The following is a 129,477-nucleotide window of genomic DNA, read 5'->3' on the forward strand; positions in this document are numbered from 1 at the left end:
TCCTTTCTCCAATCGACCAACTCTCCGCTCAGGTTGACCAGCTCACAATGCAAGTTCAAGCATTAACCTGCTCCATGCTGGAAAACCAGAGATGGACTCGTAGTCGACAGCGCAAGTCGGTTTTGCGCAGCCCGCATCACTGTAAACGGCATGCAGGTGCCCAGTGCTGGTATCACTGGAAGCATGGGAGCAGTGCTCAAAAGTGCATCAGTCCTTGCTCTTTCTCAAGTCAAGCCCAGGGAAACGGTCCCGCCAAGGAATAGCGGCGACTAACCCCCTTGGCAGCACCCAACCCAGTCGCCTTTTCTTTGTCAACGATAAGTACACTGGTACACGCTATCTCGTCGACACAGGTGCTGAGGTGAGCATTTTCCCTCATTCAAAATTGGGAAAACCGGCTAGGGTTGACGCGACAAATATCCAACTACAGGCTGTAAATCGATCACCAATCAAGACTTTCGGACAAAAGTCTTTCACACTTGATCTCGGTTTACGGCGTGTTTTCCGCTGGATATTTGTTGTGACAGACATACCTACGCCGATTTTGGGTGCCGATTTTCTTGACCATGCAGTTTGGACTGTTGGTGGATATCAAACACCGCCGATTGATAGACACCACTACCACTCTTACAGTCCAAGGATGTGGATCATATACTGGTACTATTAGCCCGATGTATGTTCAACATGACTCATCGGAGCAGTTTCACTCTATTCTCCGTCAATATCCGGATATCACACGACCGGTTTACAAGCACTCAGAAGTGAAACATAATACCACGCATCACATCCCAACTCGAGGCCCGCCCGCGGCAGCGCGCCCTCGTCGACTTGCCCCAGATCGTCAGAGAATTGCCCAGGCAGAGTTCGAGCACATGCTTGAACTTGGCATTATCCGACAATCTGAGAGCAACTGGTCAAGTCCATTGCACATGGTGCCCAAGAAAACGCCAGGGGACTGGCGGCCTTGTGGTGATTATCGCTTGCTCAACGCTCGCACGGTCCCGGATCGATACCCTATCCCGCACTTGCAAGATTTCTCTTCAACTCTTGCAGGTAAGACAATTTTTTCGAAAATTGATCTCGTTAGGGCATATCATCAGATCCCAGTCGAGCCTAGCGACATTCACAAGACTGCCGTGACCACTCCATTCGGCTTATTCGAATTCGTTCGAATGCCATTCGGCCTTAGGAATGCAGCGCAAACATTCCAGCGATTGATGGACACCGTCATTCGCGGCCTCCCATTTGTCTATGTTTATCTGGATGATATATACTGGTAGCCAGTTCCTCTAAGGATGAACATGAGACACACGTCCGTCTGCTATTCGATCGCCTGCAGGAGTATGGCATCATTGTCAATCCCTCGAAATGTCAGTTTGGTGCTTCATCGCTATCTTTTCTCGGACATACGGTGGACAACACCGGAATCCGCCCTCTTAGCGACAAAGTGAAAATCATCCGTGATTTTCCCGCACCTACGTCACTCACCAAACTTCGAGAATTCCTGGGATTGATAAACTTCTACAGGCGATTCATTCCTCGTTGTGCAGAGGTGCTGCAACCACTGACTGATCTGTTGAAAAACAGAACAAAAAAGAACATGCCAATTGATCTTGGAGAGAAAGAGCTTCTTGCTTTCAATCATGCTAAAGATCAATTGGCTAACTCTACTGTTCTTGTGCACCCTCGCACTGATGTTCCCTTGTGCCTATATACTAGTCGACGCTTCTGACGTAGGAGTTGGGGGAGCTATCCAACAACGAGTAGATGGAGTTTGGCAACCTCTGGCTTTCTTCTCTAAGAGGTTACAACCCGCTGAAACCAAATACAGCACTTTTGGTAGGGAGTTGCTTGCAGCATATCTGGATATCAAGCACTTTCGCCATCTTCTTGAAGGTAGGTCATTTACTATCTACACTGACCACAAACCTCTTACCCATGCACTCAAATCGAAACCGGATAGGCATTCGCCACGTGAAATCCGACAACTCGATTTCATTTCTCAGTTCACTTCTGATATACAGCACATTTCAGGTAAGGAGAACACAGCAGCAGACGCCCTCTCTCGTCTGTATATCGACAGAGTTGATTCTTCCTCAATCATAGACTTTGCGGCCATCGCAAAGGATCAGGAAGATGAAACTGAGTTGAAAGATTCCTCACTTCAACTCAAGTCGATTATTCTCCCAGGTTCTAGCACTACAATTCTGTGCGATATATCAACTGGTACTGCCAGGCCTTTGGTACCAGTCAAACATAGAAGAGCTATCTTTGATTCCCTTCATGGACTTTCTCATCCAGGAATCAGAGCTACTCAAAAGCTCATTACAGAGCGCTTTAATTGTTTGGCCTCGCATCAACGCTGATGTCAGAAAATGGGCCAAAACATGCCTCGAATGTCAGAAGTGTAAAGTACATCGGCACACCAAAGCACCACTTGGTACTTTCACTTCACCTGATGCACGCTTCTCTCATGTGCACATTGATCTTGTTGGCCCGCTTCCTTCATCAGAGGGTAACAATTATCTTCTTACTTGTGTTGATCGCTACACCAGATGGCCAGAAGCTATCCCTATCCCAGACATCACTGCGGAGACGGTAGCGCGAGCATTTGTGGCCAGATGGGTAGCAGTGTTTGGCGCACCTACTACTCTCACAACTGACAGAGGTAGGCAATAGAGTACCGAAGTGTGACGTCACTGTCATGACAACGAACCGGCTGGTTCTAAACAAAGTCGCAGCTGACGATCGTCTATACACATTTACATTTGCATAAATTACCATCATTCTGAGGTTGCAAGCGATAAAATTCCGTTAGCAGCCAGTTTTTCCTATGAGAAACACGCCCCGGGCTAATTTGCTTAGAACCAGGCCGCCATGACACCATGGCAACTGACGTCATCGCTTCGGTACTCTATTTGAGTCAGCACTTTTCCTTGCACTCACCAACCTCCTCGGCACTAAACGCATCCGCACAACAGCATACCATCCTGCCGCAAATGGTTTAGTGGAGCGTTTTCACCGCCAACTTAAAGCTTCTCTCAAGGCTCATAACAAGGTCCGTTGGACTGAGTCACTCCCTTTAGTCTTGCTGGGTATACGCACAGCAATCAAGGCGGACATTGGATGCTCTGCAGCAGAACTTGTGTTTGGGACTACAGTCACTCTACCTGCACAATTTGTAGCTCCTTCACAAATTGATTCTGCTGATGACCCATCTAACTATGCCCACAGACTAAAGAGAATGATGCGGGAATTACATCCCACTCCTACTAGAAAACAGCAAACTCGAACGCAGGTACATCCTGAACTGCATTCTTCATCTCACATCTTTCTAAGAGATGATGCTGTTAAAAAGCCACTGCAGCCTCCATACAGAGGACCCTTCCGAGTCATCCGTCGCACTGACAAGTATTTTACCATAGATTATAATGGTAAACATGAAAATGTCAGTGTCGACAGACTGAAACCGGCTTTCATCGAGCAGGATGCTACCACTCCATTTCATCATCAAGATCTACCTGACCAAGTTCATCAACAATCCAACTCCACGGACTTGGCAGGGGATCCTGATGACAAGCATATGCCTCCCGAAATTCGTAAGACCCGTTCTGGTCGCCATGTCAGGTTTCCTGCCAAGTACGTTCAATTTTTCGGAGACGGTTGAAACATTTCTCAAAATTCACTGATGTTTCCACTCCTTTTATTTTCTTGTTTTATATAGCCAAGTTCCCTTTTACTTTCCCTTGTCGATTTGTTACTACATTTCTATTCGGTACAAATCTAGGGGGGAGCTACTGTAGTGACTTGACTATATCTTTCTACATATCTACATCTATATATTCTTTCCTTGTATATATTTTCATTTATATTTCAACATTCTGTATATGTATATAAATTCTTTCTTTTATTTCCAAGTTCATATATTCTCACTTGTTCACGCCATGTGTATGTACTACAATACTGTACATTCACAGAGCAAGACAATTTCCTGTCCAAATCTACTTGGCAAACACATTCTTATATTGAGAAACAACCTTTCTTTTGTTCCTAGACTTGGAGCAAACATCCTTTCATTGTTCCTTGTTTATTGCAATGAACTTGCAGGTATTACAACATCACTACAGAGATGCTTGCATGTTTGCTTTTCTCACAGTCTACCCCTCTCTTCTTTGTTCTTTTCAACTGCGTTTTGCCACCTCTTTTTGGCGCTTATTTCTTTGTCTCATCTTTTCTGATGTTGGTAAAAACAACTTGTTTTCTCTACCACATCATCACTCGATCTACTCTCTGCCTTCGTCCTGTCCACTCATGCTGACCATCTCATCCAGCTGCTAGTGAGGATTGAATCAAATCTTGTGGAGGATCAACTTATACTTAATTATTTCTCTGCATTTTCCAATCTTATTCCTTACCGTCACTTCCACTCATTCGAAGTCTATATTCTCTGCATATTTAATGAGCTCATTACTTCGCGAGACATTTTGTGACATCTGTCCCTTTTTCTAATCTATTTGAAATTGTGAAGTGTATATATTTCTATTCACGGATTTGTGCAATTTATCTGAGATTCTGAGCGGCTGGATCCCATTCTATCTTCTGGCGAGCAAGAATTAAGGTAGGACCTAACTTTTATATAAATATTAGGAGATCGGCTTTGCCAATTTCCTAAAAGAGTATGAATTTGACAAGTTGATAAATATTTTATAGGATTTGAAAACCTGTTAGTTCCACCTGTGTGCAGCAATATGTGCTATCCTAATTATTTACCTACAGTAACCCACATTAGAACCAAGTAATAATAGGCCAAACTTCAATGTGAAGTCTACCCAACCGGAAGTCATGAAAATCAATCAAGTAATAAAGTTATGGAGCTTTAAAGTTTGTTGTGACGTCACATGTGAGCAACTCAATCTCCCATAAATCACAATTTTTTAATGGTTCATGATTGGACAATTTTGTCTTTTGTTGACATGTCTATGAAATAACATTTCAGAATGTATCCTGAATTTTCCAGATAAAATCACAGAGAAAATTGCAATTAATTGTAATAATATTCAATGACACATTGGAGTCTGCCCACATGTGATGTATACAAAAATAAAAACTTTTTTTTATTATGGCCTTAACTCTGATATTCTTTGATTGATCATGTTGTGCCAATATCAGGCCAATACTTCTGTCATTTTCCTTGATAGCCTTCACCCCGATCACAATAACCAACCTGACCTAGGGTGAAATAGTTCAGATTTTACAATCCAAAAACGAGAGTATCTCGTACAGGCCTACCCTGTTGTCCCCCCCCCCCCCCCTGGAAGTATTTACTCCCATCATCATGCAGAGACGGGAGAGTAAGATATTGTAGGCCTAACGAATGAGCCAATTCAGCAACAGTGGCGAAATATTAAAAGAATGTTTAAAAGAATGTACATATATTATTGGCTTATCAGGCAAAATTTATATTTCAAATGTGAGCGAGCGAGCAAAAATTTGGACCTTTTTTATCAATAAATCTTTTTTTGTAGATTTTTACATGAAATAATATCATAATTCAATCTTTTTTTTTTTTGGGGGGGGTTGTCTTGGTCATTAAAATAATTTGTGGGGACAAGCACCCCCATCTGTATGCCACTGCGATTTAAAATGCTGTGAAAATGATAGAAATAAGATTTTCTTTTTTGTACTTTTGGTAAAAAACATTTGGTTGAGTATGAAATCTTAAGAAAAAGTTCATGACGAAAAAAATTAACCTCCTTGGCGGGGAATCGAACCCCGGTCTTCCGCGTGACAGGCGGAGATACTCACCACTATACTACCAAGGAATTGGTTGGATGAGAGAGAAATTCAATACAACTTATAATTCATAGCCGCTGTAAATAGTCTGTAAGCGCAGACCCGGCCATTGTAAAACATGATTCTGATTCACGAGTTTCGGTCAGGGTCTTCAGATCACTTAGGAACCCGGCCAGGGGTTTTACTTGAATTTTTCAAGTTCAATGATAAAGTATGCATGCACGTTCGTTGATCCCGGCTTCGGCCACACCTCTCGACACACCCCCACATGAACTTGAACACGTGCTTGCAAGCGCTACATCAAGCCTGCCCCTGGGCTGCTGTGCGACTTACGGTACCGTACCTTGCGAGATTTTTTTTCCCCGTACCGCGACACAAGGTTCAAAGGGCACTTTTGCTGCTGTATATGTGTACCGCCAGGCTCCGGCCGGCCTCGATCCCGATCCTGCGCTAGTGTACAACAGGGCGAGCTAGGAACAGCAGCGGCATAAGGAATTTAAAGATAAGCTGCCAAAGGCAAGGGCAAAGCGATAAGTTACGCAAAACCTGAACAAGTGGGGTTACATTGCGTGTAATCTAAAGTTATACCGGGTATTGTTGTTATTGTGCCTGACCTGCTGTATTGACTATTTTCAGATGAAATAATTGCATGTATTGACGTCGTCATGTCTTCGTATTCTTCGGGGATACGCTTATCAAAACTCACTACAGAGTTGATATCGGCAGGCCTTAACCTTCGGACTGCTGGGACGTCTTCCATCTCCAGATGCTGCAACACCGCGGCGGGTTGTGTCATTTATTCTCAACGTCGACTACTTCATAATGCACCTCACACAAAATATGCAGCTCTTTCAACATGTCACCCGAGTGGATCCCATAGACTTGCAAAATTTAAATCTAATCAAGGATGGAATAATCCTAACCCTTCATGTAATATGATTAACCTTGTGAGGAACATGTCTTCTGATAGTGATATTCTTCCTGATCCTTCCAATCTTATTTTTCGGCAGGTGAGTATTTCAATTTACGATTCAATGGCATGATTAGGCCTAACTTAATCATTAATGGAAAAAGAAAAGATCAGAGTATGATGTACATGTAGACCAAAAGCTTCGGTCTCTGTTATGTTGGCTGTTCCGCTGAACTCAGTTGGCTCACTCACCACGAGGAGAAAAAAAAATTAAAAATGACGTTTAAAAACTCCAAACAGATGGCTGCCAGCTGTCTAATGTACATGTATGTAGTCTGATTAATGTTATTTCTTTGCAATATTCTAACAACATTGGCCTGTTAATGTTATCTCACCATTTTGTAAAAAAAAACTTAAATTATTGCAACCCTGTTTCAGAATCAGATCCCAATATGATTAGAGTTAATATTTATTTATTATAATTATTATAGTAATATCTATGACGAAGTGCAAGTTTATTTGCCTGTAGTTTCTAGATTTGATATTTGCAATTGATTTCAAATAACATTTATTTGCAACATACACATAACTGTTGGATAGAAATTCTTGAACAACTGGAAAGATAAAACTATTGTAAATTATTTTTGAAAAATACATGTATTGGTAAAACAACTGGCGGATCCAGGGCGAGGGGGGGGGGCACAGCTGGCCCATGCCCCCCCCTTTGAAAGTGAAAACTTTTTTTTTGCTTTTCAAATTTTTTGGGGGACGAAATATCCTTAATTTGGGTTAAAACCCTTTTTTTTTTGCTTGTCATTTTTTTTCTCAGAAAAATGTGCCCCCCCCCCCATTTTGGAAAATCCATAAATAAATGGGTCAAGATTTGTGTGCTGTCCTGTTTCCTTGTAAGACTCCTGTGTTGTTTCAGTGATTTCAAAAGCTAACATTATAACCCTATTAAAGCTATTGGTGTATTAAGATTTTTAAGATCAACATTTTCTGCTGAGTTTTTTGGTTTTGGCATGATTTAATCTCATAACCAAAACTCAACTTTATCTTTTACTTTTTTTCTTCAACTCTGTTCAGCTTTTTGACTACCAGTCCTACACATACACATATCTACTTGGAGACAAGGATACTAAGGATGCAATTCTTATTGACCCTGTCATTGAACTTGTCAAGAGAGACTTGCACCTTGTAGAAGATCTTGGGCTTAATCTTATTTATGCGAGTAAGTCCCTTATCAGCTTTCAGTTTGTTAAAAGTTTGTATTTGAATTTTGAAGTATGAATATTTGCCACTAAAACTGTTCAAACAAGTTTACAAAGTGCAAACAGACAGATGAAGTCGGTGGAAGGGAAATCTCAGGGAACTCCTGATACTAATTACTGGTATGTGTAAAAAATACTTTCTTACTCTTTTCATTAAAGGGGGAGTGAACTGTGTGTGGTCTCTCATTGACTGTGTGATATAAATAGATACATAGTAGTAAAATATAGTTTTCAGATACCTACTAATACTACAGAGAATAAATTACCTATAATTATATTTGTATAGAGAAACTAAAATGTTTTGAGAGGAAAAGTAATTGTTTTGCTACTAGGTAACATAATTATTACGGTATAAATGTATTGAGTAGTTAATTAGCATGTTATCATTCAAGTGGGTCTAAATTACTAGACTACACTAGCATTATGGGTCAGGAAACTGGCCAGGTATGAGTAGTTGAGGACTTGAGATGGTACTATTGGTTCGTATCTGCTTTAATGTGTTATAAAATCATTAAATAATTTTTGAATTGAGAAATATGACGAATTTTTTTGTTTGTATTCAAATGCACAGTACCAGACTGCAATTGGTGTATCAAGCCCATATAGTTTCTCAATATTTCTTCAACAAAATTATATATTAATATTATAAAACTATGTTTTTCTTCAAACGTTGACTGATCCCTTACATGTATCTCACTTGCTGTATCATCTTTAGATCGGTCCCAATCTCTTTCTGTATTTCACATATACATATGGATTTAGGCCTATATATACTAGCGACTAAGATATACATTGACATGGTGACACGACATGTGCTCCTGCGACATTTGCTCAGGTCTTGATATCTCAGAGGGCATAGGATTAGAGTTAGGATTGAAATTTTTATCCAGAATAATGTAAAGATTATGATGGTTTATTTAGTTTTGGAGGTTTGGTTTTATGTTTCAGTTTCGGTTAACGTGCAGATTCTCCATCAAAGCAATTGTCACTGGAGCAAATGTCATTGGACTGACATTATGTTACATGTATTCAATTGGGAATAACACAATAAATCTTCCACCCACCTCCCATCCCCCTTTCCTGTTCAATTTGTTTGCTTCTTGAATCTACATCAGTGGTATCTCACCTCTCTTATTTAATGCTACATTACTTCACCTGAATCTTAACCTTCCATCATTCTACAGCTTTCTCTATTCTCCTTTAAAAAGATGTTATTTGTCTAGATCTCTCATGGAAATTATGTGATAGCACATTTCAATTATTCCACATTTTTATACATTCCTCAGTTAATACCCACTGCCATGCTGATCACATAACTGGAACAGGTTTGATCAAAGAGAAGATACCAGGCTGTAAAAGCATTATCAGTCAGAAGAGTGGGGCCAAGGCAGACCTCTACATTGATGAGGGTGATCAGATCAAGTTTGGAAATTTGGTGAGTAACCATTTAAACTGCATCTATACTTTGAGCAATAAAACCCAAAAGAATGTATTACTCTCAAAGTACCAGTGAAGGGCATGTACCAGCATTGTTAATGAAACTCCAATGTATGGTGCATTGTATAATGGTAGTAAAATAAGTAATGGCAAACAATCAGAAGATCATTAAGTTGGCAGAGAAAAAAGATCAACCATTGAGGAAGGAAAGGCCGACATATTTCTCCCCAAAAATTCTAACAAGCCAGAAACAATTGGATATTATGGTTCCAGGGGCAGAAGCCAGGGGCCTTCTGTTGTATTTGATGGGTCTTCAAGGAGCAGGGGGCGAGGACCCATGATCCGCCACTCTGGCAAATCATATATATAATTGATGCTAAGTTTTTGTAAAACTATAGCCCACTTTGAAGAAATTTGGAAAGTAGATAATGATATTGTGGTTGTTTTATTTTTGGAATTGACTGCATGATCATACCTGTAGGCTATATACATGCAGGGCAACTATTGTATGGGCATATTGCATAAGTTTCTAAAAGCAGTCAACCAACCCCCTACCCCACCTGAAAAATGTTAATGAAAACAAATTGGGAATTGTTAAGGATATGTAAACAATCGTTGAATATTCTGTACTTGCATGCAGAAGTCTTTTTGTGAACATGTACTGCATAAATTGTGTCTGATATGATTAGTCCTGAAATGTGATTGACAGGGACTAGAATAAATCTTAGGGACCTTTTAGGAATTATTTACTTTTCATTCGTTTCTGCTGAGCTCAGCATTACATGTAGATTGATCAAAAGACATTTGAACATGTACACAAATACAGTGTCCCAGAAAAAAACAAAACCCTGAATAGACCAGTTCGTAGTTACTCATGGACAATTTTTGGTCAAATGACCTTTCATTTCTTTCATTATGATAGGCAGATTTCAAAGCAAAATATTACGTAAGCTTGCCTCACATAGCAGGATAAAGAAATTGAATAGACCAGGTGACTAGAAGAGCACACCAATGAACACTTTATGAAGGTATTTGTTGCATTCCTACTTTGAATGCATATCATAGCATGTTGCACAATGTACTTGGCAAACTGTGAAAACCAGTCATTCGTGGACGCGTTGTTGTTTTTTGTGGATGTAAATGAAAACCACAATTCAAAAGAATATATGAATAATCAAGACATCGAAGTTGGTGCTTATCTTATTAGATTTTAAACCACCATGTCACTTTAGTACAAATGACCTTCCTCTGATCATGCGTAGAATCTTTTGATCATGCGCAGAAAGGAACTACGAACTGGCTTATTTATCAGTGTTATATCATAAGTTAATCAACAAATTTTATTCTTGATATATGACACTTTTTGGTGAAGCTTTCATTTAACACATTTTTCTTGTGCATATTTTACCCCTTGGTGAGAAAAGAAAAGATTGAAGAAAGGGTACCAAGTATTTTCTTTTGGTGCGCACAAAATAAATTTTAAAGAGAAAATCATATTTTGATGTTCATTTTCTGCCCTTTATTGACACCTAGATTTAAGAAAAATAAAGGAATGCTTAGATTTTCATAATTTTACAAAGGAAGAAATTTTCACACATGGTTACCTGCCATAGGAGCAAACAGAATATTCACTAACCACTCAATTTTTACTAGACCACTCCAGGCTCAAGCCATGTGTCAGATCTTCTACAGGATGTCAGGTAATTTATGGAAATGCAAGCCTGATTAAAAAAAAAACATTTCAAACAGGTGCCTTAATAATGGTCAGGAAATGGATTTAAAAAAATGTCATTTGTTTTTTTCATTTGAAATCCAGATGCATTTTTTTCCAAACAACTTTTTGATACACTTTCTTCATATTTCTTGTTTATATCTATCATAAGTTATGAAATTTAAGAGGAGTCTCTCAAAGCTTTTATAAACATGCTTCATTTGTTAAAAGTATAGTTTGGAATAAGATCTGACAAGGTATCAGTAATTCTTGGTCTTGTTTTTTACTCTGACACACTGTACGGAAAGAAGTCAAAAGTCAACATTTGAATAATTATTTCCCAATGTTATTTGCAACATGTGAATACATGCTACATGACATATACAGTAGGCCTACATGGTCTTTGGAGTTGAACTTTGATTCATTACATTGTTCAGTTCTAGTTTTTTTTCTAAATGAACAAAAAAGCTTATCACTTGGTATTGATTCATTAACAAACAAATCTGTGCATAAAATTGTACCATGCTAGCATATTCAAATAAAATGTGCCTCTTAAATACATAAAATGATTGGCAAATTTTTTAATGTTTAGAAGTCCTATTGGTTTTGTAGAACCTCTGATCCTGTTAAATATTTCATGGCCCTTTTATAATAGCAGTGTGAAATGGTCATACCAAGTCTTCCAAGTTGTAAAGGAGAAGGCATACTTACTGTCTTTTACTGTATTGAAAAAGAGACCTATCATACTTAAATGCTTCACAGAGGCCTACCATACATTTAGGCTACCTGAAGAAAAAGTAACTAAAAGAGTTAAGGTCAAATTAAAAACTATCAAAGTTCAGTTCCACTGATAATGTTTACTTTCACAAGTAGTATTCATCTTGTCCTCAAATGTTCAGTTTGTTCGCTGGGATTGTTTTCACTCCCCCAAATTTCATATTTTCCCCAATACTCAAAGTGCAGCTTGTCTCCTTAGCTCAAGATATATGTACATATCTTTAAAAATGTATTTAACACAAAACAATGTTGAACTCACAAAACTTAGGAAGCAGTATCTTTACAGATAATGGAGCAAAAAAAAAATAATTTTGTGTACAAAAACATTGAAAGTTTTATACATTAAACCTGCCATTTTGAATCATCATTGGCAAGTTGAAGATCACCATGCCCATGGAAACTAAATAAAGATTCAGTAAACTTTCATTACCAACTCTGGTGGATTTGTTTTCCAAAATGCTCTATAACTATATAATTCTCTCTTTTCATTTAAGTCAGGGTGACCAGATTTCACAAAATGAAATAAGTGACAATCGACAAAAAAAGATCAACAAAGAAGGCTACACAGTGTTAGACTTATGAAAAATATAAAGAATTGGAAGGGAGGGTGAACGAAAGAATGAAGGAGAGAAAGGAAAGAGATGAATTGAGAAGAAAGAAAGAAAAAATGAAGGGGAAAATGAAGGAAAAAAAAGAATAAAAGAAGAATGAAAGAGAGAAAAAAGGTTTCCATCATTCTTTGAATTAAATATAGAAAGAAAGGAAAAGAAAGGAAGGGAAGATGAATAAATATTGAAAGACATAATAAAGGAGAGAAAGAAAACCAAAAAAAAAGGAGGAAAGAAAGAAAGAATGAATTAAGGAAAGAAAAATGTTTCCTTCATTCTTTGAAAGAAAGAAACAAACAAAGAAAGAAGAAAAACAGGAAGGAAGGAAAGGAGGGAGGGAAAGAAAGAAAGAATAAGGGGAAAGAATTAGAAGAAAAAAATGAAATAAAGAATTAAAGAAAGGAGGAAAGAGAGGGAGGAAAGAATGAAAAAAAAGAGAAAATAATGAAAAGGAGAGGGAGGGAGAAGGAAGCAAAAAAGTTTAAGGAAAGAAAGAATGAAGGAAATAAAAAAGGAAATTTAATAAAGAAGGAAAGAAAGAAAAAAAATGAACACGTGGAGAGGGATCAAAGGATAGGAAATAAAGATAGATGGAACAAAAAAAGGGCCAGCAGGAAGGATAGAAGGCTGAAGAAAGAAGGATAGAAAAAAAAGAGGGAAAAAGTTTAAACTTCAAGCAACCAAAACCAATCCAATCATCTAACAAAAGTCAATGATATTTGGTGTTTTTTAAATACATTTTCAAAATAAAAAAACAAACAAATGTTTTAGAAATGAATAAAATTTCAAAGTGAAACATTGTCAACTTAAAAGTTAGATGAAACATCGCGGCATCATACACAACAAGACTCAAAACGAAAGCTAAAACAACTAGATCTAGTTATGAAAACTCAATAACTTGTTCCTCCGGTTACATCTCCAAATCAGTAATCTGAGAATCTATTATAATCATACAAATTTCCCGCCGATTTTGTGATGATTTTGGTGGAAACTGTTTATCATGTCATTGTTTGCATTGAGAATCTGCTCCGATCCTACATGCCTAGCTAGTAGCCTGCCACACACTAGCCTCTTGTCGAGGCCCTGGCGGCTGAATTGCGAAGCGAATTAGGCCTGGCGAGCGCAGCGAGCCAGGGCCTCTTGACATCTGAGCTGAATTATATATTCATGAGGAACATCTTCCTAATGAATATACATGAGTCATGAATATTAACGGTCACCTAGTCAACCAATGAAAATGTCAAACCTGTTTCGTCCGGGATTCGCAGGGATTCATTTAATTGCGGGACACTAAATGGGATATAACCAGCAAAATGCTACAAGTATAGTGGTACTACTTCTACTACTAGTACTAGCCGTAACAGACCCATCACCACCACAAAACTTTCCGGGGATCGGCCTGGTCAGACTCGAGTCAAGGGGAAGCACCAACTGAACTACTCGACTCCAGCATTCCCTCTCTGCACCGCGGAGATAGATAATCGACGCATAGTGGAATCGCATGAAAGATTACATTTTTTCCATATCCTGTGGGTAGATTTACAAAAACATCTCGTCCTTTCAGTGCAGATTTCATTTCATCGACTTGCAAATCCTTAAATCGGTCAATATTCAGCGTTTTAGATGCATATTCAATGCTCTTTGATATTTCGTCGTCACTCTTCGCCAGAATCCACATGTCGCCATTCAAGATGAGCTCATGAATATTAAATATGACGTCATAGCAGCCTGCGCTCTCATTGGATGATTTTCACCGACCAGTTTTTGGTCGGAATATTGGTAAAAACAATTTTTGGGTTAGCAAGAAAATAAACGCAGAACTTGCAAAAGTTTAGCTATCGATTTTATTGTTGTCTCTGCTTCATCATCAGTTGGTTATTTGATGAGAATTTGTCACTTTTAAATGTATTAAGTACATTTTGTTCAATATTCTGAGATACGGGACAAATAGGCGTCCGGGGAAGGGTTTATCGGGACGCTGGGACAAAGGAGCAAAATACGGGACGATCCAGGGAAATATGGGACGTCTGGTCACCCTGATTTAAGTGGATAGGGTTCCCTAGGGCTTCCTTTTCCTAAGAGCAATGACATGAAAAGAAAAAAAGGAAATAAAAACAACATGCGAAGAGTAATTGATTTATACCATTCTGTTTTGCAGGCTTTAGATGTGCGTTCTACCCCTGGCCATACATCTGGGTGTGTCACCTATGTATTGCGCAATGAGACAGGGACACCTGTAATGGCTTTTACTGGAGATGCCATCCTCATCAGAGGATGTGGCAGGACAGATTTCCAGGAAGGTAAACTGAACTTTAAAATATAATATATCACTTGAAAGATGTAGAGCCATTTTTCAGTAATTATTTAAGTAAAAGACTTCTTTCAACTAATTACAGGTCTGAGGTGCTGACCTATATGCTAGCTGTTTTTCAAATAATGGTTTTAAGAATTTTAAAACCTCCAACCACTGGTTGCCAGAGCCAATTTATTTTGAGGTTGTTCATCCAGTTTTTTTATTGTATTGTGCTGTGCCCCAGAATGCCCTTGTTTTCCAAAATCATGTAAATGCTGACAAGTTTGTACTTCCCCAAGCGATGTACATGTTCCCAGATATCATGTGAATGGAGTCCTGGAATTGCATTTGTTGTTATGTATGAAATATTTGTAATATTGTCTGTTCTTGATCCCATATAGGTGATTCTGGGACACTCTATGACTCTGTTCATGGAAAGATTCTCTCATTACCCCCTTCAACAAGATTGCTGCCAGCCCATGACTACACAGGTATGCATATTGCATGACACAATTTTAAGTACGGTACCATTCACTTACGATTTATGATTAATGTATTATTAATGATCTGCTGATTGACAGATTGGTATCTTTCAAGCCCCCCCCCCCCCCCCCCAACACCGTTCAATGTATCCTTATGTTTATTTTTAAAATTTGTAGTTCCGGGGGATTATAAGTACATACATTTTCCCTCAGGACCCACAACCATCATCAGATCTAATATCCTGTTCCTGATACACACTCATCTTATGAATTCAAGTTATTTTTATTGTTTACTTAAATTGTTACTGTTGTTAGAATTGTTATTTGAGTAACAACTATTATTGTTAATTGAAATTACTATCGTAAATCTGAATTGTTATCGTGAATCAAAGTTATTGTAAAATTGAATTAGTATTGTCATGGTAATTGAAATTATCCTCGTGGCAATTCAGCCTTCATGGCTGCAAAAGATTTTTGTATACTGTTACAACTATATTATGACTTGCTTTGAAGATATTGTCAATTTCATATTATTTGCAGGGCAGACAATGACAACGGTGAAAGAAGAATTGCAGTTTAATCCGAGATTAACCAAGACGAAAGAAGAGTTCATTAAAATCATGCATGAGCTTAACCTCCCCTACCCAAAAGCAATAGGTGAGTATTCCAACCTGCACTTTCTATTCAGTGGATTTGATGATTTCACTTTGCTTTGAACAATAATGGTTTATGAGAAAAGAAATATATAGTATATATACTGAATGAGTTAGAATAAGCTTTACAACTTAATAATCGCTAGTTGAATGAAAAAAACACAAAAAACACTCTATTCCTGAAAAGTATCCTCTCCCAAATAAATTGATACCATTTTATGCGGTATTAGTTTGGGTGTTAATAATGAGGTATTGTTTGTTTTGGAGTAAAATTTGATTTGTTTCATAGTAAAGCATGGCTACAATGGATGAATCCAGATATTGGTAAAGACTCATGATTCTGAGTCATATTGAGCCTTTGTTCTTGTATATTGTTCTATCTTTTCATTTTCGATCTGACTCTTCATATTTAGTGTAATCAGAGAGAACATGGAGCATCACTTCAAAGAACTGCTAATTAGATGCCATTTAATGAAAATAAGTTTCCATATTCATTAGGTTAATGTACATATCTAATTCATTCACCTCTCTCTCTCTCTCTCTCTCTCTGTATTTTCACTTCTCAGACAAAGCACTTCCTGCCAACTTGGTCTGTGGTGTCGTTGGGGAGGGATATGACATGTGAGAAGATGGAGACATGTCAGATCAAACTTTGTACATGTATCCATCGATATTGAAGACAAAGATGACTTCTAAAAAGATAAATGGTTTTTAGATTAAATTTGGATCATGGATGTAAGAATCAATGTGCAAGGCGATATATAAAATATACAAACATGTTTCTGGAAAAGAAGTAGGATCCGACTCTCTTCTGCTGCTTCATACATCATTACACATTTATATGATGTAAAAAGTATATGCGACTGTATTTCTTGCATTTACCATCCAAGTGCTTCCTCATTTACAGTATTCTGTATTTTTTGGAAGTTCAGATGATCATCGTAATTGACACTTTGATCAAAATTGAAATTGGGAGAATTTGTAAAGTAATTGTTGCTCCTCTCTATCCACTTAATTCCTTCTTTGTTAATAATCATAATTTATACTTGGGTTTTATGATTAAAGAAAGCAGCAAGGTTTATCTCTTTATAGGAATCAAGAATACATGAATGTCAACTTTATGCCTTGACTTTAGATGGGGTAATTGGAATAAGCTCAGTATACAATTTTCTGGGTGATGGTACTACATTAATGCATATTCATTTAATTTTGAGTATTCAATTGTTTTGTGGAGAATTTTTCAGCTCAGATGGTTTGATAAATGGCTATCTATCTGAAAAGCACATTTTAAAAAGCTTATTACCATTTTCCCCTTCGTTTGTGAAAAGTAATCCCCCTTATGATGTGATAACCTTTTCTTTTTGCCTGCCGGCTAATAAAAAAAAAATCCCCTTATTTATTCATTTTTTTTTCACTTGTGAAAGAAAATTGTTTATGTCACCCCTCTCTGACAAAAACCTTGAATTGCCCATAATAATTACATTACAGTGAGGAAGAAAAGTAATGGTTGTGAGCTTATGTGCCGTCTTTTTGTCTCAAAATGGTCCTTAATATAAAAGTGACATGTATATGTAGTGTGTCGCTCATTATCACGTAATCCATCAGTCAATATTCAATTACGTGCCATTGTGATGCAACATTAAATAAGTTGAATTCTCAGATCATATATATGATGAAGTTTATCTCTACGTGCAGAGTACAAAGAGATCAAAGGTAGGAATAACAAAAAAAAAAAAAAAAAACCTGACAGGAAAAAAACAGAAATATGAAACCTGTTTTCCTTGCACATTGTGGATAATGAATATGTTCTCACCGTGTTTTTGCATATATAGTTCCTGTATATTTGGCTGAGTCTTTACAATTGAATAGTGCATTCTAAATTGATTCTCAATTTTATGTTCCCATTTCCGCAACTCTTCAATTTTTCATTTATTTTCATTTTCTAAATCTGATTTATTTATCAATTTTAATTATTTTTCATTTATCTACTATATTGGGGAGGAAAGGGAGTGTGTATAATACTCAGTCTGTTTACAGATCTACTGGCAGATATTTAGAAGATATAAACATCAGTTGTATGTTGTATGATAAAGTAATTAATTTTGTGATAAAATGTGAATGTTTTGCATAAATCTTTAAAATATTTTTGTGAAGAACTTTGTACATTTCATAACTGATTGCTGCCCTCTGGAAGGAGGATAATCTAAAGTCACTTCACCTTAGTCCAGTTACTGTATGTGCCATATGAGCCGGCATTCAAGGTTTGTGATATGAAAATTAACCAGTTATTTTGTATGGTTTATTTCCAATTCGTCTAACGCCAATTCGTCCGTTTTCCAACTCGTCTACTTTCATTTGGTCTACCATCAGGGGTGCGTTTCATCAATATTTACATCCGACAAGTTGTCAGATCTGACATCTTTCCATGATTTTGATTGGCTGAGAGGCACTGTTCCTATGGTAACTGTCGGATAAAATGGGACTTGTCGGATAAAACGTCCGACAAGTCCTTTCATGAAACGCCCCCCAGTTTGTCCACTCACCACATGGTCTTCTTTTATTCAGTCTAATGCCATTCTGTCTAATAACCAGTTGGTCCAATAGCAAGTTAGTCCATATACCATTCGGTCTAATTAAACTAACGTGTAAATTGTGCAAAATGAATGAAAAGAAAATGGGTATTAGACCAACTGGTTATTAGACGAACTGGTGACTAGACGAAGTGATGAATGGACCAAATGGTTGTAAGACTAAATGTCGATGGACGGAATGGCATTAGACTAAATGAAGGTAGAACTTTTTTATTTCCTTGTTCCATGTTTACTGTATCATGCTCTAAAATATTTCTGTATTCTGTCATGATAATACTGGCCTGTTACATAGTATATATTGTATTACAATCAACTGTTCACATCAGTGATACCAAGTGCCATTATGGGTATATGCCTTTGGTCTATGTAAACATACATGCACAACAGTATAATTACTTAAGATCTGCATGATCAAGTCTATGAAAAGATTCTGTAGAATAAGGAACCACATGCAACAGTAAATTTGTACCGTTAATTGTGATAATACTGCACTTTTTCCTGGCCAAAACAAGATTTAGTTTTAGGACAATTCTGGTTATAAGATGTTAATTAGAGTTTGCCAATCATTTGTGGATGTTGCACAATTTCTGAAACATTTCCAATACAATACATGGACTAATGCTTCACCCTGGCATTGGAATAACCTGGAAGAGATCAGTCTTAGATATATTGTAAACGGTTATTGTAGATGACAAAATTTGCTCAGTTTAAAAGCTAAAGTTTTGTGATATACATGTACAAATGTGGTATTTCACATGATAAAATCATGATCCCCTTTATATATATATATATACATGTATGTATAGTCTTCCTGATTTTTATTTTTTACTTCATAGGCTAATGATTTTTGTATCATGAATAGTGTGGTATGATAGAATTTGCAATATCAATAAAGGCCAAAAGGGTATATTTGTACTTAGTACTCTTTCATGATAAAATGTATATGTTGACTGTTAATGATAAGATCATTTATAAAGGTCATTTATATTTCTTGTAATATGAAAGAGGTTTTACTTGCTGTACCATCGAGTAAATCTGAATACTGTTTAATGAATACTTATAATCGGAAGGTTTGATGCATTTTGGTGTTCATGAATAAAATAATTTTTTAATAAATGGAATTTTATTCACTGTTTCACCTAAATTGATCTTGATATTTTAGATTACAATGGAACATAAAATTTTATCTTTCTACATGGATATAAATACAGTGCGTCCCAAAAAAAACGTACCGAGATTTATCATAACTTAATCACAAATACAATAGACAAATGACCTACCATTGTAAAGCTTAGAATCTCCTATTTCGTCAGAAATTACTTAGATTAGTTCTCATTCACGCATAAGTGAGCAAAGACAATTTGAAGAGGGGATACCAAAAAGTCATTTGGCGGGCTGTATCTGGGTTTCAAAATGAAAACCAAATTCTTAAAAAGTTCAATATCTGCTCTATAATTTGATACCTCAATTACAGAAAATGGTCAAGAAATAAGAAAGTTCTGGTTATTTGAAATAAGGCTTGAATTTCGATAATTTCATAAAATTAAGAGGTTCTACAGGCTAGCATTCAAACTCACTTGACACTCCATTTTGTTGACGATCAGCCATGCATTAAGTCTTTTGTTAACCATGTGATAGCTTCTGTGGGAAACCGGTGAAAACACTTTTATTTAATGAAATGAAAGTATGGAAATACAAGCATTGTTTCAAGGGAACATAACTTTTTTACTTCTTGACCATTTTTTGTGATTAAGGTGTCAAATAAAAGAGCAGATATTGAACTTTTTAGGCATGTGATTTTCTTTTTGAAATTCAGATAGCCCCCGCCAAATGATTTTTTGGTATCCTTTCTTCAAATTGTTTTTGCTCACTCATGCGTGAATGTGGAATAATCTAAGTAATATCAGATGAAAGAGGAGATTCTAAGCTTTACTTTGGTAGGTCATTTGTCTATTGTATTTGTGATTAAGTTATGATAAATCATCGCTTAATCTCGGTTTCGTTTTTTCTGGGACGCACTGTATAATATAAAATACGGAAAAAGCTGAACAAGTTTGAATAATAATGGAAATAAATTATGACAAAAAAATAAAAATAAACAGTACACAAAGTAAAATAAAAGATTGTTTATTTATTGTTCGTACAGACACAAGGCAACAAAACACAGCTGAAGAGAAAATTTTTATCTTGCATGAATATTGACATGAAAATAATTGACATTGTATTGTGAATCTTACAAAAGCCTATGTCTATCTTTAAGCAAGAATACCACAAACTGCATTTAAGGACGTTCCAGTGAAATCCATGTCATTTTCATGAAACTGTACATAGATACTTTGAATACTGCACCTGAATATTCCAAATATGCAAAAATTAACATGGGTCCATGTGCTTTATTTTTTGCTATAGACCTTAAATTTTCACCCAAATTGATGATTAATGTTCTTAAGAATTGCGCATTTAAAAGTATTTGGCATTGTTAGACCTCACGAGATCACTACAACAATGCGTTTAAACCTCTATTACTCGGTCAAAATCCATGAAAATTTCATCAAATTTTGCAATATAGTTAATAATTGTATCTTTAAGATGGACAATTTATTTATAATGCTATTTGTTTGTTCTTTTTAGTCTAACGGCACTGTCAGTTCTTAAAAATGGTGTGAGAGATAACAAAAGCACAAACTAAAAAATGTTACATTTCAATAATAAACATGAGAAGTACAATAATAAATGCTGCACTCTATTCAAAACCCATGTCATTTTCACCAAACTTTGCAAAGTTGTAGAGGAAGGTATACCTAAGAGGTGCAAATATTAAAAAATAGGGGTACATGCACTTGTTTTCAAAGTATCAACACTTTTATAAGGGCAAATGTGCTTTTTAAAACACCAAAAACGCACCAAATGCTTTGTATCTATGTGAGGAAAAATTCTACACCACTCTATCATTTATTCAAACTCCGGGTAATATTTGTCATACTTTGCAGCACTGCAGAGTAAAGTATTTTGAAATTGTAGAGGCATTTTAAACAAGGCATATATAGCAAATTTGTGATTTGTGAGGGCACAACAGAATTATATCAAAACTTCATTGTGAAATAATTGGGATGGAATAACATTTGTCATAAGAGTCTTGCGCATAAACATTAATGTTGACCTCAAAATGAACTTTGACCTTACCATTGTGACCTCCGAACATAATAATAATATGCAGGTCTCCTAAGTACACCTACAACCCAAGTTTGGTATAAAAGTCACTTACAGTTGCAGAGTTATGTGTCATAACATTGACCTTACCATGTGACCTCTGATTGCGCCATGACATGCAAGTCTCCTCAGTGCATCTACAACCCAAGTTTGGGTAAAAAATGACTTACAGTTGCTGAGTTTGTGTCATATGAGTCTTGCACATAAACTTTATAAAGTTGACCTGAAATTGACCTTTGACCTTACCATGTGACCTCCGACTGCATCATAACATGCAGGTCCCCAAAGCACATCTACCATCCAAGTTTGGTTTAAAATTGACCCAAGGTTGTGGAGTTATGTGTCATAAGAGTCTTGCAGGTAAACTATAACGTTGACCTGAAAATTACCTTTGACCTTACCATGTGACCTCTTACTGCAGCATAATATGCAGGTCCCCTAAGTACATCTACCATCCCCATTTATTAGCTTCCTAAAATAACACATCGGATCTGCAGTTAGAGTGCAGATAATGAGAACAAGTGGAACGCCTCTGGCAGTCTCGCCTGCATTACGCAATTTAATATATAGCAGCAGTGCTAACTTTGAAAACTACTCTAAAATAATCATTCACAAAAACATCATTCATATAATGACATAATACCACGTTCATTGACCATAAATGACATTTGAACCGAGACTTAAGACTGTCAACTACACCCATGTCCACATTTCATTCACTCTATCCATAAACTTTCAAAGTTATGATGGCACTTAAACAATTAACCCAACATGGCCTAAGTTTATTGACCTTAACTGACCTTTGACTTGGTTCTGTGACCTGAAACTCACAGGGGATGTTCAGTGATGCTTGATTACTCTTATATCCCAAGTTTTATGAACTAGATCCATAAACTTTCAGAGTTAGGATGGTAATTCAACAAATACCCCCAACACGGCTTAAGTTCATTGACCTTTAATGACCTTTGACCATGGTCATGTGACCTGAAACTCGTACCGGATATTCAGTCATACTTGATTACTCTTATGTCCAAGTTTTATGAACTAGATCCATAAACTTTCAGAGTTAGGATGGTAATTTAACAATACCCCCAACATGGCCAAAGTTCATTGACCTTAAATGACCATTGACCATGGTCATGTGACCTGAAACTCGTACAGGATGTTCAGTGATACTTGATTACTCTTATGTCCAAGTTTCATGAACTAGATCCATAAACTTTCAGAGTTAGGATGGTAATTCAACAAATACCCCCAACACGGCCAAAGTTCATTGACCCTAAATGACCTTTGACCTTGGTCATGTGACCTGAAACTCAGACAGGATGTTCACTAATACTTGATTAACCTTATGCCCATGTTTCATGAACTAGGTCCATATACTTTCTAAGTTATGATGTCATTTCAAAAACTTAACCTTCGGTTAAGATTTTGAAAATAATTTTCCCAACATGGTCTAAGTTCATTGACCCTAAATGACCTTTGACCTTGGTCATGTGACCTGAAACTAAGGCAGGATGTTCAGTAATACTTGATTAACCTTATGTCCAAGTTTCATGAACTAGGTCCATATACTTTCTAAGTTATGATGTCATTTCAAAAACTTAACCTAAGGTTAAGATTTGATGTTGACGCCGTCGCCGCCGCCGTCGAAAAAGCGGCGCCTATAGTCTCGCTCTGCTATGCAGGCGAGACAAAAATCAGCTCATACCTTCAGCTGATTAATCACCTGTTCATCCATTGTGACATCAACCCGCAGAGTGTAAAACATGGGCAGATCATGATGCACAAAAACATAACTGTGGAATGTCCTTAAAAGTGGCTTTTCTGCATTCCTGATCTTGTTGGTAAAGTCACAACAGTTTGGGTCTACACCCAATTCTACTTCCATTCAGTATCCATTCCACATGATCCTAGTTCCCTTACAACCAGTTTTTTTTACTGACCATTGAGCGTAAACTCCATCTAAGATCCTATAAGATGAACTAAATCTTCATGTGACAAAGTGCAAAATGAGAAGTAGACATATAGTACACCATCTGGGCATTAAAGTGACCATGAGTATTAGATGATGATTTGACCTAGTGGGTTTTACTTTCACTATGATAGTAAGAGACTTGACAGCAAGTCAAAATTAGGGGGACCCAGCACAGCTAGTCATAAAAGGGTGGGTCCCTGGAACTTCTTAAACTAGTGCAAAAAGAGGGTCTCTTGACCTCAATGTTTATCATGTAAATATGATGCCCTGGACCAAATAAATATGAAAATTTGAGATTTTGAGTAAATGACGAAAACCATATTTTTCTACTTTGGACGCTGCCCACCAAAGTGACAATATCATCCGAACATACACCAAAACTCTACACACTGGCAGCTTTATAACTGACAGAAAATAGTGCTCCGTGGAGCTCTGCTGAATGATGTGCAAAGATTCTCGCACACAGCCCTGAGCAAGGAATGGAAGAGGGTTTGTTGTGCAATCAGCCAATCAGTGGCCAGGGATTCCGTCTACTGCGATGGTATGGGGATTCTTCTATGTCTTCGAATAGGTTTTCTTTGGCACATGGCCAGGGGAAAATGGTATGCGCTGGAACAGAAAATTATTGTTATAATAGGGTCCCCTCCACAGCACATACCACTGTCCAAAATATACGAAGTCCCCCCCCCCCCCTTTTATTTTTTAGTTGCATTAAAATGAAACACTGTACCAGGCACCTGCTCTCACAACTTGCAAAATTTCTTGGGACCATCTTAAAACAATTGGGTACAGAATACCTATTTAGCTGGATGATCTCTACCTGGCCAAATCATCCAAATAAATAGATATTTTTTTTCAATAATTGAAGGGAAAATGAGAGAATGCTTCAAGAAATTCTCCCTACATATACAGACAGCAACCTTGATTGCCCGGTGATCTCGATAATTATGTCAAACACTACAAGCCAAGCACACACTTTGATGTTGACAATGAGGTTGATTTACACAGACTTAACTTTAAAAAAAAAGAATGGTAAAAAACTGTCCCTACAGACCATTGCCACTGGTATCCCTGAAGTAAAAATCTATAAAGGATCATCCACTTATTTTCCACAAGATCCTTAGACATAAGAAACATCTTTCCAATGCCATTCAAAGCTCATCACTGTTCATTCTCAGTTCAAATTCAAAGCTCACAGTGTCTTTATGCAGAATGGTAATTCAGATAATATCAATTATTTCATCAGAACCTGCCTGTTGGAAATAAAAAAAACACTACATCCATCTGCAAATACAGTTCATCTCAACATTGGCCTGAATCAGGAAGACAATAATATTAGAATGAAGAGAGTGAAGTCATCCATTGTCAGCTAAGTCTGTTTGATCAAAGTATCGTGCAATGATGCTGATAAGGAGATTTAGGGCTACAAGGTTCTCTTCTGTGTTGGAGTCCTGTATGATAGCAAAAATAAGAAATAATAAAGAATTTTTTTACTTGATGCAGTTCAAATTTTAGGTTGAGGTCCGGAGAACGAATTTCAGAGTTCGCCTGATATAACTTGAGCAAAAGCTGATTTTTGTTTGTGTGTGTGAGAGTGGTATTGTTTCTTTGTGTATTAAAAGGTTTTTTTTAATCAAAGTATTGATTTTCCAAAATAAGAAGAAAATTAAAATTCAAAGTGTTGATACATGATAAAAAGGTTAGATGGTAAAAAAGTACTTAGTTGTGTAAACACATTTAAACAAAAAAAAAATGTAACAAAAATTTCCACAAATGAAAATATGGCACTTGTCAATTTAACTGATATAATATGATCAAAGAGTAAAGGCATATTTGGTAAAAACCAGTAAAAAGTTATTATGATGACATTATCTTAACCCACTTTTATCGATTTAAAAAAAATCTAACTTATAGCAATAAATAAACAGGGCATGGAAAGAGAGAAAGGGATTAAGAAAGAAGGAGGTAGGAAAGTAATGAAAGATAACAAAGAGATAGAATAAAGAGAGGATAATGAATATGAGTATTATTATCATCGTCAGATTGAGAGATGTAAGTGTACATGTATGGGGGGAGAGCAAAATATCATATTGGTTGTGGCCCTAATATGTAGGTAGAATACAAATGTAAATTCAGGTTGCAATATACTTACCATCACAGCTCTTAGCGTAGCACAGTGCCTGGAGAGAGTTCGTATCGTAGCTGTGGAATCCGCTAATAGAGGTTTTTCCAGGCAAGCGAGTAGAGCAAACAGCCAGCATCCCTGTGCTATTGAAAAACCAAGCATTTCTAACCACTCCACGTGGTATTCCAGTAACTTCTGTACCATTGCCTTCAAATAAATACAAACACACTAAATCATCATTATATACCTTGAAATGAGATTTTGCCTCTGATGGGTCAAGTGAGAAGTCATGGAAATAAGTAGCCTATAGTGAAAAACGATTGAATGGGCATTTAGTTGTACCTGACCCAACAATCCATAGAATGCTAAGACAATGACTGCCAAGAGGTATTTACTAGTCATGTCTTATTTCTATTATAACACATCTACTATTCAGCCTACGTATCTAGCTGTGCATACACCTTTTGCATGTGTTTGCCCATTGTCATTTTGAAAATGTTAAGTTTTCAATATCGAATTTCTGATTAAAAAAAAAATTGTACATTGAATTTCAATGGCACAATTTAGCATAAATTTAAAAAGAGAGTTGCAGCAAATATAACAAATATCAATTGCTTGTTTTTTATTCACATGTTTAATCTATTTGCAATTAGTATTACCAGGAGGAGATTTCTCTTAAGCATTATACCTAAATTTAATAGGTTTATAATGCCTTCATTCAATTTGTTTGTCTCAAGGAATAAAAGAGAAATCCCCTCAGGGTTATAATTTCATCAATGCCCCTTCAATCAGTAAATATTTGTATACATGTAATAATATTTATTACAGGATCATTCAACAGGAAGAAATATAACATGTTCAAGGACATGCAAGTCTTGAATATTTAAGTCAGCTCGTAAAATTGCGTATCATTATCGCTTGCTCTCCATGATATATAATGCCATAAAATATAGTGTATTGCAGAAATTGTGAAGAGTACACATATAAATCATAAACTCCAGTTTTAACCCCTAAACTTTTCATTTCATTTCATGCTGGTTCAGCAAAACAATACTATGGATGGGCCAATCAGATTCTTTAACATAAAGATAATTCACAATCGCCATATAATATTCAGTACACCCCACAAAACAAGGAAACCAGAATTCTTATTTATATTTTCAAACATAAGCAGATAGTTTAAGGTCTTCCATCATAGAATTCATTTTTTCTTCTTCAATTTGAAACCTAATACATTCAAATGAACAGTCCATGCATAGTCGAGCAAGAATTGTTTGAAATTTCAATGCGAAAACCAAGTTCCACAGAGGAATGGATCAAGATTTTTTGATACAATAACCTTGCATAAGAAAGGGATGGCTCATTAGCATATCTTTTAGATTCTTCGTCAAGTTTCCCTTCCTGATCTCTCAAGATTGGATTCAGATTTACATGAGAGTCCTGCACAAATCAATTGTGACATGCAGCAGTATTTATTGTTTGTACTTCACAATACATGAACAATTCACTATGTATATAGTCTCAAATCAAAGATAAGATTTCATTCTTACAATAAATGCAAAATTTACGATAAAAATGTATAATGATTTGATATCTATCTCTGAAGCTAAGTTTCCTTTCTTAATGGAGACACCATACATGATTGATGAACGTACCAGGTCAAGTGAACTGATGATGCTGACCAATGGTGGGACGGGCGTCGTTATTGTTACATCACTGCAAATCTCATCATCTTCATCATCCACCGGAGGTCTCCCATGCTTTTTTCTTAGCCGATCAAGAAATGCTCGTCCTAAACAGAACTGACACCATGAGTCCTCATCTTTGTACCTTGGCTGAAAAAAATGAAAATGTAAGATATAATTGACACAAATAGATAATTCACCAATATTTGATTGCCATGGTGCTTTGTAACAAATAAAATAGGACGAAAAATACTTTGTTTACTGATTAATCAAGGTTTTGAAAACAGAATATAATCACACAACTGTAAGAAAATCAACTTTTTTTTTTCAATTCCTATACTTTGTACTGTTTTATGATTACTTTCCTGAAAATTGTCTGTCGTGAAAATATCTAATTCCAGTTTGAGTGACAGCCTCCACAAGTCCAAGTCTTTTTTAACTATTGCAGTGACCCAATTCTATTTGATTACCCTTTCTTTGTATGTGAAATCAATGCCCTTTCCATGTGTTAAAACATGTATTACTTTGTCAATTTGAATGTAAAAATGTATATTTTTATCAAATATAAAGGATGGACACAAAAAGCTTATTTACAAACAATGCACAAACATTGATTGATTGAACACTTTAATATTTACTTGCTTTCTTACTGATTGCTTTTCTACTGACAACTGGTTGATTGAACAAGTAAAACGGGCAGATTCAGAAAAAAAATGGAATGTTAAATTCTTGATTGTTGCAATCCAATGCATTAGATTGTTGGTCATTTCACTTCTAATTTTCACTTAATTTTGTCAATAAAAATTGAATTGTCATTTAAACTTGAAATGAAAGTCTACAAACCAATTCCATCTTGTCGTTTCTCTCGCCCGCGATCCTTGCTGTGACTCCAGCTAATCTCTGTCGTAATTCTGAGAATGATGCAGATTGTTGACGCTGCCATGTTGAGGTGGGAGCAAACCCTCTAGGAGCAGGGCTGAAACCGGTCGACTAACAAAAGATCAAGTTGATAAGATTAAGCACTATAGTACAGCTGTTATGGTTTTATATCATAACGATTGGCAAATTATGACTAAAGCATGAAATTTTCACAAGTGTTAGTACATGCCATAGTACGCTTCATTTTAAGATGGAAGATAAAATGGGTTTGACCTCTGATGTCCTCTAGATGTTAAAGGGGAATCCAACCCAAATAAAAACTTGTTTTTATAAGGAAAAGAAAAATCAGACAAGTTGATAGGTGAAAGTTTGAACAATATTGGACAAACAACAAGAAAGTTATGAATTTTTAAAACTTGTTAGTATTGATAATCACTATACCCATGGAGACTTCAAATTGGCCGCATATGGGATGTCATAGTGATGTAAGGCAAGGACTACTCTTCCATGTACTCCAATACATATTATGGCTAAAATGTCATTTTCCCCAAAAGTTTTATTTCAAATTATATTTTTCTTTCATGAGGACATAAACAATATACAACATGGGTTATATTTGGATTACTGCCCCAGGGGAATGGGTACTTAGGAGAAAACCACAAATCCCTGATAATAAAGTACATGGCCTATAGGAAAGTTGTCCTTGCCCCTTGTCATAATTTACTTACCCAGTTGCCAATTTAAAATCTACATAGTATTAGTGATCTCAATTTTAAAGCAGCTATAACTTTTGTATTGCTTGTCCGATTTCTTTCAAAGTTTCACCATTCTGATTCTGTTTCATTTATTTTTCTCCTTCCCCACACAGCATTTAATGGCCAAGGCTGGATTCCCCTTTAATGACCTCTGATGACCTAAAAATATCAAAATATTGATGTTTAATGTCATATTTTGAAGATAAATGTGACAATGTTGTACGAAATATGTACTTATAATCCTCTCTTTGTATTCTGCAGAGCATCGGCAAGTATTAAACATTTTGACCTTTGACCTCTGAGGAGTGAGGACAATTAAAGATCATTGACCTCAAAATAACAAAATATTGATTTGTAATGTGTTATGTCAACAAAAAACATGGTAACATTGTGAAAACACAACATCTTGTTTGCACATTTAAGTATTCTTTATATTAGACAGATAGGGGAGATTGGGGTAAATAAGGCCACCTTTTTCATCCTGCCAATCATACATTTTTAATGCATAGCAGTAGAAACACGAATATATGTCTAATACTAGGTATACATTACCACTCAACACAAATTATGAAAACTAATCGATCTCATTTGCATATTAATGAGCATTAAGCATTGTTGTCAGGGGACCTTATAATTTTTCCCATCAAAGTGGGGCAAATGAGGCCCCTTGATTAAAAACTATACTGTATTGCTTTAACCAAAGCAATAATAGTTCAGTTGGTTTGATAAAATTACTGAATATTATTTACTAACTTATCAGAGGACTAATATTTCTTTATTGTCCAAAAGGCTCCATATAAGGATTTATTTATTAATCCTATCCAATATTAACAAAAAAATGATTGTCAGATTGTGTTTTCAAATGTTACATTTATACTATTGTGTTTCTACATGTTCTATTAGAAATAAACACTTTTAGTGTCTATTTAAGCAAGTGTGGAGATGTCTACGCTGCATTTTACTGTTTTAACAGATGTAACCATAAAGCTTTCATGATGTTTTAATCTGGGGGCCTCATTTGCCCCATCGGGCATTTTAAGTTCAAAGGCTTCAAGATAGAAAAAAGGGAAAGTGGTGAATTTCTCCCCCAAATGTTACTATTAACAGACTTTGACTTTGAACTCTGAGGACTATGATAGGTCAGTGACCTTACAATCTAAAAAATAATACTCAATGTTTAAATCTCAAAATACTGATGGTAGACATAATAATTACAATTAAGAAACATTCTGTATAACTATTGTGTAAAGTACATGGGTTATACAACTCACAGAGTGACCCATATCTGGTTTTAAAAAGGGTACAGTATCAGGCAAGTACAGCAAAAATCTTTCAATTGAAGATTTCTATTCTACATTTCCTGTAATGCAATCACATTCTTACACTTAATGACAAGCAGCTCTTCTTACATTTGAGACTATGACGGTTTGCTTGCTTCTCAACGTATCTCGATCAAGGTGTGCAATTACAACATCTGGGGTTTGTCTTGCTTCATTTCTGTAAATCAAGAAAATATTATGGAATTGGAATTAACAACTTTAGGAATAATAATGACCAGTTAACTGCATCAGAATAAGAAGCACCCATTTACTATTCATCTCCACTAGGTGTCATCTCAAATTTTTACAATGTGACACAACTTACTGCATCAGACTTTGATTTTGAAGTGTAAGACTAGTACTCAAATTTGCATCCCGGATACAAATTTGAGACATCCAGTAAACAGTCAATCAGCTTCTTACAAATGGTTTGTGGCTCATGAATTTTGGCAAAGAAGATCAAATAGAGATTTATAGGACAGTGGGAAAATTGGTATGGTTGGACATACCTCTTAACAACTGCCTGATTTTCTAAGTATCGTATCTGCAAGAAAATTAATCAGTTCTACCTTACATCCGTCTCATGTGCGCAGAAAATGCAACACATTAGAATGCTATATATTCAAATTGATGAATAAGTTCCTATGCACTTAAATATCAGTGACCAACTAATGCAACAATTTCCATATCTACTCTCTAGGAGCCTCCTGGCTACACAGACTGAAGCTTTTGGTCCAACAAGAACCATGATAACCTGGCTTATTCAATGAACAAGCCAGGTTATGATATAGGCCTAACCTTGTTCTCTGTTAGAACTCCCTGTGTAGTGACATAAGGTTGGCACTGTTTGGCTTCTTTTCTCTTGTTCTTGACAAGTGCTTGATTTTTTTACACTGTCAGTTTCCATTGCAACTATTCATCACATAAATTTGCTCGAAAGTAAATTAAGTTCTTTTGAATACGTTTTTCTAAATTAAAAAGAGAAATTGTTTGGTCCGAATTCAGTAGTAGTAGTACATGATTATGATGCCACTCTTCAATCTCTCAGACCAACATTACTTTCTACCAATAGCGAGCCCACACAAAAATATGCTCAAAATTAAAGTTTTTGAGCACTCAGATCTAGCTCTGGTGGATAAAAGAATGAACCTGAAGTCATTAATGAAAAAAAATATCAACTGCACTGTTGTATGTTGATTGCATAGATCTACAAGTAGACTTACCACAGACATGGCGGTTGCACTGTGCAATTGCAAGAAATCAACTTTCATTAGCCATGAATATGCCGCATGCTGCTGAAATTCATTTGACTGCCTAAATAGATATCAGAGAATAGAACGACGTCTAGACCGATAAATAGGTCCATTTTTGTTAGGGATATGCTCCCCTGAGACTTCGTCTGGCTCCGTGGCATCCCCTCCGTCAATTGACCGATGACAGCCATTTGGCTGGTAAAGGTGGAGCTCCACCGATGCGTTAAATATAGCGTCTATGGAGAAAAGGGTGCACTGGCGCACCCTCCTCAATTACTCCTAAATTTTGCTTTTTGATGGGGGAAAAGGGAAGCAATATAAAGATAAATTTCTACTAAATACATTCAGCTTATCACCTTTATGAAAAATATGCTGGAAAATAGCAAATTTTGATGACAAACAGATCAGGATCAGCCGGGTTCTTCTTAAATCGCCGTCAGGGCATAGTCTTGAGGACTCCATGATGATGTTTTAAAAAAAGTATTTTGAAATATATTTCTTCATCATGGAGTCTTGAATCTCCGTCCATAAATCTATAAGAGACACATGTACACAAAGATCGATTTCCCTAGGAAATCCATAGTTAGAGGGTGAAATCGGTTTGTATTGTCGAATTTTATTCATCTATGAACCTTCAGGCGCCTAATGCGTATAAAGGGATAAAAATTATTTCACTATAAATGGTAAAAATGAGACGTTTCTTACCAGACTCGATCCCCCATAGATCCCTCGATCTGTTTGTCAACAAAGCAAAGACAATAGACCTGACCCTTGAACCGCTTCGTGATGACGTACTTCCGACTAGCGATGCCGTTTTGAAGAACAATTTATAGATAAAAATTATTATTCACAAATACTAAAATTTAATATGTGATTATAAATAATTAGTAGTATATACAAACTTAGTATATACTAATTATTTATAATCACATATTAAATTTTAGTATTTGTGAAATAATAATTTTTATCTATAAATTGTTCTTCAAAACGGCATCGCTAGTCGGAAGTACGTCATCACGAAGCGATTCAAGGGTCAGGTCTATTGTCTTTGCTTTGTTGACAAACGGATCGAGGGATCTACCACTCATTCAATGAACAAGGTTATGATATAACCTTGTTTTCGGTTATATCTCCATGTATGGCAAAATAAGGTTGACAATGTTTGGATTATATTCTCTTTTTCTTTGGGACAAATGCTTGATTTTTTTACACTGACAGTTTCCATTACACCTATTCATCATACAACTTGGCTCTTAAGTAAATTTGATTATTTAAATTATTTTTTTCTTAACTAAAAATAGAGATAAAAAATGAAAATTTTCTTGCCATATTATTTTCCACCAATAGAGGGCGTACACAAAAATATGCCAAAAATTCAAGTTTTTGAGCGCTCTAGTGAATACAAAAATTATTCCCAAGTTACTTATGAAAAATAAATTGCAATTGTATGGAAATTAGTAATTTTGGTCACAAAAGTGATATTTTAATCATTTTTTTAAGTGTGTGCTCTGTACAGCATTGGCATGCCATTGTCCAACCTGTAGATTCCCCACAGGCAGGATGGTTGCAGTGAACAAGTGGGATCTACGGGAGATCAGGTCTGGTAAGAAACGGCTCATTTTTACCTTTTATAGTGAAATAATTTTTATCCCTTTACACGCATTATGCGCCTGAAGGTTCATAGATAAATAAAATTCGACAATACAAACCGATTTCACCCTCTAACTATGGATATCCTAGGGAAATCCATCTTTGTGTACATGTGTTTCTTATAGATATATGGACGGGGATTCAAGACTCCATGATGAGAAATATATGTCAAAATATTTTTAAAAAACATCATCATGGAGTCCTCAAGACTAGTCAGGGTAGCTACACTGGTTCACCCCGACCATTCGCCATACAGGAAAATGTACGGGGTGGGACTGATCTGAGACCAGTGCCGCTAACACTGTCATTTCTATGTAGGAACGCGCGAAGTAAAAGAGTCTGACATACCAATTCTTGTGTTGACCCAAACGCAGATTTTGGTTCTACTTAAACAGGATTCCAACGCCCAATGAATCAAATATCGTCCTTCAATTGAAGATTTTTTTCTAAATCGGGTAAAATCATAAGGAATTTTTTCCTTATTCTCGTCTGGTCCATAGTCTCCTACGTAAGTATTTCAGCACGCCCTCTTGTGCTGAATAAAAGAAAGCTAGCCACTGAACAGTGGCGACCACAGAGCTGGTTACAACAAGCTCCTACCTGTTTCCGGTGAAGCATAATAGGAAGCTCCGTGATCCGGGGACTGTAGTCTTTTTCTCACCTGACACCACTAACGTACCTAAGGGGCAGACTGCACCCCCTGACGAGTCACAACTCATGCAAGGGACATACCCCTGCCCCCCTGACGAGTCACAACTGATCCCTTACGAGCCACATGTGGCCCCCTCTTTTGAACTTGAAGACCTTTTTTTTTTTCTTTTCAAATTTTTTGGCGGACGAATTTGCCCCCCCCCCCTTTGGAAAATCCTGGGTACGCCACTGCCTGACACTCAATATTTTGTTCATTGTTTTTTTTTTTACACAAGAATTATTGTTGTCACAGGCGGCGGAGGGGGGGGGGGGTACACATTCAATACCCCTTAAATTTCAGGAGGAGGGGAGAGTTCCCCTTAAGAAATAAAGAAACAAAGAACAAAGACTGAGAAAAAAAGTAAGAAATAAAAAATCAAAAGAATTCATTTACGCTCAGAAGAAAAAAGTAAGAAAGGGTAATGGAAGAGGAAAACAGACAAATTATGTTCTGGATACAGTACTAGAAATATTATAGATAAGCCCCCCAAAATAGCCATTTTGGAGTTTTTTTACTTTTTTATTCTTTAAACATGTTTATCTAGACGAAACAAAATTGCCAATCTGTCGAGGCTATCGAGACATGTCCATCCGAGTGGATGAACCTCTATGGCTTCGTGATATTTTTTTCTTTTTCGATTTGTCACGATCAAACACCATTGAACGAACCAAGAGTAGTGATGGTCACCGGAGGTGGAAAAATCGGTGAGTTTTTAGTCATTTTTCATATTATTTTCAGCAATTAGATCTTATTTGTTATATAAATTTATGTCAAGTATCACACTTGATCTAGTTCGATAAGGTCATGATGTTTGGGTGAGGGAAGGGGAGGAAAATAGTTGATGCTTTTTTTGGCCATGCTACTGTATACACCCGAGAACGAGGTTATATATTATAACCTCGTTCGTAGGATGAGTGGGCAGCTACAGCTAACGGTGATCAAAGAAAAACCAGGCTGATCCTGATCTGTTTGCCATCAAAATTCGCTATTTTCCAGCATATTTTTCGGAAAGGTGGTAAGCTAAGTAAGTTAAGGCGTTGGTGGAGCTCCATCACTACGAGCCCAATGGCCATCATCCATCTGTGACTGTGTAGGTGGCGTGGAGCACTCCTAGTACCAATGAGGTCCAAACATTAACATGTATGGACCTCATAGGCGACATTACCCAAATTATGGGTTGGACAATGCTGTTCTGATTTCCAACCCAAGACTTTGGTATTGTACACCTTAATACAAGTTAGAGTTATCCGATATACCTTTCATTCGGACGGCAAACCTTTATTTAGTTGTAAAAATAGTTGAAATTAAAATCGATTATTGTTAAACTTACATTTCAGGCCCTTTTTGTTGATTTTCGGTGAGCGTTCCACACAGCTGCGACGAGTGATCAACTCCGAAGTGATACGCGTACTGGTCAGCTGATCGGTCAGGTGATCGGTTGGTTATCTTTTTGTCAGACGTTCATAATTTATGTTAAGCGTATCAATCTTCAGTATCTTGATTTCAAAGCATCAGTATTGCAGAGAAAAGTCATTATTGATTGGAATCAGTGGCGGGGGGGGGGGGGGGGAGGGGGGGGGTTGGGGTGAGCATTTCTGCCCGTTCCCCCTTTTGAGATTTATAGTAAACATTTTGGAATTAAATATGTTATTAATACTAGTTAAGTGCCCCCCCCCCTCATGAGAATCACGTACAGCATTATTTGTAATGGGGATATTTCGTTCATATTCTTTTCTCTTTTTTGCCTTTTTTTTTAATTGCCAAATTCAAAATTTTACTGGGAACAAATTAACAATATGACTTTCTATACATCACTTTTAGGGACAAACTTTTTTTTATGGGGGTGGGGGTTGGGGGCTTGCCAAATATAATAAATGGTGGAAAAAATGACCTTCTTTTTAGTGACAACGTTATAAAAAAATTGTCAAATTTTACGCGAGACAAAATGACCTTCGATCATTGCTATAGTTAAAACCTTTTTTTTTTTTTTTTTTTTTTTTTTTTTTTTGGGGGGGGGGGTTGCCAAATATCACGTGGACAAAATGACTTTCCCTTTTCTTATTTTTGTGGGGGGGGGGGGCTTGCCGAATATTACGCGGACAAAATGACTTTCATTTTGAGTGACCATTTTTTTTTAACTTGTCAAACTTTACGCGAGACAATATAATGACCGTTTTTTTTTTTTTTAGTAAGAACCTTTTTTGGGAGTTGTCAAATTTTACTTGAGAAAATTCACCCCGCCCCCCCCCCCCTACTTAATTTGGAAAATCTTGGATGCGCCTCTATATAGTTTGAATCATAATGAAGATTAAGATCATGCGTATATATAGCTTACATCCACGGCAGAGGCGTAAACCGCCGGGGGCATGCAGGCTGGCCCTTGATCCCCGGTCCAGTGGATTTCACCCAAAAAAAAACGGGATAAGAGAAAAGGAATGAAGGAAGGAAAAGAAAGAAAGAAAGACAGAAAGAGAAAGGGAAGAGAAATAAAAGGCCATAAAAAAGCAAAAGGAAAGAAAAATGCATGCGAGAATAATTCCGAATGTTATGTCAAAATCTATTGCAAAATTGATATTTGTAATAAAAGTGACAAAGGTTTTGCTCGCTCGCCTCTTCATCTGGTAGGCGCGTAGCTAGGGGCGGTGCCCCCCGAAAAGGTCCCTCCCCCCCAAAAAAAAATAAGGAGGGAATAGAGAAAATAAAAAGCGAAATGAGAAAAGGGGGATGTATATAACTTAGTTTATAATTGTTTTTCCTTTTTTTTTGGGGGGAAGGGGTCAAAACATTAACGTTATGTTTTTCTATAAATAGGTCTAATTGCTAAATATCCAGAGTTATCGAGACCCACCTGCTAATATTGCACTGGGGGTACACGATGGAAGGGTTAGGCCTAGGGGCCCCCGAAAGTTCAACAACCAAGATAAAAAAGAAATGAAGGGAATTAATGAAAAGAAAAGGAAAAGTGTAAGTTAAGATATCTATCTCAAATTTAGATTTGCACGAAAAGTTTTTTTCTCGCTTGCTTCACTCGCTTGGAACATATAAAGCAACTTTATTCCCACGCGCCATGTATGCCTACATTGGCCCTCTTTCTTTCTTTTCTTTTCTTTTTTTTTTACTCATCACGCTACCGTACTGCCACACACGGGTTTGCCCTAATGATCGTGGACAGTCATAAAAAATATCATTTTCATACCATGTGACTGGGAAATTTTTGGCTCCACCCCCCACCTCTCGATCCCTGTATCGATTTTGACTTGATAGGGGCCTATACCTGATGGAATTAGCTTCATTCAATATAAAATCATAACGGATAGAACGCCTTGAATACAGGCCAAACAGCCTAACGACATTGCCGTGTCACGTGACAACCAGTATTAAACGAGAATGTGCACAACCCTATGGCGACAAAATTTGCCGCAAAAGTTGAGCAAGTTCTGGACAAAAAGGCTTCAATACCCCAAGAAAAGACCAGGCGAGTACTATTTATACATTTTTTCAATTTAGTAATATCTAGAGTCTAATTTAAGAACAGATTTTGTCATGGAGCTCCATGGTAAGATCTAGTAATTTAAGTCCAACATTTAATTCGCGTGCACTCACTTTTTTAACACAGGAATTAATAGCCTTGGTGCTTAGAGTTAGAGTGGCGTGGAGGACAAAAAAAAATCAGAAAATGTTGAAAAACTCCTCCGGCTCCGAAACAGCAGATTTATCAATAAATGAATAGTATCAGTCTAAGAATAAAGACTAACAATACATTTTGATCAATTCAACTACATTGACCTCATCCTCGAGTCAGTAACAAGTAAAAGTCGTTGACGTTAGTCGTCTGACGCAAACATCGATGTAAATTCTGACGTTAAGAAGAAAATCTGGGCCAAATTTGAGTTAGGCCTATAATTCATTAATTAAAATGTGCATTTTGGGCTGGATACGAAGTCAATTTAGCACTACTTTTCGACTGGGTTGGCCGAATAAAAAATTAGCTTTTTTTTGCACAGCTCAGATTCACTTACAGTGAACTTACACAATAATAAATACGTGGGACAAGCGGCGCATTTGCCCAGCAGCAGCTCTTTTTTAGTGATATTTTTTCTCAAAATGTCCTTACCTAACCCGTTGTAGATATTCTTCAGCAGTGGCTGGTGCCCTATTATTGTCTTCTTCGAGATCACCTGAAACTTCTGGACCTCCAATTGGTAAAGCTTGAGGAAGTAGTTCATCCATGATCCCGGGCGTTATAGTGCTTCTAGTTCTACCCTCGACATGCTCAATTCAAATCGAAAGTTGCTCGTACGGTACGGTAGTATAGTACGGTACTACACCTACCCGGTGGGTGTTTCATAAAGCTGTTCGTAAGTTAAGAGCGACTTTAAGAACGACTGGAGATCCCTTCTTGTGGTAAATGTTATAATAAATTGGCGATGGTTTACTTTACTTAGCGCTAGCTTAAGAAAGGACCCCCACGAAGGGAAGAAGGGGTCTGAAAATTTGAACCCCATCAAAAAATCAATTTTGGCAAAAAAATCCTACGGGATTACACACCATATCGCACTACCAATCATTCAAGCTGTGCTAACATTATTACATAAAAGGGCGGGGAAAGCTTAATTTTATTAGAAAATTGGAGACCAATATCATTACTCAGTTAACATTGATTATAAAATAGCTACAGGCGTCTTGGTAAAGAGAGTGAAACAAATTATACCTCATATTATTTCGAATGATCCATCGGGATTTAGGAAACATAGGTCGGCTTTAGAGAATGTGCAACTTATTGTACCAGATGTTATTGATTATTCTAAAATGAATTAATCAGGTGTTTTAATGTTCATAGACTTTCAAAAGGCGTTTGATAACGTCAGACATGGTTTTCTGTTTACCACGTTACGTAACTGAGATGCAATTTAAAGAGTATTTTATTCATTGGACACTAACGTTATACGAATAAGAATACAAAATAAATTGAAAGATTGTTAGAATACATTAATTGATTGATTGCATTGATTTTTGTATTTATTTTGTGATTTGTATATTGTATTATAGATATGTAAATAAAGTCCCTCGTAAGAGGTTTAAAGAAAGAAAAAAAATCCCAAAATCCTTACGATTACATCAATGTGAATGAAATTTTGTTCAGGCTTTGGAATGCTACATGCTATGTCTGAATGATTTAGAGATTATTCACATTTTTTTTTTCATTTCTGCCCTCATCTTTTTTTTCATTTGCAACATGTTGCTATTTCCATTTTTGGAGGGGGGGGGGGGGAGAGTGGAGTACATGATTGGACACCGGCCTTTCAAGTACTGAAAATTTGTGCTCTCTCCTTTCCTTATATTGAAAAATGATATTTTGTGAAAATAGAAGAAAACGAATGTTTATTTGAGTTGAAAAATAGCTCTTCATGTGGGAGTATCCCATACTGTTGAATTTCTCACCTCATTAAGAATTTACCAGGAATTTCTATCAGATACTAGTAATATACTTTATCTTTTACATAACAAGCGCTTTATATTTTCTTATTAATTTATATGTTAATGAAATATAAAAAACCTAGATAATGATTATATTTGCATATTTAGAGCTAGATAACGTATCTCGAAAAGTTGTAATGCTCATTATACTTGGTACTGCAGTTGGCTCTCATTAGTTTTACTCGTCGTCGTTAATGGAATATAAAAGCAATGACGCCGCTTTGTATTTTTCTCGGTTTTTTTTCATTTTGGCGAAAAAAAACGGAACATAGTACGCACTCTTCGTGTTGGTTAACAGGATCGATATTTCATCTAAATATATGTGAGCGAGAAGCGGTAGCTGAAAACTCTGGTCATGGAGCACGTTTTTAATAAAGAACAATTAATATATCCCATAAACATGATAAACACTTATTGCAAACGCAAATCGCTAGCTTTTTGAGGTTTAGACCTAAAATGGGACATTCTATTCACTTTTTGTACCCATGAAAAGAATGCCTTGCTATAGAAAGGATGAGAGCGAGAAGCGCATGCTGAAAAATGTTGACATTCTAATCCGAAAACTGGATATAAGCACGCTTTGATATATAAAGAACGAACAGTATCTCAATACACAAATAAATGGGAGTATGAGTTGATTTTTTTCATATACTGACCAGAAATGGAAATGTTGAAGATGACATCGATGTTACTATATCTGATGGGAGCGCGAAGCTCGAGTTGATTTTTTTTTTTTTTTTTGGGGGGGGGGGGTGATTATAAGTCCTAAAATCGAGACATTCTAAGGCACCTTTGTAATAATGAACTGGATGCATTTCTAAATAAACAATTATTATGAATGCAAAGTGTTGAGATTTTTGATATAGGCCTACTGACCTGAAATGGGACCATTTCAAGGATCGATTGGTTGTTGTAATTCAGGAATATGATATGCATCTCGCTATAGTCAAATAGTGCAAGCGCGTAGCGCGAGCTGAAATGTTTGATATTCAGCTCTTTATTGTAACCATGGACAGGATCCGTATTTCGCTGAAACGAGGTAAAGAGACTCGAATGGTGGGCGAGTTGTCCTCTTGATTAGATTATTATCTCATTCAAGGCTACGTTATCGCAAAGCAAGCGATTTTTTTTTCGTTTCATATAATGACCTAAGTTTTTTTTCTTCAAAAAATGTTCCATTCGCTGTTCTTCATTTTCTTATCATTTTCCCTTTCCTTCTTCTCTTGCATCTCCTTCCTTCTTCACTTCCCGGTTTCTTCCAGATTTGTGTGTGTGTGTGTGTGTGTTGGCAAATGGCAGGGTTCCGCGGAATCCCCGGAATCCCCCCCCCCCCCCTCCAAGCTACAGGTCTGAAATATAATTATCATTACAAGAGAGCGTATTCAATTAGCTTTTACAAAGTTTATTTCAGTCATTCTCTTCATGGGCACAAATTGAAAAGAAAAGGTAGGAACACGACAAAGCAACTGGCTGTTCTCAAACCAATGAAATCACTATTGCAATCATAATTAATTTCAAATTTTATTCATTTGAAGAATTAATTATCGCTTGATGAAAAACATCAAAGTCTACATTCCAAATCCATTATATTCTAATTTGTTTGAAATTAACAAAATCGAATATGTTAAAAATAATTGTGTTGATTCTTCCAATAAACTCTCATGCATGCATAACGCTGAACCAGTTGCGACCTTGGGTCATGGCATTGGGGGGGGGGGCACCAGCAAAAAATTTGAGTCACTTAGTGAGCGCGCGAAGCGCTCAGTTACCAGGTTAAGGACAGTGCCATTAAACGGATATGCATCTCACTGATCAAACAATGCGAGCGCGTAGCGCGAGCTGAACATTTTTAGTATTTAGACCTGAAAAGGGACATTATAAGCAAATTTGTGTAATCATGATGCGTACCTGTTTCGCAAAACAAACAATGCGAGCGCGAAGCGCGAGCTGAATTTTTGTATATATTGACCCCAAACAAGGACATTTTAAGGACTATATTTTAGGAACCCATTAAGAGTATACATATCTCAGCATAGCCATCTAATAAATCAATAAATAAATGCGAGTGCCAAGCGCTTGCTGATTTTGTTAGAATTACATCTGAACACATGAAGCACTTGTCGTCACTGTAATCATGTACTAATCAAATATTTTTTTTAAGGACTGATTTTAGGAATTCACAAAGAGCAGACATACCTCACCAATCCACTAATGTGAACGTAAGCACGGACAGGAAATGTTTTATATCAAGACCTTAAAATGAGGCAATCACTTTATGAAGTCATGAAAAAGAAGCATATGTCACTACATAAAACGATAATAACTCGAATTGCGAGGAAATATATTTGGTGAATATTGACTTGAAAACGGGAGGTTTTAGTACAACAGGATTATACATGTATATCTCGTTAAACAGACAATGCGAGCACCAGGAATAATATGGGCCCTGAGCAAATTATGTTTCATAAAGTTATGAAAAAAATGATTCTTATAATATTATGTAATATAACATAACGTAATCATAATATAGTATATAAAATGATAACATTATAATGAACAATTATTTCTTATTTTCCTACTACTATTTCTTATTTTCCTACTACTACTATTACAATATAAATATCATTGTACAATGAAATACAATGAATGAATAAAAAATATAGAACTTTTGTGACAACATGGGGGTGACTCCAAGGCCCCTACTATTATGTAAATGATCAGTTCGTTAGAATGGGAATCACTGGGGAAATGGACAGAGTCTTTTTTCGTTCACGTAATTGGACAAGTCTGCAGTTTTTACCTCAACATATTCGTCCTCGTACAAAAATACAACCCCAAACATGACAATTTAGCCCCTTTTTGCATCTTTAAATGAATGCTCCGGGCTGAGCATAATATGATTTAAACAGATAAAGAAAAATCAGACAGACAAAACACAAAATTGGACTAAGAATAACAAAGTTATGGCATTTTAAAGATTTGCATTATTCCGGTGAAACAGTTCTCGGCATGTCTTTATGAATATTCAATGAGCAGCTTGATGATGTCATATCCCCACTTGTTCTTTTGTACTTTATTATATGTAATAAGGTTTATTTTGATTTTTCTACCAAGAACTGAAATAATTGGATTGACATCTGATTTGGTGCATTAGATATTCATTGCTGCAACTTATTTCATTATAAAGGAGACACATTATTCACACATGTATGAAAAAATGAAACAATTATGATTTCATGTAATAACATAAGAAAAAGGAAAGTGGGGATGTGACATCATCAGCCAATCCAATGAATATTCATGATGACGTGCATATAACTATTTCCACAAAATATTGCTAAAATTTAAATTCAATAACTTTGTTATTTGTAATCCGATTTTGATGAAATGTTTTGCATTTTGCTCTGTGAATTTTATTTTATTTATTTAGATATAAATATTTCAGTCGGGAGCATCCCTTTAACATATTTGATATCGTAAACGATTGCGTATATCACTTGGCATGGCCATGGGAAGCGAGGTGCTAAAGCACCCCCCAAGATTTTTCCGGGGGTGCTGCATATATCATTTTTCATTGGCAGCACCCCCTAGAATTCTGGTAGGTGTGACCAATTTGAGAAATGTATGTAAAAAGACAAACATTTTGTGTTGAAATCCTTTTTTTTCGCTCGTATTTTTTTGTGTACGAAAACGACCTTCATTTTTTAGTGAAACCCTTTTTTTGTTCTTGTCAAATTTCTTGGCACCAAAGAGACATTCAGTTTGGAGTGACAACTTTTTTTCTTTCTTTTTTGGCTCGTCCAACTTCTTTGGACCAAAACGACCTTCAATTTGGAGTGAAAACCTTCTTTTTTTTTGGCTTGTCAAATTAACTTCAGCACCCCACCCAAAAAAATCGTTTCCAGGGCCCTATCACTTGACCTGATGACAAAGGTCTGGATTTTGCCCCTTTGACCTGATGTAATTACGTCTAAATGGGGCAGTTCATTTTTAAAGACCCGATCCCCAGAAGTTTAGGTACAACTTAAATCAGAAGCGACATTTGACAATCATCCACTAATCACTGGATCGGGGGCTCGCGTTAGCTTCGTATCAGTACGTCCATCAGCAACCAAGATATCACTGCCTAACAATATAACACAGCTTTTTAGGAAAGTGTACAGGAGCAAGTCTTTCCCCTAACAGCAGCGAATAAGGTTAACTTTGTCTAAGTGAGCTTTCAAGTAAAATTGGAGCAGGCCTTTTTCCGAAGAAAAAAGAATGCTTCCTTATATGAATCAAAATCTCCAATTAATCTCCAAGAAAATCAGAATTCGCTTCATTCTGATTTTAATCTGACAATCATAAATTGATCAACATATTTAAATGGTTTAACTCCCGCAGATACATCTTCGTCTCCATCCCATAGAATGATAACCTTGATTATTTTCTCTCCTGCAAAAAGGGTTATCTTAACTGTGTTGCATTCCTTTCATTTCATTTATTTCATTTTCAACAAAATATAAATCAAATAAATACAATCATAACAAGTCGACATCATAAAAAATATACCAAGGTCATAAAATCAACTTGAAAAAGACATGTTATAAGAAAGTTACATACAAAATAATCTTGTGTAAAGGATTTGTGATTTACAATTTGTGAAAATGGAGGATCCCACTAAAAAGAAAAAAAGGTTGTATATTGTGGGCTCCTCAAAATATGACAAGCGAGAAATAAATTTTATATATACAATTAATCAAAATATAAACCATGATCGCCAACAGGAGACATCATTAAAATAAAATATTAAATAACCAAAATATACGAAAATTACGCAAAAAACTAAGGAATGAGAAACTAAAGATAGAAAGCGGATGAATGAGAGAGGAAAGGGGGGGGGGGTGAGGAATGAATGTGAGAACTGCATATGAGCTACAGAGAGAGGAGTGTAGACAAACAGAAGCAAAGTAGCGCATGGGTGAAAAGGAACGGTGAAAAAATATATAAATCTGTGATGATGTATTTTTTAGACGTGATTATAGGATTTCAGTAAGAAAGATTTTAACTTTCTTTTAAAAGTATATATACATAGAGGGGGAATTTTTTAAGTCGTTATGAAGGGAATTCCAAAATTTTGGGCCTTCATAAATACAAGTATTTTTGGCTTTGAACGTCCTGAAAAGCGGTAAATGGAATTCATCTGATTGCCTAGTTGGGTATTTATGAATGCTCTCATTTTTATGAAACATGTCATGAAAAACAATAGGTAAATTATTGCTATTATATTGATACATAAACTGACCTAGTTGAAATGAATATAAATCCTTAATTTTTAAAATCTTGTTTTCGACAAATACATAGAGGGGGAATTTTTAAAGTCGTTATGAAGGGAATTCCAAAATTTTGGGCCTTCATAAATACAAGTATTTTTGGCTTTGAACGTCCTGAAAAGCGGTAAATGGAATTCATCTGATTGCCTAGTTGGGTATTTATGAATGCTCTCATTTTTATGAAACATGTCATGAAAAACAATAGGTAAATTATTGCTATTATATTGATACATAAACTGACCTAGTTGAAATGAATATAAATCCTTAATTTTTAAAATCTTGTTTTCGAAAAATAAAGAATTAGTATGAGAGCGTATATTGGAGCATTACAAATGATCCGGATAACCTTCTTTTGCAGTATAAAAATCTTTTCTATCAACCGAACAGATAGGCATAGGGGTTTGGGGGAGCTTGGTACTCTTAAAATGTTGAACGACCAAGAACCACAAATAAAGGAAGGAAGAGAGACCATGCAGATTACAGAATAAAAAGTGTAAAATATGATCTAATTATTCTTAATATTTGTCAAAATCGATCACAGAATTAGATTTTCATTTAAAAAAGGTCAATATTTAGCTTGCTCACCTAGCTCACTTGCAACGCTGATTCGCTTGCAAAAGTGATCAGTTATGCGGCCATCATCAATTTCAAGCCTATCCGCTCACGATTGTGTTAACATATTCTATACCATGCATTGTATTGTTTGTAACGCAGAACTCATATGATTACTACTACTACTACTACTACTACTACTACTACTACTACTACTACTACTACTACTACTACTACTACTACTACTACTACTACTTCTATTACTACTACTACTACTACTATATGTACTACTACTACTACTACTACTACTACTACTACTACTGCTGCTGCTGCTACTACTACTACTACTACTACTACTACTCCTACTACTACTACTATCACTAATGATCACAATGATACTGAATAATAATAATAATAATGATGATAAATGAATGTGAAATGAGCCAGTCAAAGATGTCATTTCCCCACTTAATCTGTTATACTTCATATCATATAAAATTATACTTATTCAAATTTTTTCCTCCTAGAATGTAATAAAGGGATTAACAACCAATTTACTGTAAAATAATACTTCTGAAACCTAATTTGTTACACGACAGACATGTTACACATAAATATGAAATGATTCTGATATGAAAGGGGGGAGTGGAGACATAACATCATCAACCCTCCTGATGCATATTCATGACTGCATCAATCTAACTGTTTCCACAAAACATTGCTAAATCTAAAATTAAGAAAAACTTTGTTATTTCTTATCAGGGTTTGATTAAGTTTTCAGCATTTTCGCTTGCTGAATTTCAAACTATTTATTTAGATATTATTTTTTCAGCCTGGAGTATACCAATTTAATTTGCCAAATGGTAAGCATTTGAGTAAGCAAAGTTTTTGAAAGTGTGAGGTTATGTTTGGCACTCCTTCGAGGTCTCAGAAAAAACGAATTGAAAAGAAGGTAGAACATAAAGATCATCAGTGTCGTATTGAGTCATAAAATTGAGTGGACAGAACATAACATAAAGCAAAATTTGTTAAAAGACGCGAGCGAGCGAAGCGACTAATAAAACATTTCACATCTATAAAATAGAAAAAAAATATATATATAATTCTGTGATCGATTTTGACATGATAATCAAACAGATATAATTCAACCTTTTCCCTATGATTCTCCTTTCTCCTTTTCCTTGTTTTTCTTCATTTTTCTTGCAAGGTCGTACTTTTTGTGGAGAGTGCCCTAAGCCACCCACCCCCCCCCCGGCCGCCCCCTCAGTGGGAACCATGATGTGAATGTTTAAATTGTTTATTTCACTTCTTCACTTAATAGAATGAAGTTTCATCGATGTAAATGTAGAAAGGCCAATAAATGAAGTTAAACAATGTGAAGGCAACTGGATAGATGTATCTTGCCATACAATCTACTCTATCTGCCGTCCATGGCTCAATGACAACCTTAGTCTTTTGGGTTTCTTCATCACAAACATCAGGAGTGGTTTTGAGTGGTGCAGCATACTGTGCTTGGTATCTAATCAGCTGTTCGTCGCTTAATCCAAGTTTGGTATTAGCCCCACAAGATGATTTATGCGATTGTTCCAATGCCTCGATTGCTTCTTTTCGTTTTTTCTGTAAAATGAATTTTGTTAATCAGATAAAGAGTCAGATTATTACACAGGTTAAATGTAAACAAACACATTAAAGATGTAATGAAAAAGAGTCGCACAAAATTCCACATATGAAAACATGGGCGGATCAAGCATTCGCCAATAGGGGGGGGGGGTGGTTCACACATATTTCCCCGATCGGCTGCTCAAAGTTGATTTTCGTTTGTTTATTTGAAGGGGGTAGTCCTATCGTCACCTTTTAGCTTCATTCTTATAAAACAACATCAATATGCAATACTCTTATAAGTCCTATTCAAAAAGTGCGAGCGCGAAGCGCGAGCTAATTTTTTGGGGAAATTTCATGTATTTTGTCCTGAAAATGTAACATTCTGGGCAATATTTTTGATACTTTAAGAGATGCGTATGTAACTAAATAATTACTGCAAGCGCGAAGCGCGAGCCGAAATAGACCAACGTTCTGGGCTGATCTTAAAGCTAGGGATCTATTAAGGACTGTTTGCAGTTAGCCATACAGACAATACATATTTCATCAATTAAATCATGCGAGCACGAAGCGCGAGCGGAAGATTTTTGACATTCCGACCTTAAAAAAAAGACATTCTAAGCACTTTTTGTAATCATGAACGGGTAGGTATATAATTAAGCAATTAATGCGAGTTCGCGCGAGCGGAAAAATGAGATTTCAGACCTAAAAACGGGACACCCTATTCATGTTTTGTGAATCATGAAAAGGATGAGTAATTGGGTATCTTCCTACATTAATAATGTGAGTGCAGAGCGCGAGCCAAAAATTTGTGATATTCTCATCTGAAACTGGATAATTCAAGCTCGTTTTGAATAAAGAACAAGCTGCGTATCTCAATAAACATGCGTGCGCATGTTTCAGAAATAGACCTAGAATCTGGGCATTCTAAATACATTCTTTTAAATCATGAAGATAAATAATGCGAGCGCGAAGCGCGATGTAAAAATATTTGATATTCCGCTATGAAAAAGGGTCAATTTAAGCCTTATTTCAAGTACTGTGTATAGGAAAAATTTTAAGTGGATGTGGATCGCACTTAATAAATGATGTAAGAGCGAAGCGCAAGCTGATATTTGTTATTATTAGTTTGACCCAGGACCGGAACATATTCTTAGGACATTGTATCATCATAGAAAAAAGATGACTATCTTCATATTCCTATTCCTAAGCGCGAGATGAAACTTGTCGATATTCTATTCTGAAAAAAGGGACGATTCACTTTTAGGAATAATTCATGAAAATGTTATTGTCTTATTTATCAATCTAATAAGCCTAACGAGTGCGCGAAATTTGTTGATATTAATGCTTGAAAACTTGATATTTTAAGCACTTTTATAATTAGGAATAGGATGCATGGGTTAATTATATTTCTACCATTAATGCAAGCGCAAATCGCGAGCCAAAAGTTGCGATAAACTGATATCAAAAGGGTACATTAAGTAGTTTGCTACATGAATACAGAAGTACAAATAACTTTCCAAAACTTACCATAACTAATCAAAATGCGAGCGCGCAGCGTTAGCTGATACGTTTTCGACAATAAGACCTGAAAAGGGATATTTTTAAAAAATGTTATGGAATACACGAAGGTACTGGGCATATCGAATAATGCAAGCGCGCAGTGCAAGGGGAAAAATGTTGATGTTCAGACCATAAAACGGCCATTTTCCAGTGCACTTTTTTAAAATGAATTTGTTAATCAAACAAAATAAGGAAAGCTCGATGCCCGTAGCTGAAATAATTATGTTTTGTGCATTGACTTTAAAATTTGATTTTAAGCTCCATATTAGCCTATTGAGCAAGAAATATATCTCATCGAACAGGCAATGTGAGCGCGAAGCGCAAGCCCCCCCAAAATAAATTGTGACATGTAAGATTTTTTATTTTTTATATATTTTCCAAGTCTTCCCCTCACCTATTTTTATTCACTCGTCTTCCTCCTCTCATTTTGCTCTCCCCTTTTCCCTTCTCTTTCTTTTTTTTTGGAGGGGGGGGGGGCGGGCCCCTCGGGCCCCTGGATCCGCCTATGTGAAAACGATCTGTTGATTCTTGAAGTGCATTTATCAAAGTGGTAGGTGAATTCTTAAAATAGATTGGAGAAATCAATATCTATCAATCTACACATATCAATGTATCAGATATGCTGCATTTGTTATATAATTCATGTAACTTTTCGTGAGAAACGTTTAAATAACATACAAATTTTTATGAATCCACCCCTATCATTCCTTCCATGGGATATCTTTTTACATGCACAGAGGCACAGCAAAAAAAAAACACAAGCGCTATGATTCTGTCATATACTGGGTATTTTACAAGATATAATTGGTCAGATATTCAAGGAAATTCGACAAATACGATGTTTCATTTCTTTTTTTTTTATTTGGTTTTAATTCTATAAATCCGTGACGTCATAAAACTTTGATATACATACATACACCCATACACGCATACATACATACATCCTGGATTACATGGGCGGAAATCCCAGGGGGGACAGGGGGGACGTGTCCCCCCTACCAAAAATAGTAGGGGGGACACAATATCAAATGTCCCCCCTACTATTTAGGTCTTTTATGATGGAAAAAATGCATCATTCACATTCAAAATAATACATGTATTTTGGACTAAATGATCTTACATTTTGGGTGAAAACCTTTTTTTTTGCTTGTCAAATTTTCCAGAGTGAATAAAGTAAGATGAGGGGAAGACTTGGAAAATAAAAATAATCTTTCATGTCACTACATAAAATTTTCGGTCGCGCTTCGCGCTCGCATTGCCTGTTAGGTGATTGTTCAATATGGAGCTTGAATATCAAGTTTGAAAGTCAATATACATTACACATTTCACATCGGAAATTTCATTATTTTGTGTGATTTACAAATTAATTTTTAAAAAGTGCTCTGAAAAAATGTCAGTTTTATGGTCTGATTATTAACATTTCTGCTCGCACTGCGCGCTCGCAAATTTTGATTATCAGGTACCTATCATTTTCGTGTACTCCATAAAGTTGTCAAAATACCCTTTTTAGGTCTGATTGTCAAAACGTATCAGCTCGCGCTGCACCCTCGCATTTTGATTGGTGAGTTATCTTGGTCTAAATATGGAGTATACAACAAACGACTTAAAATCCCCTTTTCATGACAGTTTATCAAAAATTTTGGCTTGCGATTTGCGCTCGCATTAATGGTTAAAATATATTAACTGATGTATCCTATTTATAATTACAAAGTGCTTTAAATGTCCAGTTTTCAGGCCATAATATCATCAGATTTAGCGCCATCATTATAGGCACTAATGAATAAGATATTAATTTAATAATTAAATTGTCCCTTTTGTTTCATCTCGCGCTTAGCAAGAGGAACAGGAAGATAGTCATCATTTTCATATGTCGTAAGGATGTCCCGGTCCTATGTCAAAACTCAAAGTAATAATAATATCAGCTCTTTATTAAGTGCGATCCATATCCACCTCACAATTTTCCTACAAAATGCTTAAAATATAGAGCTGAAATTGACTCTTTTTTCAGAACGGAAAATCAAATAGCTCGCGTTTCGCGCTGGCTTTGATTTTGATGATAAAAGATGTATTTAGAATGCCTAGATTCTAGGTCTAAATATGAAACACGCGCGCGCATGTTTATTCAGATACTCAACTTGTTCTCTATTTAAATAATTATCCAGTTTCAGATCACAATATCAAAAATTTTCTGCTCGCGCTTTGTGCTCGCATTATTAATGTAGGAAGATCCCCTATTGCTCATTCTTTTCATGATTTACAAAACACGAATAGAGTGTGCCTTTTTTAGGTCTAAATCTCGATTTTTTTTCCGCTCGCGCTTCGTTCTCGCATCAAATGTTTAGTTATTAAACCTATCTGTTTAAATTACAAAAAGTGCTTAGAGTTTTCATTCTTTAGGAAAAAATGTCAAAAATTTCAGCTCGCGCTTTGCGCTCGCATTATTTGATTTCTAAAATATGTAACGTCTTCATGGCTAATTGCAAGCAGTCTTTAACAGGTATCTTTTCCATCAGTTCATTTCTGCTCGCGCTTCACGTTCGTAGTAATTATTCATTTACATATACACATCTTTTTCAGGATAGCAAACATTGCCCAGAATGTTCAAAATTTTAGGAAAAAATACATAATATTTCTATAAAATTTAGCTCGCGCTTCGCGCTCGCATTATATAAATAAGGATTATGATATTATATATTTAAATTTATTTATAAGAATAAAGCTAAGAAGTGACTATTAGGACTACCCTTTCAAAGAAACCAAAAATCATCTTCGAGCGGCTGATCTGGGAGAATATGGCTGAAAAAAATCCGCCCTCCCCCTATTGGCGAAGGCTGGATCCGCCCCTGCTTAACAAGTAGGGCCTACCTTTTCGATCAGTTCAAATTAAACGTATATAAACATTTTCTGGCTGCACTTTGCACTCGCATTATTAATGTAATGATGACCTCCAATTACTCATCCTTTTCATGATTTACAGAACATGAATAGAATATCTCGTTCTTAGGTCTAAATCTCATCAATTGTTTTAGCTATATGTTTAAGTTACAAAAAGTGCTTAGAATTTCCATTCTTTAGGTAAAAAATTCAAAAAAATTATTTGATTGTTGAAATATGTAACGTCTTCATTGCTAACTGCAAGCAGTCTTTAACAGGTACATTTTCGCGTTCGCAGTAATTGTTTAGTTGCATACACATCTTTTTCAGGATAACAAACATTGCCCAGAATGTTCAAATTTTAGCACTTCGCGCTCGCATTATATAATTAAGGATTATGAGATTATATATTTATGTTGATTTATAAGAATAAAGCTAAGAAGTGACCATGAGGACTACCCCTTCAATGAAACAAACAAAAATCATCTTCGAGCGGCCGATCGGGGATTAACATATGGCTGAAAAAAAAATCGCCCCCCCCCCCTATTGGCGAAGGCTGTATCCGCCCCTGTGGTGCCCCCTACCTTTCGGGACAGATTTCCGCCCATGCTGGATTATAATGCCCAGGCGGGTGTTTCATAAAGCTGTTCGTAAGTTAAGAGCGACTTTAAGAACGACTGGTGATCCTTTCTTGTAGTAAATGGTACACACCATTGCATGATTGGCGATTTTTTAGCGCGCAAGAAAGGATCACCAGTCGTTCTTAAAGTCGCTCTTAACTTACGAACAGCTTTATGAAACGGCCCCCAGGTATGTTATTCTCGTCTAGTCGGCAAATTCGTAGGAATTGATGAGGAACTATTCTACTTATAACATTTAATTATCAGGGGTTAATCAGAGTTGTCAGTAGATTGGAAGGCAGATAACCGTGCAAGGACTTTACCAGAATTACATATGTTCCACAATGCTCCTGTGATATCCATCTAAATGTAATTTCTTTCTGTTATATAAATATCTTAATTAATGAATACTTAGCTTTCACAAAACAGTACGAATTGTTGAAGGGCAGACACCGTGGACATTGATGGCGTCCCTTGTATTGTGTGAAGTTTGTGTTTTATAACCATTTTTGATTAAATTCTACCGGTACTATATATCAAACTTACTCTTACGATGAGTAGATAATTAGCCAGAGCGAATTCAATCAAGGCCGTAAAGACAAAGAAAAGACAGGCTGCTAGCCAGATATCAATAGCCTGAAAGAAAACAAGCCAATATTGTGATTTAATCACCATTCATGCATAAAGGATGCTACCATTGACTCTATAATACAAGACAAGTTTCTGTCGCATTCTCTTTTGTATCTTTTACGGATATAAAAATATGATCAACTATCGTTAAGAATAATTACTAAAAGGACAACACACATAAAAATAAAACAACTACATGAAAAATAAAATGATGACTGACGTTAAACATTTGATGGTGATGCTGCTGCTGGTTATAATAATAACAATAATAATAACAATACATGCATTATAATTATTATTATTATTAATGATGATGATGATGATGATAATAATAATAATAATCATAATCATAATAATGATAATAATAACAATAATAATGATACTTATGATAATAAAAAATAATAACATAACAATTAATAACAATACAAAAAACCTAACCTTTGCGTAAGTGACCACCGGAAGTGATTCCTGCATCCCAGCAGTCATAGTGGTGATGGTGAGTACGGTTGTTATCCCAAGGGAGACCCTTGCAGGAGCTGCTTCAGCATCGATACAGAATGAAAGCCAAGCCACTGTGACCAAAAGCATGCTAGGGATATAGACAGTCAGAAGGAATGACTGCATCTGACGATGAAATGTGAAGGAAATAGTCACCATGCTATAGTTTCCTGCTTCAAGAAAAAGAAACAACATACAAAACATATCAGTGCATCTCAAACGCATTTTTTTTTAAATAATAGACACCATTAAAGGAAGCATTATTTCAAATCTGTTGTACTGAAGGGTGGGGATGCCCTATTTCCCTAAATTGTAAACAAGGCAAAAGCGATTTTGTGACTCACCCACATAACCAGAAATATCGTGATTTGCGAGGGCACGCAACAGAATTGTATCGAAACTTCATTGTGAAATGACTGGGATGGAATAACACTTGTCATAAGAACCTTGCACGTAAACTTTAATGTTGACCTGAAAATGACATTTGACCTTACCATATGACCTCCGACTGTAACATAGCATGCCGGTCGCCTAAGTACATCTACCATCCAAGTTTTGTTGAAAAGTGACTTACGGTTGCAGAGTTAGGTGTCATAAGAGAGTCTTGCATGTAAACTTAAACGTTGACCTGAAAATGACCTATGGTCTTACCATGTGACCTCCGACTGCAGCATAACATGCAGGTCCCCCAAGTCCATCTACCATCCAAGTTTGATTGAAAAGTGACTAATATGGTTGCGGAGTAAGGTGTCGTAAGAGAGTCTTGCGTGCAAACTTTAACGTTGACCCGAAAATGACCTTTGACCTTACCATGTGACCTCTGAATGCAGCATAACATGCAGGTCCCCCAAGACCATCCACCATCCAAGTTTGGTTGAAAAGTGACTTTCGGTTGCGGAGTTAGGTGTCATAAGAGAGTCTTGCATGTAAACTTTAACGTCGACCTAAAAATAACCTTTGACCTTATCATGTGACCTCCGACTGCAGCATAACATGCAAGTCCCCCAAGTCCATCCACCATCCAAGTTTGGTTAAAAATTGACTTACTGTTGCGGAGTTAGGTGTCATAAGAGAGTCTTGCATGTAAACTTTAACGTTGACCTGAAAATGACCTATGACCTTATCATGTTACTTCCGACTGCAGCATAACATGCAAGTCCCCTAAGTCCATCTACCATCCAAGTTTGGTTGAAAAGCAACTTACGGTTGCGGAGTTAGGTGTCATAAGAGAGTCTTGCATGTAAACTTTAACGTTGACCTGAAAATGACCTTTGACCTTACCATGTGACCTCCGACTGCAGCATAACATGCAGGTCCCCCAAGTCCATCTACCATCCAAGTTTGGTTGAAAAGCGACTTACGGTTGCGGAGTTAGGTGTCATAAGAGAGTCTTGCATGTAAACTTTAAAATTGACCTGAAAATGACCTTTGACCTTCCATGTGACCTCCGACTGCAGCATTACATGCAGGTCCCTCAAGTCCATCTACCATCCAAGTTATTTGGTTGAAAAGTGACTTACGGTTGCGGAGTTAGGTGTCATAAGAGAGTCTTGCATTTAAACTTTAACATTGACGTGAAAATGACCTTTGACCTTCCATGTGACCTCCGACTGCAGCATTACATGCAGGTCCCCCAAGTCCATCTACCATCCAAGTTATTTGGTTGAAAAGTGACTTACGGTTGCGGAGTTAGGTGTCATAAGAGACTCTAAGAGTCTTGCATGTAACGTTGACTTGCATGTAAACTTTAACGTTGACCTGAAAATGATCTTTGACCTTACCATGTGACCTCCGACTGCAGCATAAAATGCAGGTCCCCAAAGTCCATCTACCATCCAAGTTTGGTTGAAAAGCGACTTACGGTTGTGGAGTTATCATTAGGTTTGTGACGGACGGACGATGGACGACGGACGGACGACGTACGACATTTGGATCTCTAAGTCTCGCCTTCACCTCTGGTGGGCGAGACAAAAAGTGGTACTTTTTGTATTAATCAACCTCGTAATTCAAATCACATTTCTCTTCATATTTTGAATGGCTCTTTTTCACACAAATATTTATTAAAACATTACTGGTTTACAAAATTGATTTACATTACTTGTTCGATTAAATCACTTGCAAATTTTCAAAAATATTGTGCATTAATCATCGCTAAAAGTACATTTGTATTGCCTCGTTCCCCCACACATTCTTCAAGGCGTATATCAGATTTTAAATTGGGAAATCGTTGTGGGTCTTTACGAAAAAAATTTCGCATAATCTCACAAGAGTTCAATAGCACACATGAAATGATTTTTTTTCTTCCAAAGTAGTATCTTTGATATTTTTTCTGAAGTTTCAGAAATATCAACGCTGATTGCGCGTAATGAAATATTAAAGCAAACGATATTAGATAAGAAGTATGGTCAAAAGGACTCTTAGTCCATTGATATAACTGTAAAACAACAGTGTCGCTGGGGTGAGCACATAATATGCCCGCCTGTAACGCGAAAAATAAAAATGTAGTTATTGGTCAAGCAAGAAAAGTGGATGGTGGCGACTTGACCTTTGACCTTTTGACCTCATTTCATTAGGCTTCCTGGGATCTATGCTAATATCATACACACCAGATTATATGAGCCTAGGTTAAGTTAAACTAAAGTTATCGCGTTTACAAGGACTTCAGAAGGGCCTGTTGAAAACATGTCACTGTGACCTTGACCTTTGACCTTTTGACCTCAAAATTATATAGGCTTCCTGGGATCTATGCTATAGTATCATACACACCAATTGTATGAGCCTGTAGGTTAAGTTAAACTAAAGTTGTCGCATTTTCAAGGACTTTCAGAAGGGTAAGATGAAAATATGTCTCTGTGACCTTGACCTGCATGTACCTGAAAATTTATAGGCTTCCTGTGATCCATGCTAGTAACATACACACCAAATTATATGAGCCTAGGTTAAGTTGAACTGAAGTTATCGCGTTTACAATGAAAGGTTAACGGATGGTCGGACGGATAGACAGACGAACGGACAGAAGGACACTGAGTGTAATACCATAATACGTCCCGTGGGATGGGCGTATACAAATATCAAAACAACAAGAAATGTGTTATACAGCTTTCAGATACACCTACTATACATGTATACATATAGTAAATATCTGGATTGCGTGGAATTAATTTTCAGACATATGCCCCCTTCGCTCCCTCTGCTTTAGGAAAATGACTCAAAAGCACCTTTCTGCTTAAAGAACGATTTCTTGACTCATTTTATTTGAGTATGGGGGGAACTTCCCCTCTAGGCCTCTACCATTATAAGAATCACATGTTTGTATATTATATAAGAGGGAAGATCACTGGAGTATACCAGACTTACCGGTAACCAAATTCAAGACACTCCCACTAGTGTTCCACTTCGACTGCAGGACAAAACTAGGAATAATCAATTCTTTCGGGATTTCGACATCTTCATCCTTAATTGTTAGCATCATATCCTTTGTCGTGTAACTGTCTGCAAAAATATGAATGAGAATGATATGCATTAAGGACAGGTTGAAATTCAAATCCTTGGTAATATTTTGTAGAATTAGTTTTCTGTTTCATACATCAATTGCTATGGTGACGTGAATGAAGTCACAACGTAACAAAACGATCTAATCACACAATTAGTATTTTGTTCTAATTAAATATTAGACTTGACTATTCAGAGAGCAAGTTGCATCACAGTTTCCAAAAGAAATTGCGGTAGAAATTCACATTATATTTCAAGTAGCCCTGTAAAATACTACATTAAAAAACGAAAGTATATATCAATTCATTGATTTATTATCATAGAAAATCAAAACACATATACACCGATAGTAGTTAAAATGAATGTCCATTATTGAACTCTTAAGGGAGACTCCAGGATGAAAATAATACGATTTGAACAGATTAAGTAAAATCAGTAAACAAAAAACAGAAAATTTGATCAAAATTGGGCAAGGAATAAGTTATGGCATATTGATTAAACTTTTGCCTTTCGGTGAAACAGTGCATGTCTTCATGAGTACGCAATGAGCAAGCTGACGATTATGTTTCGTGACATCAAATGATACATATTCAAATTTTGTCCACTAAGAGTGAAAAAATGGATTGACAGCTGATTTAATGTGAATGATAATCACTGGTGCTACTTATTTTGTTACAAGAGTGACATTTCGTACACACAATGTATAGAAGACATGAAATATATATTTTTATGTAATAACGTAAGAAAAAGGAAAGTGGGGACATGACATCATGTCCCCATCTATTTGATGTTAATGACGAAGTGCATATAAATGTATTCACAAAATGTTGCTGACTTTAAAGTTCAATAACTGGTGAAATTTGCATCGTTTTTATTTTTTATGCTTTGCTATAGAAATCTGCCCTGAAACATTATTCCGTTAAGTTAAGGCCAGAGTTTACCTTATCTCATAAATCATAATATACTTAAAAATAATATCTCACTATGGCGTAAGAGGCAAGGCCTTGGAGTGGTTTCAAGATTCGATCGATAGAAAAAAAAATGTTTCTCTTAATGATGAAAATTTCCACAACAAAGCCTTAACTGTGGAGTTCTGGAAGTTTACTCGGACCTTTACTTTTCTTAATAATATCAATGATATTCAGAATCATTCTCGCTTACTTTGGTTCATTTTGTTTGAAGATGACTAAAATATGTTTTTTATCTGACCCACACCCAAATGTTCTCATCAGAACTACAAATACGGAACTAATAAATATTTCACAATGGATTGAATCAAACAAATCAATTTTCTGAAAACCCAATGCTATTTAGCAATTCTATTAGTAATCTACCTGCCGACTTATTCATTGACGACATCATTCTTGAAAAAGTCACCTCACTATTTTTTTAGGAATTACTATAGTGAAAATTTATCTGGGAAATTTCACATTGACAGCATGTAAACTATTTCCCAAAATATCGGAACAATAAACGATTAAAATATAATTTCCCATCTCAAACTCTCTTAATTTTATATTCTACTTTAATCCTATCTAATCTTAATTTCGGTATCCCTGCTTGGGGAAACGCTTCAAAAGTTCATACTCTTCTTGTTTTAAAAAAATAATTCCGTATTATATATAAAAAAAAGTTTTTATTACCACACTACTCCTATTTTCAAAGCCAACAAAATATGTTTTATTTTTCTTTATATTAGGACATTTTTTTGTTTAAATACAATCAATGCAAAAGAATTGCTAAACATTTTTTTTTCAAATTCATTCATATCACTATAAAATACAGCTCCTTAAGTGAGTACCCAAGAAGACATTCAGACTCTTTTTACATTCCCCTGACAATAAACGTTTTTGCAAATAAGATCTTTACGTTTATTGGCACTGAATTCCGGAATTCATTAGATGTCAGCTTAAAGGTACCCCAAAGCTTGCATAGGTATTATAAAAAAAACATAATGCTTTCCAATTACGTTTCATCTCAACATTGATTGACTTGCAGACCCGCTTCTCTCTCTCTTTCTTTTACTCTTTCACATCAGCTTTTTCATTTTTATTCATGCCCACAGTCCACTGTTAAAACAATAATATAACTTTTTAATCTTAGTTCAATCACAGTGTCTGTCTTTTTTTTATTTATTATCCGTTACACATCCTATTTCTTACCTTGTAACTGTATAATTATGTGTAGTCAGTCTAAACAGTGTTGGGATAATTCTGTATTTTATTTTATAAAAAACAGTGAAATTATCATTATACAATTCGTATCTTTAAGGGACCTAAGAAATACAAGTCATGCTTTTTAATTCAGGTTCCATCACTTTTGTGTTTTTCGCAGAAATCTTTTTTCCAATTTATTGTGCTTAGCCATTGAATACTTTACTATTTTTTTTAAACATATTCATTTTTTTTCAAAATCATATTGTAATCAAATTATTTTTTGTATCATGGATGTTTTATTAGGAATTGTAAATGAAAACAAGATTGAGGAGTCGACGCCCCATTTCATTTTATTTCAGATCCCTGCCAAATCTAATCAAATCTAATCAAATATAATCATACTTACAGCTCAGAACGTTTAGTGAACACCTCTGAGAATCAAATGGAAAACGATGTAGACTCATGAAGCAAGCTGAAGTTAATGTGACCCTGAGGAAAAATCATGACAAGAGACGGTGAAAAGTATAAAAATATAAACTTCACCATAAAACATGAATGAGTTGATCATTTTTTTTAAATTTAAAATATGCTTGACAAAAAGTATATCATACAATTAAGTAGTGTAATTATCATCTTAAATGAATTAATTCGCTTTCAATAATACGATATATTGATTAGAATATACTACATGCAACATAAAACTATCTTATTGTCAACAATCAATATAATTATATAACAACATTGACGGTGACGATAGTAATGATGAGGATTGGTGATAATTACAATGATACTACTATACGACATAACTACTACTACTACTGGCTACTACTACTACTACTACCACTACTACTACTACTACTACTACTACTACTACTACTACTACTACTACTACTACTTTTACTTCTACTAATGATACTACTACTACTACCAATACTTCTACTTCTTCTTCTTCTAAATAAATCAACTATTATATTAAATATGATAAATTGCTAATAATGATAGTATTACGGTGTAGTAGAATACTAATATCAACAACAACAGTAATAACAATAACAATAATACTAATAATAAAAACAATAACAACATTTTTATTTATATGCTCTGCTTAATTGTAGGCCATAATGTGCATCAGCTTTAGAGGAAGTTCACAATTCGTATATAAATGATAATCAGAAGGTATCAATGAAATGCTATTAGTTGTACTTCAAGCGATAGGAGTTTTAAGGTCACCAATCTGTTATTTTTCCCATAAGAAATCAATAGCATGAAGAGAGGTAGGTTCTGAGAACGCTTCGTTTAATCCATTCAGATAACAGGAAATGAGGGGAATCAGATAATTATCCTTTAACTGTAGAATTGCCGCATATACCATTACCTATGTAACTGGACAATAGTGCATAAGGTCAACGTTGATTTGTCATAATTAAATTTCACATTAAATAATTAAGGAAACAATTCTCTCCGTACTGTGTTATACCTCTGTGTTACCATAAAGGTTTGGTCTATTTGATGAGGAAAATAATGGTACACACACGAAAAAAAATCTGACCATAACCGAAAGTGATATCCAACATATCCTTGATTCTGTCTTAATTTTCTTTCACTTTTCTTAAAAGCATCCCGTCTTCCCTCTCCCATCTCTTTCCCTCCCGGTCTCCCCCCTCTCTTTCTCTCTCTCTCTTCTCCCCCTCTTTTTCTTTTTCCTCTCCTCCATCATGTGGATCAATCGATACAAGTCTTGCATATAGTATACGCTGCACATAAAAGCCAAAGATGCATGTATACTACGGTGGTCCCATTTCGGGGTATAAGTAATATAATCTGGTCCATTGACAAAAGGAAGCAACTATAATTTGTTTAATCATTCTGCAAACAAATCTCTGAAGTTGCTTCGAATGGTAACATAATGTTTACAGTATACATTAAACAGAGGTTGATTGCCGTTGATTATGGTCATGCAAGGGCGTCGCCACAAGGGGTGCTATACAAGGAGCATTCCTCCCCTCATGATACAAGATAAATGAAAGTGGACAAAATAGGGGAAGTGTTCAAGTGAAGAAGAAATATTTCGAAAAAGGAGCTTATTTTTAGATGGTAGTAACACACAATTTTTCATAAAAAACGACATCGCATAGTTCTTGCCCATTTTTTCCCCTTTATCTTGGGAAGGTATTGGAGAAGATTGCTTGTCGTAGGCTCACGGATCACATGTCGGAAAATAGTTTGTGCTGGGGTCCTCATCAGTCTGCATATAATTATACACAACAAAAAAAGTAAGTCCCCTTAAACAAACATCCATAATTTCCGAACCAATGCGAGTTTTTAATTTTAATATATTTTTACATGAGCGTGTAGGTAATTTTATAAGCTACCCCCTGAGTAAATGTCATGGACGTATTTTATGTCATGCTTCAGTGAGCACCGCCAGAAGGCAAAATTGTCACTTGTCACAGAAATCACAAGCCAAATATCATGATTTCGATTCCAATTTATTGGAACGAATTCCACATTCTCATCATGAAAAATAGTCAGAAGGCCCGTAAAAGGTACTTTCTAATAGGCGATACAAGGTTTGTGCTAAATTTCACGGTTGAATAAACACAAGTCACAATTTTCTATAATTGGATTTTTAACACATTTCTATCGATAAAAATGATCGAATATGATGACAATTATTTTTGGGAAGAGTATCTTCAACAATATTCATCGTTTCACGGATCAATGAACATTTAATGAAAGCAAAAAATACGAATGTCAAATATCATAGGCAAGTATTGTTTTATTTGGTAACTGGAATGATCTTTCCTCAACTTTTTTTGTAAAGTTCATGACCAATTAACATGCTTCAATGATTCAAATGCGTTTAATTAAATATTCACGCCTGAATGAACATGTAGAATGCGATTAGATCTTTTTTAGGTTATTGGAAAAAATGCAATTGCTAACTATGGATATTTGTCACAAACATCCTTGCATCGTTCATTTGATTTGATTTTTATGAAAATCCCGAATTCTAATGCTTCAGTGAGCACACAATATTCGAAAATTATGCAAATGAGAAGAAAGTTTAAGGCCTTGGCCCCACTCTGTGCCATATCAAATGATTATTTTGGTGTGCGCGCCTTTTGGATACTGTTAATCTAAAGCTATGTGCGAAGTTTCATGAAAAAAATTGCTGACAGAAGTAACAAAAACCGTCCATGAAACAAACCCTCATTTCATTTTTGTTAAAATTTTGACTTCCTCTCTCATAGACATTGTGTACACTATGGGTGCATATATGTTTAAGAATAAGTGACCCCATATTCAATATGGTGTAACTTTTTTTCAAGGCTTTAGCGATGTCATTGGGCAGTTATGTTTACCAACCTATGGGCAGAATTCTGTGAAAAAATGAAATCGATATGTTTATTCATGGATGAGTGAGCATGCATCAAAGTGTGAAAAAAGGCATTTTTGAATGTCACATCCTCATTTCGAGGGGGTAATTAAGTGAATAATGGGGGCAAATTCGGTTTCAAATGTGACTTAATTGCTGTTGTTTTTATCATCCATCAGTTTTATCACCACACACTTCCGAACTTTTTGCATTTTCATGGTTGAGCGAGCACATTCTGGTAGTAGGTTCACCGTATAACCTTCGTGGTTTACATAATATTTTTATTGATATTGGTACATCCCAAGTCTTACCATCCACCCCAATCAAGAGTCTTGGTGTATATTTGGATATTAACATGTCTATGACACAGCAAATTGATTTTTATTGTAAATATGTTAGGTTTCAATTAAGAAATATTATGTCGCATACGAAAGTACATAAGAGTAGATGCATGTCATCATGCGGTAAGTAGTCATGTACTATCTCGGATGCAGACGACTACAGAGTCTGCAAAACTGCATGGACAGCACGCATTATTCACAAAGTTGACCGTAGGCATGATGCTATTCCATTAATGAGGGGGATTACACTGGCTACCAGTTAAACAAAGAATATTATTTAAGATTCTCTTGTACGTGTATAAATCATTTCATGATCATGTATCAATGTATATCAAGGGGGCCCTCCGGATTCACAATCCTAAACGAGAAGGTGTGCGTTCAAGTATATAGATCTTCATCGACTAATCTATCAGGCAACCCGGATCAAGGCTGGTGAACGTACTTTTACTGTTGCTGCAGCAAGAGAATGGAACAAGCTTCCCATTACATTGAGATCTGAAACTTCTCTTCATAGATTTAAGAAACAGTTGAAAACTGGCTTGTATCAAGTAGAGGTGAAGCCTTTAAATGTTGCCAATTGATCTACAGTGTAAACGCTGTGATATAAGTATAGCGTTCCTAAATGCCTTATTTATTATCATTATTATTATCATAATACCGTGGCGCCTTCCTTAGGTCCATAAACCTACCAGAATCTTACCTTGTGCTTCTAAAAACTGTTCCATCGGGTTGAATGGTCGTCACAATGTTAGGAACGGTGATGTCATGTGCGTGACCACCTTTTTCATAAAGAAAGTAGAGGTCCGGGGACCAAAATATATCCCCGTCGTTAGACACGAATATTCTTTCGTGTGTTTTATTGAAGGCAAGTCGAGGGTCATTCCAGTGCTTCCGAAAGTACAGCGTCAAACGAAAATCCTGGTGAAAATCCAGAATAAAATTAGATTGAAAAATCAATGTTTATTAAGATCATAATTACAAAGGTCAAGTCTACCCCCCAAAAATGCTGATTTGAATCAGAAGAGAAAAATCAAACAAGCATAACTTGAACTTTCATCAAAATAGGATCTACGATAAGAAACTTATGACATTTAAAAGTTTCGTTTATTTTTCACAAAACAATATATGCGCAACTCAGCCCAAAATATTGGCGAGTAAACGAAAAAAAAAAGCTTCATGGGGCAAGTCCCACTCACCCCCCCCCCCCACCCCATCCGCGCCTATTTTGAACAATTAACGAGGCGGAAAGTTGAAGATTACATCGACGCATTCATTCGTTTTATATACAGACATGGGGATTTATAATGCGAGGAAGTACATTTTAAACTAAAACAATCTACGACACTGTATAAGGAATATAAGATAGCCAATATGATAATGATATTTGTTTCGCAACTAGCGTATATTGTGAAAGCTGGGAGTTGTTAAAAAATACTTATTTGAAAATAAGCATTGATTTCGCTGGATAGATTGACGCGACGCATGACTGTCATGCTCGTAGTGGATGTTGATACACGAGAAAGATGAGTCAGACAAAAATGAATGAGCAATGCTTATGTATTTATGAATGATTTGAATGAATGAATAACTTATATCATTCGAAACAAACTATCACAGTGAAAGATGATCTGAAATCAGACATACGTACCATCGTGCTCTCTTCTATAGCACCCAGACTCTCGACATACAGTCCTACCCGTATCTCGACTGGAGGACCTGAAATGTCCAGACACAAACATTAAAGGGTTGGCTTTCGTGGGGAATATGATACCATAGGATGGTTACCCAGTAACATTTGGATCGGTTGATGAGCTTTGATTTAGATTCACTGCTGAGTTTGATTTGTACTGGTTGATCAGCTTTGTTGAAATTAGCTGGACCAAAATGGGCAAACTCTCTTATCAATATTGTAATATATATATATTTTAAATTTATTTATTTATCAAAACATCTTTATACATGATAACATGTTCAGATAAAATGCATTGTTTTTCAACACGGTCCTGTTATATTAAAATATCAAACATCACTAAAATGCATACAAACTTAAGTTAAGATACTGGGTATACTAAATTTACAATAGAAGTTGCAATGAAGTAGATAGAGCAGGACAGAATCTAAGGATGCAGACTTCATGCAGGAATACGCATGAAAGTGATACTTTTTATCATTGCTATTCTTATGAATAACAACATCAATTGCAGATTTGTCAAACGTACAGAAATAAGAATTGCAGTTACAAATAGTTCGCAAAATAGGCCTATACCATAATCAAGATAAATATAGAAGAATTTGAATGGTAAAATGCATGGAGATGAGCAATAAAGCACACGGAGCTCTATGAGTATACAAAAAATAAATTAAGTGTATTCAGATCGCTTTTTGATGTCACAATAGTATTCATGCAATAACAAACGTTATTTCTTTACCTTAAATATTATGTTATTTTAAAGAGCAAATCATATATTTAGATGATTATATATATATATATATATATATATATATATATATATATATATATATATATATATATATATATATATATATATATATATATATATATATATCAGGATTATATAATTGTTAGGCAATATTATGATATGTCTTTAATAAAAAAATGTATTTAAACTGTATATTGTCCTTGGCAAGAATATACTTAGATGGACAAGGTCGATAAACTGTAGTTTTCGTCAATGACGTAAATATTAGTGCAGGGGTTTCACGGTACACCGTGTGATGTAAATAGTAGGCCTACATGTACCAGCATATTATTACGAAAACCACTGATTACTGTTTATTATACGACTTGCGTGTAGTAAGATCTATAGTACAAAACGAAATAATTATATTCGTGATATACCATTTTGAAAATTGGAATATAATAATTATAATACAATCGTTGTTGTTTCCACCTGCATATCGACCTTGAAATATCAGATATCAGTCGATCTTCAATGGTTAGCGTAATTGGATAATATGGTACCGGGCGGAATGGTGGAATATCAATTAAGATCAATGAAACTACCATATCACTCTAGCTCTTTAGGACGTTAAATCAATAACTGGTCTTTGGACATGAACTTTGCGATAATGAGGAATATCGAGCAATAACTTTTGAAATATTGAATATCAAAGAGTTTTTAATCTACTTATCTTACTATTATATTCCAGTCAAAAATGACGTTTTCTTGTCAAATGTGAATAGAAGGTATGAAAACAAAGTCGAATATAAGTTTTTTTGAAAATAGCTGCGCCCAGCTGATCATAACTAGTTGTTTCAAGAGTTCATGGCCCCGGGTTAATGGCAATAAAGCTAACAGCCTTATTGCTATCTCAAACGCCAAGAACCATAATAATTTCATGTATAACTATAGTTTGCGAAGCTACAATGTATTCTCTATTGGGAAACACCTTGTTAAAACATGTAAAGGCCACCGCACACCTTACGACTGTTTGCGATCCGATTTTGGAACAAATCGCATTTTGCTCATTTTCTGAAGATGTGAATGGAACATATCATTTTATCTGAGGTTTAAATTAATTGAAAGAATAATATTATAACAATTTTGAAAGTTTGCAAGCCTTTATTTTGGAGTAAAGGCCAAATTAGTTCCAAATCGTAGCCAATCGTAGGACTGCTATGACGTCATTACGACTAGATATTAAATTCGCTTTTATTCTAAGAAGGGTGGTACCATAGTCACAGAGTTGATCATAGGTATTCGTACGATGATTTAGAACATTACACAGTAAGATATTCCAAGTCTCAATATTAGCATCAAATTCTACTACATTTTATTCTGAAATCGGGTCGCAGACCAGTCGTAAGGTGTGCGGTCGCCTTAAGATGCATGCAAAACTGCTATAAGTGACCATTCCCAACATCGATCTAAGCACAAAATTCACCCCAGGCAAAGTGGGAAATCTATCATCTTTTTGCTCCAATGAACATCACATCTTCTAGAAAGAATTGGAAAGAGACGTGATGTGAGAGAGATATCAGTCTGTTTTCACACTTTGTAGAGGGGCATTTTACGAATATAATGGGGATCCATTAACAGAATAAAATTGCCTTATTATCCATAGATCACACATCCTTGTGGCGCCTAGGTTGATATCCCTTTCTATATGGACAATTAAAAAATACATTAAGCGAGTATTATGATGACCATGTTGTGGAACCAATATTCTTGGAATTCACAACTATAAAATCAGGAACCTTGCCTCTAGACCATTTACATGCTTAAAAAAAATCTTTTTGAGTTAAAAACTGAATGCTTAATATACTAGTAATCCTTTTTGGGAAGGTGGCCTTTTATTTTTAATTGAGAAAATCCTCCTCGCGAGGGTTGCTAATTAAATAAATAAATAAACAAACAAACAAATAAATAAATAAATAAATAAACAAGGCCTCTCCCTCCTCTCTATGCATCCTTTGATTTTGTAAATTGATGAAAGAGGGAGGGGTGGATAGAAAAGGGGAACTTCGGAAGGGAAGAAGAGAGAAAGGAGAAAGAAAGAAGAAAGAGGATCAACAATGTCTGGTGTGATGTAGCTTTTTGTTATCTTACATCCCTCCTAACAAATTGCCATGGCGCCGCACACGTTAGCGCCATATTGACGAGTATTCATGCATGGAGTATTTTTGTAACTAAATAGTTTTTATATCTCCGAATGCAACGCAATCCACTTCAGTTTCTGTATTCACTGTGACAAATGTTCGGATACTCATATTATTGTATTTGCTAGTTAATGTTTTATGCTTCGACATTAACATGATGAATTTAAAAAGCATTATAGGCCTACGTCGACAATGCAAGACCCACTGCACCTCTATTGTATCATCAATTCATTGAACACAAATACAAAATGCAAGTAGGCGTAATCATGTAAGGTTTTTGGAGCTAAAGGTCAGCCTATAATATCTAATATAGGCATACCATGGAGAGTCTTAATGCTCAATTTCATGAATATTGAGAACTCATGATTGTCGCTGTGATCCCTGGTTGTACGAAGAAAAAAGAGATAAGGATGGCAGTGAGGAATAGAATTTAAATGGCAAAAATATTAGGATACTGGGATCCATCCCTTGGCATGCTCGCTTGAATTATAGTAATTCAATGTAGTAGGACTGAGCAGTGTTTTATATATATATATATATATATATATATGCCACTAAGGGCCATGAACCTGGACGGTTTTATATTTTATACGTGGCCCCAAGTGCCCTCTTATTGGCCTTTGATTGTTTGCGTCCCTTTAAATTTCCCGCATTGTGCTGTAAAGCCCCTTTCACAATTGACGTACGACCACTTGCGACCTTTTGGTCGTGCGACAGGCTGCAACAGGCATCAATCGCCAGTCATCTCATAATATCGCACAGAGGCTTTCACAGTTGCAACAGCTGTCGTACAACAAAAACAACCAGTAAAACCCGTTGCACGAGTAAGTCGCTTATGATCCTATTGTGCTCGTGCGATCACATGCGAGTGTTGCACGAGGGATTGCGAGGGGAACGGTCGCACACAACGGTAGTGCAATGTTGTAAGCCGTTGCGATCGGTCTTGCAACAGTCTTATGGCACATCATATTATCGCACCCAGTCGCAAGACAGGTCTCTGTACATGTAGGTCGCTAGCACATGTGCAAGTGTTGTACGACCTCCAGTCGAGTAAATGCGACTTCTTAGTTGTGCCACCTCTCGCACCAAGTCGTGCAACGTTGAACAACACTCCCACGATGATCGCCCGACCGATGGTACGACCCCGGATACGAGCTGATGCGAGTGAATCGGTCGTATTTGATCGCGTTCGGATTTTGAACATGTTCAAAGTTCAGATGTGACCAGTCACGACCACCTCGAGTTCGTGCGACCGTCTACAACGACTGCGAGTGCTCGCAAGTCACCAAGAGATCGATCGTGCAACAGCAGAAAAAAACTGTTGCAGGCGGTCGTAAACTCGTCGGATGTCAATTGTGAAAGGGGCTGTACGGTCGCATACATGCGAATGCAACGGTAGTGGAATGTTGTAAGCCGTAATTTCGATCGGTCTTGCAACAGTCTTATATTATCGCAACCAGTCGCAAGACTGGTCTCTGTAGGTATCTAGCGCATGTGCAAGTGTTGTACGACCTCCAGTCGACTAAATGCGACTATACGTAGTTGTGTCACCTCTCGCACCAAGTCGTACAACGTTGAACAACACTCACACGATGATCGCCCGACCGATGGTACGACCTGATGCGAGTAAATCAATCGTATTTGATCGCGTTTGGATTTTGAACATGTTCAGATTCAGATGCGACCAGTCACGACCACCTCCGACCACCTCAAATTCGTGCGTTCGTCTACAACCACTGCGAGTGCTCGCAAGACACCAAGAGATCGATCGTGCAACAACAAGAAAAAACTGTTGCAGGCGGTCGTAAACAGGTCGTACGTCAATTGTGAAAGGGGCTTAAGGAAAAAAAGAGATCCTACAGAAAGTTTATTCAACGGTCTGTATATAGCGAAAGCATGTACGTGACTTGACATATATTTTAGTAAATATATCTTAATAAGCTATAATAGGGATAAGTGAGTGAATGGATATATGATCATTTGCTTTTAATTAGGATAAATTATTATCTCAGTTTTTGTGCATCTACCTGAAATTACAATTTTACCTTGATCCATGCAATGACCTGAAATTATTGAATATACATATACCCTATATTCCTCGCTCCATAGAATATGGAAAATAAGATAACTAAATTTTTTTTTTTTAGAATAAAAAAATCCCTAAGTTCAGTGACCTCAATTTTTTGTTTATTTTAATCGACCTCATTCATTTTTTTAATCAAAGTTGATTAGACTGATGGCTTTTGACCTTGAGCACTTGAAATTATACTGATCTGATTACTGGTACTTGATAACAATTATATGTCAAACATTCACGGAATATGGATTGTCACAATGACATGTATCTTGAATCAGGATCTTAAACTATGGTTGAATATTTGAAGCTGAGAAGGCAAAAATGTAAAAGTTCATTGAACCCAAGTGACCTTTGACATAAATTTCCTGACCTGAAATTCACACCGAATGATCTGTGACACTTGATTAAGCTAATGTCCAGAGTTTCATGAAAAAGCGCGACAAAATGATAAATTTGGTAGGGTAAATATTACTAGTAAATCACTTTTAATGCTGCTTATTACATTGATAAAGTTGTGTGCAAATGTCATACGAAAGTAATGGCATTAGAGAGATTGGTTTTGACTCCAACGACAAATCTTGTGGCCAATCAAGCTAAGGTAACCTTCAGCTGTCTGCTTCCTGTCATCGCGACACGATAGCTCTTAACATGAGCGTTTCATAATCCAACAAGACGTCATGTTGGTGTGGCGTAACACCGGGATAAAGGATTCCTTCCATAACTCGGAAAGCAACTACTGTACCAATTCAGTTATTAGATACAATTGAAGGGGAGGAAAAGGGGGTCCTGGGATACCATTACAAGCAAAGTTCATTTGTATGTTGGTCGGGGAGGTTCTAAATTCCGACTCGACATGTCCCAAACTTAGAAAATACCACATACTATAAAAGTTGCGGAGGGCGTAACTCACTTTGGGGTCATTTTTAGACCTTGGTAATCACATTTTGCAAATTATCAAGCCTTGACTTAATTTAAGTTCCTAGTGTTCCCTATATATTATTTTGCCAAATTATCAATTCATCAATATTTGCCCGGTAATTATTGGATATCGTTGTTACAACTGTTTTTTTTTTCAAGGCCTTGTGTTTTTCATGTTTGTGCTCCGTCACTATAAAGTTCAATTCGGTATCACCTTTATACCAGGAGCCCGTTGCATAAAACTTTTTACCTGAGAAAACTCAGGTTGTTTTTACCAGAGTTTTTGCCCTGTGTAAAAGTCAATGGCAGAAATCAGACTAACCTTAGTTTTCAGCTTTTACCAGAGTTTTTCTCAGGTAAAAACTGTTATGCAACAGGCCCCAGGGATGTTAATTCTGGTTTCGAACGGGGGAGGGTGCTGCAAGTGAAAACAAATCCAAACATTTCAACAAAACAAGAGGAACGCCTCTGGCAGTCTCGTCTGCATTACGAAATTCAATATACAGGGATATAGCAGCAGTGCTTCCTTTGAAGCAGCTAAGGAATAATTATTCACAGAAGAAACACTAATATGATAATAAAATATTATGTCCATTGACCCAAAATGACCTTTGACCATGATCATGTGACCTAAGGCATGTGCAAAACAATCATTCATACTTGATTACCCTTATATCGATGTTTCATGAGCTAGTTATGATGCCAATATAGGGATACATTGCAGCTCTTATGTCCAAGTTTCATGAACTAGCTCCATAGACTTTTAAAGTTATGATGGCAATTCCACAAATACCCCCAACATTATCAAAGTTTGTGGACCATAAATGACTTTTGACCTTTGTCATATGACCTGAAACTAGTACAGGATGTTCAAGGATACTTGATTGCTCTTATGTCCAAGATTCATGAACTAGATCCATAACATTTCAGATACCAAAAATGACTTTTTGGTATCCCCTCTTCAAATTGTTTTTGCTCACTCATGCGTGAATGAGAAACAATCTAAGTAATTTCAGATGAAAGAGGAGATTCTAAGCTTTACAATGGTAGGTCATTTGTCTATTGTATTTTTGATTAAGTTATGATAAATCATCGCTAAATCTCGGTTTCGTTTTTTCTGGGACGCACTGTAGAGCGAGTTTGCTATATTTGACAGGCTATGGTTAATAACAATTTTCAATATTTAACCTTGAAAATTTTCTCCTGAAATTAAATGTTTTGATTTTTAATTTAATGGTAATAAATTACATACTTTTCTGAAACTTTTCATGGTGGAATCCTTGCATAAACATAAACATATTAATTGTTGTAGCCGTATTAGCTAAAATTTTGGTCATTTACTGTTGTTATGAATATTCATGAGTGCAGTCCAGATCGATCCAGTGATATTGAGCTCAGATGTGACCCATCTGGGTCCCAGAAGGCTTATCTGGTACATATGGGCTCAGATATAACCCTGATGGGTCCCACATATTTTTGCCCATCTGGGTCCCACTTGGAAATGCCCATCTCCAGCCCAGATGATATTCATCTTGTCCATATGGGCCCAGATATAACCCAGATGGGTCCCATATATTTCTGCCCATCTGGGTCCCACTTGGAAATGCCCATCTCCAGCCTAGATGATATTCATCTGGTACATATGGGCCCAGATATATCCCACATGGGTCCCATATATTTTTGCCCATCTGGGTCCCACTTGGAAATGCCCATCTCCAGCCAAGATGATATTCATCTGGTACATATGGGCCCAGATATATCCCACATGGGTCCCATATATTTTTGCCCATCTGGGTCCCACTTGGAAATGCCCATCTCCAGCCAAGATGATATTCATCTGGTTCATATGGGCCCAGATATATCCCACATGGGTCCCATATATTTTTGCCTATCTGGGTCCCACTTGGAAACGCCCATCTCTAGCCCATATGATATTCATCTGGTACATATGGGCCCAGATTTAACCCAGATGGGTCCCACATATTTTAGCCCATCTGGGTCCCACTGGGAAATTTCCATCTCCAGCCCAGATGATATTCATCTGGTACATAAGGGCCCAGATATAATCCAGATGGGTCCCACATACTTTTGCCCATCTGGGTCCCACTTGGAAATGCCCATCTCTAGCCCAGATGATATTCATCTGGTACATATGGGCCCAGATATAATCCAGATGGGTCCCACATATTTTTGCCCATCTGGGTCCCACTTGGAAATGCCCATCTCCAGCCCAGATGATATTCATCTGGTACATATGGGCCCAGATATAACCCAGATGGGCCCCATATATCTGGGCCCCATGTGGACCTACTCACTTCTAGCCCATATGGTTTTCCATATGGGCCATATGGGTCCCAGATAACCCACATTAGACCCATATGGGTCCCAGATATTTTGCTATCTGGGTATCGCTATAGACCTCATCAGATCTCAGCGCTTCTCGCTGGCATAGCGGGAAGAATCTTGACTACAGATAACACGAGGCCAGTTCGAATCCCAACTAAGGTAACTAAAAAATCGATACAGAAAGTGAATGGACCGGAAGTCTAAACAATCTTTTTGTTATTTTAGGTGGGGGTACATTATGCACCCTATGGGGTAGACGTGTACACCCTCTAAGGTTCAGATGGTCACCCCAAATAGGGGTGCACACTGTACACCCCTATTCGGGGTGTACGTGTTCACCGCTAGGAGTACTCGTATAGGGACAAGCCTGTGCACCCCTATGGGTGTAAAATTGAACAGAATTTCTTAATGTGTAGGGCCATTTCATATTTAAATTCCATGTTTTTGTAAGACGATATCACACATGAACCCCCTCCCAATTTTTTTTTCAATAACTAAAGAAAAAAAAGAAAATAAAAATTGATGAAGTATATACTATTTTCTGGATTTTATATCAAAATCTAGCATATATGTATAATGTATAATTATTTTATAAATAAAAACTGAATTCTAAAAAAGAAAAAGAATACTATTTAAAATCAATCACAAAGTTAGATTTTTGTATTCAATGTCGAAATTTTGCTCGCTCGTGTCGCTGGCTCGCAGTTTTTTTTTTCAAATAAGTTTTGCACCACACTTCATGTCTGGCCTCCATATTTTTTTTGACGGTGTGTGTTTTTTTTACTCATTAGGTCACTGTCCGATATCAAGAAAGGGGTTGAAATCATACCGTCACTTGCCCGCATAATCACATGTCTCTGTGCACTTTTCAACGTAACCCAACAAAATTATGTTCGATGATCCAACATAATCCCAATCAGTTTGGCTTCCGTTTCTTAATACAATTCGGAGGACAAAGTACACTCGACCTTCATATCTCCTTATTACAAAAATGTCCTACGCAGTCATAATGATAAAATAATAATTATTCAGGTTCTCTTTGTATCACATGAACAACTATATTATACGACCATGAAACATACAAACCATCCTCCGAATAAAGATAATTGTATATCAAGGTTTATCAAATGCTTATTATAATAAATAATTGTCACTTTTTCTTACTAATGCTGATAATAACGGAGTGATTCGGAACATAAAAAAAACATTCGAAATAGAATCTTTGAAATGAATAAAATAACTATACTTTCTCGAAATTTTCGTCAGTTCTTTCTATTTATAATTATAACGAAAACTATTGTGTTTTTAAATGGCTTCACAAAAAGGAAATATAACAATTTCCATATTAGAAAGGGATGTTGAACTATCCAAAGCACTAAAAAGACAAATCATATTTTTGCAGTGATTTAATGAATAATAGTAAGAAAGAACAAAATATACCTCCGACATTTGGCCGTAATCTCTTGTTGTATGACTCAGGAAGCTCGTAACAACTGCACCTGTATGATTAAAGAATTGCAATTATCAATACGTCGGTTGTTATGAATGTTCATTTTATTAATAGAAAAAGTTCATTCACAAATCCACTGGTATTCGTCCAACAAATCATAATTAAAAAGTTAGTTTACCCTTTGCTGTCACAGGGCACTGGGAACGATTTTTTAAGTGGGGGTGCTGATGTAAATTTGAAAATAAAATAAAAAGGTTATTACTACAATTCGAAAATAAAATAAAAAGGTTATTACTACAAAATGGAAGTTTTCACTACAAAATGGAGGTCATTTTGGTTTCGAGAAATTTTAATAGCAAAAAAAAGGGAGGTCACTACGAAATGAAGGTCATTTTATTATATTTCTCAATTTTTCACAACTTTTAGAATCCCAGGGGGTGCTGCCTACGGAAAAAATACACGCAGCACCCAAGGAAATTCATGGGGGTACTTCAGCACCCCCGCTTCCCAGGGCCATGTGCTGTCAGGTACTGGGGCCAAATTTACCCATATTCATTTTCCAATGCCTATCGCTAAATTGCAAGAGAAAAGGGGGCAGGATGCACCAAACCCTACTGTAACCAGTAGTCCCAATCAACATTTCATGGAAACTTTAAAATGAAATTAATATTTGTTTGTTTAGCCAGCAGTGCTGCCAGTATTATGGATGCGTAGATTGCCAAATTCTGAAAGGGATGGGGGGGGGGGAGACTCAGTACAATATTAATGATCGAAGCAAAAACAAATCACCCCATTGGCAATGTGACCAAATCAATCAAAAATCAAATTGAATGATAACACCTGTATACTCACTTTGTAAGATAACCAGATATGGTCAATGTAATAATACGAAACATAAAAAGAAGCGACATAATGGCGGGTGAGAGCGAAGCTTAGAATGATGCGAATGTTGCTTACAGTCCGGGGGGCTCAGAGCGAAATGCAGGCTGATGCGTTTGCATAGCAAGCCGATTGAAGTACATTGCAAGTTATCTTTCTCTCATCGATATTTAAGTAGCATATTCCTTCTGTTACTCAACGCGGCGCCATACGGCCACTGGTGTTGAGCAGTGTACGCGTACCGATGGGGCGTTCAGGGAAGTCCGTCACCCCCACTCCACCAGCTTTCAAAACCATGATACAGTCATTATATATAATATGTAATATGTTTCAAATACATATTACAGTTAGTTATAGTTAAACATAACTTAACGCCAACATCTTGTCCCAAAATGCAATACTGAATACTATGAATGCTCATTCATTATCTCCTCAATATCAATGTTCAATTCCTTGCCCCTTCATTAAAAAACCCTATCCACCGTCTCTAGTTTAAAAAAAAAGAACTCAAATCATATATAATGTACAGCAAATGTTAAAATGTCAGTGGTTCCCATGTTACAAATATGTTAATGACTTCGATTTTGTATGCCTTTCTGTATCCTTATATGTATGATTTATATAATGCAAATACTTTGTATATTTTTTTCATTTTATATACGTGTTTTATTTTCATGCTTTTAGGGCCCCTTTTAATACCAGCTTTTACTGAAAGGAGACCCTATTGAAATATTTTTTAAATAACATAAATAAACATTCTCTTCAAATTTACTAAGTTATGAAATATGATTGCATCCGAAATCTATAATATACATTTAAATAAGTTTTAGAATATACAAAATCTCTTAAACTTGCATGTTGAATTTACTGCTCTTTTTTATTCTACCTGATTTCTCTCTCAACTTGCTATTTTTTTTGTAAAGCCAAAAATAGAATATGTGATTGTTGCTTTCCTATATTTTGTATGTCTTGTCAAGGGGAATCTCTGTTTTGCAAGATATGGTCATGGTAATTCCTCAGTCACATTTATGGTATACATATTATATACATGACAGTTCACAACGGGGAGGGGGGGACATTGGCCCCCAGAAATGTTGATAACTTACATTTTTTACTGAAAAATACAAGCAATATATATATATATATATATATATATATATATATATATATCTCGCTCGTATTTTATGAAATTGATAAAAGAATAGAAATGAAAAATTTAATTTATGCTTAAAAATATGACTTATCAGGTCTCCTTTCAAAAATGTTTTTAAGTAAAAGGTGGCGGAATGAAATTAATGACCTTTTGACAGAGCACCACTATTTTTAACAGAAATTGCTCCTATCTGCAGCCCTTTAAAATGTTTAGCTGACTATCCAACTGGTGTCAAGTGAAGAGCAAGCGTGCTTTTCCATTCGCATTCAGGGATCTTATTTGTGAGGTGACGTGAAGGAATTATATGAGGGTGATATGAGTAAGGGAGGATAGGGGAATGGGATGACAGATCAACGGGTACAAACCATGATCTCTACATGCATAAAAAAAACTTTTTATAGCTGAAGTGTGAAAGGTTGTACCATCAGCCCGATGTACCTATGAACTTTGAAAAGAGAGGCAGATCGGTTTTAAAGATAAGAAGATCTGCTAAAGAGAACAAGAACAAGAAGGGGAGACAGAGACAGAGTGGGGATAATGGAGGGAGAAGGGGATAGAGAGAGAGAGAGAGAGAGAGAGATGCGACAGACAGACAAGCGGACAAAAAAATAAAGTATAAGGGGGGGGGGGTAGTACGATCACCAGCACTTCACTTGTTCATTTATCTGTTTACAGCAAGATATTTATACCAACTAGCTCTAAAACTTTTATGGATAAGTGCACTTTTTTTTTTCAAAATTGTGAAATGCAGTTAGGAAATGTAGTCATATTATTAATTACAAAGGCTTTGCATTCCAATACGGTTTAAACTGAAAATAATAATTTTGAAAAATCGATTTCGTATAAACAGTAACATGATATTGATAGAGCAGATGAAATGAGGTTTCACAGAATATTCACCTTAAGATAACTCTTGAACATAGAGTTAAATATAACTCTATGCTCATAAATAATCAAACGGATTAACGAGCTTTATGATAATGTTTCTTTGGAGCTAATTCCCAAAGTACGCATGATTGCAAACCCCCTTGAACACAAAGTTTTCTTTTAAAGTCGATAGCGAATAACAGAACGTGATATAGATGGAGCAAATTAATTGGGGTTTCACAGAACATTCACCTTAAGATAACTCATATATAATCAAACGGATTAACGAACTCTATGATTATACTTCTTTGGAGCCAATTTTCAAAACGCGCATAATATGCCCCCCCCCCCTCCTTGAACACAAAACTTCTTTTTTATACGCTATTGTATTACGTGTTATAGTTAGACATACCTTAACGTGTTCTACATGGAGGGGAGGGTAAAAACGTGAAAAGGAGGCAAAGAAAATCGAAAAAAGCAGTAACGGAGAGGTTTATGATAATAAATCTATGTTTAATCATAGATTTCACAAGAATTTTTGTTCACACTTCTATGGAATGTTCATGTTTTACTAATTTCTTCAATATTCATTACAAAAATAATGTTCGACATAATTCATACATGCATGATAAGTTTAATTTGTATTGGCATATACTTGGTGAAAAAGTTGGCAACTGGCGCTCATTAAATGTGTAGTCTAAGCCATGAGAACATCACCCAATATGTTTAAGAGCAGTGGGTGTGAGCATATGGACTGCGTGTGTATGTGTAGTGGGGGGGGGGGGGGCTTCGTAATGCGGTATGAGATTGTGGAATTACTTATTGTATTTGTAAGTGTGTGTATATAGTGAGTACATACTCTCTGTTAATCCTCTTCGAGAAAAAAATCATATGACTTTATAGGCCTACTCTGAGTTTAACCATCATAATCTAATTCATTTTCATGAATTTGGTCAAATTTTTGTGATCATGGCAGCAGAAAATCAACAACATGATTTCTGATTTAAAAAAATGTTAACTCTTGATCTTTTTGGGGGCACAGTGTAGCACGCTATCACTATTAAAGAGGGGATAATCAAAATACCAATCAACTGTTATATTAACATTCGAAACATGATAATCCAATTAGTATTAATTTCATTTCTGCAGACATAAGTTCATTCATTCTAAATCCATCTGGCACATGCAGTTGAAAGATTAAGATTAATTTACCAATCAAGCAATTTAATAGCTAGATCTAATTATTGTAGCTAATGAGAATTGCCATTATGCGTGTTTCGGGGGATCGACTGTGAAATAAACATATAACTAAGTCTCATTTTTTATGCATGAAAGTATTGGAATATTCGCCCTTTGCTACCATGCATGCAGGGTCTGTCATATTTGATTGGATTTAATATTTAAAAGCTTATCTGAGAGCCCACTGCCACATGTTCCCTTTTAAGAAGAGTTGATAAAAGAAATGAAATCTAAATCAAGACATTAATTACAGTAGGTCAGCGTATGGAGATGGGGGAAATCTCACTGGGCCAGTGTTTCATTCAGTTTGGTGTCTGTGATGATCCCGGGGAAAGCAGCGCCTAGGGTAAGTATTAACAAGGCATACAGTCCTTTAAACATCATACTGACGATGAGGAGAGGATCTGAAATCCCATCAATTCCAATATAATTATGTATGATATCCTTGCTGTTGTTGTTGTTATTTCGTTTCGTTTTGTTTGTTTGTTATTTTGCTTCCCTTCCCTGCTTTGGTTGTTCTTTGTAATAGAACAATAAACCCTAAAAAAAAATGAAGTTGCATGACGCTCGGGGTGCAAGCTTCCCTTGCCCCCTCCAAAACTCCCTCCCGCCATCAATGTCTTGTAATTAAATATTGTTATGTATCGCAAGCAAGCTAAATACAGAGTGGGTTCTTGGGGGTTGGAAGCTGGAGAGGTTCATTCTCATTTGGTCCACACCCACTTTGTCTTCTTGTCCGTTTATTTTTTTATTGTGCAATATTTCTCTTAAGAACATTCATAAGCGGATGCATGCTCACCCAATTAAGCTAATTACTACACCTCTGCTGAAATAAGTGAGTTTTGAGGGAGCGGAGAAGAAGGGGGGGAGTTCCAAAATTGAGAGTAGACCAAGTGGGTCTAGCCAAGAAGCATGGTGTTAGATGATCTGTACTGACCGCACAGAAACGTTGTCGCTAACAGTGCACTACCAGAGGCCTTGTTATACAACCGGTAATGTGGCAACGATGCCTAATGTTACAACAATGCATTGCTTAACATTGAAATACTATAATGTTTTGACTTACAATCCGAAAGATGTGACTGAGCTCACTGTTAGCGCTCTGTTAGGCTAACAACGTTTTTTTTTAATGATGATTATGTCATATACTAGTAGACCAAGTGGGTTTAGCCATGATGGTGTTAGATGATCTGACTATGATATCTATTAGTAGACCTAGTGGGTTTAGCCATGATGGTGTTAGATGATCTGACTATGTCATCTACTAGTGGACCAAGTGGGTTTAGCCATGATGGTGTTAGATGATCTGACTATGTCATCTACTAGTAGACCAAGTGGGTTGAGCCATGATGGTGTTAGATGATCTGACTATGATATCTACTAGTAGACCAAGTGGGTTTAGCCATGATGGTGTTAGATGATCTGACTATGTCATCTACTTGTAGACCAAGTGGGTTGAGCCATGATGGTGTTAGATGATCTGACTATGATATCTACTAGTAGACCAAGTGGGTTTAGCCATGATGGTGTTAGATGATCTGACTATGTCATCTACTTGTAGACCAAGTGGGTTGAGCCATGATGGTGTTAGATGATCTGACTATGATATCTACTAGTAGACCAAGTGGGTTTAGCCATGATGGTGTTAGATGATCTGACTATGTCATCTACTTGTAGACCAAGTGGGTTGAGCCATGATGGTGTTAGATGATCTGACTATGATATCTACTAGTAGACCAAGTGGGTTTAGCTATGATGGTGTTTGATGATCTGACTATGTCATGTACTAGTAGACCAAGTGGGTTTAGCCATGATGGTGTTAGATGATCTGACTATGATATCTACTAGTAGACCAAGTGGGTTGAGCCATGATGGTGTTAGATGATCTGACTATGATATCTACTAGTAGACCAAGTGGGTTTAGCCATGATGGTGTTAGATGATCTGACTATGTCATCTACTTGTAGACCAAGTGGGTTTAGCCATTATGGTGTTAGATGATCTGACTATGTCATGTACTAGTTGACCAAGTGGGTTTAGCCATGATGGTGTTAGATGATCTGACTATGCCATGTACTAGTAGACCAAGTGGGTTTAGCCATGATGGTGTTAGATGATCTGACTATGTCATCTACTTGTAGACCAAGTGGGTTTAGCCATTATGGTGTTAGATGATCTGACTATGTCATGTACTAGTAGACCAAGTGGGTTTAGCCATGATGGTGTTAGATGATCTGACTATGCCATGTACTAGTAGACCAAGTGGGTTTAGCCATGATGGTGTTAGATGATCTGACTATGTCATGTACTAGTAGACCAAGTGGGTTTAGCCATGATGGTGTTTGATGATCTGACTATGTAATCTACTAGTAGACCAAGTGGGTTTAGCCATGATGGTGTAAGATGATCTGACTATGTCATCTACTAGTAGACCAAGTGGGTTTAGCCATGATGGTGTTAGATGATCTGACTATGTCATGTACTAGTAGACCAAGTGGGTTTAGCCATGATGGTGTTAGATGATCTGACTATGTCGTGTACTAGTAGACCAAGTGGGTTTAGCCATGATGGTGTTCGATGATCTGACTATGTCATGTACTAGTAAACCAAGAAAATACAAACCGCTGGAGATTGGGGGGGGGGGGGAACTTGTCTCACTCGGGGCTTTAAACGCTATATCGCCCGCAAACACCAAAATGCGTGGTTACGTAAAACTTTACGCTTGTCTGTTGACTGTTTCTTTTGCTAAACTGCTCCCTAAATGTTTATTTGTTTTAACTCTAAAAACTGTCATACTTATCTTCCTCAAAATATGACCAGAGAAAAACAACATGAATAAAATTGACACAAACAACAAAGCTCGTTATTGGTTCAGCCGCGAGGACAATTGCCTTTTTTGTATTGTAAATGTAATTTGACAGGTCATCAAAAGGACACTGTCCTCAAAATCCGCCACTTTTTCACAATAACCCAGGTAACAATACAGCGTTGGACCAACGTTGGATCAACGTTGGGAAATTTTTTCCCAACGTTGCCTCAACGTTGGCAGGCAAACGTTGCATCATCGATAGAAGTGCACGCGCATACATCGTCAGACCAACAACATTTCCAACGTCAGTTCAACGTTGTCCAGCAACAATGTTCCAACGTTGTCTGGCAACGTTGATCCAATGTTGGCTAAATAGTCAAATACAACATTGCTACAACGTTGGTTCCAGATCACTAGATATTCAGGAATTTAATTGTCTATATCCAGTCCAAATTCTGCCAGATGATTGAAGGAAGCAGACTACACAGAAGGAGTCCGACGTCGCGACTAATTCTGCGTATCAGAATAGTATGGTATTTTTAAATAGGCACATTTGATGCTTGTATTTCCTTCTTCAATTTCTTCTAGTTATGTGACGGTAGGCCTATATATATCTCGTACTTACTGTGAGAGGCCTAGCCAGCTGCAAAGGACGAGGGCGTTTCTGGAAATTCTGGTCTTGAACTACATTTATTTTCTTGTTTTTCTCCTTTATTTTCTATATTAAAGGATAAGTCCACCCCAACAAAAAAAATTGATTTGAATAAGTAGAGAAAAATCAAACTAGCATAACACTGAAAATTTCATCAAAATCGGATGTGAAATAAGAAAGTTATGGCATTTTAAAGTTTCGCTTATTTTTCACAAAACAGTGATATGCACAACTCAGTGACATGCAAATGAGTCAGTCGATGATGTCTATCAACACTCACTATTTCTTTTGTTTTTTATCGTTTGAATTATAAAATATTTAATTTTTTACAGATTTGCATATAGTGACCGACTTGACTGAACCATAAAGTATTAAACAATGCTAATTCCACATGTTCAGGGAGGAATTAATCACTGTTTCACTTGACAATGAGGAGAAAATTAGAATATTTCATATCTCATATAATAAAATACAAAAGAAATAGTGAGTGGATGACATCATCAGTCTCCTCATTTGCATACCGACCAGGATGTGCATATAACTGTTTTGTGAAATTAAGCGAAACTTTAAAATGTCATAACTTCATTATTTTACATCCGATTTTGATGAAATTTTCAGTTTTATGCCTGTTGGATTATTCTCTTTTTATTCAAATCAATTTTTGTTGGGGTGGACTTGTCCTTTAATCGACACATTCGCATCCCCCGGTGCATGCAGCCTCTCTATTCTACCCCATCTTTATTTTTGTTTCCCCTTTGTTTTAGTTCCTCTTTGCCTTCCCATTATTTTCCTTCTTTCTCGATTTCTTTTCCCCTTATTGCTGGGGGATACCAAGGGTGACATGGATAGACAAGCAAACTTACTTAATCGACCCCCCCCCCTTGGCCCCATTGAAAATTATGCGAGTAGTCGTCTGTATATCAATTCTCCAATGAACCAGTTTCTCACGTTCTCAACAATGTGTATATTATGCCTGGATATTATGTTGACTGTCAAACAAATATCCAACAAACTATAGTTTCCAACATTGTGTCAATGTTAACTGTCAACAACTCTCCAATAAACTATTCCAATTACGCTGTCCACGTTGTGCCATTGTCCGTTGTTCAACAACTCTCCATCAAACTAGTTTCTAACTTTGTCAACGTTGTGCCATTGTCGACTGTCCAACAAATCTCTAAGAAAATAGTTTCCAACGTTGTTCCGTTGTCGGTTGTTCAGCAACTCTCCATCGAACTAGTTTCCGACGTAGTCAACGCTGTGCCTTTGTTGGCTGATGTTCAACAACTATCCAATCAAACACGTTTCCAACGTTGTGACGTTGTTGGCTGTCCAACAAATCTCCAACACACTAGTTTCCAATGTTGTGCCATTGTCTGTTGTTCAACAACTTTCCAACGTTGCCAACGTTGTGTCATCGTCGATTATCCTACTGATCTCCAACCTACCAATTTCCAACGTTGTGCCAGTGTCAGTTGTTCAACAACTTTCCATCTAACTAGTTTCCAGCTTTATCAACGTTGTGTCATGGTCTACTATCTAACTAATCTCCAATCTACCAGTTTCCAACGTTGTGCCATCGTCGACTATCCAACAAATCTCCATCGAACTAGTTTCTAGCTTTGACAACGTTGTGCCATAGTTGGTTGTTCAACAACTTTCCATCGAACTAGTTTCCAACGTTGCCAATCTTGTGTCATCGTCGACTATCCAACTAATCTCTAACCTACTAGTTTCCTACGTTTTGCCATTGTCGACCGTCCAACAAATCTCCGACAAACTAGTTTCCAACTTTGTCAACGTTGTCTCATTGTCGGTTGATCAACAACTTTCCATCGAACTGGTTTCCAACGTTGCCAACGTTGTGTAATTGTTGGCTGTTCAGCAACTATCCAATTAAACATGTTTTCATCGTTGTGCCATTGTCGACTGTCCAACAACTCTCCAACTTACTAGTTTCCAACGTTGTGCCATTGTCGACCGTCCAACAAATCTCCAACAAACTAGTTTTCAACTTTGTCAACGTTGTGCCATTGTCGGTTGTTCAACAACTTTCCAGCGAACTAGTTTCCAACGTTGCCAACGTTGTGCCTTTGCTGGCTGTTCAAAAACTATCCAATCAAACGTGTTTCCAACGTTGTGACATTGTCGACTGTCCAACAACTCTCCAACTAACAAGTTTCCAACGTTGCCAACGTCGTATCATTGTTGATTGTCCATCATCTTTCCATCAAACTAGTTTCCAACGTCGATTCAACGTTAATCCATCAAGTTTTTCCAACGTCCAACGACTTTCAAGTTTCCAACGTGGAGCCAACGTTGGCTTGTTACCTGGGAAACCATTACGTTAAAGAAATGAATATACACAACAAAATATCCATAAGGTAAAATACATCTTCATGATTGAAAAATATCAAAGTGAACAAGAATGAATAAATGAAATATAATAATCATCAATCTTCAAGAATTATTTTTCTTTCAAGCCTTAATGTTCAGGGGGCAAATGCATGACAAAAATGCGTTATACTTTATGAGACATTGCACTTAACATAATTTGATTTTTTTTTCCTTATGAAACATCACACGTTATATCAGGTGCTTTTGAAAGTCGCTGATCATTGCACCTGTGTACCGGAGCATTAATTAAATACTCAACAATCTAGCTACTCAACATGCTTCATTATCATAAGTATATGCAATAGTCAAACCCAAAGTGTCCCCAGGAGATATAATCGAACATTAAGTGTGATAAAAAGTGTCAAAGTAAAGATCACTTTTATTAATTTGTCTAATACCAAAAAAAAATGTTGCGTTCTTTCTCGCCGGGCTTTTTCGGAGCCTCGGAGCAAGGAATCGACTATACAGGGAAACAAAGGTATATGAAAATTGCACTTTACATTGTTTAAAATTTAAATTTCTTAAACATTAATTTCATACTACTGCATGATCTTCATGCATACATTTTTTTTTTAAAGAAGAAATATTCATATCATCTATGTGGCATGGCCTATGGCGACATTTTTTTTATTGATATATATATCAGACTAACTGCAATGAATATAATATCAACTCAAAGGACACTTTAATAAGATATAAATTATAAATACCTTGATGATATTATTTCTAGCACCACTTAGTTCTGTACATAATGCATAATTGCAGGTAGTTTACTAACATGCTGCGATTAATCTGGAGAACTATAGTCCCCGTTTGAATTGGTTTCATATAAAACAATGATAATCAGAGACGAATGGTCACTTTGATGAAACAAAATCGCATATACTTGGATTATTAGTGAGTTGTACTTTAAAGTGATATTGGTTCATGGTCACTGATTTAATATATTTTTAATTAAAAATTCATAAAACGGATTTCCATTACACGAGACCATAAGGGCTAGAAATGGATATTAATATAGCTTAGGTACACTCTTAAAAAGTGGTCAAAGTAATAAATCTGTTGGGAAACATGTGTCAGGCCGATAGAAATGGTCAATATCAACCAAAATTCTGGTAGATTTTTACCAACAACCTGGTTGGGTTTGAACACTTTGTCGGTCGGACACATATTCATCAACCATGTCAACAAATGGACTCTTAATACCAATCCCTTTTAAGAGTTTACTGTAAGGCTAAGCTACAATAAATCCTTCTTTCGATAAAAAAAATCAAATTCACAATTGATATGATGGTAAATTATAGTCCAACAGCACCAATCTAGTGGTCAGTATGTGAGCCAAAGATATTATTATTATATTTTTAATTATTATTTATTATTATTTTGTGTGGCGTTACCTGTGCCTGGGAGGTGAAAAGCGAACTGAATCACTATGACCCGCATGTCTCTCCTCCCGATATAACTGATTGGGGGGAGTGCAGGTGGACCACTACGCCGTCCACGTGACTTTTCGAGTGATAATCCATTTTTCGAAGAGGGAAAATTAGAGGGGTGAAAAACAAAAATGAAGAAGGAAATAAGCCTTAAAAAGGGAAGGAAGGTTACGCGGAGCTATACATGTATAATACCACAATTTGTTTTTCATGAAAAGACATCAGGGAAGGTCAAGTTGTCAGATGATACGAAATGGGACGTATTTTTCCTCTAGACGCCATTTTTTTTCGGAAGAAAAGACTGGCGTATAAATGGGGGCTTGGGGCACTTGACCTCGCCCCAATAAAGTTCAATTTCCAAGAGAAAAAAAAAAGAAAAATTAGAGTAAAATATAACTTATTTTCTGAATATTATGTTAAAAGCTATCATAAGCTTAACTTTTCATTTGAAAAAAGTTAAAACTTTAGCTTGCTCGCAACTTTTCACAAGAGAAACCTTGCCCTTTATACATCATATTCTGCCCCATCAAAAAAGGTAAATTACGCCATTGGAAGAAAGGGACATCATGGGTGCTCAATTGTACATTACAAAAATCTAATGTCTTTCAAAGTCATTCATCGGAAAACGATGTAAATACCCTCATGAAAAAAAATCACAAAAAAGTTCCTCTAAAGCAAGCTTTAGTAGTTATAATGCTATGCAGTGTTCATGTTCATCGTTTATCATGTATATTTTTTATCATTTATTTGATATTGATGATTAAGATTGGAACACTGAATCTACAGATTTTCTTTCCTAGTTTCTCTATATGATGGCGCTCTTCAGTGAACTCAAAGTTTTAGTGGTGACGAAAAAAGGCCTATAGCCGATACATAATGACAACCCAATATTCTTTTGAGGGGGGGGGGGGGTGGCAAATAACCTAAAAGTTGTGAAATCTTCTAAAATATCATGAAAGGGGTACAATGTAGACTTACTCAGACCTCCATTTTGTCTTTACTCACTACTTTAAAAAGATTTGTGGTAGTCACCTCTTGCCTAGCCTCCCCCACATCATCTCCTGTTTCACCACCCCTGGTGAAACATTATCATTGTGATATTTCTTACGATAGTGGTAAAGCTAATTTTAAGGTGACTTTGGGAGAGCTTGTGTTTAGCTGTATGGGTGTGTAGAAGTTTAACATAGTATTTTATATATAAACTGTTTATATATATATCAAGCATATTTGTTTGGGGGCTGCCCTAGAGGATGTGAGGGGTTCAGTTGAGAAGCATGACATAACCTAAAAAGTATACAAGAAAAACACATGCATAAATTATTGTATCATCACACAGAATTATTTGAAACGACTCTAGGGAAAACATAGAGAAAAAAAACGTTGATTGGGCATTATGGGAACATATGGTATGAATATTTGATGATAATTGAAATAATACTGATTGATTAGTGAAGAGGTTCAACAATTTTGCAAAAATAAGGACTCTAATCTGAGAAGGAAAATAATAGATTCAAAGCTTAAGAAAATGTATCACTTATTGTAAGGGGGAAGTTCGCCTCACACTTCTCCTCATCTCCCCCTTTCTTTCTCGGCCCCTACATCATCCATCTCTCTCTCTCCCCTCTTTCTTCCCCATGTCAACATATCTCTTACATTCTCCTCATGAAATGTTGTTCCAAACTGAATCCTTATATGGCGAGTCAAATATATACATATCAGTACACCACTCAATTAATTCTTGTTACTATCATATAGTATAATATACTTTTATTTGTAAAAATCACAAAATACAATGTATTTCAAAATAATTTCATGCAAAGTATCACTGTGCAATTTCATAGTTTTCTTTGACAAACATGAGTATGACGATCATAAAATAAAATACAGGAATATAGTTTAAAGACATAACTGCAGCTATCACACCATCGACTGATGTGTCTTACAGGTTTGCCTACAACACATGGGTGAAGAGAGGCAAAGTTAGATTTATGACTCACCAATGAGTGCAAGTGGTACAGCAGGAATCCAACTCCATACCAGGGAAATACATACTGATTCAAAATGCCTCCAATTTATATTTTATGAATATATTTCATAGAAACGAATATGGGTTCATATCAAACCATAGCATCGTCACTTAAGAAATAATTAAGAACTGGATTCATAAAGATTATGTAGAGTTAGCAATATCATTCATTAAAAGAAAATAATGGCAATTTGATCTCTGTACTGTAAGAAATTTTGTTGTTGTTCATTTTCATTTAGGTTCATTTCATTAAGGTTAATGAAATCATGATGAACATGTTTCAATTTTTTTTTCTTCAAAACCAACAATATAATATTATTTTCAACACATCACAGAAATCCAATTGAGCATCATACAGTTCGTCTCAAACTATTGTGGAGAACATATGGTGGCAACATTTTCCCCTTGCAGAGATGTAAGAGTTGGGTTTAATGGAATACCAGTGACAGTTAATGTACAGGTAAACTGGTGGACAATGTTTTTAAGTTAAAATCATGATTGACAAGTTAAAAAGAATGACATTGTTGGCATATTCAAATGAGACAATTTATTGAAAAATAAAGGCTCTGAGATGTTCATTGTCTAAAGAGAAAGCCAATTGCGGGACCAAGTCGTACAGAAGGATGAAAAATTTGGAGAAGCTGTGCCAATGAGTAATATAACTTCTTCTATAACATAATAAGGATTCTACTCTGAAGACCAAGGCACTGAGAATGAAATAAAAATTTATTATATAGAGTAAAAAAGGGGAAAAGAATGGTAATAATACATTATCAATTTGAGATTTGCACAGATTTGTCTGGGGTTTTGAGGTCAAGTATCTTTTTTTTTCATATGTAATTTATGTATTCCATTTTTTTTTCTTTCATTGGGGATTGACCTTGATAGATCAATATGGCCTTTGTCAATCCCCTCCACATTTTGATCTTCTTTGTGTTTTTTATGTAATATATTGTAACTATTTATACTTGTATTGTTATTATCTATGTATTCGATTGTACTAATATTGTATGTTTTTTACTCAATATGTGGAAAATAAAATTGAATTGAATTAAATGGAATAGTTACCTTATTTTTCAATCTTTCACTCATCTGTTTTTCTTATTTTTCTGCTCTCACTTGAATCAAATCATCAAATTTGAATTGTTGTTTTAAGTGCAACACAACACGATTAAACCAGTCGATAAGACTAGGCAAGGTAGATGGGAAGCTGGTTATAGTTCTAATTATAGAATCAATGAACCATCATCAGTTCTTCATTAACAGCTTGTATGTTTGTGTTTGGTGTATTAGCCCACAATCTTTATTGTCATCCATCAAGTCTTGTCTTAAAGTCTAGCACAGTCTTTAAATAACTGATAAACTGATGTCACTTCTGAATCATCTGTTTCTTCGCATCATAAATGTATCTCTTGAATCTCAGGCTGATTTTGATTGGTTGATGATCTTCATGTGACTCTTTGGCTGCACTTGGTTCTTGGCTAGATTCTATCAAATCAAACAAAGATTACAGACAAAAAACACACCAATAAATTAATTACCAGTATTTGATTTTAAAAAATACATTAACTCCATCTATCCCGAAGAGATAAATGAGGATGTTGTAATCTACAAAGCATTCTTTAGTACAGGATGTATGACAGCTTTTCAATCATATAATCTAGCTGATGGAATAAACAAATAAGAATGCTTGCTCTGTGTAGGCAAGTTTATCAACCCAAATAATGTGTAAGTCTTCAGTAGGTTGAGTCAATTAAGTCAAGATGGCAGTGATATTTGGTACTCCTCATCTGAAAGTCTCATATTGCAGTATAGGTTAAATGACCAGAATCAAATGCAGAAGTTTGAGAATTCTTCTGTGGTACCTCAACATCTACAGTATAGTTATGAAAATAGATTGAATTGAAATAGATTTTCAATCAGATTTAAGAAAATAAGACCAACATCAGGGGAGTGTTTCATCAACATTTTCATCCGACAAGTTGTCAGATCTGACATCTTTCTCTGATGTTGATTGGCTGAGAGGTACTGTTACTATGGTAACTGTCGGATAAACTGGGACTTGTCGGATAAAACGTCCGACAAGTCCTTTCATGAAACGCCCCCCTGGAGTAAAATAATATTTGTTTTACTTGAAGCTCATTACCTGCTTTGGCTCTCTTTCCTTTCTTCTTTCCACCTAATGCACTGAGCATCTGCACTGTATCTGACTGTAATCCATCTGTATATCAAAACACATAGAAACTTATGCAATGAAATAAATGGTGTTACAAACTTTGCATTAATTTTCAACTAGAACTATAATACATGAAAAAATCAATAAGATTTCTGGGGGGTAATTGCTGTAATTAGGCCTAATACATAAAATGAATCATTTGAAAACACCCTGGTCATTGAATGTAATTCTTGAAATCAACATGCCCCCAATGTACGACATTGAAATAATGAAAAGATCATCAATTGAAGTACGAAGCCTAAAATTCAAAATAAAACACAAACATATTAGGTCTATATAAGAGAGGGTGCATTCTAAAATAGCAAAATTCAAGAAATTACAAAACAGTATCTTATCTGGTACGACCATGACCCAGTCCTGTCTCAACTCATGTGTTCATAGTCTACTTGAAAAGTCTTGGAACGGCCGGCCTCTGCTTCATTCCTGATAACAACTTCATAATGAATATATTCTTTCACTTTCACTCTGGTTATGCCAGATCTTAAGTCAGTAAAAGAGAATTTCTATTTTCATTCCATAAACTGAAAACTGACCACTGACATGAAATTCCAGACTTTGAATAGCCACAAGATTAATGGACACAAATGATAAATGATTTGATATTGAATTCTTACTTGGTATTCTGACTTTGAATTTTCCACTCTGTCCGAATCCTCCCTCTATAATACCCTCCTCGCCAGTTGAGAGTTGAACCTTGAGACCAGTAAAGGTTTGTAGGTTGGTTTCCTTCTTGAACAATGATCTCCCAATTACACAATACTCATCAGTCATCTATTGAATATAGAACATTAAAAATCATTTCAACATTTGAAAGAAATATGACCTATACATTATATCTGATCATAAAATAAGGAATATCTGATCATAAAATAATCCTGATTACTTTTTTCTCATCTACTATGCAGCTATTCAAAATAATCTTGAAACTGAACAGAATTTTTTGACAGAATCTTGTAAAATCCTAAATCATTTGGTCATCACCCTTTTTTCAGGGGGGGGGGAATTTACTCTGTTAATTTGAACATTCAAAATGTTGCTATTTTTCTATTCTATAGTGAATGAATTGAATTCATTTTTCATAATCATATTCATCATGATGTACAAGAGAATAACACTGAAAAGTTGTGACATACAGATGGACACTGAGAGGGGGGAAACAGAAACAAACACACAGAGATAAAGAAAGCAAGACAGAGAAACACAGAGAGAAAGCGAGCAAGACGGAGACGGTTTGTGGTTTATTTCCTATTGGTCAAATACCAATTCGTCCAATTACCAACTTGTCTACTATCATTTAGTCTACCATCAGTTTGTCCACTATCCACATGGTCTAATTCCCATTTCGTCCACTCACTATTTTGTCTAATAACCAGTTGGTCCAATAGCCATTTAGTCATTTACCATTTGGTTCTTATTGGGCGAAATGAATGAAAAAAAAAATGGAAATTAGACCAACTGGTAATGAGACAAAATGGTCATAGAAGAACCAAATGGATGTTAGGCAATATGTTGATGAACAGAATGGCATTAGACTAATTGAAGGTAGACTATGTCGTGAGAGGACGAGTTGGCAATTTACTGACAGAGACATATGGAGAGGAAAGAGACAGACAGAGAAAAAGAAATAGAGAGGGAGATAAAGGATGGGGGTGAGGAAAAAAGGGAAAATGATAAATGGAAAGGAGAAACATCAAGACATATGACAATGCATATAATCAAACTTACTCTGTCTACAAGTCCTTCTCTTTGTTTAGTTTTATAGATCTTCAGTTTAGGTAGTACTGTTTCAACATAATTCTGAAGAAGTAGAACAAATACAATCATAGACTTTTAATACATAATGCAAGCAATTCAAAGATAGTTTCCAGCTCTATCTACACAAAATTTATCTAAGATTGACTTAAAATAATTTGAGGCAAACTTCGATTACAATTGTTTTTCACACGCGAACTTCTCACTAAGGGGCTTAAGTAACATCTCAACTTTTACAAAAATTTACAAACATACAGTTAAAAAAAAAGTTGATATAAGGCGTTTTATTTACATTTGAATTCAATCAGTTTAACACATGAAGACATCAGAAAACATGCTAAAATTGTCATTATATGATATATATTTCTTCTGGCACTGAAAATTTACATGATCTTAAAACAATAAAGATCCTTCTTCAATTCTATTGTGGAATGCAAAATAATAGACTTGGTATATTACATAAACCTGAGTAGAAAAACAATAAAAAAGACTCTTACCTTGTCTGTTATTGCATTTAAAAGTTTCCCATGGAATGCTAATCTACAAGTATTGGCATGTGCAGAAAATTAGTCAAGAAAATATCGGATGAAATATTGTCAATGATTAGAAAAATTTGAATCAAATGCTATCTAAATACTGTACATCATTATTCTAAAAGAACAGCTGAGATACAGATTATGGTTAATAACATTTGTTTTACCCATTGCCATGCAATACTGTTCTAAAGATAAGATAAACATGGCTTGGTTTGTAGGTGTTATCCATTAGCTAACATAACCACAACACTAAAAGAAAGTTCTCCTAACAGAAATGGGGTAAATTTTGAATGAAAAGGTTTTTATACTAATAAACTACTTTCTGTGCAAGTGAAACTGATCCATCCATTCATACATTAAAGGCAAATTTCTCTCTCTCTTTTACAGCAATTTTTTTAAATACAATATTAAGGAAGTAGTTTAGCAATGCATCAGGTAATTAAATACTGTTTTTTTTTTTCACAACAATGGGCAACACATTCTGGTAGCAAATCTGATGTTCTTTTTCTTAATGATAAAGACAAATTTAGCTATTCCAAATCAATAAGGATGAACAATTGAAACTCCCCTGAAATGGTGTTCATCCAGTCATACAAGATGAGATGAGAGTATTGAGTTAGGTGTACTTTGACAACCCCAGAGGCAACATTTAAGGTGGTTTTCAAAAATAAAACCCCTCTATAAATTGTAAGTGATAAGAATATGAAAAGGATATGAATATCTGTATCTAATTTTGAGCCAATGACCAAACAGTTCCTTGGACAAGCTACTGGCTTTTCAAATTCTAGCAAGGCCCACTGTTGAGCTGGCAAGGTCTCCTTGTCTCCTTCACTGGCGGCTCCTGGAATGTTCTCCTTGTTCTGCTCCTCTTTGCTCCTATCAGCTGTGTGCAATTCTTCTTCATACAGGTATTCTGATTCAAAGTTGAACTCTGAAAAGAAATATTAATAGCATCATGTGGAGTTGTCCGACCACGCGCCCCGTTTCACTATTTCATCATCTCATCCCTAAGATTACTATATAGGCCTATAAATGCTAGTTTTGGTAAATATATGAAAATATTTTCAAAACAGAATCCAAAAATAATCACCATGAAAGTGTTAGTATGTATGGATAAAAATCAATAATGCCTCATGATTCTTATAGAAAATGTGTGATTGCCGAGTACTAGTAATACTAGGGAGCAAAATAAACAAGATAATTCTGCTGGGTGTAGGTTCTATTTCCAAGCAATAATAAAACAAACAATAACATGTGACTATCTGAACTGATGACCTCCAGTGAGCTCACTTTGCAGCTTATGTTTAAGAATGGTAGAATTATGCAAACATACTAATGGTGACAAATGACTTTGATTTGAGAGACTTTCTCATGAAGCCATTATTGGTGTGGCTAATTGAATTTAGCTTTTAAGCTTACAAAACAACTCAACCCAAAACGATGGGATCAATAATTCCTACCTGAAGCTTGATCATGTGGTTGATATTGAAGACCTGGAGCAGGTCCAAAGAATGATACCTTACACATAACGGTCTCATGGCCCATTGTTACTGTAATACATAGATGAGATACAGATTGAACACAGAATATTCAAATTCGTGAAATATGAAATTTACATAGTTTGGGAAAATAGATTTCCATGACAAGAGGGAATGGCAATAAATAAATTAAACAGCACTTGCACTGCTTTTCTTTTCACTTAACAGTGTAGTATAAAGGGAATGTGAATTCCATTTTTTCCAGTTCATATAATATGTTGGTCTACAGAGAAACATATGAAATATTTGTAATACAGTACCAGTTGCTTGAACAACAATAATTACTGGAGTTTTTTGTCAAGTGCTTGTTACTTAACTTCAAGAAAACTTCATAAAAGTTTGACATACATGTATTTCAAAGACAAAGATTTCATGCAAGTTGAATGAATTCTAATGCACAAAGTTGTATATACCAGTAGTTGATTCAACTACTGGTATATACGACTTTGTGCATTAGAAAATTATCTAAATCTCGCAGTTAGTTTCAAGCAGCCTTAACTGGCTGAAGATGTGATCAATCAAGATTTCTTAACAGCGATATAAGTCAGTCGTACATACCATGAAATTTTGCCTTTGTTGCACAGGTTCCTTTGAAGTATGGTATCCTGTGTACTGATACAATGGCAGCTGTGGGAAAAAATGAAAACATATGAGAGCCTTTTTGATAATATACAGTTACCAGTGTGAATGTAACTACTAGAAGTGGTAGGGTGGTTAAACAACCAGTGCATTTTACAATGTAATTGTGCTTAACACAACAATATATTACTTAGTTTATAGTGGGTTTTGTTGTTGTTTTTTATTGAATTAGCCTTTTGCAACCTGTACTTTGACAATGCAAACATTTGTTTTCTTTCATCATTGTAAATATGTTCATTTTTATACACACACTCATTATTGTAAATAAGTTCATTTTTATATGCATATTCATTTTTTTTAAATATGTTCATTGTTATACACATATTCATTCTGGTAAATATGTTCTTGTTGAGACTCTCATACTCCCAATTGGGGGTCGATAGAGTTTAATAAAATCTTATCTTATATTGACTACCATTTCTCAAACTTCATATGGAGCATTTAAAAATGAATAGATTTGTAAATAGCAATTTCAATTGTACTGAACCCAACCCTACTAGATATGCATTTGACCTTTTTACACCTTAAATAAGTTATTAAAAATTCATATCGTTCAACTTATTGTGAGTTTTGAACTTGGTAATAAGATGCACTTACCGCTTATTATTGGTAGTATCCCTGGAGCAGAGACTAATCCCCTCTCCAAGAGCTTTGGATCAAACTGAGTAACACAAAGAGCCACACGATCACCCTGGATAGCTGCATTGACCGGTTTACGAAACATCTGCATGGATTTAACTTTACGAGTAATCTGAAGTGATGGTACTTCAACATTCTGAGAACAAACAAAGAAAAGGAATGTCTATAAAATGCTTTATCAATGATAATTATATTCAAAATTTAAAAAGTTTCTAATATATGTAATATACATCTATAAGAAAATTAATGTTTTATTCAAGTCATTTCTATCTTTCTGACAGCCAATAATGTGTTTGTACTGTTAGTTCCTAATTTTTGGCACCCGGTGTATTTTGTCAATTTCACCTTCCATATAATCTTGCGTTTTACTCTGAGGAGTCAAAAAGCTTTAACTATGTACATATTCAGTGCTATATAATTAACTTTTTAAGGACGTTCCACAGTTAAAATGAAGTCCATGTCATTTTCACCAAATTTTGCAGAGAGTTACTTTGGTATCTATGAATTATGAAAATGCAAAAAATGATATAGGTTCATGATCTTATTTTTTTTCTACAGGTCTTCAAAGTCGCCGTATTTGAATGATATACAATCTTGCGCAATCAAGAGAATTATGCCTCTCTTAGACCTCACTAATTCACCAAATGAGTTTAAATCATCTTTACTCAGTGGATACCGCATCAAACTTCATCAAATTTTCAAGATATATAATAAAGTGTATACCAAAGTAAGAGAAAGTTTTTTAATTGGTAAAACTATATCTATTTGGAGTCAGCAGCTCCCTCATTTGGCAAGAATGGTGCAAAAACTCGGAAAAAAAATCTTCAAGGACGTGAATCTACTCAAAAATTAAAAAAGTATTTTGTAAGCTGCACTTTTTTCAAAATCCATGTCATTTTCATCAAATTCTGCTAAATTGTAGAGGAAGGCATATCAAAGGTGTAGGGAAGTTAAAAATATGGGGTCCATGTGCTCGTTTTTTAACTATGAGTGTCCAAAGTGTTGCGAGTTGGCTTGAAAATATTGAAATCCACCTAAAATGCGCCGAAAACGTGCAAAAGTATGATAATACCGTCTAAAATGCAAATGGTTTCATATTTCGCTCCCAAACATTCAAAATCCATGTCATTTTCATCGTACTCTCTAGATTTGCAGAGAAATATATTCTGATGACGTTAAAATATTAAAAACATGGTATCCATGTGCTCGTTTTTCAACTACTAGTGTCTAAACGGTTGCGAGTTGGCTTGAAACAGCCCGAAATGCGTCGAAAACAAGCAAAAGTCTTATAATACCGTCGGAAATGTCTAAAATACGAATGATTCCTTAGTTCTGCTCCTGAACACTCAAAATCCATGTCATTTTCATCATACTCTCTAGATTTGCAGAGGAATATATTCTGATGGCGTTAAAATATTAAAAGTATGGGGTCCATGTGCTCGTTTTTAAACTATCAGTGTCCAAAGTGTTGTGAGTTGGTTTGAAACAGTCTATAATGCGCCTAAAACGGGCAACAGTCTAATACCGTCCAAAATGCAAATGGTTCATTAGTCCTGCTCCCAAACATTCAAAATCCATGTCATTTTCATCATGTTCTCTAGATTTGAAGAGGAACATATTCTGAAGAAGTTAAGACATTTAAACTACGGGGTCCATGTGCTTGTTGTCAAATTATCAGTGTCCAAAGTATTGCGAATTGGCTTGAAACAGCCCAAAATGCGCGGAAACAAGCAAAAGTATGTTACGGTTTAAAATGCGAATGGTTCCGTGGTCCTGCTCCCAAACATTTAAAATCCATGTCATTTTCATCATACTTTGCACATAGATAATTTAGCACCTGAATATTCCAAATATGCAAAAATTAACATTGGTCCATGTGCTTGATTTTTTGCTATAGAGCTTCAAAGTTAATCCAAATGGATGATGCTCTTAAGAATTGCGCATCCAAAAGAATTTGGCATTTTTAGACCTCACGGGATCACAACAATGAGTTTAAAGCCCTATTACTCAGTGAAAATCCATGAAAATTTCATCAAATTTTGAAATATGTGACTCGTCCTGTCAAAAGCAGACAGAATTCGATTTTTCAAACATAATTTTTTGTAAGATTATGATTCTCCATTTCTCAAGCTTTAATTTGGTATATAGCACATGCTAAGGGACATGGTATTTGCTGAGAAAATAGTTTTTAAATGTCCCAGGTACGAGAGTTCATAAAAAGTATTTTTACGAGAAAATCGCTTCTGAAGTTTCGCCCGCTTTCAGACTTCTCGGAGCTTTTTTCACATGTTTCACGCGGAAACTCATCCTTTCATTGACTGAAAGTGCTTAGCAACCGTCGATGATTTACAATAAAATTGGGTTTTCCTGAATCCTTGAGATCTCTCCTCAAAGAAAATAAGTTTTTGTAATCGTTTCAACCATTAATTATACGTTTTTTTTTAAGAGAGAAACACAAGCTAATTTTATTGGACCGTGAGGGATTTTGCGTGGCTTTTGCCGTGTCTGGTATTGTTCTCTGTCTATTGTCACATTGTGCTTTCAGGTGCGATTGTGTGTGGCGTCCATGTTGAATGCGGACTGAACCTTTTTGAGTCTATACCAGCGCCTGTATCGGCCCTATACTACCATGAGTCTAATCCGGGAGTTTAATCTGCTATCTCCTCATTTTTTTTCTTCTCCTTCTTCTCTTCCTTCTTTTTTGAAGTTATTATCAATTTCGTGGCATCTTAAGAACTTTCATCACCTTTATGAGAAGAGTTTAAAACGTAAAATGCCGGGGTAAAATGAGTAAAGCGAACTGTGTTTATACCACCGTAAAAACCAACACACAGAGGCACACGCCGTCTTTGCTTTTATTCCGCTTTATTTTTCTTCCATGAAGGATATTTTCACAGATGTGTTTCTTAAAATCATGCAAGAAGTCTAACATCCCCCCACTCATAGACCCCGCTTTTTGTTAAGAACGTGTTACGTTTAACTCTTAGTGTTCGTTCTCTTTAAAATTGATTAACTAAACTCACTTCCACTGCCGATCAATCTTTTAAGGATTTGAAAATCTTTCTTTTGAAAATGTTAAAAACGCTAATGAAAATATCGTAATCATGATTAAAATAAACTTTCTTAATTCTGCACATCCTTGATTATTTCAATGAAATTAATTAATCCTCACATACGACCGGTCTTTTTAATACGTCTTGTCCTTGGTTATTTCGCGTTCATTGTTCATTATCAAATTTTTTTTTTATACGTAGAGGCCTATGCTTGCACCATCAAAAGTAATAATAGGAATCTGGACAGATTGGTTTCTTATCTATTTTGTTATGATTGTGTTGTTTGTATTTCGTCATGAAGGCCTACTTAAGCCAGACACAGATGCTAACTCGAACATAATTGTTTGTTTTTTATTATGATTTTCTATCATAACTTTTTTATTAAACCACAAGCAAGATTCAGTATTGATGCCATGTTTTTTTATCAACCATCAAAGAACGCTATTATATGCCTATGACAAATTAATATTAAGCTTATTAGTCATTATTCTTGAATTTGTTAGAAGATATTTAATTTTAATAGCTAGTACTATTGAGATACGGATAAAAGATCAAGCTCCTGATATATTTTTTAAATTGTATTTATAAAAAAATCATCATTCATAATCAACATTTTTACCATTACAGGCCTATCATCATTACCATTGTTATTTTATATCTATGATTACTGTTATTATCGTTAGTATTACTGTCATTGTTATTTCCATTATTATTTTTTTTTCAATTATCATGATTATTGTTGGTGATGGATTAAGCCATCAATTTCTTTCTTTTTCTTACATAATTCACCATTGTGAAAGGGGCTTCACTTGGATAGCGCAAACTTTGATGTTCGATTTAATTTCTTTATTTATTCTCTTTAAAACTAATAGATTAGCACACGTTCACGGACTATCAATATTTTCTAAAGATTTGAAAATCTTTAATTCTTTTGAAAATGCCATCTCCGAAAAAAAAACGTTTTAAATAATGAAAAGATCCTGATCATGGCCTATGATAGAGAAAGTACCTGTTATCATTGTCTCCTTGATAGTATCTTTTGTAATTCTAAGGAAATTAATCCTCATAAAAAACCGTGTTTTGAATACGTTTTGCCCTTGGCTTTTATTTCGCGATTATACTCGAGCTCATAATCCATCGCCCACGCCCCCGCCCGGCCCAGTGCCATTATCGCCACACCTACGCCTTTAGAATTCGCATCCTCTTTGTAAACTTTTCTTAAAAACATGCTTTTGGGAACACTAAAAGCGATGTTTTTGATCTATCTATTTGAAGCGCGGGCGGGAAGGCGAGGGGGATGCTTCCTTTCTTCACCCCAATCTAGCTTTTATAATTAGAAGAAAAAACCTAAACCTTTTGAAGTATTTTACAAAAACTTTGCACCTGGCGCAGGCCGGGAGCATCCCCACCCCCATCGCTACACCCTGGACTATCTTCATTGTTCATTATCAAATCTGTCTTTTTTCTACGTAAAGGCCTATGCTTGCACCATCAAAAGTAAAAAATAGGAATCGTAACAGATTGTTTTTTTTTTTTTTTTTGTAATGATTGCGTTGTTAGCATTTCGTCATGAATAGGCCTACCAAAGCCAGACACAGATGCTAACTCGAACATGCTTGTTTTGTTTTTTATTATTATTTTCTATCACAATAACATTAAACCACAAGCAAAATTCAGTATTAATGCCATGTTTCTTCTCACCCATCAGAGAACGTTATTATGCCTATAGGCCTTTAGCAAGAAAACACTAAGATTAAGCCTAGTAGTTTATGATTCTTAAATTGATTAGAATTATTTTATTTTGATAGCCATAACTGTTGAGATACGGAAAAGGCAGTACAAGCTCAAATTGATTTTTATATTTAATTATTGATTTTCTTTTAATTATCATAATTATCATTTTGACGATTATCATCACCATCATCCCTGTAATTATAATTGTTATTTTGTATTATCATTATTATTATTTTCGTTAGTATTATACTATCATTATCATTGTAGTTACCCTGAATCACGATTATCGTTGGTGATTGTGATTGATTAAGCAATCGATCTTTTTTTCTTGTTTCATCTCTCTATTGGATTTGTTGGTATCTTTGTTAACATTTCGCTAATGCTATTGTTTCTTCAAACGACATGAGAAAATTTGACGGCGAGAGGTTTGAATCATAAAGGGTTTGATATGATTCTAATCCCTATAAGTTCACAAAGTGTACAGTAAACAGTATACATTTCCAGATCCCGCTTTCCCTATCTTGAATAAGTGATTATGATTATTCCCGCTACAGTTTTAGTTCAGTTCAGTTTTTTTTTTCTCATTTCCCCAAAAATACAAAATTACAAGTATCATGAAAATAATGCAAAGTAGAATACATGCAATCTACCTTTCAGTTATATTTATATATTTTCAGTTACATTTGTAAATGTGAAACCAAAATTGATAAAAACTCATTGCAATAAAAAACTATGGTGAATATTTCGCTGGAAATGAAGAGGTCCACTTAGAAGCTGGATCGTAGACCCCTCGGATAACAATAGTTATAATGAATTACATATGAAATAAATACCTATGACAATGGCCAACAGAGAGAACCATACAAAAAAAGAAAAGACATGGGAATACACAGTGAACCAACATAGTGAGGGGAGAATGATAGATTTGATCTCTTTCGTTCTCTTGAACTTAATAAATAAACACGGATTCACTGACGATCAATATTTTAAAGGATTTGAGAATCATTCTTTTGAAAATGCCATCTCAAGTTTAACGCTTAATGAAAAAATCCTGATAATGGGCCTAAGATTAAATAAAATATTATTTCTCAATTCAGCATATCCTTTGTAATTTCAATGAAATTAATCCTCACTTACAAACCGTGTTTTGAATACGTTTTGTCCTTGGCTTTTATTGAGACCCAATAATCGAGCTCATCGCCCACGCCCCCGCCCTTCCCAGTTCTATAACAACCTTCCCGCCCGCGCTTCAAAAAGATAGATCAAAAGCATCGCTTTTCAAAAGCATGCCTGTTAAGAAAGATTTACTAACGGGATGCAAATTCTCAACTCCAGCTCATCGATTTCAGCTAAATAATCCCCTTCATGCACCGGCTACGTGCGAGTACTATGAATAGCCAATCAACAATGGCGTACGTTGCTAGGGGCGGAGCTTAGTACAGCGCGAAGATTTGAGCTTGCTGAACGAGCGGAGTGTCAGAAAAGTTCGAACTGACCGAAAAAAACACTCGCAGAAAAACGGCTTTTTCGATACTTTCCCGTTATCATTTTCGATTGATTTTTTGACAGACTATACTTTAAACATTAAACATCCCTAAAATGTAAAAATAAAAATTTCGACATTTTTGAAAATTTTTAGCATTTTACCCATTTTCTCAATTCGGTATCGAGCGACTTCTGTCTGATTTAGACAAACCATGTCACATATGATTAATAATTGTATCCGTAAGATGGATTAGTGGATTAGTCTTCGGACTTTGAAACAGAGGGTCGTGGGTTCGAATCCCAACCATGGCGTAATTTCCTTCAGCAAGAAACTGATCCACAGTGTGCTGCACTCAACCCAGGTGAGGTAAATGGGTACCGGTAGGAAGTAATTCCTTAAAAAGCTGTGTGCGCTATGAACGCCTAGCTTAGCCGGGTAATATGGGAGCGCCTTGAGCACCTAACAAGGTGGATATGTGCGCAATATAAATATCCTATATTATATTACTGTCAAATATTTGCTCATTTAAGTCTAACAACACTCTCAGTTCTTAGAAATTGCGGGAAAGATACTCAACCTCAAAAATTTCAAATTTCAATAAAAAACTTGAGAAGTAAAAGAAATGCTGCACTTTATTCAAAACCCATGTCGTTTTCACCAAACTTGGCAAAGTTGTAGAGGAACGTATACATGCAAACATAAAAAATATGGGTTCATGTGCTTGTTTTCAAACTATCAGCACTCTTATTAGAGCAAATTTGCTTCATAAAACACCTGAAAACGCGCCAAAAGCAGTATCTATGTGAGGAAAAAATTCCGAACCACTTTTCCATTTACTCGGGGTCATATTCATCATACTTTGCAGCACTACAGAGAAACTATTTGGAAATTGTAGAGGAATAGAAAAAATGGTCCATGTAATAATTCCAGTTTATCAGCTTCATAAAATAACACATCAGATCTGCAGTGAAAAATCAGCTCACATTACCTACAGCTGATTAAATCACCAGTTCATCCATTGTGACGTCAGCACGCAGAGTGTAAAATATGCGCAGATCATGATGCGCACAAACATAACTGTGGAACGTCCTTAAATGATTCTTATCTCAGTAACATTTGGCAATCAGCTATGTTTTAATCGCAAATGTAATAAGCCACTTTTGAAATGGAAAGACGAGAACAAGGGAAACAGGAAAAAAAAAAAATTCCTGATAACTGAGTACATAACAAATGGGAAGGTTTCCTTCCAACTTGTCACAATCTACTCACATAGTCATATTATCATTGATATAAAAAACAATAACTTTCATATTCCATGTTTATCAAACTATCATCACACTGTTTTTCTAATTTTCACTTTTTAACTCAAATCATCTTAATACTGAAGATTGGTTTTGGATGGTATCATATTTATTGCAAAAAATCTCTAAATCAATCTCAAGATGAAGAAATTACTGACGGACTTACATCACTTATGTTGACTTTGCCACTGAGTACTGTACCAGTCATTACAGTACCTTGACCTCTAATACCAAAACAATGGTCAACCGAGTACAGGAAGGGACCAGAGGAATCACGCTTGGGGATGTACGTTTGCCGCTTCAACTCCTGTAAGATAATGTCAATGTTATAAATAAATGTGAATATAAAATCAAAGATGTTCATCTATAATTGTCTCTTCTGCAATTGTATTCACTTGGGCTACAAGCAGATGGTAAAGCTATCAGATCATCTAACGTCCTCATTTATCTTAACCTATTTGGTCCACTATCAATTTGGTCTAATTGTCACTTGGTCCAACAATCACTTGGGCTAACTATCATTTAGTCTAATGCCAAGATGGTCTTATTTCCACTTTGTCCTTTTACTATTTCACATGTTGCCATAAAAATATTTTGTTCATTAACAGTTCATCTCATCATACAAATTAAATAGAGTTATACCAAGTTGATATCAGATGAAATAGATATAGCCTAAAGGCTTGGTCCCACTGCACTTACGGACGCAGAGAGGATGTAAAACAGAAAAGAATCTTGCCATCCGTTGGAAAACATTATGTATCTATTGTGTACTCTTTGCATACATGTTTCATATGCTCTATATCCATCGAGCCACTGTTCGCCCATTTTGTCCATTGTCTGGAGCGGATGAATACGGATGGAGCCACCCCAAAATTGCGCTTATCCGCTGTATCTGTTATGAATACGCTTTGTGTCCATCGGCCAGTGGGACTGGGCCTTAACATGAAATAAGACAGAATGGTAAAGAAAGAAGATGTATATGGAGTTAACTGGCATTTTCCAGCTATTACCCCCTTTAATCAGTAAAGAGAAAAACCAGTTTTTAGATTGTAGGGTAGGAGTCCAGCTAACTCTGAAGTATTTATGCAATCTCACCTCAATGAGTGTTTGTATTCCTTGTGCTCCTTCATCTGGTGCATCGGGTCCACCTGGTTTAGCTGCTACAGCAATCACAGGACAATTGGCAAACTTGGTAGGCTCCAATGTCTTCAGCATTCTTTTAGTCATCTGCAGAAGTTAAAAAGTTTTTCAAAACTTTATTCTATGTTCAGTGATTGCACAAGCTACGTACACCAAGATTTCCATGAAGCCTCTCAGTCATAATCCATTTATTGCTTATTGTTTATGTTAGTATTTCATATGATTTTTATCATAGTAACTAATTTAATAGATTAACAGCTTGAAATTTAACACAAATTAATGGAGGAAAGGGAGAGATTAATATGTGGAAAACTTGAATATAATGTACTTACCTTCTCTATTTGCTGCTTCTTTTTTTCTGGTGGAAGAAGATCTACTTTGTTAAGGACAACAAACATTTTCTCACAAGCAATTTGACCTATCACCAGACACTGAAAAAAAAAAGGATTAAAGGCGAAAATGACAGAAAAATGAGATTTAGTGTTCAGCGAATTTAAATTACAACCCAGCTAGCATTACAGAAAATATCTACGAGTCATTTATCTACAAGGCTGGTAACCTTCAACATTTTGTCTGAAATGATTTTTTAATCTTCAGCCATCCATATTACCAATTCAAGTCAAAGCAGCCATAATTGAAAGATATCTTTAGGAAATGGACAAGCAAGTTTATAGCATGATTGAGGATACTAACTTCTAAAAAAAGGGTCATTTCTGATTTTCAATATGGTAAGACACTTTTCTTTATATAACCAATATATTCAGAGTAGTTGGAACAAGGTTCATGACAGAAGACAATGGGGGTGCATATAGCCCCAACCCCTTTCAAAGGGATGGCACTATATGATGATGAATACATGCAAAGGATAACCATTTCTTTTCTTTACCTCAGCTGATTGTGTTTGCATTCCCTTTGTTACATCTATGACTAACATCATGAGATCGATGATCTGTGCTCCTAAAAGACAAAAGTGGACAGTAAAAGTAGCCAAAGTACATATCTGGCCATCTCCAAATTGACACCAATCCTTCATGACCCTTATACGGTAATTGAAAATCTATTTGCATTCTCAAAATCAATCAAATGTATTGCAATAAATTGCAAATTTGCAACAAGGAGAACAAACTGATTTTCTACAGCTAAAACTGATCCATCAATTGTAAAATTACAATAGCAATTTGCAATTAATTGCAAATATTATCAGTCTTATGCAAAGCAATCACCAATGATTACGTTTTCTTTTTACTTACAATTACATCTAAAAGCGGAAAAGAGAGAATAAACAACATCATTTTTTTATGTAACACTACAGCTTCAATTGTTTTATTGAGCAGAAAGAACAATATAAGATTTAAAAAACTTGACATAAATACACACAACATACATAAAAAAAATCTATAAAAATTAATTCACCTCTTTTAGCCCAAACACACACACACACAAATTAAAATGTGTAAAAACAAAACCTACTATAGTTCTTATTATCATCAATGAATCCAATAAAGCAACATTAGACTTGGTTGGTTAAGTTAGTTAAAGAATAATAAAAAATGTACCACTAATTTAAAGATACCATTACAGATGATAAAGACAAACAATACATTTCCTTACCCCCAATGATGGTCTTTATCAGAGAGGCATGGCCTGGACAATCAACTAAGGTGAACTGTAGTTTGTTATAATCACTGGTTGATATATGATCAGGAACATCAACAGAAAATGAAGAAAATCCTGTAGAAAATATGATAAACAATCAAAGAAAATTAGTTTCAAACAGTCTCAAACACAAATTAAAACTAAATTACAACACACACACACAAAAGAAGCAGCCTTTACTTCTTTGTAGACTACTTCTTTGTGACCAACACTCAATCATTTAGGAACTCAATGTGAACACAACGAAAGTACTCAAGTACTAGGATCTCTTAAAATCTTGTATCACTAATTCCCTGAAATTACCCTTATGAATTTTGAAAGTAACAATTTTTTCTTCAAGATAGCACAAAAGCATGATTTGATGAAATAAATTACAGTAGGAACATTACTGCTAAATTATTTATTCTGCATCCATTACTTTAAAATGACATTTTCCCCCTTTTAACAACGAAAATGCATTTTAAACAATCATCAAAATCATCAACTTACTAAAAAATAATTTAAAAATATTACAAAAATCAGTCATCAAAATTCTGTTGGGGGACATTCTGCTTTCCCCACCCTCTTGTAAGCTATTGGTTTTGAGTGGCCCTTCTTGGTTTCTCAATACTTACCAAGATCCAAGGTGATTCCTCTCTCCTTACTTTGTGGATTCTTATCAAAAGCGGCAGTAGATGCTGTGGTGCTGAGTGTCTTGGCTATGTTAGAACAATAAAATACCACATATCAGTCAAAATGTAAATTACAAACAAGCTAATGAGAAAAATGTTGGTGTTTTTACTTTTCACATATATTCGTTTAGTCGACAAACAAACAGAAAATAAACAGGAAGTGAAGAAAGAAAATTATTTAGATTTCTATGAGCTATACCTGGTATGGTAATGGTACTCCAGGCTGTAACACCAATCAGATTTCACCTAGAATCTACCCCCCCCCCCCCCCATTCGCTTGCCAATGAAAGAGGTCTACTGGGCCTTGTCTTGTCATTCTCTCAATTCCCAAAATGGGAAATAGACCAATTTTTTTAAAGGAACAGTGACGAAAATTTGCTGATGGTTACGTAGCCATTATGGATGTAGGCCTACAATCAATAAGCACTATTGCCAGCCAGATGAACAAAACCATGTCGGTATTTCCATGCATTGTCCAGCCGAGTATTGGCCCATTAAAAAAAACCAAGATGGCATTTTCGGGAAGAAAAGTCAGCTTTCGATATTCACTTTGTCAAAACATGTGGGATTCGGAATTGGATTAATCCGAAAGTCACCCAGTGGTTTGGAAAGAGTTCCTTTTGCGACATCCACCCAAAATTGATCAGAGCAAATTAACCCTAACGATAATTTGGGTGGCTGTCACAATTTGCAAAAGGAACTCTTCCCAATCAATGGGGAAAGTAAAATACTGTCTAGATGCAGTGTACTTGCATTGCAGTTTATGAGTTATTCCATGTTCTGCATGACTGCTTTACAATCAGAGTTGCATTGGAGAGTAATCTCGTGTAGATGATTCGTAACCTCCATGCATCTCAATGCTATGTGAGACCTCAGACCTAACGTTAGACTTATTAAAGGGATGGTCCAGGCTGAAATTATTTATAGCTTAATAAATAGAGTAGAATTCACTGAGCAAAATGCCAAAAATGTCATCAAAATCGGATAACAAATAACAAAGTTATTGAATTTTAAAGTTTAGCAATATTTTGTGAAAACAGTCGTCATGAATATTCTTTAGGTGGGCTGATGATGTCACATCCCCACTTGTTATTTTGTATTTTATTATATGAAATTAGGTTTATTCCAATTTTTTCCTCCAAGAACAAGAAAAATTTGATTTACAACTGATTTAGTGCATTAGATATGTATTGCTGCAACTTATTTCATTATAAGGGAGACATATTATTCACACAAGTATGAAATAATGAAAAAAATATGATTTTATGTAATAACATAAGAAATGGAAAGTGGGGATGTGACATCATCAGCTCACATAATGAATATTCATGACGACTGTTTTCACAAAATATTGCTAAACTTTAACTTCAATAACTTTATTATTTGTTTACCCATTTTGATGAAATTTTCGGCATTTTGCTCAGTGAATTCTACTCTATGTATTAAGATATAAACATTTTCAGCCCGGACCATCCCCACTCACACGTATTGCGAGGTTAGTATACTAACCTCGCACCATGAACCGCGTTTGGCATTGGATTTCTAACTAGTGGGTTGCGCGTGCTGGGATCTTACTTCTGGTGTCCACGACACACGACTTCTATGGCTTGATGTTTCTGTGCGCGGCAGCATGTAATGAACCCTTGAGTGGACCATCCCTTTAACACTTGTTCACTGCAACCATCCTGCCTGTGGGGAATCTACAGGTAGGACTATTGTATGCCAATGCTGTACATAGCACACACTTTACAAAATCATTAAAATATCACTTTTGTGACCAAAATTACTAATTTCCATACAGTTGCATTTTATTTTTCATTTATAGTAACTTGGGAATAATTTTTGTATTCACCAGAGCGCTCAAAAACTTAAATTTTGGGCATATTTTTGTGTACGCCCTCTATTGGTGGAAAGTAATATGGCAAGAAAATTTTCATTTTCAATATGACTGAGCTTGAGGCCTGGGCTGAGAAGTGGCAGCTACGTTTTCACCCAGATAAATGTACTGTTTTGAAGATTGGAAGAAGTAGATCTGACTCTGAGTATCATATGACCAAAGGTTCGCAATCGGTTGTTCTACGTGAATGTGAGAGTGAGAGAGATTTAGGAGTTCAGGTAGACTCACGTCTTTCTTTCAAGGAGCACATTTCCAAAGTGGTGTCAAAGTCTAATAGACTGCTTGGTATTATAAGAAGAACTTTTGTACATTTGGATAAGACCTCAATTAAGCTTTTGTTTAAGGGTATTATCGCCCAATCTTAGAGTATGGCCAGGCTGCGTGGTCACCGTATAAGCTTGGTGAGCAGAGGCGGATAGAGAGTGTCCAACGTAGAGCTACTAAGTTGATCCCAGGTATTAAGCACCTATCATACTCTGAACGTCTTCGCCTCCTGAAATTGCCATCACTCAGTCACAGACGTACAAGAGGTGACATGATTGACGTGTACAAATATCTGCATGGTTACTATGATACAAGTTCTGAGCTTTTCTGTCTGAGATATGGTGGGAAAACACGTGGTCATTCCTTAAAGCTAGAGAAAAGATATTCACGTCTTGATGCGTAAGTTTTTCTTTGCTAACCGAGTGATAGATGTGTGGAACAGTCTCCCAAAAGATGTAGTTACTGCTTGTTCAGTGATTGCATTTAAGAATAGACTGGATAAGCATTGGGAGAAGATTGCCTATGATTTTGAGTGATTTTCGATTCTCGTGTGTTCTCATGGATTTTTTTTTTTTTTTTTTTTTTGCTGTCTACGAAAGTACGATACCCCTGCCACCCCTCCCTGCCAACATAAGTAGCACACCTAATTTTGTCTGAAGGAGAGCAGCAATAGACATTCTACTTTGATCGATGAACAGGCTTAGTCCTACAACATCGTTGGAGTAAACTAAACTAAACTAATATCTATTTTTAATTAAGAAAAAATAATTTAAAGAATCAAATTTACATAAGAGCCAAGTTATATGGGCCTTATCGTCATCCAAGTCACTGGGGACAAACTTGAGACACACCTCAAATATCAGCAAACTTTCAATGGAATCCACGGTTGGAAGATTTTCCAAAGAAATCTATTGTTCGCGGTGCGAAATGGTGCGAAGCTTCTCACTGAACGGGGACTTCCTTCCACCACACGTTTTCCCATTGACACAATAACATATGACTCGGACACTTTTTCAAACGACAATAATAGTCTTTTTCTTTTCTCTCCTGTGGCTGTATATTCTTCCAAGTTGATGAAACAATGATCAAAAACACTAAATAAAACAAAATTATTCACATTAAAAACACTATTTAACTGTCTAATTACTCCTCGTGATCCGAGTCCCCTTCCCGTGTTGAGACTGCCAATTTCCCATAGGAGGGGACTCGGATAACGAGTAATAGTACTCCTCGTTATCCAAGTCCCCTCCTATGAGAAATTGGACAGTCTTAACACGGGAAGGGGACTCGGATCACGAGGAGTAATAAGACAGTTAAATAGTGTTTTTAATGTGATTTTCATTGATTTTAATGATTCTTATTATCGAAAATATTCATTTATCATCTCTAGGAAACTGTCTAAAAGTGGCAGAGTGGTTTTGAAGAGGAGGGAAATGAGGGGTAGATGAATATCAACGGGTTAATTGCCGTTTTGTATTTTTAGGAGAGGGGACTTGGATCACGAGTAATAGTACTCCTCGTTATCCAAGTCCCCTCCTATGAGAAATTGGACAGTCTTAACACGGGAAGGGGACTCGGTTCACGAGGAGTAATAAGACAGTTAAATAGTGTTTTTAATGTGATTTTCATTGATTTTAATGATTCTTATTATCGAAAATATTCATTTATCATCTCTAGGAAACTGTCTAAAAGTGGCAGAGTGGTTTTGAAGAGGAGGGAAATGAGGGGTAGATGAATATCAACGGGTTAATTGCCGTTTTGTATTTTTAGGAGAGGGGACTTGGATCACGAGTAATAGTACTCCTTGTTATCCAAGTCCCCTCCTATGAGAAATTGGACAGTCTTAACATGGGAAGGGGACTCGGATCACGAGGAGTAATAAGACAGTTAAATAGTGTTTTTAATGTGATTTTCATTGATTTTAATGATTCTTATTATCGAAAATATTCATTTATCATCTCTAGGAAACTGTCTAAAAGTGGCAGAGTGGTTTTGAAGAGGAGGGAAATGAGGGGTAGATGAATATCAACGGGTTAATTGCCGTTTTGTATTTTTAGGAGAGGGGACTTGGATCACGAGTAATAGTACTCCTTGTTATCCAAGTCCCCTCCTATGAGAAATTGGACAGTCTTAACATGGGAAGGGGACTCGGATCACGAGGAGTAATAAGACAGTTAAATAGTGTTTTTAATGTGATTTTCATTGATTTTAATGATTCTTATTATCGAAAATATTCATTTATCATCTCTAGGAAACTGTCTAAAAGTGGCAGAGTGGTTTTGAAGAGGAGGGAAATGAGGGGTAGATGAATATCAACGGGTTAATTGCCGTTTTGTATTTTTAGGAGAGGGGACTTGGATCACGAGTAATAGTACTCCTCGTTATCCAAGTCCCCTCCTATGAGAAATTGGACAGTCTTAACACGGGAAGGGGACTCGGTTCACGAGGAGTAATAAGACAGTTAAATAGTGTTTTTAATGTGATTTTCATTGATTTTAATGATTCTTATTATCAAAAATATTCATTTATCATCTCTAGGAAACTGTCTAAAAGTGGCAGAGTGGTTTTGAAGAGGAGGGAAATGAGGGGTAGATGAATATCAACGGGTTAATTGCCGTTTTGTATTTTTAGGAGAGGGGACTTGGATCACGAGTAATAGTACTCCTCGTTATCCAAGTCCCCTCCTATGAGAAATTGGACAGTCTTAACACGGGAAGGGGACTCGGTTCACGAGGAGTAATAAGACAGTTAAATAGTGTTTTTAATGTGATTTTCATTGATTTTAATGATTCTTATTATCAAAAATATTCATTTATCATCTCTAGGAAACTGTCTAAAAGTGGCAGAGTGGTTTTGAAGAGGAGGGAAATGAGGGGTAGATGAATATCAACGGGTTAATTGCCGTTTTGTATTTTTAGGAGAGGGGACTTGGATCACGAGTAATAGTACTCCTCGTTATCCAAGTCCCCTCCTATGAGAAATTGGACAGTCTTAACACGGGAAGGGGACTCGGATCACGAGGAGTAATAAGACAGTTAAATAGTGTTTTTAATGTGATTTTCATTGATTTTAATGATTCTTATTATCGAAAATATTCATTTATCATCTCTAGGAAACTGTCTAAAAGTGGCAGAGTGGTTTTGAAGAGGAAATGAGGGGTAGATGAATATCAACGGGTTAATTGCCGTTTTGTATTTTTAGGAGAGGGGACTTGGATCACGAGTAATAGTATACTCCTCGTTATCCAAGTCCCCTCCTATGAGAAATTGGACAGTCTTAACACGGGAAGGGGACTCGGATCACGAGGAGTAATAAGACAGTTAAATAGTGTTTTTAATGTGATTTTCATTGATTTTAATGATTCTTATTATCGAAAATATTCATTTATCATCTCTAGGAAACTGTCTAAAAGTGGCAGAGTGGTTTTGAAGAGAAGGGAAATGAGGGGTAGATGAATATCAACGGGGTTAATTGCCTTTTTATTTTAGAGGGGGGACTTGGATCACGAGGAGTAATTATGCAGACATTCTTGTTACCTAACGAAATAAAGCAATGGAGACTGTTAAGAGGGAGATGCAATTTGATTTATTTAGTATAAACGTGATAGACGAAATAAAGCAAAATCATAAGAAACATATATATGAAAAGAGATTTATTTAGCATAAAAAGTACGACGAAATAAAGCTATAAGGACTGAAAAAGAAGTAGATGCAATCCTGATTTATTTAGTAAATTAGGAATCAACGAAATAAAGCAATGGAGACTGACTGGAGGGATCTAGGGCCTATTGATTTATTTAGTAAAAACGTAGACGAAATAAAGCAAATTTTATATTGTGAGAAACATAAAAAAGATGAATATAATCCTGATTTATTTATATGAAAAGTACTAGTTTACGGAATAAAGCAATATAGATTGAAAAGAAGTAGATGCAATTCTGATTTATTTAGTAAATAAGGAATCAACGAAATAAAGCAATTGAGACTGAAGAGGATATAGGGCTTATTGATTTATTTAGTAAAAACGTAGACGAAATAAAGCAAATTTGATATTGTAAGAAACATAAAAAGATGAATATAATCCTGATTTATTTATATGAAAAGTAATAGTTTACGAACTAAAGCAATAGAGAATGATGCAAATTCTGATTTATTACGCCAATAAAGTGGAGACTGAAAAGAGACAAGTAACACACAACTACGAGGTTGGTATAGAGACAGGTAGGACATGTTTTACGTTGTGAAAAATTGTCCGTGGATCCGAGTCACCGGGGACTTGGATCACGATAATGCCGTTATATGATATAATAGCTGTATTGGAAACTGACAGTGTACTGTAAGAAAATCCACTCTAGGTGACACCGCAATACTTACCCGTGTTAATAAAGTGGGACTCCGCTCATGCGCGTTTGGGCCTCCCTAGCTTAGAACTAAGCACTAATATCACCTTAAAAACTAAATCTACAAGGTATGTATAATCTATTTACAACTTTAATAATGTTTAATCGGTACTCACCGGTTCTTTTGATGTATTTTCTCAAGAATTCCCACGGATTTGTCTCAAATCTCGCGACAAACCACGTCGCCATAGACAGCTGCATATTCTTTTTTATTTATAAATAAAGCGCCCCTTACGATAGTTGTTAACAACGCGGCCAAATCGTTAGGTTTTTTGCACTGTGTCCAAGGCTTTTTTATTTTGTTTGATTTTTTATTTTTTAATAAATATTTTGTTCAATAGCGATTTTTACGTCAAATATTAAATTTATATCACAAAATATTTTTTAATTGTAGAAATATACATAATATTATGCAATAATTTATTCTATATATATTTTATAATAAAATTTATAATTGTTGCGGTCTTTAAAAAAGGATAGTCGATTGATCAGGTGATGACCACACGTATCACGTGATCTGAAAATCAGCTTCATACCGCTTTGATCGCACTCGACGGTGACCGGACTGACTGCCAAAAAAAGATCGAAAAATGACTCAAATGTAAGTTTCCCTTTATTTTATTAAATTCAAATTAGGAATAGGAATATATTTAATGGGCAATCTTTTAATAAATGATAAACAAACGAGGACAAAACTCATATTTTGGGAGTAATATCATACTTGGGTGCAGGAAACAGTACGGTTAGAAGTTGGGAAATAATAAGATGGCAAATATAGCGATCTTCAACGCTTATATATAAGCGTCGAAATTTGTAGCCATCTCCTTGTATTAGTCTATAATATACGACGTGTCAAATTGTAGCGAACTAGTTCGCCATTTCCAGATCTCCTCTATATATATATATACGAGGGGGAATTGTAGCGAACTAGTTCGCTATTTTCCAGATCTCCTCTATATACAAACGACGGGAAATTGTAGCGAACTAGTTCGCTATTTTTCGGATCTCCTCGATATATACACGAGGGGAATTGTAGCGAACTAGTTCGCTATTTTCCAGATCTCCTCTATATACAAACGACGGGAAATTGTAGCGAACTAGTTCGCTATTTTTCGGATCTCCTCGATATATACACAAGGGGAATTGTAGCGAACTAGTTCGCTATTTTCCAGATCTCCTCTATATACATACTACGGGATTTGTAGCGAACTAGTTCGCTATTTTTCGGATCTCCTCGATATGTACACGAGGGGGAATTGTAGCGAACTAGTTCGCTATTTTTTTATTTTTCCAGATCTCCTCTATATACATACGACGGGATTTGTAGCGAACTATATACGAGGGGGCATTGTAGCGAACTAGTTCGCTATTTTTTTGATCTCCTCTATATATACACCAGGGGGGAATTGTAGCAAACTAGTTCGCTATTTTTCGGATCTCCTCTACATGTATACGACAGGAAATTGTTGCAAACTAGTTCGCCATTTCTCATCTCCTCTCTAAAATATAAACATGGCAAACTGTAGCGAACTAGTTGGCAATTTTTCTGATCTCTTCATATACACGAGGGGGAAATTGTAGCGAACTAGTTGTCATTTTTTCCAAAGCTTACATTATTGTGAAGGCTTCAAAGTGAAAATCTGCAGGTTTTGGCTGTATATATTGATGCCATATTGTCAAATTGTAGCAGACTAGTTCGCTATTTTCCAGATCTCCTCTATATATATATACGAGGGGGAATTGTAGCGAACCAGTTCGCTATTTTCCAGATCTCCTCTATATCCATACGACGGGATTTGTAGCTAACTAGTTCGCTACTTTTCGGATCTCCTCTATAAAATTATATACACGAGGGGGAATTGTAGCGAACTAGTTCGCTACAATTCCGTCTCTTGTATATATAAAGATTAGAAAAATAGCGAACTAGTTCACTAATTCCTCCTCGTGTATAAAATTTTATAGAGGAGATCCGAAAAATAGCAAACTAGTTCGCTACAATTTTCCGTCGTATATATAAAGAGGAGATCCAAAAAATAGCGAACTAGTTCGCTACAAAAGAAGAGATCCGAAAAATAGCGAACTAGTTCGCTATAATTTCCCGTCGTATATATATAAAGAGGAGATCTGGAAAATAGCGAACTAGTTCGCTATGATTTCCCGTCGTATATATAGGGAGAGGAAATCCGAAAAATAGCGAACAAATCCCGTAGTATGTATCTAGAGGAGATCTGGAAAATAGCGAACTAGTTCGCTACAATTCCCCCTCGTGTATATATCGAGGAGATCCGAAAAATAGCGAACTAGTTCGCTACAAAAGAAGAGATCCGAAAAATAGCGAACTAGTTCGCTACAATTTCCCGTCGTATATATATATAGAGGAGATCTGGAAAATAGCGAACTAGTTCGCTACAATTTCCCGTCGTATATATATATAGAGGAAATCCGAAAAATAGCGAACTAGTTCGCTACAAATCCCGTAGTATGTATCTAGAGGAGATCTGGGAAATAGCGAACTAGTTCGCTACAATTTCCCGTCGTTTGTATATAGAGGAGATCTAGAAAATAGCGAACTAGTTCGCTACAATTCCCCCTCGTATATATATATATAGAGGAGATCTGGAAAATAGCGAACTAGTTCGCTACAATTCCCCCTCGTATATATATATATAGAGGAGATCTGGAAATAGCGAACTAGTTCGCTACAATTTGACACGTCGTATATTATAGACTAATACAAGGAGATGGCTACAAATTTCGACGCTTATATATAAGCGTTGAAGATCGCTATATTTGCCATCTATAAAATACCGTTAGAAGTTCTAACCTGTTTTTAACGCATTGTTGCCTATGAGGTCCATACATGTAGGGATCCCAAAACGAAAATCTAATTCTTAAAATCTATGTTTAAAAGCATTGAAAAGTACCTCACCTGAATCAGCATATTCAAAAACCCCAAGTGAATGACTTTTAGTGTTCCAAAGAGATCTAAATATCTGTTAATCTGAGGCGAAATTAGGTCCGAATTGTGACAGATTTGTGTACAAATTTCTCTTTGAAATTTGGTCGACACGTACGGCACAGAGCTCGGCACTGAACGAGGGATTGTGGGCGTGTCCTTTCTCGTCTCGGTCTATTATTACGCAAATACACAACTCGAACGAAAGTACGTTCACCGTATCAGTTAGTCTCGGATCCGAGCTTATACAAATAAACAATGATTAAATAACAAGAAAATAATAGAAAGAAGAGAAAAGGGAAAATGAATGGCTCAAATGCAGTCGTTTGGTGACGGATAGTATGCTCTGACCTCTTGCTGATATAAGGATTAGATATGACATAAGTTTTATGCCATGATAACTAAAGCATGGGGGGGGGGCGAGGGCACTCTGACTTTCAAAATAATTAACTATTTAAACATCTATATCTAGGCAATTAAGGGAGGGTCCGGGATTTCCAAAGGGGGGGGGGCACTATTAGCCATGTTAGCGGTGGCAGTCAAAAAATTTAGGGGGGCACCAACATTTTTGACAAAAAAAGGTTATCAAAGGGGGGGGGGGGCCGAAAAAAAATTTAGCCCCCCAAAAAGCTAACAACATCCCCCATAGGCAGCGGGGGGGGGTGTGCCCCCCTAAATTTGAGGTGGGGGGACGATCGTCCCCCCCCCCCCTAATTTTTTGTTGATAACCTTTTTTTTTGCTTGTCAATTTTTTTTTCCTGCGTGCCCCCTAAATTCCAGTGGACCACCCTAAAAAATTAATGTGGTCTCCCCTAAAATTTGGGTTGATAAACTTTTTGGGGGGAGGGGGCTTGTCACAAAATTTTGGTGGTCCCCCTCCCTAAATTTTTGATTTCCGCTGCCAATGGTCCCCACCTAAAATTTAGGGGGGGCATGGCCTATGGAGGGCACATTTTCCCGATGCAAATTTGATGAGCATTACAAAATATTTTTTTACCAAAAATTGAAAGTCATTTCGTCCATAAAAATTGACAAGCAAAAAAATAGGGCATATATATATATATACTCACTTTCAAGGGGGCATGCTTGGGTAAAAAGGGCATGCTTATATTACAAATTACAATTTTGGCTCTCGATAATTATGCCCCTTGGATCCACCAGTAATCTAAGGGGAATTTTTTGTTTTTAGTTTTGATATGGCTACCTTCTCGGAGGGCGTCCTCGCCGCGGTAGCTGGATAGTGCTGCAAAAGAGTAGGCCTTATACATCTTTTGCAGCATTAACTGACACTCCGAGACTTATAATTTTACCTTATACTTAAAAAATGAATAATAAAAAATAAAACATAAACACTTGTTTTTAGAGTAAGTTGATGCAAAATATATTCAGTCTGGGGCACTAGCGTACCTACGGGGGGGGGGCAGAGGGGGCACTCTGCCCCCCCTGACGAGCCACAACCCATACAAAAGACCTTGTCAAATTTTTTTCTGGTACGAAAACAAATTGTTTTTTTGAAGACCTTTTTTTTTTTTTTTTTTTTTTTTTTTTTTTTGCTTGTCAAATTTTTTTCTGGTACGAAAACATAAATTTTTTAATTGAAGACCTTTTTTTTTTTTTTTTTTTTTTTTTGCTTGTCAAATTTTTTGGCGGCCGATTTTGCCCCCCCTGTGGAAAATCCTAGGTACGCCACTGGTCTGGGGCATGAAGACTTGGAACTCTGCCCCATATCATTGTGCTTGCCTCGCTCGATTTGTATCATAAAAAAAAAAAAAATGTTTCCACATTGAAATTTTGATCTAAGTACAATGGCCAGAAATAATAGTACGAATAAGCTAGCAGAATTTGTATCATATTACCCATATTATTGAACGCCAACGAAGGCAGTTTCTAAATCCTGTTTGCTTTATTCCACTTTTCCACTAAGATTCATCCCTTTTGCGTGTCATATGAAAGCAGTTTTGTGCGCAGATCTAGCGTACCGGTAGGACCACATGCAGTCATTAATAGGTCTCTTTAATTTTTTTTCCAAAAATTGATGTCTCATGCTTTCTTTAAAATTAATAAATTAGAATCCTTGTATATGGCCCTGGGAAGTGGGGTGCTCGGGTTGTGACCCCCAAGTTTTTTTGTTTTTTTTAGCTGGTGGTGCGTTTTTTGTACACGTATATAGTTTAAAACAGGAAGAAGAATGACATTGATTTTTGTACCGCATTATTTTCATTAATAATTTTATTGGTAGAAATAAAATAAAAAAAACATTTTTCAAAACTATTCCGCGGCTCCTGGAAGAATGGAGAGATAGACGGAAGGAGAGAAATAAATAGGATGAAGGGGTGGATCCAGCTTTCGCCAAAGGGGGGGGGGCAATTTTTTTTTCACCATTATTTTTCCCCAATCGGCCGCGCGAATATGATTTATATTTGTTTCTATGAAGAAATTGTCACTTCTTAGCTTTTGTCTTATAAATCAACATAAATATATGATATCATAACCCTTTTTATATAATGCGAGCTAATTTATTAAAAAAATTATGTTTTTCCCCAAAGTTTGAAATTTCTGGGCAATGTTTATCATGAAAAAGATGTGTATGCAACTAAATAATTACTAAGAACGCGAAGTGCGAACAGAATTGAAATCATAGGCACTTTTTGTAACTTAAACAGGATAGGTATATAACTTAGCAATATTGATGCGAAGCGCGGGCACAAAATTGGAAGATTTAGACCTAAAAACGAGACATGTCTAGTCATGTCTTTTAAATCATCATGGAAAAGGATGTCAAATTGCCGATCTTTGTTACTTTAATAATACTCGCGCAAAGCGCGAGCATAATATTTTTGTATACGTTTTGAACTGATCAAAAAGGTACCTGTTAAGGACTGCTTATTTCACTTAGCCATGGAGACGTTACATATTTCAACAATAAAATAATGCAAGCGCGAGCCAATTTTTTTTTACACTTCTACATAAAGAATGGAAAATTTTAATCGATTATTGTGACCATGAACAGGATCGTCGCTATAAAACAATTAATGCGAGCGCGAAGCGCGAGCGGGAAAAAAAATCGAGATTTAGACCTAAAAAATGGGACACTCTATTCATGTTTTGTATAATAAGGATGAGTAATAGGGGTTCTTCCTACATAAAAAATGCGAGCACAAAGCGCTAGCAGAATTTTGTTTTTCAGAAACTGGATAATGATTGAAATACTAACAAGTTGAGTATCTAGATAGACATGCGCTCGCGTGTTTCCGATTTAGGCCTACAATCTAGGCATTCTGAATATATATTTTAACATGAAATTGAAAATCAAAGCGAGCGCGAAAATATTTGACATTCTGATCTGAAAAAGGGGTCAATTTCAGCTCAAGTACTTTGTGAGGTGGATTTGGATCGCACTTAATAAAGAGCTGATAGATTTGACAAAGGACCGGGACATGAAAGTGATGAATATCTTCCTATTCCTCTTGCTAAGCGCGAGATGAAACAGAAAGGACAATTAAACCATTACAATTAATATCTGATCTATAAATGCCTAATGAGACGCGAAATCTGATGATAACATGGTATGAAAACTGGAAATTTCAAGCACTTTTGTAATTATGAATATGATGTATCAGGTAATATTTTTAACCGTTTATGCGAGCGCAAGTCGCGAGCCAAAATTTTTATAAGGCCAAGTCACAAGGATTACCCTCCTTTTAACTGCCATTATCAATATGTTACTACATTATAAATCATGTATTTACTCTACATATGCATTAAATTCTGTGAATCCCATAATCTTGAACCATTAATGCTTCTTTCTTTGACCCATGCTATTTCTGCCCATTTATCTCTTGAGTGTTTTTTTTTCTCTCTCTCAAGGTGTGTATGGCACATTGAGGAGTATAGAATCATGTTGGAGATATTGAAAGGGGTAGAATAATTGAATGAAATTTATGGGGGGGGGGGGGCAAAGATGTTGAGACAGAAAGGGGGGTTGAGAGAAAAGAGGGGAATTAACTATAAAGGAACAGCAGTCAGGAGAGGGAAAGAGAGAGAGAGGGGGGGGGGAGGAAATCGAAGGAAGATATGCATACGATAAAAGAGTCCTCGTAGAAAGAGTGAGAGAGAGAGGGGGGGGGATATGGAACTGAGAGATCATAATGAGATAAGAAAGAAGTAGTAGTGCATGGGCGGATCTATCGCCAATAGGGGGGGGGGGGGTGCCAATTCGTCTACGGCCAACTTGTCCACTCACTACATGGTCTACTTTCATTTAGTCTTATGCCAATCTGTCCATCAACATTTCGTCTAACAGCCACTGGTCCATTAACCATTTGGTACAATCATCACTTTGTCTAATAACCATCTCGTCTATGACCATTTAGTCCCATAACCGGTTGGTCTAATACCCATTTTATTTTCATTCATTTTGCACAATAATACACTTATAGTCCAATTAGATGAAATGGTATATGGACCAAATGGCTTTTGGGTCCACTGGTCATTAGACGGAATGGCATTAGACTAAATGAAGAAGAAAAAAGACTATGTGGTGAGTTGACGAACTGATGGACCAAACGATAGTAGACGAGTTGGCAATTAGACAAATTGGAAATAAACCGGGGAAGGGGCCGAAAAATATTTGCACCCGTATTTTCCACAATCAGCCGCTCAAAGTTAATAGGGGTAGTCCTAACAGTCACTTCTTTATTCTCATTAAACAGCATACACAAAATACAATATACAATAATATCATAGCCCCTATAGTGCAAGTGCGAAGCGCGAGCTAAAATATTTTTGAAATTTCATGTTTTTTATCCTCAAAATTGAACATTCTGGGCAATGTTTGTGAACTTGAACAAGATGCGTATTTTACTAAAATTGCTGCGAGCGCGAAGGAGCAAAAAAAAAGTAAGTAAGAAAAGAGAGAAATATACGTTCTGGCCTGATCGAAAAGGGACTTGCTAATGGCGGTTTACAGTTAGCCAAAAAGACAATGCATATTTCAATCAAAATAATGCGAGCGCAAAGCTCGAGCTAAAATGTTTGAAATTCTGACCATAAAAATGGACATTCCAAGCACTTTGTGTATGAACAGAACACAGTGGGAGCACGAAGCGTGAGCGGATAACAATTGAGATATATAGACCTAAAAGGAACACTATTTTATATTTATGTTTTCTAAATCGTGAAAAGGGTGGGTAATTGGTTACCGTCTTACATTATTTTATAATGCAAGAGCGAGAAGAATATTTTTTATATTCTAATCTGAAGCGAGATAATTTAAGCATGCTGTTTTCAATAAAGGATAAGCAGCCCGTCTCAATAAACATGCGTGTTCTAGAATTTGTGCATTCTTAATACACTTTTTACCACGGAAATCAATAATGCGAGCGCGAAGCGCGAACTGATAATATTGGATATTCCGATGTGAAAAGGTCAAATTAAGCACAATATAGGTGGTTTGAATAAAAATGAATAAAACGGCTATTTCGACTCTCCGTACGGCCGCCGCAGAGCAAATGTGACCGAGGTATAAATCAAAAAGAATAATGAAAGTTCAATGTCCTAGCTGACCGTACAGTATTTGTTTTGTATTTTGACTGCAAAGCTTAAATGTCAAGCTCATATATATCAGCCTATTGAGCAATATGTACTCATCGAAAATAAGCAATGCGAGTGCGAAGCGCGAGCGAAAATTTCAATTTTGCATGTTCTTTTAAATCATCAAAGTCTCCCCTCCCTAATTTTATTCACTTTTCTCCCTCCCTTTCCCCCTCTCTTTTCCTTCTGTTTCTTCTTCCTTTCTCCATTTTTTGGTCTTTAATCCGCCAACAGGGAAGGGGGGATGACCCCCCCCCCTGGATCCTTCTATGGTAGCGATGGGGAAAGCATTTGAATTATTCACCTCACAGTGTTAAACGGGGAAAATAGGAAATGGCTAAATTTTGAAAATCATTAATGTGGAGCCCTATTCAAGTTTAGTTTCATCTATATACACCTTGACAGGGGCTGATCCAGGATTTTCCAAAGTGGGGGCATTCAAGACCTAGTATGCTAAGAAAAAATCATTCCATACACAAAATTCCTGGGAAAAGTTGAAAAATAAGTCCTCACTTGAGAATGAACGACAAAATCCACTAACAAATATTTGATATATTACGGAAAGGGGCAACTTTATTTTTCTCCGCTTTCCTTATTCCTCATCCATTCCATAGGCAGATCCAGGTGCCGGACCCAATTATGGGCGGCGGCAACCCCTCCTACTGGCGGTGCGAAAATTAAAAAGGTAAAAATTGTAGCCCCCCCCCCCATTAGCAAAATTTTGATCTACACCGGGTATTTGTCTGTCGTACCTCCCAGTAAATGAAATAACAAAAAAAAAAATCACCGTTGCACTAGTATTAAAATTTTTGCGAGTCTTAATTATTTTTCAAATATTTTTGTTTATAATGGTATTCATTAATTATAATTATAGTGGAGGTTCGCATCCCGAGAATGTGAAATGAAAAAAAGAAAACAAAAATTGCACTGAACAGGAAACACTAAACGTCCTTGTCAATTCCAATTTACTCAAAGTCATTCAAATAAAAAAAATAAGCATCATTTTTTGATACCTTAACTTGTTCATCACGAATACAATGAAGCCGACAATTATTTGCTTTGTTTTGGATTAATCTTTATAATAATTCACTTCAAATAAAATTTATACATAAACAGGAAAATATCACAGAAAAAAAAATTAATTGCAGTTGTATAAAACATCATAGAAAATAACATGACAGATAAATTTTATCTCGACAGGCACACTGTTCATTCGATCATAAAACAATCGCGCTGTTTCACTCCTTGTACACGCACATCTCTACCAGTGTTGTTTCATCTTCATCTGCCTCAATGGCAAGGACACCAGCATGATTCATTCACTTCAAATAAAATTCATACATACATATACAGGAAATATCAAAGAAAATAATATAACAAATCAATTGCAGTTGCATAAAACACGATAGAAAATAACATGGCAGATGAATTTTATCTCGACAGGCACACTGTTCATTCGATAATAAAACAATCGCGCTGTTTCACTCCTTGTACACGCACAACTCTATCAGTGTTGTTTCATCTTCATCTGTCCTCAATGGCAAGGACACCAGCATAATTCATTCACTTCAAATAAAATTCATACATACATATACAGGAAATATCAAAGAAAATAATATAACAAATCAATTGCAGTTGCATAAAACACGATAGAAAATAACATGGCAGATGAATTTTATCTCGACAGGCACACTGTTTCATTCGATCATGAAACGATCGCGCTGTTTCACTCATTGTACACGCGCAACTCTATCTGAATTGTTTCATCTGTCCTCAATGCGGCAAACACCAGCAGTGCAGTGACGATAATAAGTTGCAGTTGCACGTGCGCGGAGAATGAATTAAATTCGGCGGCTGAGTAAAGTCTAGCGAGAAAGGTACGTCACCAGCGAACTTCACGATAGACCACGCCTACTTGCCGAGGTAACCAACGTTGATTGACGGCCCATTTTGTTTTTTGAGTAGTATGAAAAAGTGCAAGCATGTATAAACTTCATTTTAGTTTGAATTCATTAAAAAAACAAATTTTTCTTCTAATATAGATGTTTCAAACATATTCCATGTGGAAAACATAATTTTTAAAACATTTATTGCTATATTTTTATCATGAAAAAAAAATTTCTTACGCAACAACAAGTATGATATGTGTGGGCAAGAGAACTACCGTTTTAGTCATAAAGCATATTTTTTTTTTTTTTATTGTGAGCCTACTCAAAGGATTTTTGTATATTTTTATGAATTTCCAGACCAAGTTCAACAGCGCCGTCTCGAGCTTGCAATAGCGCATGCGATCGCACGCATTTTTCTCCATAGCGAATACACGCGACGAAACTCTGTGGATTTCTCGTGGATTTAACCTCCAAACGTCACTTTCGATACCACATGAAGGTAAGACACTTCATCCCACATAAGTTAATTTAAATGTAGAAAAGACAGGGCCTAATTTTTTTCACTAAGATGAACTAATTTGCTGAGGAAAAGCATTTCAATGCTCATTTTTGCCGTCGAGAACAGACGATGGTGGCAATGCACACTGTTTACGCACTTGCAATTGGCTTTTCATTTGCCCATAGCAATTTTGCTCAGTGGATCGGCCGACCTTTTGGTAACTCTAATACATGCTAATGTTTGGACCTCATTGGGTACTAGGAGTGAAGAAAATCAAGCATTTGTCCCATAGGGCATAGAAAATCAAGCATTTGTCACATAGAATGCCAAAACTTGCCACACATGGAGATGTAACTGAGAACAAGGTTATATCATAACCTTGTTCATTGAATTAGCCGTTTAGGCTTTAATTTGGATGAGTCCTGTCGATTTCTACTTACGCAGATGTCTACCAGTGGGACTGTACACAGCATTACCAACTTATTTGTTCATCTAGAACTTAAATACGAGTATTAATAACGTACCAAGAGATGTTTTTCCGCTGTCAACATGACCAAGGACTCCAACGTTGAAGTTCAATAATTTTGTTTCTGCCATTTGTTCAAATATTCAACTTTCTTTCCCCCGATGAACTTGTCAACACAACAGGAGACCTTCTGCTTCCTTTCACAGCTATGACGAGAGAGGGCGCCGACACAAACACAATTGTCGTCTGCCAGTTCTAAGTACTGTGACCGAATTCACAATTTTTAAAGCATTTCTGTTTATTTCTTTTATGGTAACTCCCACAGGAACTCGGCAGGACAGCGTTGCTGGTAAACGCCAAGCTGGTATATAACCAATTACCTAGGAAACATTTAAACGTCTAGGTTAATCAGTCATAGTGGCTGACCTTATAGATGACAGATATTACTCTCGTGCCTTTTTATCAAAGTGGAGACAATGGCAGAATGTGGATTCGAACTCACAACGGGCTCACAACCTTGCGATTGTGAGTCCAACACTCTAACCACTGGACCATACGACCCGACTTGGATAAAATGGTAAATTAATGTCGGCTTTATGGTAAAAATAGAAGAATATTACAAAATGAACATACTTTTAGTATAGATGGAGATGGGTTGTTTATGATCATTAATCAACTGCTCCAATGCTATATTTGATACGAACATGAAGAAACCACCCATTTAGGCCTACATGTGTGTGCATGGAAAAACATTAATTTTGAAGTAAAATTTACCAAAATGAAGTTACTGATTATAATGAAAGAGCTTTTTTTTTCATAGATCAAAGCCCTAATTGCTCCTCTATCAGAACATAGGTTCAAGATCAGACGCTGCAGACGACACCAAAATGAATGTTTTGTTCATGCTTTAAAGCGAATACATGTAGGCCGATAGACATTGTTTGTTTGGTTTTTTTACTGGCATTGGAGTTATTGCATATCCAAACCCTTATGCTCCTATTAATAAAGAATAACTAACAAAACAAAACGAAATTATAGCCTCCCTACAAGAACAAGGCCTTACCTGTTTGGAAAGTCGCAACATGATACGAATACTCTGCCCCCTCAAAATGTTGGCTCGTCACGCCATTTCCATTGGTATGACCTCGAACGGTCCGATATTTTGACTACCTAAATCTCAAACTGACGAAAGCCTTTAGATGGTTGATTTGGTAGGGTCATGCAGCCATGCTAAAGCTTGAAAGGCAAACATTTTTCTTGACCATTAGAGGGATTCCACACTTGGAAACAATGTTGTCTTATAGAAGGAAGAAAATATTAGGAAATCGCATAGTGAAGGATGAACTGATAAATCGGAGTAGACTTAAAAGCCAAATCCACCCCAGAAAAAATGTTGATTTGAATCAATTGAGAAAAATCAGACAAGCATAATGCTGAAGATTTCATCAAAATTGGATGTAAAACAAGAAAGTTATGACATTTTAAATTTTCGCTTATTTTTCACAAGATAGTTATATGCTTAATTTAGTCACATGTAAAAGAGAGAGTTGATGATGTTGTTTGAATTATACAGTATTTCAATCTTTACAGATTTGACAATAAGGACCAACTTGATTGAACTATAAAATGTTAAACAATGGTACTTCAACATGTTCAGGGAGAAATAAAGCTTTGTTTTACAGGACAGTGAGGAGAAAATTAGAGTATTTCATATAATAAAATACAAAAGAAATAGTGAGTGATGTCATCAATTCCGACCGGGATGTGAAATTAAGCGAGACTGATAACTTTCTTATTTTACATCTGATTTTGATGGAATTTTTAGTGTTATGCTTGTTGTATTGTTCTCTTTTTATTTAAATCGACTTTTTGTTGGGGTGGATTTGTCATTAAAAAAGTCCTGTGGAGTAGCCCCTATCCTACACCCACTGATCTTTTCCTACACCGCAATTATGGCGATGACATTACATACTGTGCAGTTTTATTTATTATTCTTCAAACTGACCTTTCTGCTTCTATTTTCCCCTGTCTTTGAAAAAATCAAATTCCTTTTTATTTTTGTTGGATTATCATTTAGACATATTCAAAAGCACAACAAAAGAAAAATAACGAGTTTAATTCCTTTTTGCATGATTATTCAAACAACTTGAGTCACAGATTTTATTCACTGTGAATTTAAAATCATGCAGTTTGCATGATTCATATTAACGCAGTGGCGTAACAGGCGGGGGGCAAGCTGCCCCCCCTGGCGGATTTCACCGAGAAAATTGAAGAAAAAACGGGGAAAAAAGAAAAGGGAGGGAGAAAGAAAGGGAAAGGGGAAGGAATTAAAGAGGAAAAGGAAAGGAGGAAAAGGAAAGGGAAAGGGAAAGGGAAACGTGAAAAGAAAACGAAGAAGAAAAATATTTGTAATGGAAAAGGAAGGAAAGCGGGAAAGGGAACGAAAGAACATTTGAGAAAGAACAAATCATTCCGAAATAGGCCTATGTAATGCAATAGCATGATGGGAAATAACTTAAAAGATGACAAAATGGCAAACATTAGTGGGAATTGAAGGTAGAATGGAATTAGTCAAAAGCTCAATTGGAAAACAAAGAAAAGGGACAAGAAAAAAAAAACTTAATAACATGACCAGGCTGCCGAGGATAGAAAACAAAGAAAGAAAGATAGACTGCATACTACATTGTGCTATATTTTTACGCTTGCTGAATTTTATGCAAATAAGCTACCGGGGCTTTGCCCCAGACCCCACGCAGTAGGGGCTCTTCATCTATAACCTTCAAATGGCTCTATAACCCCCCTGTAGGGACCCTTCCTACATTGAGCTTTACGTTCAATCACTGGCGTACAGGCGCGGGGGGTCTTGGTTCCACACCCAAGAGGAAATAAAATAAATTATTGGAGACAACGTACAATGAAATGAATAGAAACAATAAAATGTGTTATTTGCTGAATATAATGGATATCTATCACACAATTAACATTTAATTCAAAAGGCTTTTTTTCCCAGCTCGCTTCGCTCGATGGCGGCTTTTTACAAATTTCCCCACATTGCTATGTTTTGCCCCCTCAAAATATTTGGTTCAACTGGGTTGAATAAATGTGTTGTGTAAAAGCTATATTCTGTATATACCCGCGATTTGATTAAAAATAGCGGCAATCTGCAGGTTTAAACGGCTTTGATATCAAGAAGTTCCGGGGGCTCCAGACGGACCCCAACCGCATAGCACTGCCGTATATGAGTATGGAAGGGTTGGGCCATGGTCCCAAAAAGTTCTACAACCAAGAAAAAAAAGGAGGAAAGAAAAGCAAAGGAAAAGTGTCGGATAATTTTATTTACTGAATACAATGTCAAAAAATATCTCAAAGTTAAAGGTCAAGTCCAGCCCAGGAAAATGCTGACTTGAATAATTAGAGAAAAATCAAACTAGCATAGTGCTGAAAATTTCATCAAAATCGGATGTAAAATAACAAAGTTATGACATTTTTAAGTTTCGCTTATTTTTCACAAAACAGTGATATGCACAACTAGGTGAGTCAGTCGATGATGTCCATCACTCACTATTCCTTTTGTTTTTTATTGTTTGAATTATACAATATTTCGTTTTTGATAGATTTGACAATAAGGACCAACTTGATTGAACCATACTTATTAAACAATGCTATTTCCACATGTTCAGGGAGGAATTAATCGTTGTATCACTTTGAGGATGAGGAGAAAATTAGAATATTTCGAATTTCATGTAATAAAATACAAAAGAAATAGTGAGTGGATGACGTCATAGTCTCCTCATTTGCATACCAGCCAGGATGTGCATATAACTGTTTTGTGAAATTAAGCGAAACTTTAAAATGTCATAACTTTCTTATTTTACATCCGATTTTGATGAAATTTTCAGTGTTATGTTTGTTGGATTTTTCTCTTTTTATTCTAATCAACTTTTTGTTGGGGTGGACTTGTCCTTTAAATTATCATGAAAATGTGATTTTTATTCTCGCTCGCTTCGCTCGCTCGGGACATATATTAAGCAGCTTTGTAGCACATGCGCCATACTGCGCCTCTTGTTTTTTTTCTACTCTTCACGCTACTGCCGCAAAGAATCATATTCACAATGGCATACAGACCACAAAAAAAGGGAATGAAAAGAGAGAAGAGTGAAATATATACAAAATTGGATTTTTGTATAAAAAATGTCAAAATTTTTGCTCGCTCGCTCGCAACTATTAAAAAAAAAAAAATTCTGCCTGATACGCAATGTCTGGCCCTCTCAAAAGCGTCGCCTCATTACACCTGTTCATAACATGATAATTATGACCGGGAAATTTTTGGCTCTTGCCCCCCCCCCCCTCCCCCCCCCCCCTGGCCACCGACGCCTGTTACACCGCTGTATTTACGTAGGCCTATTTATTTTTATCATGTATGATCGTACGCAATAGCGCACACTTTTCGTTGCGATCCGAATGTCAAAGATATTTGTAATAACATTTGATATGAACACTCTAACTAATAAAATCTTAGCGATCAGAGTTCAGAACAGTGGTATTACTCCTGAAATCGAAATTCAGTCTAGTTCAAGCGTCCCTGTAGGAATAATCGTAATGACGTCATCATCGGGTTGCGTGTATAGTTCAGTGCTTGAAGCCGATTTGTACTGCGACTACAGGGCTTGCCGCAAAGCAAATTTGTGATTTTATTATTCCCAAACATAATGCAGAACTTCAAATAAAACATTTTTACTTCTTGGAAGTTCCATATTGAATGAAAAATGCGATTTATTAAAAATCGCGTCGTCTCGGATCGCATAGACATTATACGGTGAGCCTTGGGCTTCAAAAGATAATTCTAACCCCAAATTTGTTTTGTTTCATTCCTATCTGCCGTATAGCCTCATAACTAAAAAAAATAAGGTTACCCAAACAACAATTATATTTGATCTATTTAAAATCTATTCTTAATGTCCCTTTATCAAGATAAAACACATATTTTACAATTGGAATTTTGAACCTCTTTAAATTCACAAGGTGCATAAATAATTGTTGACATAATTCACTGCAATTTGTCCATTGGGCATATCACTACTGTTGAATTGAATTTATTACCGTGCTTTATTCGTAATTTCACATTTTGGTCGCATTCTTGCAGTTTGGGATATCAAGTCAAAACTTAGTTATTTAAGTGCAACACGCATCGATCATGTCAAATTTCTTAATTTTTTATACGTCGAATCACTCTGATGTTCGCCAAATATGTTTGAAAATGTTTTCGAACCTGAAAGCCAATATTGTGTCATATTGGTCAGCATGCGCAGCGTAATGAGCCCAAAATGTTGAGTCGACCACATAATGGCGTATGGGACCAAATTTCTAAATTCTTGATTATCAGAAGACCTACATACATTATAACCAACATATGAAGCTTTATTATAATGCTTCTTGAATAATTCAATACGATTTTGATTTGATTTACTGATTTTCTTCTGCATAACGACTTAATTGGTAACATATTACAACAAAGACATTTTGAAATCAGAAATATGCAATGGAACATAAAATTCTTGTGTTTGTTCAATGTTCAATTCCATTTCCATGCCCCTCGCTTCATTACCCCCCCTTGTCATGCAGTAAAAACATCGACCGTCTTTATTACTTTGAGGAGGTAGGTCTAATACCTTCGAAATGATAAATCTGGTTCAAATACCTCG

General features: G+C 36.0%; 4 protein-coding genes and 1 non-coding gene across 8 annotated transcripts; 1 reads left to right on the top strand and 4 right to left on the bottom strand.

Annotated features, from left to right (window-relative positions):
- Positions 1–4,536: 4,536 nt before the first annotated feature.
- LOC129257333 (persulfide dioxygenase ETHE1, mitochondrial-like) lies at positions 4,537–19,647 on the top strand. Of its 2 annotated transcripts, XM_064096951.1 has the most exons (8): positions 4,537–4,618; positions 6,430–6,803; positions 7,790–7,934; positions 9,261–9,409; positions 14,666–14,807; positions 15,202–15,291; positions 15,823–15,939; positions 16,502–19,647. In XM_064096951.1, exons 2-8 carry the CDS (start codon positions 6,459–6,461, stop codon positions 16,558–16,560), a joined length of 1,047 nt encoding a protein of 348 aa, XP_063953021.1. In that variant the 5' UTR covers positions 4,537–4,618; positions 6,430–6,458; the 3' UTR covers positions 16,561–19,647. The 2 variants fall into 2 exon arrangements, with proteins under 2 accessions (XP_063953021.1, XP_054751609.1); XM_054895634.2 differs by lacking the exon at positions 4,537–4,618 and having other exon boundaries at positions 5,892–6,803.
- TRNAD-GUC (transfer RNA aspartic acid (anticodon GUC)) lies at positions 5,751–5,822 on the bottom strand. Its single transcript has one exon. It is a non-coding gene; the product is annotated as a tRNA-Asp (tRNA).
- A 990-nt stretch (positions 19,648–20,637) lies between the features above and the next one.
- On the bottom strand, positions 20,638–38,354 carry LOC129257332 (gem-associated protein 2-like). The gene is made up of 6 exons (XM_054895633.2): positions 38,186–38,354; positions 30,568–30,655; positions 28,368–28,514; positions 27,495–27,674; positions 25,867–26,046; positions 20,638–25,165 (listed from the first exon to the last, which is right to left on the bottom strand). The coding sequence occupies exons 1-6, from the start codon at positions 38,299–38,301 to the stop codon at positions 25,070–25,072; spliced, it is 807 nt and encodes a 268-aa protein (XP_054751608.2). The 5' UTR covers positions 38,302–38,354; the 3' UTR covers positions 20,638–25,069.
- A 5,507-nt stretch (positions 38,355–43,861) lies between these two features.
- LOC129257331 (glycine receptor subunit alpha-2-like) lies at positions 43,862–75,081 on the bottom strand. Of its 3 annotated transcripts, XR_010293067.1 has the most exons (10): positions 74,830–74,953; positions 73,968–74,026; positions 64,214–64,281; positions 63,266–63,483; positions 59,252–59,334; positions 56,555–56,689; positions 53,138–53,367; positions 52,616–52,705; positions 44,941–47,030; positions 43,862–44,671 (listed from the first exon to the last, which is right to left on the bottom strand). XR_010293067.1 is itself a non-coding variant. In XM_054895631.2 (9 exons), exons 1-9 carry the CDS (start codon positions 74,886–74,888, stop codon positions 46,728–46,730), a joined length of 1,248 nt encoding a protein of 415 aa, XP_054751606.2. In that variant the 5' UTR covers positions 74,889–75,081; the 3' UTR covers positions 43,862–46,727. The 3 variants fall into 3 exon arrangements, 2 of the variants coding, with proteins under 2 accessions (XP_054751606.2, XP_063953022.1); XM_054895631.2 differs by having other exon boundaries at positions 43,862–47,030; positions 53,138–53,370; positions 74,830–75,081; XM_064096952.1 differs by lacking the exon at positions 43,862–44,671 and having other exon boundaries at positions 46,649–47,030; positions 52,622–52,705; positions 53,138–53,370; positions 74,830–74,936.
- A 12,060-nt stretch (positions 75,082–87,141) lies between these two features.
- On the bottom strand, positions 87,142–106,267 carry LOC129257330 (selenocysteine-specific elongation factor-like). The gene is made up of 16 exons (XM_064095966.1): positions 106,228–106,267; positions 105,757–105,840; positions 105,098–105,217; positions 104,373–104,443; positions 103,819–103,917; positions 103,442–103,573; positions 102,513–102,653; positions 94,731–94,908; positions 94,053–94,121; positions 93,417–93,506; positions 92,670–92,887; positions 91,918–91,974; positions 91,394–91,465; positions 90,283–90,439; positions 89,579–89,653; positions 87,142–88,920 (listed from the first exon to the last, which is right to left on the bottom strand). Exons 1-16 carry the CDS (start codon positions 106,265–106,267, stop codon positions 88,802–88,804), a joined length of 1,722 nt encoding a protein of 573 aa, XP_063952036.1. The 3' UTR covers positions 87,142–88,801.
- Between the last annotated feature and the right edge of the window lie 23,210 nt (positions 106,268–129,477).

The sequence above is a fragment of the Lytechinus pictus genome, chromosome 3 (assembly GCF_037042905.1).
Source record: "Lytechinus pictus isolate F3 Inbred chromosome 3, Lp3.0, whole genome shotgun sequence".
NCBI lineage: Eukaryota > Metazoa > Echinodermata > Echinoidea > Temnopleuroida > Toxopneustidae > Lytechinus > Lytechinus pictus.

Bases quoted from the DNA above. Each gene is read 5' to 3' on its own strand.
- LOC129257333 (XM_064096951.1), top strand. From the start codon at position 6,459: ATGTCTTCGTATTCTTCGGGGATACGCTTATCAAAACTCACTACAGAG. The intron at 9,410-14,665 runs GTGAGTAACCAT...TCTGTTTTGCAG, and splicing joins AGATCAAGTTTGGAAATTTG to GCTTTAGATGTGCGTTCTAC. The intron at 15,940-16,501 runs GTGAGTATTCCA...TTCACTTCTCAG, and splicing joins CCCCTACCCAAAAGCAATAG to ACAAAGCACTTCCTGCCAAC.
- LOC129257330 (XM_064095966.1), bottom strand. From the start codon at position 106,267: ATGGTTTTGTTCATCTGGCTGGCAATAGTGCTTATTGATT. The intron at 105,218-105,756 runs GTAAGTATTGAG...TATTTTCTACAG, and splicing joins AGGAATCACCTTGGATCTTG to GATTTTCTTCATTTTCTGTT. The intron at 103,918-104,372 runs GTAAAGAAAAGA...TTTTTTTTTCAG, and splicing joins TGCAAACACAATCAGCTGAG to TGTCTGGTGATAGGTCAAAT.
- LOC129257331 (XM_054895631.2), bottom strand. From the start codon at position 74,888: ATGTCGCTTCTTTTTATGTTTCGTATTATTACATTGACCATATCTGGT. The intron at 74,027-74,829 runs GTGAGTATACAG...TTAATCATACAG, and splicing joins ATATCTGGTTATCTTACAAA to GTGCAGTTGTTACGAGCTTC. The intron at 63,484-64,213 runs GTACGTATGTCT...GATTTTCACCAG, and splicing joins CTATAGAAGAGAGCACGATG to GATTTTCGTTTGACGCTGTA.
- LOC129257332 (XM_054895633.2), bottom strand. From the start codon at position 38,301: ATGGATGAACTACTTCCTCAAGCTTTACCAATTGGAGGTCCAGAAGTT. The intron at 30,656-38,185 runs GTAAGGACATTT...CTTGATTTACAG, and splicing joins GAATATCTACAACGGGTTAG to AAATGAAGCAAGACAAACCC. The intron at 27,675-28,367 runs GTTTGTAGACTT...CATTTTTTTCAG, and splicing joins GAAACGACAAGATGGAATTG to CCAAGGTACAAAGATGAGGA.